We start from the raw sequence: 124177 nt of genomic DNA, 5'->3' as shown, positions 1-124177 counted from the left end.
GTCAAAAAAAAAATAATAACTGAAAAAAATTTAAAGTAATAATGTTTAAATGTTTTGTTTAAATATTATTTTTTTTTTTAATTGTGCAAAATATAAAAAAAAATTAAAAAGTTTGATATTTTCCACTGTTAAACACTAGGGAGAGCAGCTTCTGAAATCCTACTGAATTTCCACTGTATAAAAAGCTCAGATTACAGCCTGCCATAAAGTGGGAGGAGTCTGCTCTCCTGTGTGTGATGTCACGCCTCCCCTCTCCTAATCTGAGTGTTTACAACAGATAGCAGAGAATGACATGTAGGGACATAGTGCACAGCCATTTTCATGGTGACCAGAAATGCCTAAAGTGTCACCAAGGACAGCAGGAGTATCACACAGGATAGGATTAGATACACGGCTCAGCAGACAGTATCACACAGGAGAGGATTAGATACACAGCTCAGCAGACAGTATCACACAGGAGAGGATTAGATACACAACCCTGCAGACAGTATCACCGGTACACACACAGGTACTCACATGCAGTGGCGCGCGCGTACACACACACACACACACACACACACACACAATCACCCCTGATGGGGACCTTGTGCCACACACATACAATCACCCCTGATGGGGACCTTGTGCCACACACACACACACACACACACACACACACCTTTCACATCATTCCTCCCTGTGACCTCCGGTGGGCGCTCCAGGCAGCTGAGCTGCATGCCATCCTCCCCTGCGTTCGGCCGACATTTCACACATCCGATCGCATACACTCACACATCCGATCGCATACACTCACACATCCGATCGCATACACTCACACACACTCACGATATCGCACATACCTGTACAATCGCGCGTGCACACACACACACAGCAGCGGCGGGCAGAGCTGGGGGAGCTGCGGCAGCGGGCAGAGCGGGGACTTGGGAGAACGGAGGGAGGGGGGTGTCATTGGAGACGGTAACGGCGGCGGCAGTAGCTGGGGCAGAGCAGGGGCTGGGGAGAACGGAAGGATGGGATGTCATCGGAGAAAGTAAGGAGGGGAGGGGAGAGGAGGGGAGGCGGCCCGTACTCACACATCCCGGCGGTTGACAAGGGTAAAGTGGAGCAAACAGCACACGCTGTGAGCTCCACAATAATGGCGCTGAACTCCTCCCTCTTGTGTTCTGGACAGCCCAGGGGGCGCGTCCACGTCACAGCAGACGCCCACTGTAACGTATGGCAAGGGGTCGGAGCCCGACTATCAGAGTCTATGCACAGGGGCTGCCATAAAGGAAGGAGTTACTGTCGTTACACACAAGGCAAATCCAGCATGGCAGCCCCCAGTGCCTCCAGTAAAATAAGAATTACATAAAAACTAAATAAGCTGCGATTTTCATTTTGTATTAGAAATACTTGATTTCATAATCACTATTTTTAATACAAAAATAAAAAACCGCGATACCTTCCCTTTAAAGAGCCACCACACACAGACGTATCCAGGACATGGTCTACAAGTGTCGCATTCCTTGTGTCAAGCCACTCATAACCAATAGAAAACGCCAGAAGTGTCTTACCTAGGTCAAGAAGAAAAAGAACTGGACTGTTGCGCAGTGGTCCAACGTGTTGTTTGTAGATGAAAGTAAATTTTGCATTTCATTTATAAATTGCGGTCCCAGAGTCTGGAGGACGAGTGGAGAGGCCACAATCCAAGCTGCTTGAGGTCTAGTGTGAAGTCTCCACAATCAGTGATGGTTTGGGGAGCCATGTCATCTGCTGGTGTAGGTCCACTGTGTTTTATAAAGATCAAAGTCAGTGCAGCCGTCTACCAGGAAATTTTAGAGCACTTTATGCTTCCCTCTGCCGAAAAGCTTTTTGAGGATGGAAATTTCATTTTCCAGCAGGACGTGGCACCAGTCCACACTGCCAAAAGTACCAAGACCTGGTTTAATAACCACAGTATCACTGTGCTTGATTGGCAGCAAACTCTCCTGACCTAAACCCCATAGGGAATCTATGGGGTACTGTCAAGAGGAAGCTGAGACACCAGACCCAACAATGCAGACGAGCTGAAGGCTGCTATCAAACCAACCTCTTCTATAACACCTCAGCAGTGCCACAGGCTGATCGCCTCCATGCCACGCCGCATTGCTGCAGTAATTCTTGCAAAAGGAGCCCAGACCAAGTATTGAGGCATTTACTATACAGACTTTTCAGTAGGCGCCAACATTTCTGAGTTAAAAAAAAACTAAATATTTTTTCAGTTGGTCTTATATAATATTCTAATTTTCTGAGATAATGACTTTTGGGTTTTCATTGGCTGTAAGCCATAATCATCAATATTAACAGAAATAAACACTTTCAATAGATCCCTCTGTGTGTAATGACTCTATATAATATATAGGAATAGATCCATTTGTGTGTAATGACTATATAATATATAGGAATAGATCCCTCTGTGTGTAATGACTCTATAATATATAGGAATAGATCCCTCTGTGTGTAATGACTCTATATAATATATAGGAATAGATCCCTCTGTGTGTAATGACTCTATATAATATATAGGAATAGATCCCTCTGTGTGTAATGACTCTATAATATATAGGAATAGATCCCTCTGTGTGTAATGACTCTATATAATATATGTGTTTCCCATTTTGATGATATTCTAATTTATTAGGTCCTGGACCTACAAATGCTTACTAACAGGCACATAGTTGCTATCTATCTGCCTGTTATGACTGGTGGAGACCGCTTCTGCCAGTGATATGATGACTTCACCAACCGAGCCTCTTTTTTGCTCTGCTCTGTAGGCGGAGTAGGACAGGTGACATCATGCTGATAGGCAGCAGAGAGACGGTTGTCAAACTGAGGTAGCCAGCTTTCAATCCACATGATGTCAGTTTTCCCACCCAATCTACAAAGCAGATGCATGACAAGCCGCCATTTTGTTGATTTAATGTCAGCAGAAGCAGCTGAATTGCCGGCACTTTAGGAAGATCATGTTGATAGTCTCAGCTCAATCCTTAATGGCAGAATATATGATCAAATGTAAACATATTTACGGTATAGCTGCGCAAGACATTCGCACCTAGAGTGTACATACAGGTAACCTCGCCCCAAAAATTAAAGTAAAACTGCCAAAGTGGATCTACTTTGTGTGCATTTCATCACAGCAACAAGTAACATGACTCCATAATGAGCGTGACCCACCACCCCCACGCCCCGAGTGCTTGTATGCAATTGTGCACACTCCTGTATAGTTGGTGGATGGTGTCCTAGGGGATTTCCTCTCAGACGTGGAGTATAGCATCCGTGAGCTCCTCCATAGTCTGTGGCCTGACTTTGTGGTATTGAATGCACTTATGCATGATGTCCCAGAGGTTCTCAATTGGATTCAGGCCTTTGAGACTTAAGGACAAGTCCATGGCATCAATGCCTTCTACATCGAGGAGCTGCCTACACAGTGTGGTCAAATGGTCCTGCACCAGGATTAACTGAGGCCCACTGCACCAGCGTAAGGTTTGATCATTGCTCTTAGGATTTCATCCCATTACCTAACAGCAATCAGGGTACAGTTGGCCATTACATGGATGCCTGTGTGAGCTTTTAAGAATATGATGCTCCAAACTATCACTATCATCATTTCCTCTAAATACAAAGGAGCAGATGCAGGTCGACGCCTGCTATGGACCTCTCCGCCTCTTCTTGTGTAAAGGCCCATGACCAGGTATTCCTGCTCTTGAGATGGTCGAGAGACGCAGCTAATCTTGACAAAGCAGATTTCACCAGACGTGACAAGGACACTAGCAGAACTTAAAACTAGAGAAGAATCACTTCAAGAGGATAAGACTAAAATACTTTTGTGGCCATCACCTTCAAAACTGTTCCCCTTCTGGTGGTTGTCTTGCTGTTCCTCTCCAGAGTTCTTTTTCACAAAAGAAGTTCAAAATTGATTCACAATTGGTTGTTTCTTAACTGGACAGATTAATACCTGGTTAGGGGGAGCTATCGTGAGAAAAAGACCTATTGTTTAAATCAGGTTTATGTGTTAAACATTTTTGGTTTGTTTCTTTGAGTGGGAGGGTTTTATTTTTTCTTATCTTTTGCAATTTTTTATTTTTTTTTACAGCTCACAATCTGTATTAACAATAACTTCTTTTTTTAGACTTTAACTCCATCTTGTTACAGGAAATAACATTTTTACATGGCCACAACAAACAGACTCCGACCCGATCTTTTGTGTTGAAGCAAGAAATGCAGAAGATATAGTATATCTTGACTTCAGCAAAGTATTTGACAAAGTACCTTATACTATCCTTATTGAAAAAATGATCAAGTGTGGATTGGACAAGGCAACTATTCGGTGGAGTGATCGGACCCAAAGAGTGGTCATAAATGGCTTCACATCCCGTTGGAAAAGTAAACTGTATAATAGTGAATTAATCCAGCTCACCATTTCTTTATCCACTCTTTGTTCAGAGCCCAGATAAAGGCCCTGCCATGGCCTGGTAATCATACAAGAAAAACAGGAAAGTCCAGCTCAAAATTCTCAAGAAATAAAGAAGAAATTGTTCATTTAAGCTGGACTTTCCTGTTTTACCAGTTGGAAGATAATCTCAAGTGGGGTACCACAAGGCTCTGTCCTGGGCCCCGTGTTGTTCAACATTTTTATCACTGATTTGGATTAAGTAGTTGAGGGTAGACTGATTACATTTGCTGATGACACAAAGCTAGGAGGGATAGGTAATAGTTGAGAAGAGAGAGAGGATTCAAAAAGATATAAAAACTGGAACAATGGGAAGCAACTAACAGAATTACTTTTAACAGGGAGAAATGCAAAGCCCTTCATCTGGCAAGAAAAATGAATATAACATCTACAGAATGGGAGGAATTGAACTAAGCAATAGCACATGTGAAAAAGACTTGGATATACTACTAGAATTCACAAGAGTCAACAGGGTGATGCAGCAGCAAAAAAGGCAAACACAGTTCTGAGATGTGTTAACAGAAGCAGACAGACGATATGAGTGAAGTAATCATCCCCCTCTACTCTTCTGTGGTCAGACCTCATCTAGAATACTATGTTCAGGTCTGGGTACCACATTTTTACAAATACATCAACAAACTGAAGCAAGTTCAGAGAAGAGTGACCAGAATGGTGACTGGTCTGCAAACCATGACCTATGAGGAACAGTTACAGGATTTGGAAAGGTTTAGCTTACAAAAAAAAAGAAGGCTGAGAGGAGATTTGGTAGCTGTCTACAAATATCTTAAGGGCTGCCACACTGCAGGGGGATCAGCCCCATTCTCGTTTACACAAGGAAAGACTAGAAGCAATGGGATGAAACTGAATGGGAGAAGATACAGATTAGAAATTAGAAAAGCAAAATTTGAGAGTGAGGGTGATCAATGAGTAGAACAGACTGCCACGAGAGGTGGCGAGTTGTCCTTCAATGGAAGTCTTCTAAAAGGCTCTGGACAAACATCTGTGTGAGGTGATGTTGTAAATCCTGCTTTGAGCAGGGGGTTGGACACGAAGACCCAGGAGGTCTTTCCAATTCTTCCATTCTATGATATTTTAGTGTAGGACTGCCTCAAATGAGATTTGCCGTGACGTGGCGAGGCAGCTCAAGAAATTGCAATTTTTTGCCTAAAATCTCAAAATTTTTATAATAAGTACAGTTTGGAATGTTTAGTGCTGAAGTGCACATTTAGTGCTGGCTTTTTGTTTTTTCTTCATTCTATGATTCTATCTAATGAACTTGCAATGGTCATTGTGAAGCGATGAGGAGCAGAGTCACGTGTGATATTGTTATTGGTAGACCCTGTGTTATTACATGTGTATAGAGGTGTTACCTGAAATTGTAATCTTGTCTCTGATGATAAGGAGCCTGCTGAAAACTCTTCCTGAAAAGACAAAAATGAGTCTAAAAAAAGCACCAGTGGCCGGTGTAAAAATTGAAACAAGATTCCTAATTTTGTTTTTTAATAATGATCATGATATGAAAAAAATAAATAAATACATGTTACGCAAACACATGATTTAAACAATAGGTGACTTTGATGATGGCTTCCCTTTAAAGGGGTGGTACAATACTCTGAAATAGTGGCCACATCTCTGTAAAACTGATAGGGGAAATACCTTGTTCAGCCAATTCTGCCTCTGAGTGGTCTGCTTATCCCCATAAAGTGACTCCCGGGCTCGGTGACCTCTGAGATCCGGTGATGTCAGGTCAACTTCCAGTTGACTTGACATCACCAAGGCCAGTTCCAGTCTCCTTGAGTGACTGGGCTGTGGACGGAGTTTCACGGTTTGTCACAGCCCAGCATCTCCCCTACTTGTCGAGCTCTGCAGTGAAAGAGGGAGCAGGGAGATGCTGGGCTGTGATGAGTGGTGAAACTCCGCCCACAGCCCAGTCACTCAGGAAGACTGGGGCCGGCTGCGGCGATGTCAGGTCAACTGGAAGTTGATGTGACATCACCAGATCTGAGAGGTCACGGAGCCTGGGGAATCACTTGATGGGGATGAGGGAACCGCAATAGCACCACTCAGAGGCAGAATGTACTACACATGGTATTTAGAAAAAGCCTTCCCTATCACAGAGATGTGGCCACTATTACAGAGTAGAGAATCACCCCTTTAAGTATAGGATCTCAGCATTTCTACACTGTTTCCCACAAAAATTAATGTTTTTCTCCCTGGCCCCTGTTAGGCTGAGTTATATGAGCTACTGTGTTGTTACTGACTAGTGTAACCAGAAATTGAACTATTTTTCCGTCTTCTGTTCCCCTATCCCGGTCAGTAAAGTTACCACTGCTCCTCCTCCTCTGTGTGCTGCATTTAGACCCTGCTCTTTACAGCTGGAGATTTTATAAAGGTATTTATGGGGTCTGCAGGGGGAGTCAGGGCACAAGATGCACCTTTACAGAATACGGCACAGGTGCTGCTTAAGGTGCTAGTTTTGGTTTAGAAAGCCAAAATCTGGTGACAGGTTCCCTTTAAAGAGAACCTGTCACTTGATTCATGTTACTCAAACCATGGGCAGCATTAATCAGACCCTGGCTGCCCAATTTTAGCCAGTATGTTTCTCCTTGAAAAGCTCCAGTCTATCAAAGAAAACAGTTTGCAGAGTCAGCAGATGACCATAGCCAAAGGCGAGACTAGTGCAGTGCCGCTCCCGGCCAGCTTCCTCCGGCACCGTTCTAGTTACTGAAAGGTCTCATCTTATGTACACACATGGGTGAATATATGGAATATGGTAATTACAAATAATAGACCATTAGATAGCAAATGATAGTGCATGAGACGTGCACTTTTTTTTGCTTGTTTCACTGCATCCAAAATAACAAAAATGAAGCACGTTTGCAAAAAGTGTTCCTTAAGTCGTCTATCACTTTCGTCCATCTGCTTCCTCTTTTTTAGGCACTGGAGTATCGCGAAGCTGCAGGGTCAGACAAGACAGCTTGCAATACGCTACCATGAAAGCACATAGGTCTGCCGAAGGATATGTGCCCACGGCATCTTTTTCAGGGGGTGGACTCTGTAACTCAACTGAAAAAGTGCTTCATAAACGTTAAAAAGAATGAAGATATGCACTGAAGGAGTGTAACTGATCATGATGTTGATATGTTCAGTCTTTTGAATTTGACCTCTTCACGAGGTTAAGAGAAGTGACCTTAGTTCCTCTAAATTATTGCTTCTAAGTCGCCTGCCCCTGTCTTCTACGCACCCTCTGTTGTCTTCTTCTTTCTACGCCTCTCCGGACGGTCTTTACCAGCTTGTGACCTCATGTAGTGCACCAGAGGTCACAGCTCACACCTCGTTCTGGCTCTCATAGACTTGAATGGAGAGTTTGTGACGTAACTTCACATCCCACCCTGATTCCTCCCGAACGCCGACCCATTTTGGTGGAGGTGCTTCTCATCGGCATGAAAACACCAAAAGTTGCACAATTTTTGTGCATCTCCACGTTGTGCAAAAATGCTGCAACATTTCAAATTATTTTACAACAGTATTGTGGTGTAAATGCTTTAATGAAAGCCCCTATATGCTACACCGTATAGAAGGGGAAGTCAGTAGAAGGAACTGTACAACGCAATGTCCTAACTAATCCAGCCCTGATGGAACATTAAAGGGGCTGTCCAGGACTTTTAGAATAATAATAATATTTATTCATTTATATAGCGCTATTAATTCCACAGCACTTTACATACATTGGCAATACTGTCCCCATTGGGGCTCATAATCTAAATTCCCTATCAGTATGTTTTTGGAGTGTGGGAGGAAACTGGAGTACCCGGAGGAAACCCACACAAAGACGGGGAGAACATACAAACTCCTTGCAGATGGTGTCCTTGGTGGGAATTGAACTCAGGATCCCAGCACTGCAAGGCTGCAGTGCTAACCACTGAGCCACCATGCCGCCAGAATGATGGCCTATCCTTAGGATTTGTCATTATCTGATCAGTGGGGGTGCGACACCCAGTTGATAAGCTATTCCCGATGGCAGGTGAATGTGCTGAGCTGCGAAGCTACGCAGCATAGCTCCATCAACAGAATAGTGGCCATATCCGGGTACTGAATATCCGCCCCCTATTGATTAAAATAGATGCATGCTACCTGACTGTGGCCACTATTTCGTTGGCGGAGCTGTGCTCTGCAGCTCCACAACTCAGCACATCTGGACACTGCCAGCACCAGGAAAGGCTGAATAATGGGGGTGCCAGCTCCTGCTGGGTCCAAAAGGGGGAGAGATGAATCCAGCAGGAAAGCTACCTATACCAATGAATACTGACAGCAGGAACAATGGAAAGTCAGGGATTATTCTGTGCAGCCACACGCTGTGACCTTCTATGGCCAAAAATCACATGACTCTCTGTCACCCGTGACATTTTAAAGGGGATGTTTTGCATTGAGTAATCCCAAAATGTTTAAACCGCCCCCCCAACCCCATTCTTGGGAGCCACCAGTAATATCCCAGAGGAAACTTGCAGCAAATGTGCTGTTCCACTATAATACCTCATTAAAAGGATATTCCAGTCAGAAAGATTTATCACACGACCATATAAAAAAATTGTTCAATTTTCTTCCAGAAAAAATGGCTAATTTTTCATCCATATGCAATTTGTATAGCATTTATTTTTGCACATCAGCTGTAAATAAAATTTACAAGACCAAATACAGATTCCTATTTTAAGAATTTAAAAATATCAGTAGAAATCAGAAGCTATCAGATGTTTTTTATGGAATCCGATTTTTTTTGCGCACCCATAGACTTGCATAGGTGAGTTTCATCCAAAAATTAGAACAGAATAGTTTTTTCCTGCAGGCATTTGGTCCGTGGGAAAAACACATCCCTAAGCTATTTCCACATGGCATTGTTTAGCTGCCAGTTTTCCCAGGCAAAGTTATTTCAGGCTGGTGGATGTTTCACTGAAGTGGCTTTATCAGGGGTTTTGCTGTCATTCATGTGACAGCTTCACCGCTGGAGTTTTTCACTCTATACTCTAAAATATAGAGAAAAGGCAGCTTTCCGTGATTTCCAAACCCTTGAAGTAGTTAAAAATGACATAATGCACAATTTATATACCTTAAGTTATTCTAACATTTGTGTGAAATATGTTCATTTCATGGGGTGCTTTTTCAGGTGGATTCAGGGTGGAATCCACCTAAAAAAATATTATGTGCACATAACCCTATTGAATAACATTGGTCTGAGCGTTGCCCATGGGAGGTCAGTCTTTTCAAGGACAGTGTTTGGACCGAAAATATATATATATATATATCCGGTGAGAGCTAAGGCTAAGAATTATACTTCTCAAATATTTTCGTCAGTACCATAGACTGTGAAGGGTCCCCAAATGTTGTGATTAGTTCCCGTTGATTGGATCCACACTAGCACGTATCGCCTATCCAGTGGATATTGGTTAATAAATCCTTTAGGTTCTTTAATAATTATATGGTGCTAGTTCGGGGGGGGGGAATTAATTTTAACCAGAGGGACCACATGAGAAACAGTGAGTGTTGTGGAGGGTAGAACCAATAGGTTGAAATTAATTTTGATTAATATTAACATAATCTATTATTTTATATTGATATTAATTGTCTCACTTAATATTGAGCAGAATTTGGTATGTGGACATCCCCCTATATGCAGTATATGCCCACACACAGCTCGCTATATTTAGTATAAGCCCACACAGACCCCGTATATAGAGCATCAGTCCCACATAGCCCCCTATATACAGTATGAGAAATCTTATATAAATAGCGTCCCATGGGGCAGGTGGTTAACTTACTCGTCACCAGGCCGTTGTGGGTTGGGTTAGGCGTCGTTACGGGGTGGCCTTGCCCGGTTCCGTGGCCCTGAGGCGTACAGTAAATGGTGGGGAAGCGGGGTATTTGGGAGAGTTTGTTGTGAAGCCACCTGTGGTATGCGGTCAGCAGTAGCTGCCGCTGACGGATTCCTCACCGGGCCAGGTGTTAAGGCAGCTGGGATGGTATTGCTCCCCACAGGCGGAGCGGGCCCCGGGTGGATGAAGAGGGAAGGTAAAGGCCGTTGGCGCCTAAGTGCTGGGCGGCGGTGTCGGTAAGGACGAGCCAACACAGTCTCTGCGGGTTCAGAGTGTAGTTTATTCACAACTTCAGCTGCTAGCCAGGTGACACTGGTCACTACGGTCAATCCCAGATCCGGTAAGGGGTCACCACCGGTGTTTTGAGAGAGAAGGAGAGAGATAGTCCTATTTCTAGGGTGTGCCCCTCAGCAGTTAGGTACCCTGGCTGAGCTCCCGCTCCAAGCCCCGGGCTAGCAAAGTCCAAGTTCTTTCTGAGAACTATGGTCCTGACGCGCCTGCCCCTGATGGGAGTGTGTTGTGCCTATTTCTACCCAAGGTGGAACCCAGCCTCCAGGTGGCAGGCTTCAGTCAGTGACCGGGAAGTCCCATGATCGTTATGACCACCCTCCTGCCTACCCTGAGCCATCCCACCCTGTGTGAAGGCTCCTAAGCTGTATTTAGTGTGTGAATGTGGAACACTGGTGATTAAAGCCCCCCCCCCTTACAGTACCCTGTGGCGACCAGAGCCTTAGAGGCGCCACATATACAGCATATACAGCATATACAGTATGAGTCCACTATAAACAGTATGAGCCCCACACAGCCCACTATATGTAGTATAAGCCCCCACACAGTCCCCCTATCTAAAGCATGAACCCTCACATAACCTCTCTATACACAGAATGAGCCCCAAATAGTCTCCTTATACACAGTATGACCCCTAAATGCAGTATAAGCCCCTATATATAGTATTAGCCCCCTATATACAGTATGAGACACCTATATTAGAGTTGAACGATGTTTGAGGTTCGAGGTTTGCCAATTTCATGTTCGAGTAATTTTGGGGGTGCTCGAGATCGAACTCGAACGCGAGCTTTTTGCTAAAAGCTCGATAGCTCGAGATACGTTCGAGAACGGTTCGATCAGCAAAAAGCCTAGCTAGTTACTAGCTGGCTTTTCACTGTAATAGTGAGTCACTCTGTGATTCACACTATTATCAAATTTCAGCGTAGAGTGTGCGGGGGGGGCGCATTTAGATCAGTGCTGCTGGGATAATGGCGATCGCCATTTTTTTTTTCCTCTAAGCGCGCGTGCAGTGGGGCGGGCCAGCATGTCAGCCAATCAAAGACACACACACAGCTAAGTGGACTTTTTTGCCAGACAAGCAAGGGCATGTGTCATAGACTGTGAATGTCACATGTCCTTGCATTATAAATACGGCCATTTTCCCTCACGGCGCCATTATCTGCCTTCTGTGTGTAGGTGACAGTCACCGCTCACGCAGCTCCTGTCGCCGCTCCTGCTGTGTACGCTATACACACAGCGCTCTACAGATTAGGGACAGAAGTTTATTTCAGTCCTTTTCAGGGCTCATTTTCTCGGGCTCAGAGCCATAGGTGACAGGCAAGTCCCTGGAAACGCTGCATACAGCTTCAGATAACAGCGTCTGTGTACCTAAGCTCAGGGAATTCCTTGCTGCATTTCACCATTAGGAGGGATAGAAAGTGAGGCTTCCTTTCCTGTCCACTGACCCAGAGAACCTGGCCACTGTACCCACCTGCCCACTTTTGCCACGCTATTTTTATAGCAAACAGTGCTGAAACGTAGTGGCATCCAAAAAGTGGCTGCTATACTCCATTGTTGTCCCACTGGTGCCAAGCAATTTCCAGCACCTCTGCATTCTACCCTCCTGCCCATGTTTGCTACGCTATTTTTATAGCAAACAGTGCTGACAATTAGTGGCATCCACAAAGTGTCTGCTATACTAATTTAGTGTCCCACTGGTGCCAAGCATTTTCCAGCACCTCTGCATTCTACTCTCCTGCCCATGTTTGCTACGCTATTTTTATAGCAAACAGTGCTGACAATTAGTGGCATCCACAAAGTGTCTGCTATACTAATTTAGTGTCCCACTGGTGCCAAGCATTTTCCAGAACCTCTGCATTCTACTCTCCTGCACATTTTGCTACGCTATTTTTATAGCAAACAGTGCTGACAATTAGTGCCATCCACAAAGTGTCTGCTATACTAATTTTGTGTCCCACTTATGCCAAGCAAGTCCCACCACCTCTGCATTCTACCTTCATGTACATTTTGCTACGCTTTTCTTATAGCAAACAGTGCTGAACATAAGTGGCATCGAAAAAGTGTCTGCTATACTAATTTTGTGTCCCACTTGTGCCAAGCAAGTTCCACCACCTCTGCATTATACCCTCCTGCACATTTTGCTACGCTATTTTTATAGCAAACAGTGCTGCCAGTTTTAGGGCCATAGTTGCATTGTCAGGGATAGTCAGTGTTGGTTCTTCAGCTGTCAATAAAGCTAGACCACCTCTGCAATCTACACCACCTCTCAGTTTTTGCTACCACATTTTAAGTGACTAATCTTGTCGCTAACAAAATGAGTGGCAAAAGGTCAGATGCTGGTGGAAAGGGGAACAGGTGTGTTGGAAAAGGAAAAAAGTTTGTGTCCGTGGGGAAGGTGGCAAAGCTACATTAACATCTGCTGAAGATAAGCCATCTTCCAGCAAAAGTAAGATGTCTACTACTTTCCGTGGACAATCCGATGAGCTCCCTTTTTTCATGGACCCGAACAACTGTAAGAAAGGTATATGATGCACAAAAAAAGAACATGCTTGAATGGAGTTCATGTGCTCCAACAAGTGCCCTCTCCTTCACCTCAACTACCACATGAAAAAAACAACAGTCCTCTGAGTTGTCATCCCAATCACACTTGCTTTCTCCCAGCTCTCAAGTCTCCCCCCGCCCTGCACAGTATGATTTAACAGAGATGGCTGAGTCTGCAGAGCTGTTCAGTCACACTATAGCCTTGGAATCAGAGGTCTGCTCCCAAGCTACAGTGAGTACAGACCAGGAAATGGTCTGCAGTGATGCCCAGAAGCTTTGTGACTCAGATTCAGGCCCTGATGACCAAGTTTATGAGCATAATGTTACTATGGGGAGATAAGGTATGCACACCAGTGACTATGTAAGGGGAATACATGAAATAGCAGAAACTGCTGTGTGAATACTGACTTGAAAAATCCAATAGCTATATGTAAGAGTGAAAATGTGAAAAATGGAATCGGCATTTCTGCCATGAACATATGAATCAAGAGAAATTTAGCTACTGAATTGATCAATGCAATAGAGCCCCAACACTACGCCAAAGTATTTCTCTACGTTGGGGTCCCTAGCTTGTGTGTGTCCTCTCATGCAGTTAAAAAACTTACCGTGTATGGGAAGCTGAGACCCAGGCTATTTATGCGTATGATATGGATTGGCAATAGGTGTGGTTGGGGAGGGTTCACAAACAAAAAACTACTAACAAATAAGGAATAACATTTGGAACACCATTCTAAGTCTGAACTGGGTGCACCCAGTTCAGACTTAGAATGGTGTTCCAAACGTTATTCCTTATTTATGAGCATAATGTTGACCCTCATTCACAAACTGTAACACCTGTTGGTGTAGACAATGAGGAACATACTGATGACGATGAGACGCAGATACCAGATTGGGATGACAACTTAAATATTCGGTCAGGGCAGGAAGAGGCTAGGTCTGAGGGTGAGGGGAGTGCAAACACAACAATTGATGAGGAAGTTCTAGATCCCACCTACTGTCAACCCACAGTCAGGCACTCAAGGAGGTCAACAGAGGCGGTGGAGGAGGATGCAACTGACGACGAAGTTACCTTGCGCCTTCCTAGACAGAGTTGAAGTACTGGTAGCACGTCTACAACTGCATCCTCAGCCACCACTCTGCCTCTGAGCACAAGTTGGGGTGGTTCTGCAGGTTGCATGTCCTCTAAGCCTTGCCTAGCCTGGTCCTTTTTTGACCTTGCAAAGGATCGCCCAAATCATGTGATCTGTAAAATTTGTCGGGAATCTATAAGTAGAGGCAAAAAGCTCACCAGTTTGACAACTTCTTCCATGAATCGTCACATGAATACCAAGCATAATTCCCAGTGGGAAGCTCACTGTGCTGCAATGCGGCCTAGCATAGCGGGCCAACCACCACCTGCCCCTTCCAGTGCATCCGTGCGCTCTTCATCTTCGATGACTGTGGGGACAGCTGTCACACCTGGTTTTCCACGCACACCTTCCACCACTGTAACCACAACAGGCAGTTTGCTTGGTAGGTCGTCAGTTGGTTTGGAAGGGGAAACATGTGCGAGTGTACAGCTCTCTCAGACATCGAAAGCACCAACGTTGGATGAAGGCAACATCATGTCTCCGCCTGCACTTTCCTCACAAACCTGCATTTTTCCAGGGACACCCTACTCAACACCGTCTACACACAGCAGCCAGATCTCTGTCACTCAGATGTGGACAAATAAAAGGCCATTTCCTGCGACCCATGACAAAGCTAAGAGGTTGACTCTATCCCTTTGTAAGCTCTTGGCTACCGAAATGCTGCCTTTCCGCCTAGTGGACACACAGGATTTTAGAGACCTTATGTCTGTCGCTGTGCCCCAGTACCAGATGCCTAGTCGCCACTACTTCTCTAAGAAAGGTGTGCCCACGCTACACCAGCATGTCGCACACAAAATCGCCGCTTCCTTGACAAACTCTGTGTGTGAACGGGTGCATTTCACCACCGATACTTAGACCAGTAACCATGGACAGGGGCATTACATGTCGCTGACTGGGCACTGGGTAACTATGGTGATAGATGGAGAAGGGTCTGCTGAACAAGTCTTGCCGACCCCACGACTTGTGCGTCAATCCTCTTTATGTATAAGTTCCTCCAACGCTTCTGCCTCCTCAACTTCGTCTGGGTCCTCCACCTCCGCCCCAAGCCTGCCTGGTCAGGCCACCAGCGTTGTAACTGCGCACAAGGAATCAAGCACACCTCCTTACTATGCTGGCAGCAGAGCGCAACGGCATCAGGCGGTCTTTAGCTTGAAATGTCTTGGAAATAAGAGTCACACAGCGGCTGAGTTGTGGGCAGCTCTGCAGTCAGAGTTTCATAAATGGTTGTCTCCACTCAACCTGCAGCCAGGTAAGGCTGTGTGTGACAATGCTGCAAACCTGGGTGCGGCCCTTCGCCTGGGCAAGGTGACACACGTGCCTTGTATGGCTCACATGTTGAACCTTGTTGTCCAGCAATTTTTAACACACTATCACGGCCTAGATGGGCTTCTGCACAGGGCATGAAAACTGTCTGCTCACTTCCGCCGTTCAACTGCCGCAGCTGACCGACTTGCATCGCTCCAGAAGTCTTTCGGCCTGCCGGTTCATCGCCTGAAATGCGATGTGCCGACACGCTGGAATTCGACTCTCCACATGTTACAGCGACTGTGGCAGCACCGCCGAGCACTGGTGCAATACGTCATGACGTATAGCCTGGGCCAGCGAGAAGCACAGGTAGGGCAGATCACCCTGATGGAGTGGTCTCAGATCAAGGACCTATGCACCCTTCTGCACAGTTTCGACATGGCGACGAATATGTTTAGCGCTGACAATGCCATTATCAGCATGACAATTCCAGTCATTTTCATGCTGGAGCACACGCTAAACACTATTCGGAGTCAGGGGGTGGGACAACAGGAAGGGGAGGAACTACAGGAGGATTCATATGCGCAAGACATATGGGGACAGCTGTCACACCAAGGTCCAGACGTTCATCATCACCAAGGCGGCAGGCATGGGACGATGGGGGAGAGGGATTAACAAGGGCGCATGTTAGCAGGCAAAATGTTGAGGAAGGTGCAGGAGAACAGGAAGAAATGGAGGACGAACTGTCCATGGTCATGGAAGACTCAGTGGATGAGGGAGACCTTGGTCAAATTTCAGTTGAAAGAGGTTGGGGGGAGATGTCAGAGGAAGAAAGAACAGTTAGCACCTCTATGCCACAAACACAGCGTGGACTTGGTCCGCATGGATGCGCAAGACACATGAGCGCCTTCTTGCTGCACTACCTACAACATGATATAAAAATAGCAACAAAAAGAGGACAATGTCCTCCAAAAATTAAGTATTACTCACAGCAAGTTGGGCTGCAGTGTGTACAGTTAGGTCCAGAAATATTTGGACAGTGACACAATTTTCGCGAGTTGGGCTCTGCATGCCACCACATTGGATTTGAAATGAAACCTCTACAACAGAATTCAAGTACAGATTGTAACATTTAATTTGAAGGTTTGAACAAAAATATCTGATAGAAATTGTAGGAATTGTACACATTTCTTTACAAACACTCCACATTTTAGGAGGTCAAAAGTAATTGGACAAATAAACCAAACCCAAACAAAATATTTTTATTTTCAATATTTTGTTGCGAATCCTTTGGAGGCAATCACTGCCTTAAGTCTGGAACCCATGGACATCACCAAACGCTGGGTTTCCTCCTTCTTAATGCTTTGCCAGGCCTTTACAGGCGCAGCCTTCAGGTCTTGCTTGTTTGTGGGTCTTTCCGTCTTAAGTCTGGATTTGAGCAAGTGAAATGCATGCTCAATTGGGTTAAGATCTGGTGATTGACTTGGCCATTGCAGAATGTTCCACTTTTTTGCACTCATGAACTCCTGGGTAGCTTTGGCTGTATGCTTGGGGTCATTGTCCATCTGTACTATGAAGCGCCGTCCGATCAACTTTGCGGCATTTGGCTGAATCTGGGCTGAAAGTATATCCCGGTACACTTCAGAATTCATCCGGCTACTCTTGTCTGCTGTTATGTCATCAATAAACACAAGTGACCCAGTGCCATTGAAAGCCATGCATGCCCATGCCATCACGTTGCCTCCACCATGTTTTACAGAGGATGTGGTGTGCCTTGGATCATGTGCCGTTCCCTTTCTTCTCCAAACTTTTTTCTTCCCATCATTCTGGTACAGGTTGATCTTGGTCTCATCTGTCCATAGAATACTTTTCCAGAACTGAGCTGGCTTCATGAGGTGTTTTTCAGCAAATTTAACTCTGGCCTGTCTATTTTTGGAATTGATGAATGGTTTGCATCTAGATGTGAACCCTTTGTATTTACTTTCATGGAGTCTTCTCTTTACTGGTGACTTAGAGACAGATACACCTACTTCACTGAGAGTGTTCTGGACTTCAGTTGATGTTGTGAACGGGTTCTTCTTCACCAAAGAAAGTATGCGGCAATCATCCACCACTGTTGTCATCCGTGGACGCCCAGGCCTTTTTGAGTTCCCAAGCTCACCAGTCAATTCCTTTTTTCTCAGAATGTACCCGACTGTTGATTTTGCTACTCCAAGCATGTCTGCTATCTCTCTGATGGATTTTTTCTTTTTTTTCAGCCTCAGGATGTTCTGCTTCACCTCAATTGAGAGTTCCTTAGACCGCATGTTGTCTGGTCACAGCAACAGCTTCCAAATGCAAAACCACACACCTGTAATCAACCCCAGACCTTTTAACTACTTCATTGATTACAGGTTAACGAGGCAGACGCCTTCAGAGTTAATTGCAGCCCTTAGAGTTCCTTGTCCAATTACTTTTGGTCCCTTTAAAAAGAGGAGGCTATGCATTACAGAGCTATGATTCCTAAACCCTTTCTCCGATTTGGATGTGAAAACTCTCATATTGCAGCTGGGAGTGTGCACTTTCAGCCCATATTATATATATAATTGTATTTCTGAACATGTTTTTGTAAACAGCTAAAATAACAAAACTTGTGTCACTGTCCAAATATTTCTGGACCTAACTGTACATCACCCAGGCCAAAAGCTAATGCTCTACCAGGATACAGCTAAACCCCCACTAATGTGGAAGCATCACAGGTGCAGGAGAAGCAGATCACACACACACCTCCATGGAATGGAGGGGAGGCGAATGCTAGATGATAAAACTGCACACTAGTGGCTTGCAAAGAGCGCTGTTCACATGCAGATGGCATAGTCACAAACCCGCAGCCTATTAGGTGACGCCCTTCTATTAGATCAGGCTGGCTGCCAAGCCGTACCCCACTGTGTATCATGCCAGGGGCCTGGCTGCATCCTGTACAAACTAAAAAATATGAGGTTTTGTTTGTACAGGATGCAGCCAGGCCCCTTTCTGTTGGGCCTTGCATTGTAGAGTGTCTGTCCGTGCATGATACACAGTGGGGTACGGCTTGGCAGCCCGCCTGATCTAATAGAAGGGCGTCACCTAATAGGCTGCGGGTTTCTGACTGTGCCATCTGCATGTGAACAGCGCTCTATGCAAGCCACTAGCGTGCAGTTTTATCATCTAGCATTCGCCTCCCCTCCATTCCATGGAGGTGTGTGTGCGATCTGCTTCTCCTGCACCTGTGATGCTTCCACATTAGTGGGGGTTTAGCTGTATCCTGGTAGAGCATTAGCTTTTGGCCTGGGCGATGTACACACTGCAGCCCAACTTGCTGTGAGTAATACTACCTACAACATGACCCTCGGATTGTCAAAATTAGAAGTGATGATGACTACTGGGTTGCCACACTATTAGATCCCCGGTACAAGTCCAAATTTTGTGACATAATTCCAGCCATAGAAAGGGACGCACGTATGCAGGAGTATCAGCAGAAGCTGTTACTCGATCTTAGCTCGGCTTTTCCACCAAACAATCGTGCAGGTGCAGGGAGGGAATCTCCCAGTTGTAACTTGACAAACATGGGACGGTCTCGTCATCTTCAACAGTCTACCCGTACCAGTAGGACCGTATCTGGTGCTGGTAACAGCAATTTTATTGAATTGTTTCATAATTTTTTGAGACCATCCTTTGCAAGGCCACCAGAGACAACAAGTCTGACACATAGTCAACGGCTGCAGAGGATGATACAGGAGTATCTCCAAATGAACATCGATGAAATGACTTTGCAACTGGAGAGCAATGAAGATGGGTCGTGGCTGGGTCTTCCAACATGACAATGACCTGAAACTCACAGCCAGGACAGACAAGGAGTGGCTCAGTAAGAAGCATTTCAAAGTCCTGGAGTGGCCTAGCCAGTCTCCAGACCTGAACCCAATAGAAAATCTTTGGACGGAGCTAAAATTCAATTTGCCCAGTGCTGGAGAAGATCTGTATGGAGGAGTGGGCCAAAATTCCTGCTGCAGTGTGGTCAAGAACTACGTTCAACCTCTGTAACTTAAAAAAAAAAGGTTTCTGTACCAAATATTAAGTTCTGTTTTTCTATAGTATCAAATACTTATTTTATGCTACTTAATTATTTAACAATCATACAATGTGATTTTCTGGATTCTTGGGGGGATTCTATCTGTCACAATTGAAGTGGACCTACAATAAAAATTACAGACCTCTCCATTCTTTCTAGGAGCGAAAACGTGTAAAATCAGCAGTGTATCAAATACTTATTTTCTCCACTGTATATTATGAGCCCCCGTATAGCTTCTTTATATAGTATGAGCCCCCACATATCATCACATACTTCCCTCCTTTTCCCCCGAAGCTGCGCTCTGCTCCGGTCTGCAGTGACATGACGCCATCTTGTCTGCTGTCTCAATTGCACACAGTGATTGGTGGAAGATGCTGACGGCTCCATCCTCCACCAATTTGTTCACCACTATCTACATCCTCAGAATGCAGATAGTAGCGATTTCAGGATGCAACTGCAGAGGGTACGGTGTGACCAGCGGATCACTGGTTTCAGTCCTTTGGTTGTCTTTGTCCGCAGGTTGGACTGGACCAGTCAGAGAGCCAGATGTGGCCCACAGCTAGAGGGTAGATATCTTCAATTATGACATCTCCAAGTCATGCTCAAACAGGGCTTTTGTATTTGAATTTCCTAAAGATTTTCAGTGAAATTTGCAAATAACAAATATATACCGTGTTTTTCCAAAATAAGCCCTCCCCCAAAAATAAGCCCTAGCAGGGATTTTCAGCATTTTCGGAGCAAGACTTAAATATAAGCCATCGCTCAAAAATAAGCCCTAGTTGTGGATCAATAATGAAGTGTCCATGCAGCTAAAAAAGTTACAGATATTGCAGGACACTTTATTATACACAGCGAGCACCCCGCAATCACACTCACCCGACGCTGAGCGGCAGGACCTGTAGTGATCACACACACAAACAAACATCAGATCTTACACACACACAATCAGATCTCACACACAAACATCGGATCACACACACAATCAGATCACACACATAATCAGATCACACACACAAACATTGGATCACACACACAAACATCGCATCACACACACAAACATCGGATCGCACACACACTCACCACATCCAGCGACACCGTTTTCTTCTCTCCGTCAGAATCCTGAGAGGCTGTGCGGGGGAGCGCAATGACCTGCTGCAACAGGACCTGCGGACACGTGACTTCCTCCCATCATTCCCTGCGGCTGGAAGCGCTGGATGTGATATGATGTGTGTGTGTGTGTGCGCGACCCCAACCGTGTTTCTCCAAGAATAAGACCTCCTCCAAAAATAAGCCCTAGTGCTTTTTTGGGGGGGGCAAAAAAAATATAAGACAGTGTCTTATTTTTGGAAAAACACGGTAATATTAGGGCTTTTCAGGTGAAAACTCATAGTATAAAAAGCCAGGAATAATGACATCACAATATGAAATCATGATGAGTCATCCCATCCAGATACTTACAAATATTACTGGTCACTTGTCATAATAAGTGACATAAACTCCGCCATGTGACTGAATTTAGAAGTTTTGATGTTTTTAATGTAAATAGCACAATGTGGTGGAGCTGATTGTTTGCAGCCACAGTTTCTTGAAGACTCTCCTATGTGTCTGGTAGGAGCAGAGTGTGGAGTCACTATGATACAGCAGCTTTGTGGCGAGTCCTGCCCCAGGCTGTGGGAGTCCTAACGCTGTTTACCAATGAAAGAGGAAATAACTTTTACATAGAAAATTGAAGTGAAACAGTCTGATCTCAAAAGAACACACTGCAGTCTATAAATAAACAATTGTGCCGTTATTTTTCCATAAAACACTAAGAGGTGCGGGTAAAAGAATGCTAATCATTCTGAACAATGAAATAAGCATCAGGTTGATTATGACATACAGTTGAAACCAGAAGTTTACATACATTATCTATAAAGACACATCTGCATGTTTTTCTCACTATTTGACATGAAATCAGAAAAAAACGTTCCCGTTTTGGGTCAATTAGGAACCAAAATTATTTATATTTGCCAAATGTCAGAATAATGAGAAAGAATGTTTTAAGGCATTTTTATTACTTTCTGCAAAGTCAAAAGTTTCCCTCCATGTCATTAGTGTTTGAAGCTGTGTCGCCCCAGGGCTATGGGGTACTTGGTCCCGGGCCGTATATGTACGGGGATACTGTGTCATGGTTGTGTAACTGCCGATGCCGGTTCCGTGACCCTGGGAGTTGCCTTTTATATTGATTATATACAGGGGAGATTAAAGAGTTTATATCGCGACGCGGTTGCGGTTATGGTGATGGAACCGCCGCGGCACAGTCTTTTACCACTGGGGCTAATGGTGATGGCAACCTGGATGGCAGGCCCTCCGCAAGTAGGGCCGGGCCCCAGTGAGTGGATGATGAGAAAGAAAGGTAAGCCATACAAGGGTTGCTGGTTAACTGGTTCTCTTTACTCACTGTGGGTGGTGACTGGTACCCGGAGGAAGGCTGGTATTCACCTCGGGTTCCCTTAGTTCCAATACCCTCTCTGGCAACCACTCTCCTACACCACTTAGGTCACTGCTAGACGGCCCCGTCTGGAGATATGTCCGTCCCCTTCAACTGTCACTACCGGACTCCATGTCTTTCTTGTCTGTCTGTCCCCTCTCACCTGGTTGTCGTCTAGTGGACTGGACTGGCTAAACCTCTGGGTGGCCATCCATTGGGTCCCGGACTAGTCAGTCACCCATGATTGGGAGAGGGAAACTGGGGATTTTTATGTGTTGTAATATTACCGGCACTGGTCTTCCATGTCCCTGGGGATAGGCCCTGCATCTTTGACAGGATACAGTACATAGTAGTGCCCTGATGGGTTCAGGGGCATTACATTCCCCATTGGTTAAACTCAGCACGTCCTCGGGCTGCAAAAAGGGTAACATTTTTATTTTTGCATTTGATCACACTAATGACTGGTAAATGTTTATTGTGGTAACAAAAGGTAAGAAAAAATATGAGCACTCACCGGTTATTTGCTGTGTGGAAAAACCTTTTATTCAGGCATTGTAGACGACGATCGTTTCGCACACCTGCGGTGCTTCGGAGCATTGAAAGCACCGCAGGTGTGCGAAACGATCGTCGTCTACACGTGCTGCCTGTTCCTTCCCTCTCCCCTCCCTGCACAGCATGTAACTCCGATGCCTGAATAAAAGGTTTTTCCACACAGCAAATAACCGGTGAGTGCTCATATTTTTTCTTACCTTTTACGCCTTGAACTTTTGTGGACTTTGTATATGAGCACCACGGAGCTGTGATTATCCTGGCAAAAAACAGTTAAACGCATTACCGGCAGAGTGTACAGCAGTGACATGCTTGGTTGTGAACTGATCCTGACTATATAGAGTAGTGCCCTGCCTTTTTCCTTCTCAGCTTTCCCCGTTTATTGTGCTAACGTTTAAGCTGATGATGCCTCCCATAAACGGAAGATTGTTTATGTGTTCATGACATGACAAAAATTGCGGTGCTCTAATTCTGTTTTGTTGCAGCCCCGGAGTGCTGTGACTTGCTGTGGGGATATGTTGGGCCCCTGAGTCGCCAAAGGTTACTGCATCTTACTTAGGGTACAATACTCATCCCGGGTAAGGAAGAGGTTAATCGCTGGTGTTTCTCACATTCACAAATCACACACAGTTAGGTGCTTTCCCACTGGGATTTGCGTAGGGTAGATAGGGGAGTGGCCATCACGAGGCACGGGACTTTCCCGGTCACTAGGACAACTGCCTGGGAGGCGGGCACCACTTGGGGAAAAGGAAGGAGCATCTTCACACTGGAGGAGTTGACTCCAAGCACAGCTTGGGGTGAGGAGCACAATCGGGACCTTGGTCCAGACATCACCTTTGCACTTCTGGGAGCACTGCAATACCCATGGCTTGGAGCAGGCAGCTCAGCCCGGGCTCTAGACAGCTACAGGGGATTCCAGGGTCTGCAGAGAGTGCAGGAAACACCAGCAGCCCGTTTCATCTTCCATACACTGGATTGGAGGGACCCCGACCAGAAAGGAAACACAGTGGGAACACTTGTGGTGACCTCCGAATTCTTCGGGATCGGCTGGGGCCCATCACGGCAGAGATCGGCATTCCAAGGGTGATAACCGGACTGTGAGTAAAAAAACCTTGAACCGCAACCACTGAGTCAGCCCTTCCTTGCCGGCACCGGTGCACCGCACTCCGGCGCCAACGGTCACTACCACCCCCATCATCCTCCCTGGGGCTAGGCTCTACCTGTGGGGAGCCGAAACATCAGAGCTGCCACACCATCTGCCCCAGAGGACAGCACCCGCAGTGGTGGCTAATCCCTGGCCGCACACAACAGGTGGTGTCACGAGACCATTACTACATCCTCAACCCCTTCATCATTCTCCACTTCCCCTTTCATGGACACCTCAGGGTCACAAAACTGGGCAGGGCCACCCGTGCTAACCCCCTGACCCTCACCGGCCCAGTGACACGTATCCCCCACACCCTGTGGATGGCTCCAGATACAGTACTCATTTCACTGTGAATAATAACACAATCTTACCAGCTTCCGGCAGCATCTTCAAAGTGGCAGTATGGGGCCTACATGGGTTCCCAGCTCGCACAGTGCAAGAACACACATCCAGCCAGGTCCAGTGCTTTTATGTAGCGTGCTGGGTATTCGGCGTCAATCCTTCCCATACGACAACTGCCCCGCACCACTTTACAGATTTACCGCAACTTGCATAACCAGTCCAAGTAACTCCTCAGTGTAACATGTCAATGGTGTTGAATCCTCTGCCCCTTTAAAAGGCAAGGTCTGAGTATTCTGATAAGGCTCAACATGTGAGATGGATTTGCTAAGGCAGGCTGCCTTTTTTTCCTCTCCGTTCACAAACTACAAGCTCGTGGAAGTTAACAGCACCTGAAGGAAGGGATAAAACGTCCAAGAAACATGTATTGCAAATAAACCATTGTTTTTTTTAACAATCTGCCTTTCACTGCCTTTGTGGTCCGCAGCACCCGATAATACTGCCTAATTCTCCCTTCCAGTTATCTTGCTATATACTGTGTAATATCCGTGTCTGATCATACCACAGCTCCTGGGCAGGGGGAGAAGTAAATAGTATACAGACATTACAGGACAGGATCACAAATCATTCATCAATCACTCGGGGAAATGTTTTACCTCAAAAAAAGAATCAGGTGTGATCCTGTGGCGCCCCTGACCTGGTCAGGCACCACTGAGCACTGTACCCATGCTGGGTCAGTGCAATACAGGTAAACAAGAAGGCTGACCGAGGTGTGGTTACACAGGTGCATAGTAGCCAGGTCTCCCACATTGACCTTTGAAGGGACCCCTGGGGAATCCAGGAGGGGGCGTGGCCTCCATCTCCACTCAAAGGTGGTAGAGAGCCTGGTTGCTAGGTTGCATAGGCAGGCACAGTGGAGAGGGAGTAGTGAACCAGTCAGTTAGTGCAGCTCAGGGAGAGGAGTTGCAAGAAGCAGACCCTGGAGGCTGTCATGATTCTGACAACGCACGTGCAGTGGCTACTGACAGGGGAGAACGGTCACCTGGTAGTGCCGCCCGAAAACCACCCGAGGCTGGAGGCAAAGCGGTGGCTGAGTACGGGGACTGCCAGGGAGGTACCAGGCCCGTACGGGTTACAGGTTCCCAGAGCAGGGGTCCATTCAGTTGGCCTGCTCAACCTGCCGGTGGGGGCACTTCAGACCCTCACCATAACACCACAGAGTCCGCAGCCATGTAGCGAAGAGAGGGCCCATAGCTCACAAGAGGCAAGCAGCCGGAGTGACCAGGTCCAGGCTACAAGCAAACGGGCCGAAAAGGGGGAGAACAGGCAGCAGCAACTTCCCTGGGTGACCCCAGCAGGACTACAAATCGGGGTCACCCCAAAAACACAAGGGCTAGGAAGGCGAGTCGGTAGTCACCCTCACAAGTCAGCCTGAAGGAATTCCTGGTTTCCCTTGGTTCATCACAGCTACGCCCGGGTTACTCACCCTGCCACCTGATGTGAGTACAATCCCTGAAAGACATTCTGATTGTGCGTGTGAGTCATTCTGCGACCTGTGGTTCCACACACTCAAACCAGGCCCTGGGGCCAGCCCCACTCTCGGGGGGCCACACCTAACTGCCTCTACCAACAACCCCAGGCGTCCCTTAACCTGCAGGGGCGGTCCCCTGACCGCAATACCGAGAGTGGCGTCACAAATCCTAAGAAGATAACCTACCTGTGACCAGACTGTCCCTCCACGTGGAGTCCCTGAAGGTAATGCATCGCTACACCTGGGCTTCACAATCCCGTGTTGTAATGTCTGTATACTACTATGTCATCCCCAGCACAGGAGCTGTAGTCTGATCAGACAATGTCCCTGTACACCTGTACTGTCAGACATGGTCATTACACAGTAGGGGCACAGGTATAGGATTATCTCAGCAGGGTAACATTGTTTTTTAACCCTTAAGCGGGCTTTACACGCTACGATATTGTTAATGAATTATCGTCGGGGTCACGTTGTTTGTAACACACATCCAGCGTCATTAACCATATCGTAGCGTGTAACAGTTATGTGCGACCTAAAACGAGCGCAAAAGCGGCAAAAATCGTTTACCGCGGAGAGGTCGTCCTAAAACAAAAAATCGTTTACCTCTCATTAGCGATGTTGTTCATCGTTCCTGCGGCAGCACACATCGCTATGTGTGACACCGCAAGAGCGAGGAACAACTTACCTGCGGCCGCCGGCTATGCGGAAGGAAGGAGGTGGGCAGGATGCTACGTCCCGCTCATCTCCGCCCCTCCGCTTCTATTGGACGGCTTCCGTGTGAAAGAGGCGGATCTCCGGCCTGAGCGACGTCGCCGGACAGGTAAGTCCGTGTGACGGGGGTAAGCGAGGTTGTGCGCGACGGGCAGCGATTTGCCCATGTCGCACAACCGACGGGGGCGGGTACAATCACAGCGTGTAAAGCCCGCTTTAGTGATGGAGCCAAATTTGACTTTAATGACCTGGCCAAATTTTAGAAATCTGGCCAGTCACTTTATAATGTAATAACTCTGGAACGCTTCAGCGGATCCCGGTGATACTGAGATTTTTTTTCCGTGAGATATTGTACTTCATTGTAGTGGTAAATTTAGGACAATATTTATTGCTTTTATTTGTGAAAAAATGTCGGAAATTTGGAGAAAACTTAGAAAATGTAGCAATTTTAAAACTTTTTCATGCCCTTTAACCAGAGAGTTATGTCACACAGAATAGTTAATACTTTACATTAGCACTAGTGATGAGCGAATATATTTGGCACTATTTGTAACTCACACGAAGATTACGGTTTTCAGGATTTTTGTTTCTCGTCAAGTATTTTTGCAATATCTGTTACTCAGCGAGCATTTTGCTATTCGGCTCGTGAGTTTCGAGTCACCACCCCACATGTTTGGCACCTGATTTGAGCCAATAAACATCCGGGGATTGCCTAACAATCACAGTAATGCTGTAGGCATCTTAGGTACTGGCATTACTGTGAATGGCAGGTGCAATGAAGTGTGGATTACGTCAGATCTGTGTGGGGTGTTTTGGGTGTTATTAAACTGGTGAAAGGGTGTTTATGTGCCACCCCCGTGCCAGCAGCCGCCGCTGCTCGGATCCGGACCTTCTTGGGGGGGTGGCTCGAGGGTCATCGGACCCGGAGGTCTCGCAGACACGCCGAATAAAAGGGGGACATAGATGTACGGGCTAGGCCGTATTAAGTTTGTGATGCCACCCACGGTGTGTGGTGAGGTGGGACACCACGGCTGCTGTTGTGGGGCACCCGGGGGAGATGTAGTGGCTGCTGGATGTTAAACCCTCCGTGGGTAGGGATGGTTGCCCCGAGACCCAGTGTCTTTGTGCAGGGTATAGCGATGGCGAGGGCCGGCGCGCCTGAGCAAGCAGGGGGATGTTTGGTTGCTCACAGTAAATGAATCACACGAGTCTTTTGGTAAACCAAGGTGCTGGTGGCCGGCCACCATGGCCGATTGCATTCAGGTCCCCCACCTAGGCTGATGATCACTGTCCTTTTCCTCTGCACTTGTTTTGTGTACGGTGGACTGCCTGGTCTGGAACTCAGGAGTCCGCTCCCAGCTGGATGTGGCCTAAGGAGCCGTGCCTGCAGACGCTGGCCCGTGGAATCTATGGGCCCTGGCGGTGGCCTCCTATCCCTATCGGTGGGCTGTTGTCTTCTATGAGGGACTTTGGTTGGGAGAGGACCTATAATCCTGGTCTCAATCGGTTAATTAACCAAGCCGCTGGTTTCCGGTCCTGGCTTCAGGGTCTGAGTACCCCCTTTTGTGCTACGGTTTCCGGGATGGTTCCCCGGGTCGGTACCGGCGGGCTACAACCCTGTCCCGGTCCACCTCAGATCTGCCGAGCCGTCTTCCCATCTCCTGCTGACGGAGACCAGCATCTGCCACCTAGCCAAAGGCACCAGGGGTCCAACCCTGGCACCGTTCAACTTGAATTTCCTCTGCTGGAGCTACACCTAGCTGCAACCCACACTCCTCTCCACTTGAACTCCAAACTGAACTCACTAACTAACTGCTGTTTTCCTGCTGTCTAGACCCCTGGGTGGGCGTGTCTAACCGCCTGGTCCCGCCCACTGGTGTGTCTATCTTTCCCTAAGGGGGGGTGACTAGGGTTTCAGGTCGGCTGTGTGTTTCCTAAGTGAGGGAAGGTGTTATGCGGGGGCCTATCTGTGACTACCTGGTTTTGCCAGGGCGTCTCATTTGTTTTTGTATTATTTAAAATAAAGGCTTATTGTGTTTTAGTTTTTTCTTTTTACTTTCAGGGTTGGTAATCGGGGGGGTCTCCTAGACACCTCTCCATTACCAACCCAGGGCTTGATTTTTGACAAATCACAGCTGACATCAATTCCATATATTACCCTGATTGCGATCACACCAGGATAATTGGGATGAGCTGGGTAAAGCGCCACAATTGCCACAGCTAATGGATGCGCCAAATGTGGGGTGGCAGCGAGCAGATATTTTTAAGCTAAGGAGGGCCCAATAACCATTGTCCTTCTGTCATGGGGTGGCAGGGGATAACAGGGGACCGTGGATTCTAAACTGGCCCACAGGCCAGGGGGGCCCTAGCTGTCCCTAATCCCAGAGAAACATCTGATGGTGACAATGTCTGGGTTGCCTTCCTACCCCTGCTCCTGACCAGCCTTGATCTAGTACCCCCTCCCTCTCAGGGGGGCACAGGGCAGGAACGTTTAAACACCAACAATGATAGATGACAAGGGGAAAACAAAACTCTAACATAAAGCACGCTCACACATAGTAATTAAACAAGAGATAAGGAAGAAAACTAAAGCAGGGAGGAAATAACCAGATGACAGGAGGAATTCCACTACACACCAAACATCACACAGTAAATCACCAGACTGGAAAACAACAGCACACGGACCGGTATAGCAGAAAGCTATAGTTATCACAGGAAACAAATTCCTCTATCTTAAAAAGGTTGAGAGTACCTGTGACAGGTCTAGAGTAACGTCATACAAAAGGTAACCAGCAAGCTAGCAGAAATAAATTCCTGCTAGTCCGACCATTAATAAGAACACTACTGGTCAATGCCCAAGCCTGCCTGTGCAACTCAGAAACACCGAAGAAAGTATAGTGAGGAGTGTCAAAGTCTGTGGTCTGAACAGCATCTGATGCTGCCATGACACTTGGCGAGTTTTGAGCAAAACACCATGTGACACCTTCCCAGCCTGAGAATGCCAGTCCCCAGCTGTCTGCTTTATCTGCACTGGTTATCAAAAATGGGCAGGAGTCCACATTGGTTTTATTTACTATTTATATATTTAAAAAAAAAAAACTTTGTGAGGGAGCCTCTATTTTTGATAACCAGCCAAAATATAGCACACAGCTGGGGGCTGCAGTCCACAGCTGTCCACTTTACCTGCACTGGTTATCACAAATAGGCGAGGGACTGCACGTCAGAGTGGCGTAATACTTTGACAACATTGTTCCCAGAAGTGAGCTGTGTTTTGGAGATGCATCCAGGCATCTTATCCATGCTGTTCCCATTCAATTTCAGTACTTTTCCATCCATTTTAGCATTTTTACAGCTCCACCAGACATCCTGGGAGGGTCCTCCGGAAAGTTATTCGAGATGCCCATTGACTTGCATTAGATTTGTTATTTGTGACGAACAGTACGAAATATTGGAGAAGAATAATCTGAACTCTAATATTTCACTATTTGCACCTCGCTAATTAGCACCACTTTTGAAACACAATTTATTTTTGCTATGAACTTAGAAGGGTTAAAAGTTTATTAACAATTTTTCATTTTTCCCAAAAAATTACAAAACCATTTTTTAGGGACCACATCACATTTGAAGTGACTTTGAGAGGTCTAGGGGACAGAAAATACCCAAAAGTGACAGCATTCTAAAAACTGCAGCCCTCAAAGTACTCAAAACCACATCCGAGAAGTTTATTAACCCTTCAAGTGATTCACAGGAATTAATGCAAAGTGGAATGAAAAAAAAAATTACATTTTACCTAAAAATGTTGCATTAGACCCAATTTACAAGAAATAGCACAAGAAAATGGACCCCCAAAAATTGTTAGCCTGTTTCATCCGAGTGCGTTGATACCCACATGTGGTCAGAATTTTCTGTTTGAGCAAACGGCTGGGCTTGGAAGGGAAAGAGCACGATTGGAATTTTTGGAGTACAAATTTGGCTGATATACAGTGACAAGCAAAAGGTTAACAATGTTTTGCACTTTTGACTTTCAGGCTGCGTATCTCACCATCTACTACAGCTTTAATCATGAGACTACTGTACCTTCATCTTATAGACAACCATCTTGACTATCTCATACATAAAATTAACCTGCAACTATTTAACATATGATTAGTTATGCAGATTCTTGTCATATCACTGCATTTTTACTGTTTTGCTCCTAAAAATCAAAGCTTAAAATTTTTAGTATTTTGTAATTATTTTGTAAATCCACTTTTGGCTTTCAAAACTGCCTGAATCCTTCTGGGTATACTGTCAATCACATTCAAGCATATTTCGACCGAAATCTGACCTCAGGTCTATTTTACACATTCCCAATGTTGGTGCATACGGGTCGACTCACTGGGGTATATATACAGCTTTTATTTGAACTGTACCCACAATTGGTCAATTGGATTGAGGTATGGTGATTGTGGTGGCCAATCCAGCACCTCTACTTCATTGTTATTGAACCATTTCTATGCCAATCTTGACGTATGCTTTGGGTTATTATCCTATTATTACACTATGTCGTACTTATTATACCCATAGTACTTGAGTATACAAAGTATTTTGTCTTATAGGATACTCACATTTACCTCAGCATTGAGGCCCCCATCGATCTTGGTCAAATATCCAACACCTTTGGCTGCGAAACACCCCCATATCATCAGGCTTCCTCCACCAAACTATAAAGTATCTTAATTTTATCGATCTGTTAGCCCTTTTTTTTCTTGTTTCTTCCAGACCCATTTGCACCCATCAGTGTGTCTATTGACTTTCATCGAATCGCTCCAAATCACCTGTTTCCAATCTTCTACTATCTACTTTTTGTCATTTTTTGCAAACTTCAGCTGATTCTTCTTATGATGATATTGAAGTCGAGGCTCTTCAACTTTTTTTGAGCACCATTCCAGACTTATGTAATGTACTTCACATGGTGCTTGCATGGAGGTCTGAGACCTCACTATTACGAAGCATACGAGCCATTTTCACTGCGGTGTTTGTTTCACCAGAATTGATAGACCGTGTGATCAGCCGGATTGTTGACTCCGATATTTTGTCTGGACGTCCATCTCTTGGCTTTTGAATAGAAGGATGGACTTCATTTCATATTCTTCCAACTGTCATGGCACTCACATGATACATAGTTACATAGTTACTAAGGTTGAAAAAAGACCTAGGTCCATCTGGTTCAACCTTCCTCCACCAGCACCACCGTACATTTTGTCCAGCTTCTGCTTGTGAAGATGCGCATCCCAAAAACTGTTAAGTGCGCTCTTCCCACTACAATAAGGGCACACGTGGGCACTTACTGTGGTTTAGGCACAGGGGTGCTCAGAAGGAGGAGGGCATTTAGATTTGGGAGCGCAGATTTCACTGGATTTTATTTGAGGGCTGGGAGCCATATCGCTTTTCCAGAGTCATTGTTCTCCTAGTAACATGGGAACCCCCTTTATTTCCAGTGACAGATGGCGGACCTGAGTGGGGGCTGGGTTTGTGCGGAATAAGTTATTGGTTTTACTGGTAACATTTGAGGGTACAAAACATTTTTTGATTACTTTCAGTATAAAGGTACCGTCACACTAAGCGACGCTCCAGCGATCCCACCAGCAACCTGACCTGGCAGGGATCGCTGGAGCGTCGCTACACGGGTTGCTGGTGAGCTTGTCACACAGGCAGATCTCACCAGCAATCAGTGACCAGCCCCCAGCCAGCAGCGACGCGTGGAAGCGATGCTGCGCTTGGTAACTAAGGTAAATATCGGGTAACCAACCTGATATTTACCTTGGTTACCAGCGCACACCGCTTAGCGCTGGCTCCCTGCACTCCTAGCAGAGTACACATCGGGTTAATTACCCAATGTGTAGTCTGGCTATGTATGCAGGGAGCAGGGAGCCGGCACTGACAGCGTGAGAGCGGCGGACGCTGGTAACGAAGGTAAATATCGGGTAACCAAGGAAAGGGCTTCTTGGTTATATTTACATTGGTTACCAGCATCCGGAGAAGCTGGCTCACTGCACATTCAGTTGTTGCTCTCTCGCTGTCACACACGTGTGCTTCACAGCAGGAGAGCAACAACTAAAAAATGGTCCAGGACATTCAGCAACAACCAACGACCTCACAGCAGGGGCCAGGTTGTTGCTAGATGTCACACACAGCAACATCGCTGTTATGTCACAAAAGTCGTGCCTCAGCAGCGATGTTGCTAGCGATGTTGCTTAGTGAGACGTGGCCTTAAGGCTGGGATCAAATTCTTGTGTTCTCTGCTGTGAGTGTTTCTTACTCAGGTTTTGTCTGAGTCACTGTTTTTGAGATTTACACAGTAACCCCAACGTAAGTGCTCAGCGTAGAGTGCAAGATAAATATCAGCTGAACCTTATTCTGATTTTTGGGTGATAGAATGAAGAAATTGACAGCAGTACAGGAATAGTTCTTATTTTCATTTTGAGCAATTCACTATGCGGTATTAGGTACTAGTTTTGTGCATACCACTACTGGGTCCTCTATGCGTGCCACCACAGGTCCTCGCAATCAACTGCATTGCGTTCCAGGATTCTCTGCCGTCTGGAATCAATTGGTATCTTTAGATGGGATGAGTGTGTGCGATTTGATGTGTAATTGTGTGTGTAATCTGATGTGTGAGGGTGTGCGATCTGAGTGTGTGCATGATCTGATGTGTGATCTAATGTGTGAGGCTGTGCATTCCACTGCAGGTCCTCCCGTTCAGAGTTTGGTGAGTATGATGGTCTTCTCTCTTCTTTTTTTTTTTGTGGGTGTTTACTTTCTATAATGAAGCGTCCTGCAGTATTCTTTAACTTTTTATCTGCATGGACACTTCATTATCCAACCGTGACAAGGGCTTATTTTTGGGGCAGAGCTTATATTTAAGCCTCTTGCTGAAAATTCCTGTTAGGGTTTATTTTCGAGGTAGGGCTTATTTTCTGGGGAAACCCAATATTTCATTCTCACTATTTCTTTAAGTGCTTTCCCCATTTTATTTAATGAGCTTTAGTACAGAAAAAAATTGATTCTACACTTAAAGAGGATCAACCACCAACCACCAGGATTTTCCTATATAAACTAAAGCCAGTGCTTTACTGGTGCTATCATGCTGATCTATACATACCTTTATTCTTGAGATCAGATATATACTTTCTAAAATATAGACAAGTAAAGTTTGTGAAATGCACTTTTACTTGATTGGCAGCTGCTGCAGAATATCTAATAGGTGGGTCGTTTTTTTTTAGTTATTCCTGCCCCTTTCCGCCTGCTTGTCCTTCCTCCACCCGGCATATATTATTTACACTTATTACAGCATATCACAGATTTACTAAATCTCTTCACTAAGATGGTGTTGCAATTGGCGCTTGCTCATAGCGCTTATCTCCGGTGTGGCGCCCCTGACCTGGTCAGGCACCACAGAGTATTGCACCCATGCGGGGACAATGCTTCCAGGTAATTTCCAAAGGCCAGGATGAGGTGCACACACAAACACATAGTGACCAGGTCTCCCACACCACTAGAAGGGACCCTTGGGTAGCCAGTAGGGGTTAACTTTCAATTCCCAGCTAGGGGTGTGTTCAGAGGCTGGTTGCTAGGAAGCAGGAGAGAGGAAGTGGAGAAGGAGTCTGGAGGTTGAAGGGTGTGGAAGGAAGCAGAGAGGGGGCTCTGGTGTCGGCCAGGTCCTGAGGAGTGCAGTAGCTGGAAGCGGGGGAGAAAGGGTACCGTGGGTCGGCCTGAAAGACATCCAGAGAGAGGGGTGGCTGAGTACGGAGATCCTGGTATCCGAGCACGCAAGGGGAAACAGATCCCCAGTACAGGCAGCAAATCATCCAGAGCTGCTTAACCTACAGGTGGGGGTACTTCATGCCCTCACCACTACTACACAGAGCTCGAGCCAAGCAGCAATCACCAGGCCCATAAGGGGACAGGGCCCGAAGCCATCCCACCAAGGCCACGCTGCCGGCAGACGGGCCAGAGAGAGGGGAGCAGGGTAGTAACAGCTTCCCTGGAGGAGTCCTACCACGCTTCAAGCAAGGGATCCTCCCAAACAAAAAAAGAGTGCAAGGAGGGCGAGTGGACAGCTACCCTCAGAACGGCCTCCTGGAATTCCTGGTTCCACCTGGTTATCACAGTGCCGCCCGGGCATCTCACCGTGACCTCCAAACAGTGAGTAAACACGTTAAAAGACTTCTTGGACTGTGTTTGAGTCATTCTGCGACCTGTGGTCCCACACACGTACACAGGGACCTGGGGCTTGCCTTACTCTCAGGAGGCTATTACAACCGACTGCACCCACCATCAGCCCCAGGCATCCCTTAACCTGCAGTGGCGGTCCTCACTGACCGCAATTCTGAGAGTGGCGTCACGACGAATCCCAAAACGAAGGTTCCCTACCTGTGACCAGACCGTCCCATCCCGTGGAGTCCCTAAGGGTAATACACTGCTGCACCGCACCTGTAGGGCTTTACATATCTGGCGTCACGAACAGGATGTGGACTAGACCTGTTCAGACAGGTGACCGTGCGCCTCAGAGGTCCGACCGCAAAAATTGAACCGCCGCCATATTGCCATCTTCAGAAGCGCGCGCTGCAGCCCGCGCGAGGGAAAAGAGCACCGCCCACGAAGAGGTGTGGCCGCCCCAGAATCCCCACAATTCGGAGAGCGTTCTGACCCAGGAAGTGGAAAGGGATTTTGGGTTTTTTTTTTTTTTTTTGAAGAAAAATGGACGCTGCAGGAGGTAATGCCCCTGGTCAGGGCGACGCAGCCCAAGCGATGCCCGCCCCCGTCGCGCTGGACGCAGCAGCGCCCGGTGCCGCGGTCGCAGCCGCGCCGGCCGAAGTCTCCCCCATAATGCCAGTTTCCTTACTGTATGTCCCAGGAGCGCAATGGCTGCCCCAATACGCCGGTAAAATAGACACGCTGACCGGGTTTAAGAAGAAGATCAACACCCTGCTAGACATGCACGCGATGACTGGTAAGCAGAGGGCCGCTGTGGTGCTGGGACAATTGACTGAAGCAGCAGAGTTGGAGGCTGAGTCCTGGACCACTGATGACCGGGGCTCTGTTGAGACCATCTTTGCCAAACTAGCAGCTGCTTTTGAACACCGCACAGAGGGAGAGCTGAGGACGGACTTCTATAACTGCCGTCAGAAGCCCCAAGATAGCATAAGAGACTATGCCCTCAGGCTGCAGGCTGCACTACGGGCTCTCAAGCTGGTGGACCCTGTCAGTGATCAGGAAGGAAACCGGATGATGAAGGAACAATTCTTGCGGGGCCTGCGCTCTCCTGAGGATGGGAAGCAGATGAAGCTGTGGTCCCTGGAACACCCTGACGTGGACTTTGCCATTCTGAAAGACAGGGCAGTGAAAGCACTCCAACCTCCTGTGGACACAGACCCCGTCGCACCCGCATGGCCTGCCAGTTCCACGGCTGCAGGAGCGGAATCCTCCTCGCAGTCCCTGGTAACTGCAAAAGGACTCAACGCGCCAGCAGAGACTATAAATACACTATCCTCCCAGGTGCAACAGCTCACTAAGGATGTCGCACAAATCCTGAAAGCAATGCAGTTGCCCTCAGACACCAAAGTCCCTCATCGGATCCTGCTAGCTGACAGCCCAGAGGACGTCCCGTGGATGCGGAGGAGAAGAGGTCCTACAACCCGAGGCAGGAGCAGTGATCGCTATGACTCATCTGGACAACCCATCTGTCGTCGTTGCCAGGAGGCAGGTCACTATGCAAGGGCTTGCCCTTTAAACGAGCCAAACCTGGGGCCGAGGGCCAGTCCTCAGGATTAAGAAGATCAGGCCCAGGTCGCTGCCGTGATCAGTACGTGGGTGGACGTCCTGTCCTGTCCATCGTCCTGGATGGGATCCCTACCCCGGCATTATTGGACACCGGCTCTCAGGTAACCACGATCCCGTATGTCCTTTATCGTAGGTTTTGGTCGGACGACGAACTCCGACCCCCGGACCCCTCCCTCACCATCTATGCTGCCAACGGACAACCTATAGGCCAGATTGGGGTCAAAGAGGTAACCATAAAGGTGGGAAGGCAGGAAATGAAGGGACAAGGACTGATTGTTGTGGACACTGATATTAGAGAAAGGAACCCGCAAATGATTTTAGGTACTAATGTCATAGAAAATTGCCTAGGGGAAGTGTTGTTGTTGCTTCACCAGATTGTTGAAGGTGCTGAGGGCGGGTCGCAAAGAGCCTTGCAAAAGGAGATCCGAATCATCCTGAGGAAGCAACAGGTAAAACAGACTGGCGGTGAGATTGGTAGTGTGCGGGTGATGGATGCTAACCCCATTGTGATACCCCCACGGAGTGAAATGATGATGTGGTGTAGAGCAGCGGTAGGTCTCAGAGGACAGGATTACCAGGCTGTACTAGAGCCCACTCATTCAGACCACTGGCCCACGATTCTGACAGCCAGGGGGGTAGTTGATGTACACAAGGGACGAGTGCCTGTACGAGTGTTGAACTGTGGGGAGGAGGAAGCCAGACTGCCAAGGTACGCTACCATAGCCAAACTGTTTACATGCTCAAATGACGCTATAACACCTGTAGGTCCCCTGACACAAGCTGACTCAAAAGAGGGCGAGACCTCCCAAAAGCAGTTAGAGGGCTGGTGCCAGAAACTCCACGTGGGGACCGACTCTACACCCGTCTACCAGAAACATGGGGTTTACAGGGTCGTGCAGGAATACGAGCAGGTCTTTAGTAAGAACCCACTAGACTTTGGTAGGATCAAAGGGGTGCAACATCACATACCCACAGGCAGTCATCCTCCCATTAAGGAAAGACATAGGCCTATTCCACCAGCCCATTACCAGCGCACAAAGGACATGCTGAAGGACATGAAGGAGGCAGGAGTCATAAGGGACAGTTGCAGCCCCTGGGCAGCTCCCCTGGTCCTGGTGAGGAAGAAGGATGGCACGATGAGGATGTGTGTGGATTACAGACGGATAAATCAGATAACACACAAGGATGCCTACCCTTTGCCAAGGATAGAGGAATCCCTCGCTGCCTTGAAAACCTCTAACTACTTTTCTACCCTAGATCTTACTAGTGGCTACTGGCAAGTATCTGTAGCAGAAGAAGATCGGGAGAAGACGGCCTTCATCACCCCAATGGGCCTCTGTGAGTTCAACAGCATGCCATTTGGACTCTGCAATGCCCCCGGGACCTTCCAGAGGCTTATGGAATGCTGCCTAGGGCACCTCAACTTTGAAACCGTCCTGCTCTACCTGGATGATGTCATCGTGTACTCCAAGACCTACGAGGACCACCTGAAACACCTGGCTGAAGTCTTTGAAGCGCTATCCCGATATGGAATGAAGTTGAAACCATCCAAGTGCCATTTACTGAAGCCAAAGGTCCAGTACCTAGGTCACGTGGTCAGTGCAGAAGGAGTAGCACCAGACCCAGAGAAGGTCACAGTCATCCAGGAATGGCCCACACCTACTACCGTCCGGGAGGTACGTCAGTTCCTTGGCTTGGTAGGCTACTACAGAAGGTTCATCAAGGGCTACACGAAAATGGCAGCGCCTTTGCAAGAGCTCCTGGTAGGCCACCCAAAGAAGAAAGGAAAGATCTCCGGCCCGCCATTTCACTGGGGAGAAGCAGAAGAACACTCCTTCAGACAAATGAAAGGGGCCTTGACGGGTGAAGAGATCCTAGCCTACCCTGACTACAGTCTGCCATTCGTACTGTATACAGATGCCAGTAATGTGGGACTGGGAGCAGTGCTTTCACAGGTGCAGGGAGGCAAAGAGCGTGTGATTGCTTACGCCAGCAGGAAGCTCAGGCCTACTGAAAGAAACCCAGAGAATTATAGCTCATTTAAGCTAGAGTTCCTGGCCATGGTATGGGCTATCACAGAGCGGTTCAAGCACTACCTGGCAGCCACCAAATTCACTGTCTTCACGGACAACAACCCCCTGACCCACTTGGATACTGCTAAATTGGGTGCCATGGAGCAGCGTTGGGTAGCCCGACTGGCGAATTATGACTTTACTGTCAAGTATCGAGCTGGCCGCAAGAACGGCAACGCAGATGCTCTGTCCAGGATGCCTCACCTAGCAGACGAGGGTGAAGATGTAGATGATCTTGAAGAGATTGAGCTGCCAGCGTTCCATCGCCATGGAGCAAAACAGTGTCGGCAGTTGCGTGCCAACCGCCAAGAGGTGACCCTGAACCCACTACCTCACTACAACTGGAAGGAGACCCAGGAAAATGATCCAGCGGTAGGCTTGGTAAAGAAACTGATCAACCAGCCTGGCGCCAGCCTTGACAAAGGAGCCCCACCTGAGGCACAGTACCTATGGAAGGAGAGGGGTCGATTATTCATCTATCAAGACAAACTTTACAGGAGCATCATTGACCCGAGGACGCATGAGAAGGTGTGGCAAGTGATTGTACCACAGAAGGATACGAGGATGGTGCTAGAAGCCTATCACAATGGTGCAGGCCACTTTGGTTGGAAGAAACTGGAGGCCCTACTTAAAGTAAGATTCTACTGGGTGGGCATGAGATCTGCCCTAGAGAAGTGGTGTCGAAACTGCGGGCCCTGCAATCTTAGAAGAAAAGACCAGCACAGCCAGAGAGCACCACTCCAGCCAATCCAAACTAAACGGCCCCTGGAGATCGTGGCCCTGGACCATGTAAAGTTGGCACCCAGCAGACAAGGCTACAACTACGCTCTCACTATGGTTGACCACTACTCCAGATTCCTGGTGGTAGTACCAGTCAAGGACTTGACCGGTCAGACTGCAGCCAAAGCTTTCCAGACACATTTCTGTCGACCACATGGCTACCCAGATCAAGTGCTCACTGACCAAGGACCAGCCTTTGAAGCTGAAGTGTTTAAGGAGTTTTGCAACCTTTACGGCTGCAGGAAGATCCGTACCACGCCTTACCATCCTCAGACCAATGGCATGTGTGAGAAGATGAACCACATCATTCTCGACCTTCTGAAGACTCTCCCACTAGAAGAACGAAGTCGGTGGCCGGAAAAACTGCCCGATCTAGTGGACATGTATAACAACATCCCTGTGAGTTCCACGAACTGCACACCGGCATACCTGATGAGGGCCAGACCAGGGAGATTGCCAGTAGATCTGGAAATGGGAGTTGAGACCCCTGAAGACCATCTACAAGGTGCTGATTGGGATTCCAACCGCCAAGCCCAATACAAGAAAGTACAAGAGTGTGTGGAGCGAAGCCTGACTCAGCAGCGTGAGAAACAAGAAAAAGCCTACAATCGAAAAGCACATGCTGTTCCTTTGATGCCAGGAGATATAGTTCTCAAGAGAAAGAGAAGACATCATAAACTTGACAATCACTGGGAAGAAGAACCCTATACTGTGTTACCATCGACGCTTAGCAGTGAAAAGACATGCCTTATCAGCAAAGATGGAGGAAAAACAACAGCTGTCGTTTCTAGAGATCGCCTAAAGAAATGTCCTGAACAACTAAGAACCCCTGAAGAAATTCCCAACCCTTTGCCAGTTCAAGAACCAAAAGAAAAGATGATCCATACTGTACTTGGAGATTTCCCAGCAAGTTGGCCTCAATACAATGGAGCAGTAGTTATTCCAGTCATTACATTCCCTCAATCTAGAGAAGTAAGAGAACCAGAAGAACCTGTTCAGAACCTGGAAGAGCCAAATGTAGCTGAAGCAGAAGACCATGCACTGGTATCAATACCTAGTACACCTATTATTCACATTGAGACACGTACATCGGGTGGGAGGATACAACCTCAGACAGATGACAGTATAGTACTGCGTAGGTCAACCCGCAGCAACTTTGGTCAGCTCCCATTACGCTATAGAGAAAGTACAGTTTAGTTCAAAGTGACGGTATGAAATGTAATGTTTAACCTGTTTACAGTTAGGTAACGTTTAAGTGAAATGTGCCCACAAGGACTATTGTGAGACCTCTTTAAAATGTTTTCTTTGCACTACTTCACGTGCACTTTAAAAAATGGACCACCGGTTATGAACTGGCTTTAACCACAAACTCTTGCATTGTAAAAAGTTACCTCCTTGGTACCAACCACAGGGTCTGCCTGTTGAGGGGCATGGCTCTGCACCAACCAGGGGCACGCCTGTTTATGGGGCCTGCCCTCCAACACTCGGAAGCGGGTACGCCTGTTTATGGGGCCTACCTTACACCACTCTCCTCAGGAGAGGAAGATTGGAGGAAAGGTCTGGGGAATGTGATGGCCCAGACCTGGTCACCAAAAGGACCGGCGACCTACCTCCTGGAGTTTTTTTGGGTGGGTTTCGGACATGTGGGTAGTTGGTGGTGAAATGGTACCTGGTATGTTTAAATGTAAATGATTGCCCCTGTGTGGGAAAAGTTTGTATTTACCTTTTTCTCTTGTCTTTGCAGCCCGAGGACGTGCTGATGATAACTAAGGGGGAATGTGGCGCCCCTGACCTGGTCAGGCACCACAGAGTATTGCACCCATGCGGGGACAATGCTTCCAGGTAATTTCCAAAGGCCAGGATGAGGTGCACACACAAACACATAGTGACCAGGTCTCCCACACCACTAGAAGGGACCCTTGGGTAGCCAGTAGGGGTTAACTTTCAATTCCCAGCTAGGGGTGTGTTCAGAGGCTGGTTGCTAGGAAGCAGGAGAGAGGAAGTGGAGAAGGAGTCTGGAGGTTGAAGGGTGTGGAAGGAAGCAGAGAGGGGGCTCTGGTGTCGGCCAGGTCCTGAGGAGTGCAGTAGCTGGAAGCGGGGGAGAAAGGGTACCGTGGGTCGGCCTGAAAGACATCCAGAGAGAGGGGTGGCTGAGTACGGACATCCTGGTATCCGAGCACGCAAGGGGAAACAGATCCCCAGTACAGGCAGCAAATCATCCAGAGCTGCTTAACCTACAGGTGGGGGTACTTCATGCCCTCACCACTACTACACAGAGCTCGAGCCAAGCAGCAATCACCAGGCCCATAAGGGGACAGGGCCCGAAGCCATCCCACCAAGGCCACGCTGCCGGCAGACGGGCCAGAGAGAGGGGAGCAGGGTAGTAACAGCTTCCCTGGAGGAGTCCTACCACGCTTCAAGCAAGGGATCCTCCCAAACAAAAAAAGAGTGCAAGGAGGGCGAGTGGACAGCTACCCTCAGAACGGCCTCCTGGAATTCCTGGTTCCACCTGGTTATCACAGTGCCGCCAGGGCATCTCACCGTGACCTCCAAACAGTGAGTAAACACGTTAAAAGACTTCTTGGACTGTGTTTGAGTCATTCTGCGACCTGTGGTCCCACACACGTACACAGGGACCTGGGGCTTGCCTTACTCTCAGGAGGCTATTACAACCGACTGCACCCACCATCAGCCCCAGGCATCCCTTAACCTGCAGTGGCGGTCCTCACTGACCGCAATTCTGAGAGTGGCGTCACGACGAATCCCAAAACGAAGGTTCCCTACCTGTGACCAGACCGTCCCATCCCGTGGAGTCCCTAAGGGTAATACACTGCTGCACCGCACCTGTAGGGCTTCACACCGGCGCCATCTTTCTGAAGACAGTGTGACATCATCTTAACGTTTTGTGACCTACGCAAGGGCGATGCATGCGCCCTCGCATCCTGTGCTCTTCTTGTGACCGTGGGAGTGCATGCACCGCCCTCGCATAGGCAGAATTGGGATTTACTCCAAAATGTCCACACTCACCATCAGGAGCCCAGTGACGGATTCCTTTTATTTTGTCTGATTTCTGTGCTGGAAAAGGAAGTATCAGACATAACATAAGAATAAGAATCTGTATATCAATCCAGTACTACGTGATCCCCGCTGAGATGCACTCATAGAAGCTATAAATCCAATACAAGTATATGGCAAGGGGGTGAAAAAGAAGTAGAAAAACCCCTTTAACATGTCATGAATAACAACTAATTTTCCAGTTACAAGTCTAAAAAATGTTTTCAAGTGCCAGATTGTGGCCAAGTCCCGTCAATCACCTAATGAGACTGAATTGAGGATGCAATGCCCTTGATTACTTGCTTGCACTTTCATTTTCGTAATCACAGTACTAAATACAGTAGCTTACTGAGTATGCAGAAATGGTGCAACTGACCTACGAAGCAGTTACCAGACCCAACACAATGGTAATAGAGAAAACAGGTTTGGACTGTGCAGTTAAAAGGTAAATTATTTGTAGCGGCAAAAATCCTTTTCCCATTCATATCAATTGGGGTTGCAGAGATCCATAGGCTTGCTGCCAAAAATTTAGATGAGAACCGATTTTCATTTATAGAAATTTATGCAACAAATGTGAGTCCATCCTAAAGCTGAAGTACACATTTTGAAATAGTGTTAAAAATGCAATTTTTTTTCCCCATAATTAAATGGCACTGAAAATGCTGGGGTTGGACTTCAATTTTGAAGAAAGTATTGACAATTAATAAACGTTTTACGTTGATTTTGATGGCGGCCCAATTCCTCTTACTTGGGCCATAGTTTCTAGAAGGCAGAACTCAAATTACACAGAAGTTCACTTAATGCAGCAATTACAATATTTTTCTTATCTGAGTGTCATCTTTGAAATTCATCTAATATATAAAGCTGAGTGTATGCATGTATGTATGTATGTGTATGTGTGTATGTATGTATGTCCGCTAAAGGAATCTGCACCGTCACATTTACAATCACAAAATTTTGCACAGACGCCTCATGTTACTCAGGGAACGTCATAGACTATGTTTTGACAGGAAAATGTAACCCCGCGCTTTACAGTTACTCTCCAAAAAACCTGTCTCCATTAAAGTCAATGCAGATAGGAGCTACAACTTATTAATAGCATTTGTGAGTGGTTGCTATAGGAATAAATTGTTAGTATAAGAAGCTTATATGTGAGGTAATAAGATGTCTGTGGACACATATATAGAGAGACAGACACACAGAAAGAGACAGAAAGAGACAGACAGACATAGGCACAGACAGACACAAAAACAGGAGATACAACGAGTATATATGCAAGAAAATTATTTTTATTTATATGAAAAGACATACGCAATACAGCATGGAAACTAAAAACAACTACCAATAAGTCAATACCTTGTGCCCCCATTGAGTGTATAAAACTTATCATGGTTTGTCAATGTATAGGCATATCTCAGGACAAAATGATATAATGATATGATAGGACTTAGTCCATATTTGTCTGCCACTAATAGTCGTGGAAAAGGTAAGGCCGAAAAAGGTGTATACACACAACCCAGGGCAGAAAGATATAATGCAATGGTACTCAGTCCATACGTGTCCGTACCCAAATAGTCGTGGAGAAGGTAAGGCCAATGCGTAAGCATAACCCAGTACAAAAAAGTATAATGTACTAGGATGCAGTCCCTATATGTCTGTCACTGGTAGTCGTGGAGAGGGTAAGGCTAATCAGTTAATAATGTAGAGGCAGGACACAAGACCAAAGGATGTAATATAATAAGACTCAGTCAGTGCATATTAGTCACTGGTAGCCGTGGAAAAGGTAAGGCAGATCAAAGAAAAAAGTATATAGGCACAACACAGGACAGAGGGATATAATGATATGATAGGACTCAGTCCATATATGTCCGTCACTGGTAGCCGTGGGAGAGATAAGGCCAATAAAAACTGTATTGAAAAAGACCCAGAGTAAAAAGATGTATTGCAACAGGAGTATCCCGGTCAATATAAACAGTAAATAGATATTAAACCAATAACGTGCAAGTGCATACAAGTATGCCGGGGTCCCAAAGGACTCATGTGCAAACAAAATTGGTCATATAAAATACAGTATAATAGATAAAATGACAACACCTAATACATAATCAATGCAGAGTGCACATACCCACAAGGAACAGGATCACCACCAACGCGCGTTTCGCGAAGGTACTGTTGCTTTCTCAAGGAGGAGGGTTTCCGATTATGTATTAGGTGTTGTCATTGTATCTATTATACTGTATTTTATATGATTTTTTTTGAATTTTTTTTTGTGTATATACAGTATATGTGTAAATAAAAACACTGTAGATCAAAATTAGAGAACAATGGCTTGCTTTTTCAGAAATAATGTAATCTACATTGATCAACATTTGAATTTTTTTTTTGTAAGGGGTATATCATGCCTCTAGAACAGTGTTTTACAAAAGATGAGCGGGCAAGTTTCACATTTCTGTTTAGGCCCCTTTTGTTCCTATTGGCTCATAAGTTGGAACCGATTTTTCCTTTGGCTATGACGCTATATGAACCTTGTGTGCTGTAATGCTTTCCCGAGCACTCGTAAAACAATGCCTATTAATTTGGAGTTCCAGAGGCATAGAAGGAGTGTATTTCACTCACAGAGCCTGGTGCCAAAAGTCCTGGGACAGACTGCATTATACCATCTGGATCTTGAGTTAGAATCAATCTTTTAGAAACAGTAATGCTAATAGCTGCAGCTTAAGGTAAGAAGTTTAATTCTTACACTTGCCTTACTATTTCTAATTGGTTTATATCCAATGCAGGTGAGTTTATTTTGCATTAAATAGTCTGGTCCAAGAACTGGGAACAGTTAGCTAGGCCGCATGTGATGAGATTAGTGTGTAATTGTGAAACATAGTGGTACTTGGATGATTATTTGTGTTGCTATATCTTGTTGACTGTTGAGTCTGATCAACTCAACAGAGGGATATCTCGTAGTTCATTGACTGGTTGTATTGTAGGATTGTGTCTGTGGCTGTCTGTAGTACATGTAGGGTTTAAAGTGGCTTTGGTGACTTGTATATAACGTTTTATGAATATTATAGAATCCTGGCTTTGGTGCCTACCTACATAGAAAAATGTGTGCTAGCACTGATACAAGCTCTGAGGTAGTTAGTAAGTATGGAGACTTGCTATAGTAAATGGATACAGAAACCCAAATGAAAGATAGCGATAGAGATGAGTGTTCAGATAATGTGAAGAAATGGATTGCAAAAGAATGTTAAATGCTGAGATTCCCCTAGGGCAGGGGTGGGGAACCTCCGGCCCATTGGCCATATGCGGCCCGCAAAGACTTTTTCTGACAGATTCCCAGGGACCGCACAGTTGGGGTGGCAGCCGCATCTTGCTGGTGCTAGCCCTTTAAAACGCCGCACAGCATGTTCAATGCTGAACCCTGCGATTTCTCTAAAGAAGGACTACGTCCCCACACTGGGTAGGCGGAGTAAGTGCAAGGTGAGCTCCAGTCCAACAGAAATGGAGCAACTGCCCTATCCTCCCCCAGGTTTCATTGTCCCCACAGCATTCTCTGTGCCCACAATATTTTCTGTCCCCACAGGGTCTCTCTGTGGCCGCAACGATCTCTGTACCCGCATGGTCTCTCTGTGCCAGCAGCGTTCTCTGAACCCAGATCCCACAGGTCTGTCTGTGTCCCCAGCCTTCCCTAGGTCTGTCTGTGACTCCAGCCTTCCCCAGGTCTATCTGTGACCCCAGCCTCTCCCAGGTCTGTTTGTGACCCCAGCTCTCCCAGGTCTGTCTGTGCCTCCAGCCTCCCTCAGTGCTATCTGTGCCTGCAGCCTCCCCCAGTTCTGTCTGTGACCCCAGCTTCCCCCAGGTCTGTCTGTGATCCCAGCCTCCCCCAGGTCTGCCTGTGATCCCAGCCTCTCCCAGGTCTGTCTGTGATCCCAGCCTCCCCCAGGTCTGTCTGTGATCCCAGCCTCCCCCAGGTCTGTCTGTGATCCCAGCCTCCCCCAGGTCTGCCTGTGATTCCAGCCTCCCCTTGGTCTGTCTGTGATCCCAGTCTCCCCCAGGTCTGCTTGTGCTCCCAGCCTACCCCAGGTCTGTCTGTGTCTCCCCATCCACCCTCAGAACTCTCTGTGCCTGTAGCATCCCCCAGTTCTGTCTGTGACCCCCCAGCCTCTCCAATGTCTGTCTGTGCTCCCAGCCTCCCCCAGGTCTGTCTGTGCTCCCAGCCTCCCCCAGGTTTGTTTGTGATCCCAGCGTCCCCCAGGTCTGCCTGTGATCCCAGCCTCCCCCAGGACTGTCTGTGTCCCCAGACACCCTCAGTTCTCTCTGTGCCTGCAGCTTCCCCCATGTCTGTCTACGACCCCTAGCCTCCCCCAGGTCTGTCTGTGACTCCAGCCTCTCCAGGCCTGTCTTTGACCCCAGCCTACCCAAGGTCTGTCTGTGAACTCAGCCTCCTCCAGGTCTGTCTGTGACCCCAGCCTCCCTCAGCACTTTCTGTGCCTGCAGCCTACCCAAGGTCTGTCTGTGACCCAAGCCTCCCCCAGGTCTGTCGGTGCCCCCAGCCTCCCCCAGTGCTCTTTGTGTTCCCCAGCCACCCCAGTGTTCTCTGTGCCCCAAGCTTCCCCCAGTGATCTCTGTGCCCCCCAGCCTCCCCCAGTGCTTTCTGTGCATGCAGTGTTCTCTGTGCCCTCAGCATCCCTCAGCCTCTGTCTGTGCCCGCAGCGTCCCCCAGGTGTGTCTGTGCCCCTCCGACATCCCCCAGGACTATCTGTGCCCCTCCAGCATCCCCTTGGCTGTCTGAGCAACTTCAGCGTCCCCATGGCTATCTGTGCCCCCCCCCATCAAGCCCCTGGCTGTCTGTGCCCCCAGCTATGTATATACCCCAAGCAATGTTGGTGTCCCCCAGCTATGTCTGTGCATCCCATTGATGTATATACCTCCAGGGATGTCTGTGCCACCCAGTGATGCATGTACCCCCACTGATGTCTATGCCCCGCTGCTTCCCTAGTGATGTATATTCTTTTCAGCCCTTTCAAGCAATGTTTATGCCCCGCAGCTAGGTCTGTGCTCCCCATCAATTATGTATATACCCTCAGTGATGTATGTACTCCCCAGTGATCTCTATGCCCACAGCCACTCTATATGAAGTGAAAGCTGCACACCAAATTCAGAGAAATATGAACAAGCATAACTGCTTTATAATACATAAGGAATGAAAAATACAATTAGCCATATGAAAAATTGAAATTTGGTATTGCATAATTGCTGAGGATTATTTGAAAGAAAGAAAAAAAAAAGAAGCTATTTAGCTAATGTATTGATCAATTCATTACTGCGCCATAACCACTTCACGGTAATCTCTAATTTATGGGGTCCCTAACCAAATGTTACCTCTATATGTGGTTAAAACCTGCTTGTGTTTGGGAAGCCAAGGACCTGGCTATATAGGAAATTGAAAAAACGTGGCTAAAGGGCGGGCCTGGGTTCTCAGACAGAAAAAAACTGCATAAGGCTATGTGCGCACTAGAGATGTGAAGTTTCTCGAGAAAATCTTCTCGAGAAACTTCTGGGAGTGAAGATTTGCTGAACTCCGGAAAAAATCCGCGGCAAAACCGCATGCGGATTTACCGCGAAATTGCCGCGATTTTCCCGCGGGTGGTTCCCTGCGGATTTTTGCAGGCTGTACTGCAGAAATCCGCGGGATACCTGCGGATTTAATGGACATGTTCATTTTCTCAAGAAAGTTTCTCGAGAAATTTCCGCACCGAAACTTTCTTGAGAAAAATCCGCACCAGTGCGCACAGCTTTTTTTTTTTCTCATAGAATTTCATGGGAAATGTCTGCACAAAGATTGCAGACATTTCTCAAGAAATTTCCGCGGCAAATCCGCGGGTAAATCCGCGGGTATTTTGCTCTAGTGCGCACATAGCCTAAGACTGCTGGATCACCATTGTAAATGTGAACAGGGTGCTAGCCAAAATATACACAATCTATATGAAGTAAAAGCTGCACACCAAGTTGAGAAATATGAATAAACATAACTGCTTTATAATACATAAGGAATGAAAAATATAATTAGCCATATGAAAAAATGAAATGTGACATTGCATAACTGCTGAGGATTATTTGAAAAAAAAAAAAAAAAAAAAGATATTTAGCTAATGTATTGATCAATTCATAGCAGGTTTTAACCGCATATAGAGGTAACATTTGGTTAGGGACCCATACACACTAGCAGGTTTTAACCACAAAGAGAGGTAACATTTCGTTAGGGACCCCATTAATAAGAGATTACCATGAAGTGGTTTGGGACAGTAATGAATTGATCAATGCATTAGCTAAATATCTTTTTCAAATAATCCTCAGCGGTTATGCAATGTCACATTTCATTTTTCATATGGCTAATTGTATTTTTCATTCCTTATGTATTATAAAGCAGTTATGCTTGTTCATATTTCTCTGAATTTGGTGTGCAGCTTTCACTTCATATAGATTGTGTATATTTTGGCTAGCACCCTGTTCACATTTACAATAATGTTCCAGCAGTCTTTTTGTTATGCCCACAGCCACGTCTATGCCCCATTGCTTTGCTAGTGATGTCTATTCCTCCCAGCCCTCCCCAGTGATGTATTTGCACTCAGAATCTCCTTTGATGTCTATGCCCCACAGACTCCCCAGTGATCTATATATCCCCTCCTGTAATGTATATACAACCGTCAAACCTGGAAAAGCAGTTGTGAGAAGCAACAAGATCAATATCACCGAACACCACAGCCGCAACAAAGAGTAGAAGCTCCAGCCGCCACAGGGAGTGGTTTGTCCAAATATATTAGGGTAATTTTCAAGTTGATAGTTTTGTGCAGCCCCCGAAGGTTGGTAGACATTTCCAAATGGCCCGCAGCAGAAAAAAGGTTCCCTACCCCTACCCTAGGGGGTAGTCTGATGTGTTCAAGTAAAATGGCTGCTATTCATTAGAATAAGCATGGTGAGACAAAGGACACTGAACATGAGCAAGGAGGAAATAATGTAATCTCACAGAAACACACTCCTCATCCACTCCACTGCTCCAGAGATTGCAGATTGATCATATATATCTACTATGACTACGTTTATATGAGTTTGGGTGTGTTCTGTTAACTTTTCTGGATTGATCTGAGGCATATCCAGTGCAGAAAACTATGTTACTGCTGAAAAAACCATGATGGAGGTGATCTGTAAAAATGGGATTCTTGGAGTGGTAAAAGTGCATATTTTGTAGCAGAGGTCATTATAGAGATCTTACAGTATTGGGGGATCAGTGGCTTTCCATTCTCCTTACCATCCACAGAGCAGTGGGAAGGTGAAAAGGCTTAGTAGAATATTCAAGGTAAAAATCTAGAAAGTAAAGGTGGAGACTGGCAAATCATGAAATTAATGCTTGCATTCCTTTTCTTTTCTAAATAAATGCCTTATATAACTGCCTAAACAGTGTGATAAACAGGTGTATTCTCCAGATCCTAAAGCAGTGTCAGGAGCATGTGGTCTCAAGCCAGGAGCGAGAGAGCCATGAGCCAAGATTAGATGGGCCAATCCAGCTTCTCCCAACTACACCAACTTCCATGAAGCTTGATGGGAAACCCATTTGAGTACACAGCAGCCGCTGTAAAGAGTTACATCATCAGCAGAATAAGGGTCCCAACCCACATAGTGCTGGACTATCTCACATAGGACCTTATGGGAAATCTCGAAATTGGGGGTGATATATGGGAAATAACCAAAATAAGGGAGTGATGGTTACAGGAACAAAACACAAACAAGGACTCATGATGGGAAAAACATTCTCTGATCTAAACCAGGCAATTAGTTCAAGGGTTTAAGTGACTTTCACAGATAACACACACCTGTATGTAATTGGTATTGTCTTTTTTTATTAGTACATGTAGCGGTGAAAGTGCTTCTCTGTTTTGCTGAATGTAATCAGGATCCATGTGTAAGGGAAATCCTGGCCAATCTGTCCCCAATTAGCCATTTTACCTCACCAGTGTCCTGTGACCCATTAGTGTTACAAGCTCTCAGGTGTGAATGGGGAGCAGGTGTGTTACATTTGGTGTTCTCTCTCACACTCTCTCTCACACTGGTCACTGGAAGTTTAATATGGCTCCTCATGGCAAAGAATTCTCTGAGGATCTGAAAAAGAAAAAAAAAAAATTGTTGCTCTACATAAAGATGGCCTAGGCTATAAGAAGATTGCCAACACCTAAGCTGCAGCACGGAGGCCAAAACCATACAACAGTTTAACAAGACAGGTTCCACTCAAAACAGGTCTCGTCAAGGTTGACCAAAGAAGTTAAGTACACATGCTCGGTGTCATATCCAAAGGTTGTCTCTTCAAAATAGACGTAGGAGTGTTGCCAGCATTGCTGCAGAGGTTACAGGGGTGGGGGTTGAAGTCCGCCTGTCAGCAAATTGCTTCTAAAGACGATACACAAGAAAACCCCCAAACAGTTTGCTGAAGACAAGCAGATTAAGGACATGGATTACTGGAACCATGTTCTGTGGTCTGATGAGACCAAGATAAACATATTTGGTTCAGATGGTATCAAGTGTGTGTGGCGGCAACCAGATGAGGAGTTCAAAGACAAGTGTGTCCTGCCTACAGTCAAGCATGGTGGTGGGAGTGTCATGGTTTAAGGCTGCATGAGTGCTGCCGGCTGTGGGGAGCTACTAATTATTGATGAAACCATGAATGCCAACATGTACTGTGACATACTGAAGAATAGCATGATCCTCTCCCTCCACATTCCAACATGATAATGACCCCAAACGAAACTCCAGGACAACCACTCCCTTGCTAAAGAAACTGAGGGTAAAGGTGCTGGACTAGCATATTTCCAGACCTAAAACCTATTGAGCATCTGTGGGGCTTCCTCAAATAGAAGGTGGAGGCGCACAAGGTTTCTAACATCCACCAGCTCTGTGATGTAGCCATGGAGGATGGAAGAGGATCCAGCAGCTCCTGTGAAGCTCTGGTGAACTCCACGCCCAAGGGAGTTGAGGTAGTGCTTGAAAATAATGGTGGCCACATAAAATATTCACACTTTGTGCACAATGTGTCCATTTTCTCTTAGGGGTGTACTTACTTTTGTTGCTAGCAGTTTAGACATTAATGGCTGTGTGTTACATTATTTATATTGCACACTAAATTTACACTGTTATACAACCTGGAGACTGACAGCTATACATTGTATCAAAGGGTCATATCTTCATTGTTGTCCCATGGAAATATATAAAATATAACATTGTGAGGAGTGTATGGACTTCCAACCAAGAAAATCAGCAGCATATCGATCACATGTGAAAATACCATTGAGGAGGTTGGGGAAACTGTGATCACCCCTGTTAGGATGTTTAATATTTATATTCAGTTCTCATCCAGCTTTAAATAGAATAAATACTGAACAGAAGTTTTAGCAAGTTGGTAAAAAAAAAAAAAAAGTTTTTCTAAATGAGGATTTTTAAGGTAAATATTGTGTAGTACCTTTCGTGCCTGAAGAAGAGACCTGAGTAGTCTGGAAAGCTTGCTATTATTACCATCTTTTCAGTTAGCCATTAAATGGTATCAACCACTGAGAACACTCAGTTCCTTTAAACAAACTTTTTTTTTTATCTCTACTGGCTAACACGGTACAAAGATATATTTTACCTGTATTGTGTAGTAATAAGATGACATGATTTGAACTATTCTTTATATCAAACTATTGATATAAATTCTTTTGTTGAAAATTCCTGTTTGTTGTGCATTAGGCTGAGTTTGCACCGTGTTTGTATAGATCGAATATATCACAACACTTTCTATGCGTCAATGTAATTACAAAAGTTTTGTTCTTTATGCACCTGTATCCCTACTTTATACTATGATGCAAAATGTTACTTATTTTCATACGGTTTCCTCGAAAACAAGACCAGTTCTTATATTATATTTTGCCATGAAAAACGCACTATGGCTTATTTATGGGGTGGGTCTTAATTTTGGGGAAATACGGCTATTCCCTATGTACTGCTAAGTTTACCCCCAAAAGAAGGCAGTCACCCCCCAGGAGAATTGCATTTACCAGACCCTAAACATGTAGAGTTGCAAGTGGGCTCCGTTGCGGTCATGTCCCCCTGCGTTCCAGTGTTCACCATTCCAGCTGGCTGGAAGCAGTATCAGTCACGCAGAATTAGTGAGAGTGGAGTGATACTGCGATCAGAATTGTGTGTGAAAGTGGAGCGATACTGGGATTGGCTGTGTGTGTGTGCATGAGCGGAACATCGAGGGACCTGACAATGCAGAGCTCTTTGGGAGAGCCCATCCACCATCAGCACTTGCCAGATGTAGTTGTTCGGGGTCTGGGAGTGCAATTTATTTTTTGTTGGGGGGGGTTCTGCTTTCTTTTGGGGTTGTCTGCTTTCTTTAATGAAGTGTCCTGCTGTATTCTTTAACTTATTTTGCTGCCTGGACCCTTACAGCGCGGGACCTGACAGCGACGCAGATCTCTTTGGGAGAGCCCATCCACCATCAGCACTTGCCAGATGTAGTTGTTCGGGGTCTGGGAGTGCAATTTCTTTTTTGTTGGGGGGGGGCGGGGTTCTGCTTTCTTTTGGGGTTGTCTGCTTTCTTTAATGAAGTGTCCTGCTGTATTCTTTAACTTAATTTTGCTGCCTGGACCCTTACAGCGCGGGACCCGACAGCGACACAGATCTCTTTGGGAGAGCCCATCCACCATCAGCACTTGCCAGCTGTAGTTCTTCGGGGTCTGGCAAGTGCGATTTTTTTTTGGAGGGGGGTTTCTGCTTTCTTTTGGGGGGGTCTGCTTTCTTTAATGAACTTTCCTGCTGTATTCTTTTTTTTAGCTGCCTGGACAATTACAAAGAGAGACCTGGGAGAGCCCATCCACCATCAGCACTTGCCAGATGGAGGTGTTTGGGGTCTGACAAGTGTGATTTTTTTTTTAAGGGGTCTTTCTGTTTTGTTTTTTTGGGGGGGGGGGTGTCTGTTTTCTTTAATGAAGTGTCCTGCTGTATTTTTCTTTTTTACTTTTCTAGCTGCTTGGACACTTCTTTATTGAACTGTAACTAGGGCTTATTTTTGAAGTGGAGCTTATACTTTAAGCAGGCTTTAAAAAGGCCAAAAAATTCCTACTATGCCTTATTCTTGGATCAGTCTTATATTTTGGGAAAACATGGTAGGAGTCAATCGCAGATGTATAGAATTTGGGTTATGCATTCAGAGCATAGATGCCAGAAATCAGGAACAAAAGAACAGAAGCATATAATGAAGTATTATATTGCGTAAACAGATAAACTTTAGAGACAAGCACACAAATTTACATGAAAAAAAATGCTTTATTCGAACAATATAAAATACACTTATAAAGGGACTTTAAAATGCTTCAGAAAAATAAATAGCATTCACTATATTTATATACACACATATATTAGATATATGAAAATGTTCAATACATGTGACTCATAATACAGAATAAGTACTGTGCACTTGTATCTGACCCACACACAGATACTACACCTGAAATATGCCACACACCTCAGCTGGTAAAAAAGATCGATAAAGAAGGTGGGCAACCACTGAATAAGCCATGGACGGTTAGCCAGCGCTCAGAAACGAGAAATTTAGAAGCAAATTAGATTAGTTAACCCTTCTCTTGTCAAGGAAGCCATATCTGCTAGTAAAATACTCCAAAGTACAGCAGCTGGAATTTGCAGGTTGGCATAAGTTATATGCACTATATAGGCACATGTTTTTGGGGGGATATAGTAGACAAACTGACTTCTTTGACTTTTGCTTATGATCAAAATAAATGTTTCATGAATGCAACAGTGCAGTTTTTAGCTCTGGTGTATTCAAGGGTTAATAAATAAAAAAAAAGTACCTCCTGTGCACCAAGCAGGCCTACAATGGGGACTAAGGGCAAATGCAAAGAGTGACATTTTTGCTCTGCAATATTTGTAATTGCTTCCAAAGCAATGAAAAAGAGATCCCTTTCCAATCAGATCTGGCTTCCTTCTCCCCGCCTTCAGACCACATAAATTAATCAATAGGAACTGAGCACAGCCACTGCTTTCACTTCCTGTTGATTAGTCGTTTGGTGTGAAGGCGGGGAGAAGGAAGCCAGATCTGATTGGATGCGAGGTTCGCATGATATCACAATCCCACGTGAGCCCCGCCACCACGATCCTGGACACAGCTGGAAAGGTGCTGGTACAAGAATATAGTCTTTATTATTTTAATTCAGAGAAACATGTGGAATCAGAAGGGGTATTCCTAGTAGTGGATAACTCCTTTAAATCCCTTCCACCAGAGAGACAGTGCCACTTTTCTCTATAGACTTTGCCTAGTATTGAAGATCATCTCCCCGCCTTTGGACCAAATAAGTTAAATCAACAGGAAGTGAGCCTAGCGGCTGCGCTCACTTCCTGCCCAGCTGCTGCAATCCCTTCCTGTTGATTGTTTGTGTGGTCCAAAGGCGGGGAGAAGGACCCAGCGTTGATTGGGCTCAGGGTTTGCGTGATATCACAACCTCACGTGAGCCCCAGCACCGCGATTCTGGATACCGCTGGAAAGGTGCCAGTATGGGATGTGAGTATAGTCTTTATTAATTTTACCTCGGAGAAACATGTGGAATCATAAGGGGTCATCCTAGTAGTGGACAACCCCTTTAAATTCCTTCCCCCAGAGAACCAGCGCCAAAATTTCTCTATAGGCTCTGCCTAGTATTGCAGATCATCTGCCTTCAAGTGGATTGTAATATTAAAAACAGTCTATAGACAAAAGCGGAGCAGTTTCTGAAACAGACCAATTTTTTTTTTTCCAATCTCGTACAACCCATCTAACGTTTTGAAGCCTGGCTTTCCGATGAACCCACCGACCTATGGCAAACAGTAGAACTATTGATAAAAATTAGCCTCTAAAACTCCTGTGTATTGCTCAGTAGGTTACCGATCCCAGTAATCAGGTATAAAGTATCCGATTCCTAATAATAATAATATCCATAGCATGATGTAAATAAAAGTTCAAAGTGTCTGGACTTGTGCCTGTCACTTACATTGGAATCTATGAATCCCACTAATTATATGCTCAAGTAATAATGCTATCATTATCAATAACCATTAACAGAAATCAATCATCCTATGAGACATAGCAAACATTTAAAATAAGCATTTCCCACCCTTTACCCTAAATTCTTTAAAATAAAAATATATAAATATGCAGAAAAATAAACGTCTCAAACATAAATAAGAAAGCAAATAAGGGCAACCGGGATAATCAGAGAGAAATGGCCTGGAAAACTGAGGTCTGTGACTCGCCCCTTCCCTCCCCAGCATTGTGAATTCTCTGTCCCACATTTTGTCAAACTGATTTATTTTTTATTGAGCAGCTAATAAAGATTTTTTTTGTTTTTTAGAGTTTCTCCCGAAGATTGGAGCAGACCCATCTCGCCATAGGTAATATTACACACGGGAGCGGGGTTCTTGTCATATGCCCGAAACTGGCCACTTTAAAACTTACAGTAATTCTATAGCGTGATGTCCAAAAGACATTAAAGTACCTTGCACCAGTATCAGTATGCATCAGCATGAGTCCCCTAACCAGGACACTACGTGACCATCGATGATTTTGGGTTCCTGGTGGAGTTTGCTTCTAGCGATGTGTCCTATAAGATTTTGGGTCCACCTTCTTACTGTTCACTTGTCTAAGTATCCCTTCCTACTTTTTGCCCTAGTATGAGCCACTTTTTATTCCTGCGTTGTTATCCAAACATCCAGTAAGTCGTTTCTGCCAATGGTCACTGTTGCAGGGGCCATCGTGAGTAAAACATGACATGTTTTAGATTATATATATATATATATATATATATATATATATATATATATATATATATATATATATATATATATATATATTATATATATATATATTTCGTTGCCTTTTGTCCTGTCCAGAACCCAAGCTGAAAATAGCACGGTAAAGGAGGAGACTGATGCTGAAAATGGAGATTAACCAAATGCATCAAAGGCTGCCTTTCAACTTCCAGTCAATACAACCATAGGGACAATTGCCTATATCACCGAAAACAATCAAAATGTATTTATTAAAAGTATATGTCCCCATCAGTATCCAAGTACCCAGTCTTGGTTTTCAGGGGATGGGCTGGTTGGGTGGAATCTTTATACGCCTGGGTTTCCCAAGCCCATTAGAAGGGAGGAACACCTAAATACGGCTTATACTTCTACAGTGCCTCTACTTCAATCCCTACCCTAAGAGGCTTAAAGAGTTTGTCCACTACTTTTACATTAATGGTCTATCCTTAGGATAGGCCATCAATGTCTGATTGGTGAGGATGCCGGGTGTCGGACAATCGGCTCTTCTCGATGCCACTGCCGGCAGCCGGAAATGCTCAGTTCCGGAGCTGCCCCGGCTACTGATAGTGGCTGCGACCGGGAACTGCACATCCACCTCCTATTGGGAGGCGAATATGCAGTAGCCGGCCAACGTCAGAGGAATGGACAGCTCCAGAACTGAGCATTTCCGTCAGCCTGCTGATCGGTGGGGGAGCAGAGTTGGACCACAGCCAATCACACACTGTTGATCTATCCTAAGGCTGGGCCATCAATGTCAAAGTAGTGGACAACCTCTTTAACGGTCTCCATACACGTTAAACTGTCTGACCTGATTGTATCTGGGAGCCTTTCACCAAATGATATTGGAGTAGAGAAGGATCCGGCCTTATGACTTTCAGCGAATAATATATCCTAGGGTATGTGCACATGTTGGGTATTTGCAGCCCTTTTGTCAGTAAAAAACATTGTTCGCATGAAAAATGCTGAGTAAAAGTCAAGTGCTTTTGATGTGTTCTTTCTCGGGTTTAAACATGTATTTTTTTTTCCCATTCCTTTAAATATATAGAGAACACATAGGGCTCAGCTGAGCATAGCGTTCCTCTCTATGGAGGAGTCGGAAAAGATAGCCGTTAGTTATCTAATGTGTATGGCAGTCTTTAGTGTAGCAAGATGTAAAGCATGCTAAAATTCTTGCTTGACACTACGAGGGAGATTTATCAACCTAAGTGGCTCCAGAACAAAAAAAGTGTCAGTCATGACTTACACCATATTTATTAAGCTTTTTGGACACATCTTTTTTACCTTGTCCAAATGGAAAATTAGCAAAAAAAGCAACAAAAGTGTGCCAAAAATGCACCAAAATACTGAACAGAAAGTAATCCAATAAATAAGTGATGCAAAATTAGACTAGAATGTCTAAAGATACGCCAGATTTATCAAACAGCAAAAACTATAGTGATAAATTAAGACTGTAAGGCTATGTGGCAGGAACGTCTGCACCAAATCTGCATCTCGTGGCAGAAAAAAAACGTGCATTTTTTTTAATGCGTTTTTCATGCATTCTGGGGTGAAAAAACGCTGCAAAAACAAAGAATTGACATCCTCAGGTATATTTCTGCACTAAATCTGCAAGGGAGAAAAAAAAAAAAAAAAAAAAAAAAAAAAAGAAGAAAGAAGAAGAACAAAACCTCAGGATTTTCATTGACTTTGCCGACATAAGGATTTGCACGTAGTTCTATGGCAAAACTGCATAAAACAAAATAGGGTATGTGCACACAGTGCGTTTTAATCTAAGAATTAAGCTTCCAATACACAGATCAAAGTCGTTGAAACTGATAATTTCTGTGGGAGAGGCCAACTTTCACCCACCAAATGGGGAACGAAGAATTGAGCAGTCTAGATTACAACAGCGATTCTTATGATGGCATCTGGCAGGAGCCAACTCCTCTCTCCCTATTGAAAACACATGAACACTTGTCCTGAGCATGAATTTGAATAGGGGAGTGGGGAGGAATGGCTGTCAGCCAAATGAGCATTCGACCAACAACTATGGAAGGTTTATGAACAACTTTTCACTTGTTGGCCGTTTTGATAGAAAGAGTTTGCCAACCTCTACTGTCAAAGTAGAAGTTTTCATGCTCTGTTTTGGGAAGCACCTGATCTGGATCCCGAGATTTATGTACCCCTATCCCTCTTCCGACAGAACAGTCAACATCTATCACATAATCAACCTTTTCCCTTAATTTAACCTTCACAATTCTTCAATATTTTTCCTTCCTCTCTGACTTGTCAAAGTCCCCTTTCACATTCGAGTTTCCAACATCCTGTTTTCCTTTCCCGTTTCACATTCACTTTACCTTTTTGAAAGTTATCTTTTTAAACTACTTCAACTTTCTTTTGGGATCAAAATCCTACGGACCATAAATCCTGAACCAAACTCCACCAGAACTAACAAGTCCTGTGTATAAAAAAAGATTCATTTGTCATAAATACGTGGCACTTTCTTACATAGGAAAAAAAACATAGCTTGTAAGTGGTTTCCTAAAGTAAACCTGTCATATACATAATCTGTAGCATTTTTATTAGAATAAATATTGTGAAAATAAATTAAATATTAACTTAATGTTATATAACGACTTTGGGTTTATAGATCCTCTCCGAGACGGAATGTTAAATATTTCCTTACTATTAATAACAACGATAAGATTTTGCATTAGCTAGCTAAACAACCAGTACAAAATATAATCAGAATTATAGTCAACATACTTTGTGGCAGGTTTACTTTAAGACAAAACCCCCTACTTTCCTTAATTAAACTATTTTCAGACTTATGGATCCAACATCTTCTTGTTGGAAGCGACAGGTTCACATCGGTAGCCTCATACTGATGAATAGCGAAGTCTTTGGGAAACTGCTATCTGGTGCGTGGCTTGTAGGTTTTGACAAGGTGAGATGGGATTTGGGTTCTCAAGCAATGTTTTATTGCCTGTGTTAAGAGTAAGAATTCCCAGAGGACTTCACAATGGTGATGACGCTGGTGGCGGCCACTTTAGCTGGAGTGACGGAGCCTCTGGACACGGAGTGAGCAAAGTTTTGTAGAGCCTCATACTTGGCTCTCAACGCATCCAGTTCCAGTTTAATGGTGGAATTCTCCTGTGCCAACTTATCAACTTCTTGCTGTAGATCATTCTTCTGCTTCTCCAGTTCCTCCTTCTGCGACACACGTTTCACACGGCAGCTGGCAGCATAGCCCCTATTCTTTAGGGTCCTCCTCCGCTGTTTTAGCCGGACTACTTCCTCCTTCGATAAACCACGTAAGTGGTGATTAAGCTCCCTCACTGACATGGACATTAATTCGTCATCTGAGAGCACTGGTGTATTCTCTCCCATTTCTCTTTTTACCTAGAAGAGAAGAATAATGTGTGTTTATATATTATGTTTATATTACATTTTATATTCTGTAATACAATGAAAATGAGAGAAGTATATAGAATTGCAATCAATCTAGGTCCAGTCCAGTATAACCAACGTGCACTAATCAGCTACCAAAAATAGCTCAGATGAGATATGCCTATATATCTGTGCAGAATGGAATGCAAGGCAAAAGACCTGCACTTATAATCGCAGGCAGATAAAATTAGACTAGAATGGTCTTCCGAGATGAATCATGGTAGAGCAGCCCTATAACACTTTATAACCACGTTGTCATGGCCGTCTCTGCAGTAGGAGACTAGTGACGGGTTCTGGGTTAGAGTCTTTCATTGCCATGTAAGACTCTCTATATTAAATGTAGTTTCCTTTCCTATGGCGAGCTAAGGGTTAAGTTCAATTTCTCCTTGCCAGCAGCATTTTCAATACCTCTCCTCAGATGCTTCAGGTTTTGGACCACTCCCAGTCCCTATATATGCCCTCCTCTCCCAGTAGAGGGCACTGGTTATTCTGATCCATTTGGAAGCTAGGCCTTGAGGTGGAAAGAGCTGGCGTAGCCCTCATCACAAGTTGCTGAGTAGGCTGCAGTCCTGGTTCTGACTGCAGCCATGTATAGGACTTGTTGTTATCACCTGTTTATCCTTTCTCTCGTGTTGTATAACTGCAGTGGTGAAGCTAGTGTTCCTCACCTGCCAGCTTACTAGCCACGGTTCGAACACGGTTTGCCAGAGTCTAAGGTATCCTATTCGGCGATAGGTGTGGAACCTGTATAGGGACTGGCTAGGAGTGCAGGAAGTGTCCCTTCTTCCCTCTCACTAATGCTAGAGCCCACCGTTTTAGTGTCCCTGGTGTACAACTTGTTTTGTTGGGTGTTGCGCCATACACCAGACTTTCCATAGTCACTTTGTCACACGTTTCCCTGTAGGAAAAAAAAAATAGTGGCACTCACCAAAACTATATTACTTCATTTATTCATGCCAAAATGATATAGCAGGGGAGATGGAGAGGGGAGCCAGACATGTCAAGGTAATAACAAATAAATGGTCTGCACTCAGGCTGAGTTGAGGATGGTGCAAGTGAAAATGGGGTAATACCCGAAAGTCATGTATGAATAAATTCACTGCACTCGTTATTGAACGTGAAATAATTTTTAATGAAACGTGGAAAAGAAAAAATATCCAACGACGTTTCGACCCACCGGGTCTTTATCAAGTCGCTGTCTGATAGGTGACTGTATAAGGTGAGGAATATAGTGCACTGAAGCACTAAGACAATTCTCCAGCAACGGTGCGGCTGCACTTGCACATCTTATCTCTAAGGCACCTTTTTCAATTGTCTTAGTGCTTCAGTGCACTATATTCCTCACCTTATACAGTCACCTATCAGACAGCGACTTGATAAAGACCCGGTGGGTCGAAACGTCGTTGGATATTTTTTCTTTTCCACGTTACATTAAAAATTATTTCACGTTCAATAACGAGTGCAGTGAATTTATTCATACAAGACATGTCAAGGTGACGGATGTTTCATAGAGCATACAAGAACAGGCGTGAGCGAAACTTCTCTCACCTTGCTGTGTGACTCTACTCTCCATCTCTCCTGCTACATAATTTTGGCATAAGTAAATGAGACACTACAGGTACTCTGAGTGCCACTATTATTTTTTACTTTGAAGCATCTATAAAGCTTATCTAGTGTATCTATATATTAAATAGGTCTTGATGTGCAAGAATTTGATGTCTTACTTAGGTTCAAAGCAGATTTATAGATACAGTGCCTACAAGTAGTATTCAACCCCCTGCAGATTTAGCAGGTTTGATAAGATGCAAATAAGTTAGAGCCTGCAAACTTCAAACAAGAGCAGGATTTATTAACAGATGCATAAATCTTACAAACCAACAAGTTATGTTGCTCAGTTAAATTTTAATACATTTTCAACATAAAAGTGTGGGTCAATTATTATTCAACCCCTAGGTTTAATATTTTGTGGAATAACCCTTGTTTGCAATTACAGCTAATAATCGTCTTTTATAAGACCTGATCAGGCCGGGACAGGTCTCTGGAGTTATCTTGGCCCACTCCTCCATGCAGATCTTCTCCACGTTATCTAGGTTCTTTGTGTGTCTCATGTGGACTTTAATCTTGAGCTCCTTCCACAAGTTTTCAATTGGGTTAAGGTCAGGAGACTGACTAGGCCACTGCAACACCTTGATTTTTTCCCTCTTGAACCAGGCCTTGGTTTTCTTGGCTGTGTGCTTTGGGTCGTTGTCTTGTTGGAAGATGAAATGACGACCCATCTTAAGATCCTTGATCGAGGAGCGGAGGTTCTTGGCCAAAATCTCCAGGTAGGCCGTGCTATCCATCTTCCCATGGATGCGGACCAGATGGCCAGGCCCCTTGGCTGAGAAACAGCCCCACAGCATGATGCTGCCACCACCATGCTTGACTGTAGGGATGGTATTCTTGGGGTCGTATGCAGTGCCATCCAGTCTCCAAACGTCACGTGTGTGGTTGGCACCAAAGATCTCGATCTTGGTCTCATCAGACCAGAGAACCTTGAACCAGTCTGTCTCACAGTCCTCCAAGTGATCATGAGCAAACTGTAGACGAGCCTTGACATGACGCTTTGAAAGTAAAAGGTACCTTACGGGCTCGTCTGGAACGGAGACCATTGCGGTGGAGTACATTACTTAGGGTATTGACTGAAACCAATGTCCCCACTGCCATGAGATCTTCCCGGAGCTCCTTCCTTGTCCTTGGGTTAGCCTTGACTCTTCGGACAAGCCTGGCCTCGGCTCGGGTGGAAACTTTCAAAGGCTGTCCAGGCCGTGGAAGGCTAACAGTAGTTCCATAAGCCTTCCACTTCCGGATGATGCTCCCAACAGTGGAGACAGGTAGGCCCAACTCCTTGGAAAGGGTTTTGTACCCCTTGCCAGCCTTGTGACCCTCCACGATCTTGTCTCTGATGGCCTTGGAATGCTCCTTTGTCTTTCCCATGTTGACAAAGTATGAGTGCTGTTCACAAGTTTGGGGAGGGTCTTAATTAGTCAGAAAAGGCTGGAAAAAGAGATAATTAATCCAAACATGTGAAGCTCTTTGTTCTTTGTGCCTGAAATACTTCTTAATACTTTAGGGGAACCAAACAGAATTCTGGTGGTTTGAGGGGTTGAATAATAAATGACCCTCTGAATAAACTTTTCACAATTTAAAAAAAAAAAAAAAAGAAATAACATTCTTTTTTGCTGCAGTGCATTTCACACTTCCAGGCTGATCTACAGTCCAAATGTCACAATGCCAAGTTAATTCCGAATGTGTAAACCTGCTAAATCTGCAGGGGGTTGAATACTACTTGTAGGCACTGTAAATGGTTTTAAAAGTACATAGTTTACAGGATAGATTGATCAAGAAGAGATGGTCACCAGTGGAATACAAAGAAATATTCAAGGTGTACAACTGTTATGAATCGTGTTCAAAGAATAGTGCACAATAGTGAAATACATAATCAAAACTAATACAGAGATAGAGGTCTCACTTTCATTAGTGGTGTTACTGTATCTACAGCACATGCCATAAATACAGTATATAGTAAATGTGGATCCCACTAATATAACCCGCAACTACTGAGAGAATGCGGTCAGCGGAGAAGTGTGCCCCATTCTCAACATACATGCTGCTCCCAATAGTGGAACCCTCATCTGGGAAACATTTAATGGATATCCTGTGGATATGCTACCCATAAATCTATGCGGGAAATTAACTAACAAATAAACAGCTGCACTCTGAAACCCTAAGGTATACAGACATTGAATTAAGGAACTTGGACGTGCATTACTGCTAAGAAAATAGATCAATAAATGTTATATTATATATTCAATGTCTGGAGGCTACACAGCCCAGATAGGGACTCAACATACGAGATACGCCTTGATACTGCCTGCTGGGCTCGTATAAAACTGGCTTTTTTATACGCTGTGTCTCAATTTTAAAATGTATTTCCTTAGCAGAAATGCATGTCCAAGTTGCCATATTCAATGTCTGTATATATCTTAGCATCTTAGATTGAAGCTGTTTTTTGTTAGTTTATTTCATGTTCAGCATGCACCTGTTCACACTTGTCTGTTAGAAAGCTTCATCAGTTTTCTTATTATAAAATGTACGAGGGAACACCCCTTTAATTTACAGTAAAAATAGGAATTTAAAGAGGTCTCCTAAAAGTAACCTTGTTTCGAACAGGCCATGTGATGGTGGAGTTACCACTGGTGTAACAGGAGGAGATGCATGTACTGTACCGATACCCCAACTGTGTCTGAAGACAAAAAATAAAAACGGTGAAGTCATCATCTATAACCAGCAAGTGCCATGTGCCTTTTGGTCTACTCATTGCTGGGGTCCCTGGTGTTGATCTTCAACCTTGACAACATTTTTTACAGAAATATACAAGGCTCAGCATACTCAATCCAGGACTGTATGCAGGAGTTTTTTGCCCCCCCAAAAATTATGTGGGCTTCACCATATTTTTGTATGCTAGCCAGGTACAGCAGGCAGCTACGGGCTGCCCCCAACCCCCAGCCCCCAGCTGGCTATTTGTACCCGGCTGAGAATCAAAAATATAGGAAAGCCCTTTTTCTTTAATTATTTTATGAATTTCATGAAATAATTAAAAAGAAAAATGATGTGGGCTTCGCCCAATTTTTGTGTCCAGCCAAGTACAACTAGGCAGTTGGGGATTGGAATCCGCAGCGCAGGGTGCCCAAGCTTTCTGAGCACCCCTGCTGCGAATTGCAGTCCGCAGCCGCCCCAGAAAATGGCGCTTTCATAGAAGCGCAATCTTCTGGCGCTGTATCCAACTCTTCCAGCTGCCCGGTTGACGGGTGGCTCGCTGGGTAATAATGGGGTTAGGGCTAGCTGTATATTATCAACTGGCCCTAAGCCCGAAATTCATGGTGTCACACCAATATTAGACATGGCCACCATGAATTTCTAGTACAGATAAAAAAAAAAAAAAACACAACACAGAAAAATATTTTTATTAGAAATAAAACACAACACAATTAGTGACTCCATCTTTATTGAAATAAAGAACCCCCCTCCGCAGTAATCCTGGGTCAAGGGTCCCGCGCCGTCCAATCCGGATCCAATATCATCTGATCGGTTTGCTGGAAGGCAAAGCGATGAGATGATGTGTCAGGTTCAAGGGCCTGAATCATAGGACACAGCAGCTGATTGTCTAAAAGCCATTAATACAATCAGCTGATACATCAGTGCAAAAAAACCCCAAAAAACTACACACTTCAGTGCAGACTCCTGTCCGACAGCATCAGCTGATAGTTTAGCCGGCCGGGCGGTAAAAAGCCGGCCTCACCGCTCGACTAATAGTGTCAGCTGATTCCGTCAGGTGACCGCATCAGCTGATCATCGCCAGGAGAAAAGAGAGAATGAGGGAGAGAAGGGGAGAGAATGAGGGAGAGAAGGGGAGAGAATGAGGGAGAGAAGGGGAGAGAATGAGGGAGAGAATGAGGGAGAGAAGGGGAGAGAATGAGGGAGAGAAGGGGAGAGAATGAGGGAGAGAAGGGGAGAGAATGAGGGAGAGAATGAGGGAGAGAATGAGGGAGAGAATGAGGGAGAGAATGAGGGAGAGAAGGGGAGAGAATGAGGGAGAGAAGGGGAGAGAATGAGGGAGAGAAGGGGAGAGAATGAGGGAGAGAAGGGGAGAGAATGAGGGAGAGAAGGGGAGAGAATGAGGGAGAGAAGGGGAGAGAAGGGGAGAGAGAGAAAGAGGGAGAGAGAAAAAGAGGGAGAGAGAGAGAGAGAAAGAGGGAGAGAGAAAAAGAGGGAGAGAGAAAAAGAGGGAGAGAGAAAAAGAGGGAGAGAGAAAAAGAGGGAGAGAGAAAAAGAGGGAGAGAGAAAAAGAGGGAGAGAGAAAAAGAGGGAGAGAGAAAAAGAGGGAGAGGAGAGAAGAGAAAGTAAAAAAAAAAAAAAAAGAGAGGGAGAAAGAGAGAGAAAGAGAAAGAGAGGAGAGAAGAGAGAGGGAGAAAGAAAAAAGAGGAGAGAGAGAGGAGAGAGAGAGAAGAGAGAGCAATGCAGCCTCATTCTGTGAACTGCTCCGAATTTAGAGGTGTGGCCCGTGGCTCACAGCTGATGTCCGGCTCCTCCGCTCAGTGCATAATTAAATTAAATTATAAATTAATAATAATTATAATTTAAAATAAAAAATAAATTAAATTCTTTACTGTGGCGGCCGGGACTCGAACTCGTGAACTAATGCTTCCTAGGCAGTAGCTCTACCCATTGAGCCACTGGCTCTAGTGAGAAACATAGGAAGATTTGGTCATCTTGACCTCTGCATTGCAGAGTGAAGTCTCCAATGACAGCACGGCTCACTTCAGGTGCTGAGTGGAGAGGACACAGATCGCTCATGTTCTACGGGGCTCCCCGTCATCTTCATGTAGCAGAGCTGACAGTGTCGTGTGGATTACTTCGGACCTGGATTGTTGTTTGGGGATTAATAAAGAGGTAAATGAGGTGTTTTTTGTCTTTTATTCCAAATAAAGGATTTTTTGCTGTGTGTGTGTGTTTCTTTACTTTCACTTACAGGTTAATCATGGAAGGTGTCTCAGGGAGACGCTTGTCATGATTAACCCCGTTATTACCGCGATTGCCACCGCACCAGGGCAATTCGGGATGAGCGGGGTAGAGTCCCGGGACTGTCACATCTAATGGATGCGGCAATTCCGGGCGTCTGCTGGGTGATATTGTTAGGGTGGTGGGCTCCCCATAACTTGGTGCTCCCCATCCTGACAATACAAGCCTCCAGCCGTGTGGCTTTATCCTGGTTGGTATCAAAATTGGGGGGAACCGCATTGTTTTTTTTTTTTTAATTTATTTTACTGCACGATATAGACCCGCTCACCGGCGGCTGTGATTGGTTGCAGTGAGACAGCTGCCACTCATCGTGGGGGCATGTCTGACTGCAACCAATCATGGGCGCCGGTCGACGGGGAAAGCACGGAATACCTGATTGAATAATGAAGCGGCAGCCATTTTCAAAAGAGGAAAAGCCGCCGGAGATTTATGACAGTCGTGCAGCGAGGCGCCAGTGATCGGTGAGTAGGAAAGAGAGAGGGATTGTGCTGGGGACACACGACGCATGCAGACAGCAACGTGCGCATATAGCCTTACTGTGAAAAGCCACGCTTTTGGTGATCAAACCGCTCTCGAACGTAACTCGAACTGCAGAAATTTTAGCAAATCGTTCGAGTTCGTCAAACGACTCGAACACCCCCCAAAATCACTCGAACATGAAATTGGCGAACCATTCGACTCGAACGTCGCTGATCTCTAGCTAAGAGGGCAGACTAGTTGGGGAAATAATGCCCTTGTGACTAGTCCCTGCACTCATTAGCATATCATAAATGATCTTTAGAAATACTTTAGCTACTACATAGATTAGAAATATGTAGAGATTAGAAATATGTACCAAGAACTGCTCGTGGTTTGGGGTGCATATTGGACCTGAGAGGTTCCCTTTAACTTGAATTGAAAAGAAAAAAAAAGAAAAATGCTGGAAAAAATGGAAATGCTGCAGATTTGAAAAAAACAAAAAACAAAAACACTTTCATTGGTCAAGTCCGCAAGTAAAAAAAAAAAAAAAGCAGCATGTGTATGCGATACCACAAATCTCATTTACTTTGTCATTTTACTAAAAAACTAGTTAGAAACATAGGAGGGAATTTATCACGGCCTGTAAGCCACTCTTCTGGACTTAAATTATGCACTAAATGTATTAATAGACCTGCATGTTTAAAAAAAATGTAAACACCTTCTGTGATTCATCAAAAGTGACAGAATGGATAAATTGCCTTCAAAGTGTATTCCCAATACTAAAAGGGTGCTTTACACGCTGCGACATCGCTAACAATATATCGTCGGGGTCACGTCGTTAGTGACGCACATCCGGCGTCGTTAGCGACATCGCAGCGTGTGACACCAAGGAGCGACGATCAACGATCGCAAAAGTGTCAAAAATCGTTGATATGTTGCTCCTTTTCATAATATCGTTGGTGGTGCATGCCGCTGGTTGTTTGTCGTTCCTGTGGCAGCACACATCGCTATGTGTGACACCACAGGAATGATGAACATCTCCTTACCTGCGTCCACCGGCAATGAGGAAGGAAGGAGGTGGGCGTGATGTTCCGGCCGCTCATCTCCGCCCCTGCTCTGCTATTGGCCGGCCGCTTAGTGACGCCGCAGTGACGCCGAACGCACCTCCCCCTTGAAGGAGGGATTGTTCGGCGGTCACAGCGACGTCGCTGAAAAGGTATGTGCGGGTGATGCTGCCATAGCGATAATGTTCGCTACGGCAGCGATTACCAAATGTCGCACGAACGACGGGAGCGGGTGCTATTGCGCACGACATCGCTAGCGATGTCGCAGGGTGTAAAACACCCTTAAGTGTTCTGATGTCCATTGTGGACATGAGTTCCCCGGAATGGCCGCTAGATTGACGAATTACTTGTTTATTCTTGGCACCAATGTGGCAGCTGTAACAATCTTCTGATATTTAATTATGTGCGTCTGCAATTTACGGTGTGAACCATATCACATATAGTTCATTTTCTTGCTCTTACATTCGTAGTATTACTTCATCACTAGTAGTGTTATGATTCCTAGTTATCACGAGAATATTGCAGGTAACACAATATTCCATGCTCGGTCATGTCGCCCTCCGCACATCATCAGTGTTCTGGTGGGTGAGATGATTAGGCCACAGAGAACTTGTTCTTTTTATAACTCCCAGATTTAAGCTGATCATATTTTCTATCTGATCAGTGATACCTAATAATGTAAACACTGCTCTTAAACTCTTCAACAAATTTTAGATATAGGTTTCTAACATAGGAAAATATACAAAATATCAGAGAATCTTTAATATCATTAAGAAGTGAATATCGTTACTTCATAATGGAAATTCTTTTTCTGACGTGCTCAAAATGGGATGGTGACCGGCTCACGCAGCCTTTATCTATCCCCCTCTTCTTCAAGATAGCTGGACCATCATTGTAAATAAGCACTTGTACTTGGTCATCCCCACCTCATTGTAGATTGTAAGCTCTTACGAGCAGGGCTGTCATTATTTTTGCTTTACATATTGTATTTTGTATAACTGTTACTTATGACAGTATAAGAACCCCTGAATTGTAAAGCGCTGTGGAATATGTTGGTGCTATATAAATAAAGATTATTATTATTATTATCAGTGTGTTGTCCAAAAACGCTCCTGATGTCATGGGTGTGTCACAGGTGACAGACAGTCACGTGGTTTCTGGCCATAGAAGGTCACAGCCTTTGGCTACTCAAAACGCTCCCTAACTTACTCCTGCTATTAGTATTCATTGTAATAGGTAGTTTTTCTGCTGAATTCATCTCTCCCTCTTTTGGACCCAGCAGGAGCTTGCCTTCTACTCAGCTGCTGATCATCAGTATTCTCTTGGTGCGTAAATACTCCCTTCTTATTTTAACTGGTGCTGGTGATATTATTCAGTCCATTCTAGCTCTGGTTGCAAGCAGGTGACTTGCTCTCATCTGTGGTATTGCTGCTGAAGCTTTTTTGACCTTCTGTCATCTGTGGATAAACAGTTCATGTATTTCCCCCCATGTGTTCTCCTTTAGCATTTAGTGGCGTTGATGAAGAGCTCCCACCTGTTCCCTATTTAGGGCCCAGCACTAGGGATACCTAGGGTCAGGTATCCAGCACAGCGCATAGGTGCAGAACCTATCTGGGGTAGTAAGGGACACCAGGGACCAGCAGTAGGTTTGGTCAGGGGTCACCATCTCCCCCTTCCCTAGACGCAGGAGTACCCTTCCCTTTTGCCACTTGCTTGGTACTTCCCCGTACCTAGCGTGACGCCTGATTTATTTAAAAACGAATCCCCAAGTTTACGCCATAATGATCCTGCTACAAAAGTAAACTTAGGTATGACACAATGGGTCTTACAAATATAAGCATACTGTATGCACTTGTTCATTTATGGCTACATTTCAAAGTTTTTGTGCTTTTAGTAACAATATGAGCTTTACAATAAATCAATGTATTAATTGCAACACATTGTATGTCATTTATGTGACTTCCTGCAGCGTTTACAGGTTACAATATGCTGGATGCACGAGTTGTAGTTTGGAAGTTTGCATCGGTAGACCAGTGGAACTTATTATTCCAATATCTATTGATTAAAATAAACTTTGTCCATGGGAAAACCCCTTTAATGCCCTATAATGTGTCTGTGATCCCAAGAGAAAGCTTCTCAACAGAGAACTTTTCTGGATATTTAGTTTGGATGTGCACTTTGTGAGGTATTATAGGGAAATTATAAATCAGAAAAGGATCTTATGTTCAAATAAGGTTTTTGTGTTACATTTATTTTTAATTATTCCCAATGTTTTTTGTTTTTTTTGAAAATGGCAAGATCTTCATTTTTAATACAGACTGTAATATACAAAAAAGCAAAACAATACGTAACAAAATCATGATTTAAGCAATAAGTAATTTTCAGAATTTTCTGAGCAATGTCAGCTTCATCACTCTGTACAGACACAGTCTATACACAGTGATAACCAGAGAGCATTGTCAGCTCTGCTACATCGCTCTGTACAGAGCGTGAAGCAGGCTGATACTGAGGGTATGACTCGTACAGTCTCGCATTGGCATCACCCCGCACAGCCTGACAATCTCCGAACAGGAGCGCCTCAGCTGCATGAAAATATATGCAGCTGACCCGCTCCTGTGGGAAGATTGTGCGCTGAGGAGGGGGAGGCCAGCGCTGCGTAGGGGAGGGATTTATCTCCCTATCTCCTCCGTTGCCGGCTGATGCGAGAATTGCACTACTCTCGCGTTATACCAGTGTAACGCGAGAGCAGTGCAATATTTCTCTCGCCCCATAGATTTGCATGGGTGCGAGTGGAACATGATCACGTTCCACTCGCAACATGCTGCGACTGTTTTCTCGGTCCGATTAGGACCGAGAAAATTAACGCTCATTGGAACGGGCATATAGAATAATATTGGTCCGCGTGGAATGCGATTTTTTTTTTATCAGATTCCACTCGTACTGTTTTTCTCGCTGTGTGTCCTAGGCCTGATAGTCAAAGTTCAGTTAAAAGGACCTTCGATGACATCATAGTCATGTGACCAGTCTGTAAGCCAATGTCTGTACAACATTCACACCAGTCTGGTCACATGGCTATGACGTCAATAAAAGGTCTTGCAAGTCAGTGCTGATTAGAAGCGGTACAGCAATGATCAAACAGAAGCGGCTAGGAGAAAGTTTGCTGGATGCGTCGCGGACACATAAGTATGATCATAATGTTTATTAACTATATTGTTTATTTTGCAGCCCCGCGCCCCATCACATAACTGTAAAGCATGAGATTAATGATCGGTCGTTTGCAAAACGATGGGTCGAGGCTCCTGATCCCGACCATTGGGGTGAAATCGCCCATCACTACTTGTTTCCATACATTTGTATGTGATGACTAAGATCCCTACATCACCTAAAACACATTGGCTTATGCATGCAATATACTCTGATATATCTGCTGGAATTTTGTTTTATAAAGGCAATCTGTCAGCAGGTTTTTGCTATGTAAACTGAGGACAGCATGCTGTAGGGGTTAGTAAAAACAAAAAGCAGCTATGCCTCTCTTATCTGTGTGTGTGCAATTGTTTACTTAAACTAAAGGATTTACTACCCTATGATTAACATTACAGGACTAGAAACTCAAGTGCATGGCAGTCCAACACGCCCCCTGCTGTGATTGACACCTCACAGTCAATGCACAATCTATAGAGAGCCTGGTGTGGGTGGGGGCAGATCTCAGCTCAGCTACATGCTTAAACCTCAATTCTTTATGTCAGAAGAGCTACACCCATTAATCTATGTGATACACTATTGGATTCAGAATCTCCTTGCCTACATTATGTTGCTGTCAAATGAAGTAGCAAAAACCTGCTGTCAGATTCCCTTTAATGAAGCCTGAAGATTATAATGCATGATACATGCTGGACTTAACTCTGCAGTGCATTACAGCAAAGAAATAATGCTCTGTGCACCATGGGTCATAGGTTTACGAGTAAGCTGGACTGTATTTTATCATTGTTGAAATTGTGTTACATTTCTCCCCCACCCAAAAAAAAATAAAATAAAAATAATATGGTTGCATAAATGCGAACACCCTGGTATAATTGGGAATGTCCTTGTGTTCAAAATTAGCCAATCACATTTAAACTCATGTTAAATAGTAGTCAGTCCATGGCTGCCATCGTTTAAACGGATTCTGGATTAACCCCACATAAAGTTTAGCTGTTCTAGAAGGATTTTTCTGAAATATTCTTAGTTACATTTTATACCACAAACCATAGTTCGTAAAACGCTTACAACAGATAAAAAAGATCTCATTGTTGAAAGTTATCATACAGGGGAAGGGTACAAAAAATGTCCAAGGCATTACATATACCATGGAACACTGTGAAGATGTCATCAAGAAGTGGCTCAAATTTGGCACAACAGTGATGTTATCTACAACTTGATGTCCCTCAAAAATTGAGGTAAAAGACAGGAATAAATATTGCTCTAGGAGGCTACCACAAGGCCTGGATCAACATTAAAGGAGCTGCAGGAATTTCTGGACGTGTACTGCATGTGACAAAAATCTCCCATAAACTTGACGTCTGGCCTGTGGGGTAGGGTGGCAAGATGGAATCCTTTCCTTACAAAGAAAAACATCCAAACCCAGATATGTTTTGCCAAAACCTATATCAAGACTGACAAAAGCATGTGGAAAAATGTGCTATTGTCTAATGAGACCAAGGTTGAACTTTTTGGCCATAATTTCAAATGGTATGTTTGGTGTAAAGCCAATACTGCGTGTCCCCCAAAAAAACACCATAGTGAAGCATGGTGGAGTCAGCATTATGCTTTGGGCTGGGTTTTTTGGCAGCTGGAACTGGAGATTCAGTCAAGATGGAGAGAAGTATGAACATTTTGAAATATCGGTCAATTTTGCAGCAAAACCTTTAGGTTTGTGCAAAAAAAGCTGAAGATGGAGAGGAATTTCACCTTTTAGCACGACAAGGCCCCAAAGTATACCTACAAATCAACAAAAGAATCGCTTGGCCAGAAGAAAATCAAAGTTTTGGAATGGCCCAGCCAGGGCCCAGACCTGAATCATATTGAAAATCTGTGGGTTGACCTGAAGAAGACGTTGTATACAGGAGATATACTTGCAATCTGATAAATTTGGAGCTACTGCAGGGAAGAATCAGCAATGATTGCCAATTCTTGATGTGCCATGCTGATAGACTCCTACCCAAAAAGACTAAAAGGTGGCTTTAGCTAAAGCGATCTCGTTGGGGTCACGAAATTTGTGACGCACATCCGGCCGCTTTAGCGATGTCATTGTGTGTGACACCTATAAGCGATTTTGAATCGTCGCAAAAACATTCAAAATCGCTCATCAGTGACATGCCCCCTTCTTCCCAATTATCGTTGCTGCTGCAGTAACGATGTTGTTTGTCGTTCCTGCGGCAGCAGACATCACTATGTGTTACGCCGCTGGAACGACAAACATCCCCTTACCTGCGTCCACCGGAAAGGAGGAAGAAAGGAGGTGGGCGGCATGTTCCGGCCGCTCATCTCCGCCCCTCCTTTTCTAACGGGCGGCGGTTCAGTGACGCTGCTGTGTCGTCGCTGTGACGCTGAACGAACCGCCCCCTTAGAAAGGAGGCGGTTCGCCGGTCACAGCGACGTCGCAGAGCAGGTATGTGTGTGTGACGCTGCCGTAGCGATAATGTTCGCTACAGCAGCAATCACCACATATCGGCCGTACGATGGGGGTGGGTGCTATCGCGCTCGACATCGCTAGCATCGGCTAGCGATGTCGCAGCGTGTAAAGCCCGCTAAATACTGGTAAAAATTCAAAGGGTATTGCAACCAACTATTAGTTTAAGGGTGTGCATACTTAAAGAACTAACATAATGTGGTTGCATAAGTGATGGGCGGACCCAGACTTTAAAAGTCTGGATGCAAGCGGGTTTAAAAGTACCCGAGCGCCGGGTCCGGAGTTCTCAGGGAACTCCAGGTAATGATTCGGGTTTAGCAACTCTGGTAATAAAAAAATAGAAAGGAAAAATAAAGAAAATAAGAATAAATCAGGTGCACTATACTTATCGAGTCTCCAGCGTGGCTGTAACGGCTTCCAGGGCCACTCATTCTACTTCCAGGGCTGCTCATTAGCTTCATACATATTCAAAGCTTCCCCCGTCCACTGGCAGTCCTGGCATTTCTGATTGGTTGCAGTCAGATGCGCCCCCAGCCTGTTTGATAGCATGTCTGACTGCTTGCAATTACAGACCCTGTCTGCGCATCTATATCGTGGTGTAAAAATAAATTTTAAAAAATATTGGCATAGGGTCCCCCCCATATTCTGATACGCAGCACAGATAACACATACGGCTACAGCCTGCAGCCCCCAGCCGTGTGCTTATCTTGGCCGTGTATCAATATAAGAGGAAACGCATGCGTTTTTTGTTTTAATCATTTAAATCCATTTTTAAAAATGGTGCACGTTACCCCTGCCCCCCCCCCCCCCCCCACACACAATTTTGCTACCCAGCCATAATAAAGCTGACAGCTGGGGACTGATAGTCTCAGACTGGGGAGTCTCATGCTTATTGGGTCCCCTCAGCCTAAAAATAGCAGCCTGCAGCCGAACAGGATTGTCGAATTCATTAGATGCGACAATCCCGGCACTTTACCTGGCTCATCCAGATTGCCCTGGTGCAGTGGAAATTAGGATAATAAGGGGTTAATAACAGCTCACTGCTGCCACAAAGCCCTAGATTAGTAATGGGAAGCATCTATGAGACCCCCCCATTACTAATCTGTAAGTGAAAACAAATAAAACACAGACACCGAAAAAACATTTTTTGAAATAAAAATACAAAAAACTCCCCCTCTTTCATCCCTTTAACCCCTAAAACACCCAGGTCTGACGTAATCCACACAAGGTCACACAACGGATTCCAGCTCTGCTACATCTGAAGTGACAGCCCACGGCCATAGAACATGACCACTCACTGGGAGCTTCAGGCAGATAATGACCCACCACGATAAGCGGTGACGTCATTCAGGTTATTTGTGGTTATAGCTGAAGTTCCCACGGTCCTCAACCTGTGATTGCAGGTAACCTGTCCTCAGGTGACCTCATTAAACTGAGTAACATCAGGTGAGGTTATCTGCAATCACAGATTGAGGAAAAGGACCATGGGAACCTCCAGCTGTGACCGCAAAGTGATGTCACAGCTCATCGCGAGGGTCATTCTCTACCTGAAGCTCTGGTTGGCTGGTCATGTTCACATTCAGAGCTTTCAGTAAAAAAAATAAATAAAAATTGTACATGTTGTTGTACAACCGATTAAAGATATAACTGCAAGCAGACAAAAAGTACAGAGCTGTGCCAAACACATAAGTAGTAATAATGAAGTGGGCAGTGTTTGCCCAACATTTTGGCCCCCTCAAACAACTCATCAATATTAGCGAGGGTTGAACCCCCCATTATTCAAGTACCGATGGTCTATCCTAGGTACAGACCATCAATTTCAAAAACCTCGAAAAACTTTTTAATGATCCGATGTGAGACATACTGTACAGTCAAAAATCCACATTGGATTTTCAGCACTATTTGAAAGATTAAGATTGGGTACAAGGGACTTTTTTTGTAGAAACGGTGCCAGTGGCTGGTCTTGCAACTTCGCCCTATTGACTTGAATTCCTGACACAACCCATGACCACGAATAGAGCTCGTATTCAAGGGGAGGGGGGGGGGAAGCAGACCTTTCAAATGTCAAGCATTTATTTCCAAATAAATTGTTTGACAATGGTGTAATCTTAATTGCACTACTATGGCTAAGGCAAGTGTTATGACCTCGTGGGCAGGAAGTCACAGAGAACTTGCTGAAACATGTAAATTTTCACTTGTTACGCTCTCATTGCTGACGAGTCAATACGCAACACTTGGGCCACTCCGTGATAAGACGCAGGAATGCTACCTGTGACTCCACACCCACGAGTCCTTGACGAACCTTATAATTAAGATCATTCACATGCCCTGCCCATGTAAAAAGAAACTAGATAAAAGAGTAAGATAAGGCCCAGAGCTGGCACATGCGTCAGCAGTCACAGAGGAGCTTCTGTGATGGGGCTTTCTGGGCTGTGCACGTGTAACAATACACAGGGTTTGCCAAAATCATCTCATTTCCTGACATATTTTGGGTGTGAGAGCAGAAAAAGGACTTCAGAGGGATTTTATCAATTGTGTTCGTAAATTGAGTCTCTCTCTATATTGTATTACTGTAATATCTGTGTTAGATAGAAGGTATTTTCACACTAATATCCTACTGCAACAGGGATGGGAAACTAATTTTCCCGAGGGGACACATAAGAGACCGTAACTGGTGTGGAGACTCATGAAATAGGCTGAAATTAATTCTCTGTTCAAAATTACCGTAATATATGATTAATTGCAATTAAAATTATTTGTATACCAATGTCACTCAATATTGAGCAGGACTAACTATACTGACACTCTCATATCAAATGAGCCTGCACACAGTCCATATTATATATATATATATATATATATATATATATATCTAGAGTATTAGCCTCCACCCAGCCACCTATTTGCAGTGTGAGACCCCACGTGGCCACCTATATGTACGGTATAGTATGTGCCCTGACATAGCCTCCTATATACCCTGTGAGCCCTCACATAGTTCTTATATATGGTGTGAACCCCCACATAGCTCTTATATACAGTATGATACCCTACATAGCATCCCATATACAGTGTGAGCCTCACATAGCACCTTATATAGTGTGAGCCATCACATAGCCCCCTACATACAGTGTGAGCCTCACATAGCCTCCTATATACAGTATGAGCCCTCACATAGCCCTCTATATACATTATGAGCCTCACATAGCCTAATATATATAGTATAAGTGCTCACATAACTCCTACATACATTATGAGCCCCCATATAGCCGCTTATATACAGTATGAGCCCCCATATAGCCTCCTATATACAGTATGAGTCCTCCACCAATATACTGACTGTCAGCATCCTGAGGATACGGGTAGAGGTGACATGGGGAAGTGGGTGGCAGTGACAGAGGTTGAGGTAATGGTGCGTCCTGTGGCCCATGGCTTTCAGCCCTTCAGCTGTCTCGGTCCACAGGCCGGACTGGAATAGCCAGAGGGCTGGATGTGGCCCACAGATCACACTCTGCCCAGCTCTGTACTACGATCATCAGTATATGTTCATCTTTAGCTCTCCTTTTATAGTTTATATACACATACCATCTATATTCACTCTGCAAACACACTGCATTACTTGTGATCACGAGTTACACTCCATATTATAGCCCAGAGCTGTATTTGCAATTCTGCTGACTGTCATTGGAAATAGTAAACAAGCTTGCCGACAGACACATCTTGGCATCAGATGCCTGAGCACTGCTTGGTGTAAAGGTTACACTTCACAAAATGCAAAATCACCGGTCACGGATCCAGTAAGGAATGGTAGGAGATCTCCCCACTGAATTATGCTGAAATGTGTGAAAGTCTATATGACAGACTTCAGAGCAGGATACATAATGCACATTACACATTTTATTTTTCATTCATTGTACTTCATACAGGGTGGACCAAGAGACACAGCCCCCCATTTCCCTCGGGTGGTTTGTACAATACAATGTTTATCGGACGTATCGTACAAATAATTTGTCTTTGTTGCCCATAGTAACCAATCAAAGCTTTGCTTTCAGTTTACCTCAGAAGTGTAAGGAATGAATATGGTCCCCGTCTCCTTCCTGCCATTTGAGCGGAGGCCAGTAATATTGTGCGTGTGTCTAACATGACTGTGATAATGGAGGCCTATGTGCACGCAGGACCATTCACAGAATATCGGTCAATATCCGGACCGTCCATGGTTTGGAGCAAATGTGGCATAACACAAGTACCATGGCCGAGGCCAATATTAAATATTCTATGATGAAAATGTGAACACAGCCATGTACGTCTTCCAGTAACTGATCATAATGTATTGTATCTAGGCCCAACCTGTATATAAATGTAGATCATTCCAGATAATATTAATATGGAGGCTATAAATTAGTTTCCATTTTTATCTCCGGTGGAATCGCACAGAGAAAGCAACTGCAGCATGCTGCGAGGGTATGCAAGAGCTGTATTCACTCGCATCCACACAAGTCTATGGGTGTGAGTGAAACATCGGTCTGCACACGGATGACATCCAAGTGCAGTTCGATAATTGCATTAGCGGACAATGGAGGAGATCGAGAAATTAATCCCTCCCTCCCTCTCCTCCGCAGCAGTGATCCGATAACAGGATCAGAACACATTTGCACGACGCTCGGCTCACACTCACAGCAGAGCGGGAGCCGAGGGTCATTAGCATATTGCATCCAATGCTATATGCTCATGTGGCCTTACCCTTATACTGCATGTTCACACAGTCTGTTCATGGACTACCAATTCGCTATATGCAAGCTGGTCGACTGTGTCCAACTGTACTGACTTAAAGGTTATTCCCATTTCCAAGATCCTATATAGCTATGAAGAAGACGTAATAATTATATTAGAAAATACCTTCAATTAGACATGTAGTATAGTTCTCCTGCTATAGCCATATTTCTTACCTTATGTGCAGGGCATTGCAGCTTAGGTATCCATGGTTACATCCACTCATATAGTGACAGTCAGTTATTTGCTGGAGGACGTAACCATGAATACCTAAGCTGCAATGCTCTGCACATGAGGTAAGAGAGATGGCTATATCAGGAGAACTATACTACATTTCTAATTGGAGGGATTTGCTACCATTATTATTATACCTATTATAAATTTGGGATAGCATCTTGGACATGGGAATACCCCTTTAAACAGCCCCAAATGTTCAATGTACACAAAACTATCGTTAGTAGGCTTGTTCTGCGCCCGTATTTTGCTATGTTGTCGGCAGGACATCGGCTGTTTCCATGGGGTGATTTGCTGCGGATTATGATTTGTAAGTCTGCTTAAAAATCACTGCTCTCATATTGATGAACTGATAGACAGTAAGCGAACATTACTAAAAATGTTAATTCCCCAATGAATGACTTGTCTCAGTGATCCATTACCTTCTTGACTTGAAATGGGAGGAAGAAATGTTTACGCTTAATCCATAAATGGCTGATTTCTTTAAAGGGAATCTGTCACCAGATTTTTGCCATCTCATCTGAGAACAGCCTAATGTAGAGACAGATCCTGATTCCAATGATGTGTCACTTAGTTAACTGGCTGCAGCAGTTGTGATATAATCAGAGTTTTTAGATGTTGCATAACTTAGCACTAACACCGCCCACGCCACAACTCTGTGTATATTGATAGTGAGCTATTTATTGGAGGAGTGGGAGCAGTCACAATAGGTCTCACGAGGGACCTACGCAGTGATAAAACTCATTGTATTGAAACAACAGCACATAGCCTAATAAGTGACACATACTTGAAATCAGTGTCTCATCCCATACCGCATGCTGTCCTCCAATTACATAGCAAAAACCTTTCAACCAACTCCTATTAAACCTCTTCACGACCAAGGACGTAATGATATACTGACCTGGATGCTGGATTGGGGTCCTGTGGATTCCTTTTCTGATCTATAATAAAGAGTCAATCTCTGGGACCCCCAAAGACCACAAGAACAAAGTAGTCCAGGCAGTCTGTCCCTGCATTCAAAGTCTCTGACGGAGATAGTTGAGTTTAACTTGGGGGCTTCTGTTCTTGTGATCAGTAAAGGGTTCTTTACAGTTCCAGCAGTCAGACTTTGGAATGCCGACCACAAGAGCTAGTAATGGCAGACATACATCATCATTTAAAGCAGGACTGGAAGCTTTTCTTGCAACATATTAGATTGTGGGATATAAATAATTTAGCGATAGAGAATGTATAACTGATGGCGAAAGGATGAAATTGATGGACCTGTGCCTTTTCTCAACTACTACAACGGAGAAAATGAAAAGTCGTATTTGGATTTAATGACTTCTTTTTACTTTTTTCCAATGGGGATGAGGAAAAAAAATATTATAAATTACAAATAAATGCAGTACCTTCAATGCCTTGGATGACAGTCCATCAGACGACATTGTCACCAGGGGATCACAACCTGTCTGGAAAATTGAACAATATTAATACCATAACTATAAAGTAAACATTGACCAAAGTGCTACGATATTCCTGCAATAAGGGGGAATAATTCTAAATTGGATCTAAAGCGGAACTCTGCCCATCCCATTCCCAATATGATAAAAGTAATTTACATTTTTCCCAAGTTTCTGCAAAAATTACAGCAGGAAGTGCATACATGTTGGTTAGCAATAGTGATGAGTAGACCCGGACTGTAAAAGTTCAGATCCGCGCAGGTTCAAAAGTACCGCAATGTCACTTCAGATGTAGAAGAGCTGGACTCGTCGTGATGGTTGGATGTGTGGATTATGTCAGATTTGGCTGTTTTTGGGGTTACGACAATCCTGGGTGGATGCGAGCTGCTATTTTTAAGCTGGGGGGCCCAATAATCAGGAGTCTCTATAACCTAAGAATTCAAACCCCAGCTGTCGGCTTTATCATGGCTCGGTATCAAAATTTAGGGGGACCACATGCCGTTTTTTAAAATGATTTATTTAAATAACTAAAAAAGCCGCATACAGTCTCTATTTTTTTGATACACAACAAAGATAAACACATGCCTGGGGGCTGCAGCTGTATGCTTTATCTATGCTGGGTATCATAATATAGGAGGGCACCTACGCCAATTTTTTAAATTATTTTTAGATTAATAGAGATGCACATACAGTGCATCTGATTGGTTGCAGTCAGACTAGCTGTGACACTGGCTGGGGGCGCATCTGACTGCAACAAATCAGAGACGCAGTGACTGCCGATGGGAGGGGGAAGCAGTGCATATGTATGAGGTTAATGAGCAGCCCCGGAAGTAGTGTTAGAGCCGCGTAGGAGACTCGGTAAGTATAACGTACTTGCTCCCCTAACTCTTCTACCACCTTTTTAAAGTGTCGTATTCTGGTCCCCACAGACTTATATGGGGATTAGTATCTGGTCAGATATCCGGGATAAATTCTGGGCCCTAACTGGGTTGTTTTGTTTTTTTGTTTTTTTTTAACTTGGTTGGACCCGCTGATCCCAGGTATCTGCAAGTCCACCCATCACTAGTTAGCAATGTTACATTTTGGTGAGAAATACACTTTTAATAAATCCACAGTGATGTAGAAGGAATAAATGAATCAAATCACTAAAATATAGCTGCCATAAGATGATGCTCTGTCAGAACAACAATAATGTTAGTCACTTGCTCCCCAAAAAAATGAAAAAGGAGTTACATACTTTGTAAAAATCCCTTAGTCTCCCATGATGCTGCCGCTTTTTTCCATTTTGCTCTGTGTCGCTCCATTGCAGAGATATTCACATTTGTTTCTTCTGCAGCACAGTATGTGAAATCTCTGCTTTGCAATCCAGCTGGGCATGTATGTCTTCACGCCTCATTCCAATACTGATGATCACAGCTCGGCATCTGATTTAGCAGTCTATCAGTTTCAGAGGATACGGAGCTGTGATTATCAGCCTCTGGGGGAGAAGGTTGAAATCGCATGCCCCCAGAGAAGACTGAAGACTCCCAGTTGATCTACAACCAGAGATTTCACATATTCCCTTTTGTTTTCTTCTGAAGTGCACTATATATGAATGGAGAGCAAAAAAAAGAAAAGAGACAGAATCAGGGAAGCTCAGGGATTTTTTACAAGGTATTTAAAGGGGTTGTCCACTACTTTTACATTGATGGCCTATACTTTGGAGGCAGATGTGCAGTACCTTGCACCATATCAGAAGACAGGGCAGCTCCGGAACTGAGCATTTTTGGCTGAGTGCTATAGCTACTGGGACCAAGAACAGCTTATCGGTGGGGGTGACAGATGTCGGACCCCGGCCGATCAGACATTGATGACTTAGCCTAAGGCGGGCTTTGCACACTACGACATCGCAGGTGCGATGTCGGTGGGGTCAAATTGAAAATGACGTACTTCCGGCATCGCATGCGACATCGTAAAGTGTAAAGGCTTGATGATACGATTAACGAGCGCAAAAGCGTCGTAATCGTATCATCTGTGCAGCGTTGGCGTAATCCATAATTACCCTGACGCGACGGTCCGATGTTGTTCCTCGTTCCTGCGGCAGCACACATCGCTGTGTATGAAGCCGCAGGAGCGAGGACCATCTCCTACCGGCGTCACCGCGGCTTCCGTAGAATATGCGGAAGGAAGGAGGTGGGCGGGATGTTTACATCCCACTCATCTCCGCCCCTCCGCTCCGATTGGCCGCCTGCCGTGTGACGTCGCAGTGACGCCGCATGACCCGCCCCCTTAACAAGGAGTCGGGTCGCCGGCCAGAGCGACGGTCGCAGGGCAGGTGAGTGCGTGTGAAGCTGGCGTAGCGATATTTTTCGCTACGCCAGCTATCACAACATATCGTACCTGCGACGGGGGCGGGGACTATCACGTGCGACATCGCAGCATCGGCTTGCGATGTCGCAACGTGCAAAGCCCGCCTAAGGATAGGCCATCAATGTGAAAGTAGTGGCCAACCTCTTTAACTCTAATTTTTTCAGCTGATAGGTACTTTTTAACTACACCTGGCGCGGCCAAACAGGAACTGCTGCGTAGGTAGAAATGAAATTCCCTCATGCCACTAATTCCACGTAAACATTTGCAGTACGTATTTTGGTTACTGCTTATATTGGTCATGTTGAACAAGGGAGTGGTGGAACTTCAGGTCAGGTTTACAAATAAATATGAGTCACAGCAGCAGATATGCTTTCATAATAATGGCTTTTGACACAGAACTTTATATACTACACATGTATTAATATTCACTTATGTATTTCCAGTGGAATTCACGTTGCACAGATATGCCCTTTGAAAGAAAAAAAAAAAACAAATAATACCGTACTCATCTTGTGTTTTATCCAAGATAAACATCTTATATCAATTATTTCAAGATCTCTTGAGCCAGTGCGGAGAAGGACAAAAAGTAAGAACGGACAGGCTACAAATGAAAATGCTAATATTTCTCACAACTATGCAATTTAGACAACCAAGATCTACCGTGTTATCCGGACAACACCTTGTGTGATTTCTCACCCCTTCCCTGTAGTCTACTCAATTTTGTGCCTGCTTGAAAAGACTGACAATATTGGAAAAAGCACAAATGGAGACCATTTTAATACCATGTGTCTCACGTTATGCTATAGCTTTGTCTGAATCCCCTTTTTCGGGGATTCAGGTGGAACACCCGACTTAAAGGCCAAATGTACTAGGTTTTTCCACTCTCCTCAACCCAATTTTTCCTCATCTTTCATACTCCTTTAACAGTTCCATGGTGTAGACAAATGGATGAGGCTGGGAAGTCTTAAAGGGGTTGTTGTCCGGTCTGGTAAAAGTTTACAGTCATTCTATGTGATTGCAGATTTCTGAATCCTGACAGCGTGTGGTGCGCAAACTGTCAGGATTCACTGTTATTGCCAGTAAAGGCCACTTTACACACAGAGATAAATCTTTGGCAGATCTGTGGTTGCAGTGAAATCATGGGCATATTGTTCCATTTGTACACAGCCACAAACCTGGCACTGATTGTCCACAATTTCACTGCAACCACACAGATCTGCCAAAGATTTATCTGTGTGTGTAAAGTGGCCTTAAGAGTGGTCATACATGAGGTCACATGCAGACTAGACTTGCTCAGCCTAGCTCAAGTCACTTGTATTGAACAAAGCCAGACACGTCTAGTCAGAATGTGGCCGGTAGTATTACAGATTGCATACGTGGGGTCATGTGACCGCCCAACACTCACCGGGGACACTGGTGAATCCTGACAATGTGCCTACCACACGCTGTCAAGATTCAGAAGTGGACATCCCCTATAGCACAACTGTCTTTTTTGCTCCACTACCTTGGGTCTAAAATACTCTTTTTTTTATGGACCAGCTGGAATTTTATTCTTCATCCAAAAAAAAAAAAAAAATGCACTCGGCAATAGGGGATTCCTTTGGGAAAGACCCTGCAACAATTAAATTATTCCCTCGGGAGGAGCTTTCAGGGCGTTATTTTCATAAAAGCTACATTATCTGGACTTATAATAAGGAGAGCTTCCAACTACTAAAGATGATACATGCAATCTCACTTCCGCAAAATGTCACCTGCATAGCCGAGCTTCCCCATTGCATGTTATGTAATAAAGGAGAGCTACACATATTGTCAGACTGAAGGAAATGCAGTTAGGAGTGATTATAGAAACATATCCAGCTAAATATTGAGAACAAGGTTGCAAACGACATTATCTCGCTGCCCTCTATTCGCACCCACCAGAGAAAAAGCCGAACAGAATCAGGAGTGGTAAAAAAAAGCCTTGTCTGTATAAAGCCCAAACATCTTCAAAACCTGCTCACTTTCTTCAAACCCACATTACACGAGCACATTGTGAAGGGGAAAATAAGCCACAGTCAGACACGTCGAAATCCAACAAGCCCGTTACCCCTAAGTGGAGGAATCAATAGTCCTAGTGAAAAAGTAGGTCCTGTGACCCTTGCTGTAATGTATATGGGTACCTTATGGGTCTGTCATGTAGAACAACACTCATACACCATTTGTTTGTTCTCCTGAACAAAAACATGCATTTAGTAACATTCCTATTATAAAAGAAAATTAGACAGCATGATTATTGCACAGGTGTGCCTTAGGCTGGCCACACTAAAAGGCCACTCTAAAATGTGCAGTTTTAAAAAATCACACAGCACAATACCACACATTTTGCGGGAGCGTGCAATTGTCATGCTGACTGCAGGAATGTCCACCAGAGATATTGCCCCTGAATTGAACGTTCATTTCTCTACCATAAGCCGTCTCCAAAGGCGCTTCATAGAATTTGGCAGTACATCCAACCGGCCTCATAACCGCAGACCATGTGTAACCACACCAGCCCAGGATGTCTACATCCAACATCTTCACCTTCAAAATCATCTGAGACTAGACACCCGGACAGCTGCTGCAACAATCTGTGCATAACCATAGAATTTCTTCACAAACTGTCATAAACCGTCTCATGGAAGCTCATCTGCTGCTCTTCATCCTCATCGGGGTCTCCACCTGACTGCAGAGCGTTGTCATAACCAACTTGAGTGGGTAAATGCTCTCATCTATGGTGTACTCTTCACAGATAAATCCCGGTTTTCACTATACAGGGCAGATGACAGACTGGCAAATGGTGGTTACACCAGATATTTACTATTTTTTTTGACTGCCTGGACTCTCCCAATACTGTAAAACCGTACATGTTTGAGTGGTCTTTTATTCTGGCCAGCCTAAGGCACACCTGTGCAATAATCATGCGGTCTAATCAGCATCTTGATATGCCACACCCGTGAGGTGGATGGATTATCTTGGCAAAGGAGAAGTACTCACTAACAGATTTAGACAAATTTGTGAACAATATTTGAGAGAAAAGTTCTTTTTGTGCACATAGAAAAAGTCTTAGGGCGGCTTTGCACGTTGCGACATCACACGTGCGATGTCGATGGGGTCAAATCGAAAGTGACGCACATCCGGCGTCGCAGTCGATATCGCAACGTGTAAAACCTTTTTGATACGATGAACGACCGCAAAAGCGTCGTTATCGTATCATCGCTGCAGCCTCCGACATTTCCATAATGCGGTGCAGCGACAGGTGCAATGTTGTTCCTCGCTCCTGCGGCAGCACACATCGCTGTGTATGAAGCCGCAGGAGCGAGGAACATCACCTTACCTGCCTCCCGGCTGCAATGAGAAGGACGGAGGTGGGCGGGATGTTTACATCCTGCTCATCTCCACCCCTCCGCTGCAATTGGCCGCCTGCCGTGTGACGTCGCTGTGACGCCACACGACCCGCCCCCTTAGGAAGGAGGCGGGTCGCTGGCCAGAGGGACGTCGCACGGCAGGTATGTGCGTGTGAAGCTGCCGTAGCGATAATAAATCGCTACGGCAGCTTTCACTAGATATCGCACGTGCGACGGGGGCGGGACTATCGCTGCAGCATCGGTAACACATTGTTACCGATGTCGCAGCGTGCAAAGCCCACCTTAGATCTTTGAGTTCACGTCATGAAAAATGGGAGTAAAAGAATGTGTTGTGTTTATATTTGTGTTTATATTATATTCAGGTCTGGAGATTGGGCTGGGCTTTGCAGGGTTTTGATGTGGTGGTCCTTCATCCACACAATGATTGACCTAGCTGTATGGCATGGTGCATTGTCCTGCTGGAATAACCAGTCCTCAGAGTTGGGGAACATTGCCTGAGCAAAAGAAAGCAACCGTTTCTCCAGGATAACGTTGTATGCGGCTTGATTCATACGTCCTTCGCCCAATTCCCGCCTTGCTGAAGCCTCCCCAGATCATCACCAATCATCCACCAAATTTCATAGTGGGTGCTAGACACTGTAGCTTGTATGCCTCTCCATGTCTCCGTCTAACCATTAAACGACCAGGTGTTGGGCAAAGCTGAAAATTAGGTAAAGAAAATTCAACAAACATCTTTGCGAAGGACATATGAATCAAGGCGCATACAGGGTTATCCTGGAAAAAGAGTTGCTTCCTTCTACTCAGGCAATGTTCTCCAACTATGAGGACTGTTTTTTTTTCCCAGCAGGACGTGCACCATGCCACACAGCTAGGTCAATCCATGTATGAATAAAGGACCACCACATCAAAACCCTGTCATAGCCATCCCAATCTCCAGACCAGAACCCCATTGAAAACCTCTGGAATGTAATCAAGAGGAAGATGGATAGTCACAAGCCATCAAACAAAGAAGAATTGCTTAATCTTTTGCACCAGGAGTGGCATAAGGTCATCCAAAAGCAGTGTGAAAGACTGGTGGAAAGCATGCCAAGACGCATGAAAGCTGTGATTAAAAATCATGGTTGTTCCACAAAATATTGATTTCTGAACTCTTCCTGCGTTAAAACATTATTAATATTGTTGTTTTTAAATTCTAAACTTGTTTCTTTGCATTATTTGAGGTCTGAAAGCAATGCATTGTTTTTGTTATTTTGACCATTTCTCATTTTCAGAACATAAATACAAAATGGAAATTCGGAGACGTTGTCAGTAGTTTATAGAATAAAAGAACAATTTACATTTTACTCAAAAATATACCTGTAAAGAGAAAAATCAGAAAAACTAAAAATTTTGCAGTGGGCCCTTAATTCTTGCCAGCGTTATAGATATATATATATATATATATATACATATATATACATACATACATATATACATATATCTCCTGACCTCCCTTCCTATTTCCCGCCCGCCAGATAACTCCTGTATCTGATTGACAGGTCATTCTTGTGTGTATGACCTGGCTTCCCTGACCAAGATTTTGCACATGTCCCTGCAGTGCAAGCCCACGCTGCACCTAGGACTGACAGCGCTGGAGAGATAACGGTCAGGGGAAGCAGAATACTAATACGAGAGGGACATGTCAGTCTGATACAGGAGGCAGGCGGGGAAAAGGGATTTAGAGCAAGAGAGCTGCAAGTGCAATGTCCAACATCAAAGCACTTGCAGCTAATTTGTATACAATTTCAACACTCAACACTGGATTGCTCAGAAACTGCAAAACGGATTTCTACAATGAAGCTATTGATTTGATCAGTATGAAAGTGCCTGTATGTACATGCCATTAGTTTGTGGTAGAAAATCCTCATGACGGGTTCACTTTAAAGAAAATGTAAACATATGGCGATAAGACAACTTTTCATTGCAACTGCAAAAAATGTATACCATTATATACACATACATACATATATATATATATATATATATATATATATATATATATATATATATATATATATATATATATATATATATATATATATATATATATATATATATATATATATATATATATATATATATAAAGGAGCACTCAGCAAAAACTGTCCGCTAGTGACCTTAAAACAGGTATTCTTTTCACTATACAAGTAAGTCCATCTGCCAACTACCATCGATACTGTAAAACACAACGATTTGAAATTCAGTAGTTCATTGATTCTTTCAATCCAATATTTGTGAAATGATAGGTAGTAACAAAGGAAAAGGTGGTCTCTTCATATTGAGGCTATTTTGGACCTTAAAAAAAAGATTTATCATTAGGGAGAAAAAAAACCGCTAGAACTTGAGGATGCCACAGATAAGTGTTGTTTTTACACGAGGACCCACTGCTAAAGCCCCTTCCCCCCCATACACCTTAAATGGCCGTTTGCCGAACGATGGATGGTTCAGCCGATTATTTGCCCGGCACCCATCTCAGGCAGTCTCTCTCAAACTTAAAAGCGTTTGCCTGGCCAAGTGCTGTTGTGTTTTTTTTTTTATGAGAGACCCACTGATAGACATCTCTGGCATTAGAGAGAAGTGGGACTTGTTGGATCCTTAACTCCCCCTGACAATCACCTGTCCGCTGCGAAACACAGAGAGAACAAAAGCATAAGCAGCCCAAAATTGTAAATGCCGAATCTTTAATTCACCCGGCAATCATATGTCCAGGGCCACCATACACATTAGACTACCCACACTGAAATGAGTCTAATGTGTATGGGGAGCCTAATACTTAAAGCGTAACAGTCATTTTAATTATCTCATTTTTAATTCATAAATCAATAGTACACACAGAAATAAGCAACTTTGTAATATATCTTCTTGGATAAATTTGCTTCTTTCTAGTCCTTGACGCTCTCCAACTCTCACCACCAAAATCATATTAACTGACACATAAGCAGTATTATACTTAGGCTACTTTCACACATCCGGTTTGAGCCGTGCGGCTCAATGCGGCTGTGAAACCTATGCAACGGATGCGGCGAAAACACCGCATCCTTTGCATAAGTTTTTACATGCGGCCGGTCCGTTTTTTTCCGGTTGCGGCACGCTACTGAGCATGCGCAGTGGAAAAAAAACGCATGCGGCAGCCGGATGCGTTTTTTTCCGCATCGCGTCGCATCCGGAGTCCATAGGCATGCATTGAAAATGCACCGCAGCGGCCGGATGCGGCACGATGCGGTTATTTTTGCTGGAGCAAAAAACGTTGCAGGGAACGTTCTATCCGGCCGCGGCATCGCTAAATCTGCCGCATGCGGCAAAAACCGGACCGAACGCAAGCCCCTGCGGCACAATACGGCACTAATGTAAGTCTATGCAAAAAAAAAACGGTTGCGGTTTTTCTGCAGAACGCCGTATTGTGCCGCAGAGCAAATACCGGATGTGTGAAAGTAGCCTAAGAATGTCCTTCATTGCCTATAGCAACCAATCAGAGCTCCTACTAATGACCTGTATCAAAATAGAGTCAGAGATATGATTGATTGCTATAAGCCACCCGATAAATATCCAGGCTAAGTGTCAAAACAGCCAACATATTACCTCACACATCCAAAATGTAAGCTTTTTTTTGGGAGAATAAATGTAAAGTGTAGGGCTAAAATTTCCTTTCAAATCATAGTCTATGATGTTCCATGAGTCAAATGAGGTGTCTGTGCAAAATTTCGTGATTGTAAATGCGACGGTGCGGATTCCTTTACCGGAGACAGACAGACAGACAGACAGACAGACAGACAGACAGACAGACAGACAGACAGACAGACAGACAGACAGACAGACAGACAGACAGACAGACACACAGCTTTATATATTAGTCTATGTAAAAAAAAAAAAGAGAGGAGAGGGGGAAGGAAGAGCACTGCCTGTAGTTCGTCCCTTCTTCCTGCCCGTCACTTCTACAATATAATCTTGCCAGTACCAAATACCATGTATATTTTATGCCATTGGAGTGGAAAAATATCCTGCAAAACAATGGTAACTCTCATTCAAAACAAAGAATTGCAAAACGTATGGTAAATTGTCTAGAATAAGTTACCGTATATTAAGTTTTAATAGTTATGCTTGGAAAACCCCTATGATCCCATAAATGTGGTTCCTTATAAGATTTTGCTATATCATCCTGTACCTGTATAGCGGCTTTCATTTCCTGCCTCCTCTCTCATGAGCAGGTGTAGTCAGGATGGTTACCTTTCTGTGATTAAACATTAACTTACAAACTGAATGTTATAAAGTCTTTTTCTAGAAAGGAAGTTACCAGACCAGAGGAAGAAATGAAAACTGCCCAGTATGCGGAAGTATAGCTAAAAACGACTATTTTACATTACCAAGAAATTAGAAGCCATTAGATGATAATATTAGTTTTCGTGTTCATTTTTTTTTTTTTTTTTGCCTTGGCAGCAGCTGTCTGACATTGGTCACTATAGATAAACTTTAATTGCCATTTCTCCACCGAAGCTTCCAGCTTACAAAAATCCATCTGAAATATTAAATTATCCTCCTCTGTATGGCTTAACTTGCAGACTTAAGCGGGCTTTGCTAGCGAGATCGCAAGCGATCGTACCCACCCCCGTCGGTCATGCGACACTGGCAAATCGCTGCCCGTGCCGCACAACCTCGCTTAACGCCGTCACACAGACTTACCTGCCCTGCGATGACGCTCTGGCCGGCAAACCGCCTCCTTTCTAAGGGGGCGGTTCGTGCGGCGTCAGAGCGACGTCACACGACATGCGTCCAATAGAAACGGAGGGCGGAGATGAGCGGGACGTAACATCCCGCCCACCTCCTTCCTTCCACATTGCCGGTGTAGGCAGGTAAGGAGATGTTCATCGCTCCTGCGGTGTCACACATAGCAATGTGTGGTGCCGCAGGAATGAGGAACAACATCGCTAATAAGCAGAAAATGATTTTTTGATTCAGGACGACCTCTCTGCGGCAAACGATTTTGACCGCTTTTGCGATCGTTTAAGGTCGTTCATAAGTGTCACACACTGCGATATCGTTAATGACGCCGGATGTGCTTCACAAACACCGTGACCCCCGACGATAATTCATTAACGATATCGTAGCATGTAAAGCCCGCTTTAGACTTTGTATCACCTGCAAATATTGAAATTTTTATCTATATGAGCTCTACAAGAACATTGATAAATATTTGAAAAAAAAGAGGGCCCAATACTGACCCATGTAAGACTCTATTGTCAACTGTGATCCAATAAGAGTGTGTTCCATTAATAACCACTCTTTGTTTTCTATCACTGAGCGACTTGGTAACCCAATTACACATTTTTCTCCTTGGTAGCATTGTTCTCTTTTTATATAGAAACCTTTTAATGTGGCATTGTATCACACACGTTTGAAATATCTGACAGACAACATAGACCGCCTTACCCTGATATAAATGTGTTTAAAAGGAACAGCTGTTGACTGAGTGTTACTTAATATGTATAGCCACCCTAAAGAAGTTGTGGCATAAATAACAACATGTAGGTGATAAATGTATGAGTATTCACACTTGCCCATTAGTACTCCATTCGCATAGGAGATTTTAGCCATCGTGTACTTATATTTGCAGGGGACTCAGTAACCAAATCCTAGTGATCATACACATGTCCAGAATGAAAGATGACAGTGCTGTGAAGACCACACCAGAGTGTTGGATAATCTAGAATCTGGGAAAGTCAAAACTCTTGAGGCAGCTGCAAATGTATATTCACATACACAGTATCAATCAAGAGGTTTGGACATACCTGTTCTTATTTGAATTTTTATATTGTAGATTATTCAGACTAGAGGCAGCGAAACCACAAAGGAACACATATTGAAACAAGGAGTACAGAAATTTGTGAATCAAACCAGGAAATGTGTTAAAGGGAACCCGTCAGGTCTCCTATGCCCTCCAACCCGGCAGCATTCATACCTGTATGCTCAAATATCCTGCCTAACTTGCCCTGTATAATGCTATTCACTAACATGAATGTGCTTAAAAAAAAAAAAAAAAAAAAAGACAAACTGTGCATTATTTTCCCCAGACCAGTTGGCCCTCTTTTCGCATTGTGAAGTCACGGTCAGGTCATGGAAATCTCGGGCACGCGAGCAGCGCATTTTGGCTGGGTCAGTGCCCCTTTGACACTGGTTGTATGCTTCCCAGCTTCATTAGGTGCACTACACATGACTAGAAGTTCAGGAGACCGTTCATGCACAGGTCTTATAAAGGTCTGATCACGCGCAGTGTGCCTAATGAAGCCAGGAAGCGTACACCCTGCTTCAAAGGCACACTGATGCGGATGAAATGAGTCGCGAGCATGTGCAAAATTTCCATGAACTGCCATTGACGCCGAGTCTTGGAAATAATGTCATCATGCTCACAGGGGTGTGATAACCCGGAACAAGGGAAGACTAGTCAGGACAACCTAACACTTCATCGACTAGTCAAGGCCCTAATAAGCATATTAGTGAATGGCATTATATAGGGTTGGTATGAATGGTGGTGGGATGGGGGTGGGGGGGGGGGACAAAATGGGCCTGACAGGTTCCCTTTAAACTTTCACTCCGATGACAGCTTTGCGCAGGCTTTGCATTCTCTCAAGTAGCTCCACCTGGGATGGTTTCCAATGAAAAAGGATGCCTAGTCTAAAAGTTAGTTTGAGGAATCATCTACCTTCAGATAGTGTTTGCAACCATCAAATTAGTATTGCAGAGGAGTGTGTTTGTACACAATTCCATACAGTGCTGAGCCCAATTCCACAACTGCTATAAGCCACAATATGGCAAGAACTACTTGAACTAATAGAATTTACAGTTCATCATTAATTAAGACATGAAGGTTAACCCATCTAGAAAATAGAAACTTGAAGGTATCCTCAAATGCAGTCATGAAAACCATCAATTGCAATCATGAAACTAGCCCTCATAAGGACAGCAAAGGAGGGCCAAGAATTATGGTACCTGTGCTGCAGAGGATAAGTTCATTGGGTTATCAGTCTCAGAAAACACAAAATGCAAGAACCATAGATAAACAGCCCTCTTAAATTATGCACAGACAAAAAGTAGCAAGCACAACTCAACATCAACAGGAAAATGCAAGAAGCAGTCCTTTATGGTCAAATTGCTGCAAAGAAGCTACTCTTTAGGACTACAATTAAGAAGAGACTTGTTGGGCTTGGCAACACAAACATAGAACATTAGATTAGTGGAAATCTGTACTGTGGTCAAAATATGAGATTTTTGATACCAACCACCATGTCTTTGTAAGATGCAGAAAAACTGAGCAGATGGTTTGTACATACATAGAGCTCACCATGGTGCATGGAGATGTGATGATATGGGGGTGCTTAGCTGTTAACACTATGTGTTTTGTTCCAGAATTAAGGTGCACTTACCCAGCACGGCTGCGACAACATACCATCCCATGTGGTTTCCACTTAGTACATCCATTATTTGTGTAGCAACAGGCGAATAATCTAAAACACATCTCCAGACATTCGAAGGGTTATGTAACCAAGAGTAAGAGATGGAACGCTGAGTCAAATGGTATGGCCTCTACAATCCCACATCTGCAAACCAGTTGAGATGGTTTGGGCTATGTTGAATCACAAAGTGAAAGCAAAGCAGCCAACATGTGCTCAGCATCTCTGTGAACTCATTCAAGAGTGTTGGAAAGTCATTCTAGGCGACTGCTTGAAAGCCCAGCCCTGTGGCCAAGATAGGTGAGGAATTAGTATCTTGCAGTCATTGATTAAACCATAAACTCATCTTTATACCAGAGTATGCTAGAGTCAAATGTCAGGCCATCTATCCAAAAGCTAATGCTCGGCTGGAACTGGGTCATGTAACAGAATAATAACCCCCAAGTACCCCAGCAAAGCTACATCAAGATAGCTTATAAAGAAAACAATCTACATGTTACTGTGGCACGGTCACAGTCCAGACCTCAATCCAATTGAAATGCTGTGGCAGGGGTGGTCTGAAGGCCAAAGATATTTTCATTTAAACTTAAATAAATTTGTAATATGCCTACATTAAAATTATCCAACTACACCATCAAACTGCTATTGTAATTTTTTCCCCCTACTGCCTCTCTGATGATGCTTTGTTTGAGAATTGCCAGTGCATGCTGGGATAGTCAAACGAAGCGTCATCAGGGGTCAGAGGCTGTGGTCATCAAGATGTTTGGAACAACCTCCCTGCAGAATTCTTTTAAAAACTCTGTGCAAGTGTACCTAGAAGAATTGGTGCTTTATGCAATTTGAAGGCAAAGGACGGTCACACCAAAGAATGATATGAAGTAGATTTCTCTCTTATTCACTTACTTTGCATTTCATTAATTGATAAAAATAAACTAACATTTTTTAAATAATTCTTAATTTACAGCATTATTCCACACCTGCCCAAAACTTTTCTACAGTACTGTCATATAATTACATAATATACCGTACTTAGTTAAGCCATATAATCCTTCTAGGATTCATATAGTTTAGCTCCAGGAAAGAAAAATTATACTTAATTACCTGATAATTGGAAGTGCAAGATTTTATCAGCACAGTGACAATAGAGGAGCGATCAACATTATGTAAGTTCTAGGTGCAGCTCAGTCCAATATATAAAAAGTACATTGTTTACTACATACCGAAGGTTGTAGATTTCCTCAAATATCTGAGGGAGCCGCAGTCATCCCATTGTATATCTAAGAAAGTATAACAACAACAACAACAACAACAACAACAACAACAACAACAACAACAACACCACCACCACCACATTCTTGGCTCCAGTATTTGTCAGAATCTCTCAGCAGGATCAACCCTCTTGAGCAGTCTATATGGGCATGCAGGTCATAGACAGTTGAATAAGATGATACCTTAATAGCTGCGGACCAATGTTTAAAGGGAACCTGTCAAGTCCAATATGCACCCAGGACCACGAGCAGTTATGGGTGCATATTTTTAATCCCTGCCTAACCATCCCTGTATACACTAGCATACATAAAGAGATCTTTAGAAAAAGTATTTCTAAAGATCTTATATCGTATGCTAATGAGCAAGGGCACTAGTCCCCTGGGTGTTAGTTCCCCGGCCAGTCACCCCCATTAGCATGTTAGCACGCCCCTGTGGGTGTGCTAAAATGCTAATGAATACACAGCGCCACAGGATGATCTCACCTCTCCACCGCCAGACACTGGATTTCGGCTCAGTGCACATGACCCCGAAGTTTGGGTCATGCGCACTATGAAGCCAGGTGTACGGGGTCATGTGCACTGAGCTGAAATCCCCCGTCGGACACTATGGCGCCGGAGAAGTGAGTGAGATCATCCTGTGACACTGCATATTCATTAGCATGATAGCACGCCCCTGTGGGAATGCTAACATGCTAATGGGGGCGACTGGCCGGGGAACAAATGCCAAGGGGGCTAGTGCCCTCGCTCATTAGCATACAGTAAAAGATCTTTAGAAATACTTTTTCTAAAGATCTCTTTATCTATACTAGTGTATACAGGGACAGTTAGACAGGGATTAGCAATATACACCCAGAACAGCTCGTGGTTCTGGGTGCATATTGGACCTGACAGTTCCCTTTAATTCCTGAAAAATTCAAGTTCTGCTTACATTTTAAAATGAGCTGCTTAGCTCTATTAGCAAACATGGAGCTCCCTAAGAGTCTGGCTATTTATAAATAAAAAGAGGACATTACCAGTGCTAGACATGTAAAGACTGACAGTCTGGTTTCCTGATCTCACTGCAGAACTGGGTCTGATTAAAACACTATAGCAGAGCTGAGCTTAGTTTCATTACAAACACATGTGCAGCTCTCCTCTCAGATGTTTTGCTGAAGAAGTGCTTGTCTTGTATAGTATTTCTGTAAAGATATTGTACTAAGTATGCGAATATCAAGCCATCTGATGATTATAACTCAGCACAGATTATAAACATTGCCTTATTAATAAGGTATATTTACACAGACTGACCGGCAACATGATATGACCGACAAATGATACATTTTTACTATTCAGCAGTCATTTGAATACAAAATCTGCCTGAAAAAAACACTATCTTCAAATACCTTACAGTACCACCTCAAAGTGTAGAGAAATCTCATGCACCTGCTGCGGAGAATATCCACAGCATAAACCGAATGAAGATGCAGATTGCAATGCTAAGCATCAAATGTGCGGCCTAACCACACCATTTCTGCAACTATTTCTATAGCAGTATATACCGTATATACTTAGCTTTAAAAGGGATTGTTCACTACTAAGGCATCATCTTATTATGCCCAATGTTTTCCCCCATTAAAATAAACAAGGTTATAATCATCTCCCATTTCAACAAAGTTCTGGCAATGTCAGCACTCGCCTCCGTCATCCTCCTCGTCGCATTTTTAAATCTCGCGCCTGTGCAGTTAGATCGGCTCGCCAGGGCTGTGGAGTAGGTAAGCCAAAACTTCGACTCAAACTCCTCAATTTCCCTTGCACCGACTCCAACTCTAACTCCACCAAAATGAGCTCCGACTCCGACACAACGACTCCAACTCCGACTCCACAGCCCTGCTGCTCGCGCAGGCGCAGTTCGCTCTGCCAGATCGCGGGCAGAGCAGAAAACAGCTGCCCTCGCTCGCGCCGGTGAGCTAAATGCGTAGGCACGATCATGGCGCTGGTAAGGTCATGCACAGCGCCGATGTCACCAGTGCCATGCTCGTACCTGCCCATAATCTCGCGCCTGCACATTTAGCTCACCGGCGCGAGCTAAGGCAGCTATGTTTTCTGCTCTGGCTGCGATATGGTAGAGCGAACTGCGCCTGCGCGAGCCGACCTAACTGCACAGGCGCGAGATTTAAAAATGCGACAAGGAGGATGACGGAGGGCGTCATCCCATCAATCAAGGAAGGAGGATGGTGATCAGCGGCAGGAAGGAGACAGGAGGAGAAAATGAGCCCGCCCATCTGGCCAACCAAGGTAATTAGCATACATAATGGCCAAGTTTTATAAAGTTATTTTTGGGAACTGGAAGGGGAGTCAGGGCCAAGGTGCACCTTCATAGAATGTAGCCCAGGAGCTGCAGAAGGGGATTCTTTTAGTTTAATAGGTAAAAATCTGATGACAGGTTCTCTTTAAAAGGGATATTATCAAGTTTGAAAGTTATCCCCTATCCCATAGGGGATAACTTTACAGTGTCTGCAGGTCCGACTGTCATGGCCAGCAGCAAACCCAAGAACCATGACTGAATGGAGTGGAGGTAGACCATGAGTACTCCCACCCACACATTCATACTAATGGAAGTGCCGAATAGCAATCTATAGCACTCCCATTGAGACTGAATGAAGCAATAGGGAGCATGATCGACCACTGCGCCATTCACGGGATTGCAGGAGGTCACAGAGTTTGGACTAAGGCTATGTGCGCACGTTGCGTAATTGCATGCAGTTACGCTGCGATCTGCGTCCTGCGTCCCCTGCATAATCTATGAAGATTATGCAAGAGCCATGCGCACGTGGCGTCATAGAGCGCAGCGCCCTCTAAGCGCAGCTGCCCGAAGCGCGCGTTCTAAGAAGTGACATGTCACTTCTTTCGTGCGCTCTGCATGCAGTTCCCGCTCTGTCTATGGGAGGGGCTGTAGTCAGAGCGCATGGAATCTGCTTCTTTTTTTTTTTCATTACAGATGGTTTCTGCAGCGATTTGAAGCGCACGTGTGCTGTTCAAATCGCTGCAGAAATTTCTGCAGGGACAGTACGCAACGTGCGCACATAGCCCTAGAGTGATCAGAAAGTTATCTCCTATTCTGTAGATAGGTAACTTTTAAACTTGAGAATGCATTAGGCTATGTGTACACGCTGCGTTTTTTTGACGCTGCGTTTTTGGCCGCTAAAAACGCACAAAAACGCACCCGCGACAAAAAAACATGGCAAAAAATGCATGCGTTTTTACCACGATTTGGTGCGTTTTTGATCTCTGCGTTTTGCTGCGTTTTTCCAATGCATTGAATGGGGGGAAAACGCAGAAAAACGCAGGAAAGAATTGACATGTCCATTTTTTTTTTAAGCTCAAAAACGCAGCTTAAAAAAAAGTTGTGTGCGGACAGCAAAATTAAAACTCAGACTTTGCTGGGGAAGCAAAGTCATGCAGTTTTGAGGCCAAAAACGCACCTGAAAAACGCGCGAAAAACGCACTGTGTGAACTTACCCTTAAAGTCCAATACCTTGTTTTTTAAAGGAGTACAAAAAGTGAGGATATACCTATTGTAGGTGGAATGAGGAAGAAGGTGCAAAAAGAAGGGAATTTTGTTTACTTACCGTAAATTCCTTTTCTTCTAGCTCCAATTGGGAGACCCAGACAATTGGGTGTATAGGCTATGCCTCCGGAGACCGCACAAAGTATTACACTTAAAAGTGTTAAGCCCCTCCCCTTCTGCCTATACACCCCCCGTGCTCCCACGGGCTCCTCAGTTTTGGTGCAAAAGCAAGAAGGAGGAAAAAGAATTATAAACTGGTTTAAAGTAACTTCAATCCGAAGGAATATCGGAGAACTGAAACCATTCAACATGAACAACATGTGTACACAAAAAAACAGGGGCGGGCGCTGGGTCTCCCAATTGGAGCTAGAAGAAAAGGAATTTACGGTAAGTAAACAAAATTCCCTTCTTCTTTGTCGCTCCATTGGGAGACCCAGACAATTGGGACGTCCAAAAGCAGTCCCTGGGTGGGTAAAATAATACCTCGTAAGAGAGCCGTAAAACGGCCTCTTCCTACAGGTGGGCAACCGCCGCCTGAAGGACTCGTCTACCTAGGCTGGCATCCGCCGAAGCATAGGTATGCACCTGATAGTGTTTCGTGAAAGTGTGCAGGCTCGACCAGGTAGCCGCCTGACACACCTGCTGAGCCGTAGCCTGGTTCCTCAAAGCCCAGGACGCGCCCACGGCTCTGGTAGAATGGGCCTTCAGCCCTGAGGGAACCGGAAGCCCAGCCGAACGGTAGGCTTCGAGAATTGGCTCCTTGATCCACCGAGCCAAGGTTGATTTGGAAGCCTGTGACCCTTTACGCTGGCCAGCGACAAGGACAAAGAGTGCATCCGAGCGGCGCAGGGGCGCCGTACGAGAAATGTAGAGTCTGAGTGCTCTCACCAGATCTAACAAGTGCAAATCCTTTTCACATTGGTGAACTGGATGAGGACAAAAAGAAGGTAAGGAGATATCCTGATTGAGATGAAAGGGGGATACCACCTTAGGGAGAAATTCCGGAACCGGACGCAGAACCACCTTGTCCTGGTGAAAAACCAGGAAAGGGGCTTTGCATGACAGCGCTGCTAGCTCAGACACTCTCCGAAGTGAAGTGAATGCTACTAGAAAAACCACTTTCTGCGAAAGGCGTGAGAGAGAAATATCTCTCATTGGCTCGAATGGTGGTTTCTGAAGAACCAGCAGCACCCTGTTCAGATCCCAGGGTTCTAACGGCCGCTTGTAAGGAGGAACGATGTGACAAACCCCCTGCAGGAACGTGCGTACCTGTGGAAGTCTGGCTAGGCGCTTCTGGAAAAACACAGAGAGCGCTGAGACTTGTCCCTTAAGGGAGCTGAGCGACAAACCCTTTTCCAGTCCAGATTGAAGGAAGGACAGAAAAGTGGGCAAGGCAAAAGGCCAGGGAGAAAAACCCTGAGCAGAGCACCACGACAGGAAAATTTTCCACGTCCTGTGGTAGATCTTGGCGGACGTTGGTTTCCTAGCCTGTCTCATAGTGGCAATGACGTCTTGAGATAACCCTGAAGACGCTAGGATCCAGGACTCAATGGCCACACAGTCAGGTTGAGGGCCGCAGAATTCAGATGGAAAAACGGCCCTTGAGATAGCAAGTCTGGTCGGTCTGGTAGTGCCCACGGTTGGCCGACCGTGAGATGCCACAGATCCGGGTACCACGACCGCCTCGGCCAGTCTGGAGCGACGAGGATGACGCGGCGGCAGTCGGCCCTGATCTTGCGTAACACTCTGGGCAACAGTGCCAGCGGAGGAAACACATAAGGGAGCTGAAACTGCGACCAATCCTGAACTAAGGCGTCTGCCGCCAGAGCTCTGGGATCTTGAGACCGTGCCATGAACGTCGGTACCTTGTTGTTGTGCCGGGACGCCATGAGGTCGACGTCCGGCACCCCCCAGCGGCAACAGATCTCCTGAAACACGTCCGGGTGAAGGGACCATTCCCCTGCGTCCATGCCCTGGCGACTGAGATAATCTGCTTCCCAGTTTTCCACGCCTGGAATGTGAACTGCAGAGATGGTGGAGGCCGTGGCTTCCACCCACATCAAAATCCGCCGGACTTCCTGGAAGGCTTGCCGACTGCGTGTGCCGCCTTGGTGGTTGATGTATGCCACCGCTGTGGAATTGTCCGACTGAATTCTGATCTGCTTGCCTTCCAGCCACTGCTGGAACGCTTTCAGGGCAAGATACACTGCCCGTATTTCCAGAACATTGATCTGAAGTGAGGACTCTTGCTGGGTCCACGTACCCTGAGCCCTGTGGTGGAGAAAAACCGCTCCCCACCCTGACAGACTCGCGTCCGTCGTGACCACCTCCCAGGATGGGGGTAGGAAGGATTTCCCCTTCGATAATGAAGTGGGAAGAAGCCACCACCGAAGGGAAGCTTTGGTCGCCTGAGAGAGGGAGACGTTCCTGTCGAGGGACGTCGGCTTCCTGTCCCATTTGCGTAGGATGTCCCATTGAAGAGGACGCAGGTGAAACTGCGCGAAAGGAACTGCCTCCATTGCTGCCACCATCTTCCCCAGGAAGTGCATGAGGCGCCTCAAGGGGTGTGACTGGCCTTGAAGGAGAGATTGTACCCCTGTCTGTAGTGACCGCTGCTTGATCAGCGGAAGCTTCACTATCGCTGAGAGGGTATGAAACTCCATGCCAAGGTATGTGAGTGATTGGGCCGGTGTCAGATTTGACTTTGGAAAATTGATGATCCACCCGAAACTCTGGAGAGTCTCCAGGGTAGCGTCGAGGCTGTGTTGGCATGCCTCTTGAGAGGGTGCCTTGATCAGGAGATCGTCCAAGTAAGGGATCACCGAGTGACCCTGAGAGTGGAGGACCGCTACTACAGTAGCCATAACCTTGGTGAAAACCCGTGGGGCTGTTGCCAGGCCGAACGGCAGTGCCACGAACTGCAGGTGTTCGTTTTCTATGGCGAAGCGCAAGAAGCGCTGGTGCTCTGGAGCAATCGGTACGTGGAGATAAGCATCTTTGATATCGATCGATGCAAGGAAATCTCCTTGGGTCATTGAGGCGATGACGGAGCGGAGGGATTCCATCCGGAACCGCCTGGTCGTTACGTGTTTGTTGAGAAGTTTCAGGTCCAGGACAGGACGGAAAGACCCGTCCTTCTTTGGGACCACAAACAAGATGGAGTAAAAACCGTGGCCCTGTTGCTGAAGAGGAACAGGGACCACCACTCCTTCTGCCTTCAGAGTGCCCAGCGCCTGCAGAAGAGCCTCGGCTCGCTCGGGAGGCGGGGATGACCTGAAGAATCGAGTCGGGGGACGAGAGGTGAACTCTATCTTGTAACCGTGAGACAGAATGTCTCTCACCCAACGGTCTTTTACCCGTGGCAGCCAGGCGTCGCAAAAGCGGGAGAGCCTGCCACCGACCGAAGATGCGGAGTGAGGAGGCCGAAAGTCATGAGGAAGCCACTTTGGTAGCGGCACCTCCGGTGGCCTTTTTAGGACGTGACTTAGACCGCCATGCGTCAGAGTTCCTTTGATCTTTCTGAGGCCTTTTGGACGAGGAGAATTGGGACCTGCCCGCGCCCCGAAAGGACCGAAACCTCGACTGCCCCTTCCTCTGTTGGGGTATGTTCGGTTTGGGCTGGGGTAAGGATGTATCCTTTCCCTTGGATTGTTTGATGATTTCATCCAAACGCTCGCCAAACAATCGGTCGCCAGAAATTGGCAAACTGGTTAAGCGCTTTTTGGAAACAGAATCTGCCTTCCATTCCCGTAGCCACAAGGCCCTGCGGAGTACCACCGAATTGGCGGCTGCAACCGCCGTACGGCTCGCGGAGTCCAGGACAGCATTAATAGCGTAAGACGCAAATGCCGACGTCTGAGTGGTTATGGACGCCACCTGTGGCGCGGACGTGCGTGTGGCTGCGTCAATTTGCGCTTGACCTGCTGAGATAGCTTGTAGCGCCCATACGGCTGCGAACGCTGGGGCAAAAGAAGCGCCGATAGCTTCATAGATGGATTTCAACCAGAGTTCCATCTGCCTGTCAGTGGCATCTTTGAGTGAAGCCCCATCTTCCACTGCAAGTATGGATCTAGCTGCCAGTCTGGAGATTGGAGGATCCACTTTGGGACACTGAGCCCAACTTTTGACCACGTCAGGGGGAAAAGGATAACGTGTATCCTTAAGGCGCTTAGAAAAACGCTTATCTGGACAAGCATGGTGATTCTGGACTGCCTCTCTGAAATCAGAGTGGTCCAGAAACATACTCGGTGTACGCTTGGGAAACCTGAAACGGAATTTCTCCTGCTGAGAAGCTGACTCCTCCACCGGAGGAGCTGAGGGAGAAATATTCAACATACGATTGATGGACGCAATAAGGTCGTTCACTATGGCGTCCCCGTCCGGAGTATCAAGATTGAGAGCGGCCTCAGGATCAGAATCCTGATCAGCTGTCTCCGCATCATCAACCAGAGATTCCCCCCTCTGAGACCCTGCACAATATGATGATGTCGAGGGAAAATCTAAGCGAGCTCGCTTAGTCGGTCTGGGGCTGGGGTCTGTGTCAGAACCCTCAGCCTGGGATCCATGAGATACCCCGGGAGGACATTGTTGGTCCATCTGAGGTGGGCCAGGGAACAAAGATTCAACAGAGTCCCTGTGCTGAGATACCGGCCTGGACTGCAAGGCTTCTAGTATCTTAGCCATAGTCTCAGAGAGTTTTGCAAACTCCGTCCCCGTCACCTGAACAGTGTTAGCAGGTGGCTCCCCCTGGGCCCCTCTTAGCAGAGGCTCCGGCTGAGTAAGTGCCACAGGGGCCGAACAGTGCACACAATGAGGGTCAGTGGAACCTGCCGGTAGCGGGGTCGTACATGCGGCGCAGGCAACATAATAAGCCTGTGTTTTGGCACCCCTGCCTTTCGTGGGCGCCATGCTATTATCTTCCCTGAGTAACACAATAGGGTATATAGCCAGAAATCAACTGTGCACCATACAGTGTAAAACATATATACCATAAACATATAATGTTACACTACTGCACAATGGGGCTAGCACCACAGGTGCTGCTTACCACCCGCCTAAAGCGGTTGTGAGGCCACCAGAGTCCCTGCCTGGGTCTCCCAGACTTTGTCCCCCTCTGCAGCGTCCGAGGAGCTGACAGGAATGGCTGCCGGCGTCCTGAGGAGAGGAGGGAGCCGTGGGCGTGACCCAGAAAGAGCGGGAACTGGTGCCCGCACTGTGCACAGTGAGAGGGGTGGAGTATGCAAAGCATGCTCCAGCCCTCAGTGCTGCTCGTTCTGTGCAGCGTCCCGCCCTTCCCCTGCCTGTCAGGGCTGTGGGCGGGAGGAAAGGAAACTAGGCCGCAAAAAGCCGGGGACTCTAGTAATAAACGCGGCCGCCGTAAAAGCGCGGCCGGCGTGAAAGTCCCCGGCGCACTACAAGTCCCAGCCGCGCCGCAGTGCTTCCATGGCCGCGGCGGTCAGTGCGGCAATCCCTATACATAAACACACTCAGCAACGCTGAGTGTGTAATGGCACATATTAACCCGGTCAGCGCCGTGGTCCCCGGTGCACTAGCACACCCAGCAAAGCTGGAGTGTTGCTGTGCGCTGTCCCCACAGGGATACAGAGTACCTCCAAGTAGCAGGGCCATGTCCCTGAACGATACCCGGCTCCTATCCAGCAGGCTCCACAGGAGTTGTGGATGAAGCACGGTCTCAGTGCCTGGAGACCGATAGGATCCCACTTCACCCAGAGCCCTGAGGGGGATGGGGAAGGAAAACAGCATGTGGGCTCCAGCCTCCGTACCCGCAATGGATACCTCAACCTTACAACACCACCGACAAGAGTGGGGTGAGAAGGGAGCATGCTGGGGGCTCTATATGGGCCCACTTTTCTTCCATCCGACATGGTCAGCAGCTGCTGCTGACCAATCTGTGGAGCTATGCGTGCGTGTCTGACCTCCTTCGCACAAAGCAAAAAACTGAGGAGCCCGTGGGAGCATGGGGGGTGTATAGGCAGAAGGGGAGGGGCTTAACACTTTTAGTGTAATACTTTGTGCGGCCTCCGGAGGCATAGCCTATACACCCAATTGTCTGGGTCTCCCAATGGAGCGACAAAGAAAGAAGGAATAGTGTAATACAGTCCAAGAGAAAGGTGAGTAGTTCATATGTTGATCAATTAAAGGTTATTTGGCAGGAGGGTGCAATACTCGATAGCACATTGTGTCCCAGGACAGTCAGGAATTTTTTGGGTTGTTTTTTTATTAATAACGCTGGCTTTTTTTTGTCCTGGCAACACTGACTTGTTTTTGTTAATATTCAGCCTGCAGGCAAATATTTTTAATTGCATACACGCCACACCATAGGGCCAGAGAAAGCAGTCATTCCTCTCTTTGGAGATGTAGGTTTCCCAGCGCTTATGGTGAAGGTAGGGCATAAAGACTCAAAACATAATCTACTCAAATATATGGTACTGTAATCTCTTTATCAACTGTGCCCTACCCCGACTTAGCTCTGCAACGTCCCAACAACTCTAGCTTGTTTTATTCCATTTTGTACTGAAATTTCAGGTCTCCACAGATTTTTTTTATGGTTTATTACCTCTGTACCATTATTGGAGGATAACCAAAAATGAAATTTAAGTATTTCATTATTATCAATTCATTAATCATCTGACAGCATAGTAGAGGAGAGTAAAGGTGCCTACACACGTTAGAGAAGGGGTTCCCAACCTGTGGCTTGGTAGCAACGTGGCTTGTGGGTCCAGGATGTGTGGCACGCAACTATCTGCCAGCTTGGTATATTAACACCAGGTCTCGCGGCCCTCTCTCAGAGCCCACTGCGGCTCACGGCCCTCTCTCAGAGCCCACTGCGGCTCGCGGCCCTCTCTCAGAGCCCACTGCGGCTCGCGGCCCTCTCTCAGAGCCCACTGCGGCTCGCGGCCCTCTCTCAGAGCCCACTGCGGCTCGCGGCCCTCTCTCAGAGCCCACTGCGGCTCGCGGCCCTCTCTCAGAGCCCACTGCGGCTCGCGGCCCTCTCTCAGAGCCCACTGCGGCTCGCGGCCCTCTCACAGAGCCCACTGCGGCTCGCGGCCCTCTCACAGAGCCCACTGCGGCTCGCGGCCCTCTCACAGAGCCCACTGTGGCTCGCGGCCCTCTCTCAGAGCTGAATGTGACTCTCAAGGTCAGAGAGGTTGGGGACCACTGCCTTAGAGCATAGAGTTGACTGTCTAATGCGTACAAAGTCCTCCAGACTCTCCCCGACAGATGATGATGTTGGGGAGATAAGGATCGAGACTGTTACATTTCATAGTTATCTCCCCAAGAATAAAAGGAACTAAGACACCGAAAGAAGGTTAGGGGTACTTCTCACATAGCAAGATCGCTAGCGAGATCGCTGCTGAGTCACAGGTTTTGTGACGTACCAGTGAGCTCATCAGCGATCTCGCTGTGTGTGACACTAAGCAGCGACCTGGCCCCTGCTGTGAAATCACTGATCATTACACACTGTTCTGGTTCATTTTTTGGGCGTCGGTCAGCACGCATCGGTGTGTTTGACACCTTACCCAACGACCTCGTTTGCGACTCACGTAGGCATGCATCTTCGTTGTTTTCCGCGCCCTCTCTGTTCCGATTGGTGATCGCTACTGCGTTCGGATTGGCCGCTTCCATCCTCTGTTCTGGCTTGTAGATTGCAGTACATTTCACAGGGCTGAATTCACTTGTCCTGGACCGCGTGTAGCAGCAGATCGTAATACAGTCCATTCTGCATCGGGACTGTAGGATGGACAAGGATGGAAGCGTTTTTATGTTGCCTTCTCTAAAGGCAAGGCCGCCCAGTCACAACACAGTTTTTACCACCAATCGGAGCAGAGGGGGCGCGGAAAAGGCAATGTAGATGCACGCCTATGTTACTAGTCAAGATTTGAATAGTGCTATGTGACAGGGTCCCAGCGACCGCCGTATCGTTGCTGCGTCGTTGGGAAGATCTGACTGACAGCTCACTAGCGACCCTGTAGCGACGTACCAGCAATCCTGACCAGGTCGTATCGTGGTCGGAATCGCTGGTACGTCGTTTAGTGTGACGTTACCCTTAGTCCCCTCCCTCCATGAGAGTTATATAGAGGATGCATGTAGATGGGGAGCGTCAGGAGGCTAAAGAAGGTGTATGGTCATCATAACTATTCATGGCCACTAGTTAAAGGGGTATGCTGATCGCCTGTCTGCAGGTGCACACCACTGCTCTGCCTCCTAACTTCCTGGTTGAAGAGGGGGTGGGGTCCTGAAGTTTGCCGTTCAGGCCAGTAGCATAGTTGTGTTAGGCTGCTTTCACACATCCGGTTTTTGCACTGTGGCTCAATCCGGCTCAAAAACCTATGCAACGGATGCGGCGAAAAAAACGGATCCGTTGCATAAGTTTTTCCATGCAGCCTGTCCGTTTTTTGATGGACGCGGCTTGATACTGAGCATGCGCAGTTCAAAAAACCGCATCCGGCGGCCGGATGCGATTTTTATCGCAGGACGCCGCATCCGGCGTCCATAGACTTGCATTGCAAATTGCGCCGCATCACACAAAAACGTGCCAGGCATTGTTCCATCCGGCCGCCGCATGGGCTAAATATGCCGCATGCGGCAAAGACCGGACCGAACGCAAGCCTATGCGGCACAATACAGCGCTAATGCAATTCTATGCGGAAAAAACGCAACCGGCGGCAAAAAAAAACAAAAACCGGTTGCAGCCTTACTGGTCCCTTCTCTGAACTTCCCATGCTGCTAGTAGAGGCATTTTTGCCTGTGCAGCTTGGAATTAGTTCTGGATACAGCCAACATCAGAACAGTGCTTGCATGCAGAAGAGCACACTGCTGGCAAGCACATGCTCCTTTCCTAGCAAACTAGGTTCAATAAGGCTATGCACATCTTTTTCAGGCAACTTCCACCAGAAACACAAAAGCACTTCATAAGCTAACATAATGAACAGCAATGTCAAAACACATTGCTGTGCACATGTTCTGTCTTTATGTCCCTCCTTTTAACTGCTTCAGGGTTTGAAAAGTACCACTCGATACTTAAAAATTTAGTAAGAAAGACACTGGTGGCAGAGTTGCCACAAGAACTACGAAAACCCTCTGGCAAAGCCATGATAAAAAAAAACAAAAAAAAACAAAACACCCAAACACGCCAGTGTTTCCTGAAGTGGCTTCACATGGGAAAATTCAGCAGCTACACTGGTGTCTAGAGCATCCCGTGTGCACATAGCCAAAAGATTAAATCCCTCTGTTCTTAACAGGGCTGTGGAGTCAGTAAGCCAAACCTTCGACTCCGACTCCTCAAATTCTCTTGCACCGACTCCGGCTCCGACTCCGGCTCCGGCTCCTACATATATTGCTTATAGTTAGGTGAAAAATTTATTGTAGTACATGAATATGTGTATGTGAACATCAGACATTTAATAATTTTTATGATACAATAATCAAGATATTTGGATAGAACATAAAATATATTTATTGGAATACAACTTTAGAACACAAAAAACTGTAATAAATTGTAAATATGTAATACACTATGTAATATACAGTAGATTACATATATATCTTGTGTGTATATACACTATATATATATATATATATATATATATATATATATATATATATATATATATTACATATTTACAATTTATTAGTTTTTTGTGTTCTAAAGTTGTATTCCAATAAATATTTTATGTTCTATCCAAATATCTTGAGTATTGTATCATAAAAACAATTAAATGTCTGATGTTCACATTGTACTACAATAAATTTTTCACTTAAATATAAGCATTATACTAAATGTTATTATTTAGTAAAATATTCAGCACATTCTGCATTGCACTCCTGTCCCCAATTTATTATATATTTTAGGAGTCGGAGTCTGTGCATTTTATACCGACTCTGACTCCGACTCCACCAAAATGAGCTCCGACTCCGACTCCACGACTCCGACTCCGACTCCACAGCCCTGGTTCTTAAGAACAGAAAGAATTTGTAATAAAAATTACATTGCAAAGTTGTTTTTTTTTTTTTTTTTTACAAGAACTTTGCAATTTTAACCTTTAATAAACATGAGACAACGCCTTTAAATGACATATTATAGCTTCTTAGCCTTGATGAAAGATAAAAGTGGTCATGGGCTAGACTTTCACTTCTATCATGGCACTGATCCAGTGGACAAGGTAAGAAACAGGACATAGACAGCAAGGAAATCTAAGGCTGAGTTCACATGTCCTGTAATCATCCATTAGAATGGATCCTGCAGAGATCGATTGGGGAAAAAATTGTGCAAACGCAACTTTTTGACCGTTTGTTAAATTAGGTCTGCCGGATCCATTTTTTTTTTTACATTGGGCCCTATGGAGAACAGAACTGTTAACGGATTGCTATTTAGCCATCCATTTTTCTTGCATTTATAAGGGATCCGTTTCAAATGGAAGATAAATAGCAATGTGGTAACGGATCCATTCTCCATATACCCCATGTTAAAAAAAAAACCAAAACAGATCAGGCAGACATAATTTTGCCAACAGATCTTTGCAGGATCCGTTCTCTCAGATGATTACAGGACATGTGAACTCTGCCTTACACAGTACATGAATGTGAGGAAAGGATCCGACACCAATTTCTTCTTAGAATAAAAACATTCAAAACTTTATTAGATCATTAAAAAATTCTGTGGAGACCGAGGGGAAAAGGGGTAGCATACATGGGAACTTTGTGTGTTTTTAATGTGAGTCCGAAACGCGTAAAGTTCCCATGTATGCTACCCCTTTTTCCCTCGGTCTCCACAGAATTTTTTAATGATCTAATAAAGTTTTGAATGGTTTTATTCTAAGAAGAAATTGGTGCCGGATCCTTTCCTCACATTTCTGCCTTTACCGGTTGGACCTACCGGTGGATCCCAGGCACCCACAAGGAACAGCAGTCCGGGCTGCAGGTGAGCTGGTAAACTTTTTTGCTTACACAGTACATACATGGTGTATGTCAATTTGTTATGTTTACGCCTGGGTAACAAGTAGTGCCTAAATATTCACGTACAATAGAAGGGAACAGGCATTTTATTCACTGCTGGGTGCAAGACGACACCAGGGCTTGATAAAAGCCAGTGGTAAGGTCAATTAGAAAATGGGGTCAAGTCTAAAGCGGGCTTTAAACGCTGTGATCTAGCTAGCGATATTGCAAGCGATCATACCCGCCCCCATCGGTTGTGTGACACGGGCTTATCACTGCCCGTGTCGCACAACCTCGCTTACCCCAGTCACACGGACTTACCTGCCCTGCGATGTCGCTCTGGCCGGCGAACCGCCTCCTTCCTAAGGGGGCGGATCGTGCGGCATCACCGCGACGTCACACGGCAGGCGTCCAATAGAAGCGGAGGGGTGGAGATAAGCGGGACGTAACATCCCGCCCATCTCCTTCCTTCCGCATAGCTGATGGAGGCAGGTAAGGAGATGTTCGTCGCTCCTGCGGTGTCACACACAGCGATGTGTGCTGCCGCAGGAACGAGGAACAACATTGCTAACATCCTGAAAACGATTTTTTGTTTCAGGACGACCTCTCTACGGCAAACGATTTTGCCCTCTTTTGCGTTCGTTTAAAATCGCTCTTAAGTGTTACACGCTGCGATTTCGTTAATGACGCCGGATGTGCGTCACAAACCACGTGACCCCGACGATAATTCATTAACAATATCGTAGCGTGTAAAGCCCGCTTAAGGCTATGTGTCCACGTTGCTTTTTACCTGCTTTTTCAACTGCAGCGTTTAATGCCAAAATGGATGTGTTCTGCTCTTCAAGCTTAGTCTCTGGGAATTTGGGTTTCTAAACCCCACTATGCAGTTCAAACTGCAGCCTTTTTGTGGCAGAAATTTGGGCAACCCAACCCAAATTCCCACAGACTTTGCTTGAAGAGCAGAACACATCCATTTTGGCATTAAACGCTGCAGTTGAAAAAGCAGCAAAAAAGCAGGTAAAAAGCAACGTGGACACATAGCCTTACAGCCAGTGTTTTATGCAGCAGGTGATCAATCTCCACTTGTTCCAGAATTGGAGGTCAAAAAACAATCAAATTGTTCATATGTGAAGTGGTTGTCATCCATAGCACTTCCTCTAGCTCCCAAGCTTGTTTTATTACATGAATATTTATATATTTATTTATGGATGGTGAATTCCACTTTTTCATTTTTTGAAAGAACTTGTTATAATTGACTATTATTAAGTTGAGCACTACGATATCCATTTGGCATATGGTGTTGTGTCTTATGTGTCTAGTGGAGGTGATCTGATCTTGCCGAACCTTTCTTTTTCGACTTTATACAATGGCAGTGTACTTCACTACCAGTGCTAGAATTGGTGAATAAAGTACAGAATGACATCATTAATTATAACATCCTCATTCACAAGTGTCACGCTAGGTATTGGGAAGTACCACGCGAATGGTGAAAGGGAAGAGAAACCCTGTGTTTAGGGAAGGGGGAGATGGTGACCCCTGAGCAAGTCTACCGCTGGGCCTTGGCTTCCCTCACCACCCTAGATAGGTTCCGCTCCTATGCGCTCCTATGCGCCAAGCCGGATACCTGTCCCTTGTTGACCCTTAAGTAGGCTCTACCGTAGGTAGGGGATGAGCGCTTAGTCAACCCCACCAAGCACTAAAGAAGACACAGCGATAACAAACAGGGGGAAAGTGAGACAACAATTTATCTCCAGATGACTCAGGGAGAGGAACTGCAACAACCACCAAGATTCTTCAGATGTATACAAGCCAACTGCTTGCACTGAAGACTTGTTAGGCCCAGTGCCCACGCTGTGTAGTTTTGATGCATATTTTCAGAAATCTGCAGCAAAATCTGCATATCCATTGTGAAGCCAGCAAAGTCTATGAGAATTTACAAGTGCTGTGCCCACGTTGTATATTTTTCCCTTGCGTATTTGGTGCAGAAAAAAATAAATCCACCAAATACGCAAGGCAAAAATAAGCAACGTGGGCACAGCACTTCTGAATTCTCATAGCCTTTGCTGGCTTTACAATGGACATGCAGATTTCTGAAAATCTGCGTCAAAATCCGCAGCGTGAGCACAGGGCCTTAAGGGTATAGGAGCTATCACCAGCATAGAGTAAAAGGAAGTGAAGGTATATAAAAGACACCAAGGGAAGTGCTGATGAAAAGCAGCTGGAAGGCTGAGGCACTCTGCAGGCTCCTAAAGGGAAAGGGACGAAAATAAAGTCATAAATATTAGAAGGTCAGGGGGTAGTTTGCGCAGTCAAACACTGACCTTCTATAGCCAGACACCACAGGACTGTCTGTCACCGTGACAACAACAAGCATGAAGCAGCCATTATCTAGTACAATAATGAATAATTAGCAATGTTCTAGTCTCTAATGCCAAACACAGAAGACATAAGTTTATACAGAAGGCGCTACAGCAGCTGTGAGACTACAACACCCAGCATACCCTGACAGCCACACCCAGACCAAAGCACTGGTCTACTAGTGGCTCTCTAGATTTACTTCCATAGCAGTAAATTGCTTGCAACATCAGGAGAAATATGTGTTAACCACAAGTAGTGGTGTACACCATACCTATTCCTAGCATCGCCATTCGCCATCCCAGACCTCCCAGATACAAGTTGCTCTGGTCCTGGTGCGATTTCACCTATGGGCATTGCACTAGGACTAGGCGGAGATGGAAACCAGTGGCATTGTGAGACAATAAAAATTCACAAGACATCAGTAGGGACGTTTTAGTATTTCTCGGTTTCTCAAAAAAGCTGTTCCAAGAACTTGTATGTGAAATACAATGAAAATTACCAGCAAAAGATTGCATAAGGCCCGTCTCATGTCCCGTACCCTGATATGGTAAAGAAGATTTGTCAAACACCCCTATATTCCCCACATGTCAGGAACTGCAGATCTCCCTGGAGATGAACTTTACTCCATGACAAAAGGATATTTTGGCTTCTTGACTTCCGTGTTATTTCTCCACCTGAAGGGTCAGTAGTTCAGTGCTGAGCAAGGACTTTATACAGGGAATTGTGGGTTACACTTCCTGTGTCTACATTTCCACATATTAAATATTAAGATGGAATTATAAATTAAGTAATTTCATATGAACACATCTTATGCCTACAGGTTGTTTTTGTTTTTGTTTTTACAGGGGTGTCAACCAGTGACAGGTGGGCACCATTGACCATCTCATCTATACAGACAGAACTTGTTCATAGTGTAGATTGCTATACCTGTATCAATGGACGAGCGTATATAAACAGTCTTCTCCAGCCACATATATACTGTATATCAATGAGCTGGGCACAATGATCCATGACTCTGATGTCAGGACACCACATGGCTCTCATGTCAGGACACCACATGGCTCTCATGTCAGGACACCACATGGCTCTCATGTCAGGACACCACATGGCTCTCATGTCAGGACACCACATGGCTCTCATGTCAGGACACCACATGGCTCTCATGTCAGGACACCACATGGCTCTCATGTCAGGACACCACATGGCTCTCATGTCAGGACACTAGATGGTTCCTGACCAGCCAAAGAAGTAATGATATTTATCTTAGACTTTCTTGGAAGGTTAAACACGAACATAAAGTCTATAAAACATTTTAGAGAATATCTATTGTCTCCCTACCATCTATAGTTGGAGAACCACTTCATATGGTAATAGACCTGTTTCCTTTCTAGGTTTTCAGGCAGCATATGACAATCATCAGTAAAAAAAAAAAACCTCAGAAGAGACCCATGGCAAAATGGCAGGAGGATCTCAAGATCTAGGTGGACCAGTTAATCTTCTCACGCAGAAACTACAGATTGCATGAGGAATCCTGTACGGCTCCGTACTAATGATCTCCAGGGACTCAATGTGCCGCCATACAATGCTCCACTGGGCGTCCTACGTATACATCTTTTCACTGAGAGTGATTTTGTATGGTATAGAAGAGCTCAATAGATAAATATATGGAAAGTTTTGCACTATAATATTCACAGAGAATCAGACAGAAAAAACCTAGGTCCTAGGAGATAGATGCAAGTACATTAAAGAGGACCAACAAGAAGGATTTTCACAGATAAACTAAAGCCAGTGCTATACTGGTGCTATCATGCTGATTCTATACATACCTTTAGTTGTGAAATCAGATGTACTGTATACTTTCTGAAATATAGGCAAGTAAAGTTTGTGAAATGCACTGTTATTTGATGAGAGGTGCAACGGAATATCTGTTAGGTGGGTTGGGTTTTGGTAGTTATTCCCACCCCTGTCTGCCTGACCTTCCTCCCTCCTATCCTACCTCCCCCTGTAATAACAGAGACAGGGGGAGGAAGGACATGCAGAAGACAAAGGCGGGAATTACTACCAAAACCCAACCCATCTATTAGATATTATGCTGCACCTCTCATCAAATAACAGCGCATTTCACAAACTTTACTTGCGCATATTTCAGAAAGTATACATCTGATCTCACAACTAAAGGTGTGTTTAGAATCAGCATGATAACGCCAGTATAGCACTGGCTTTAGTTTATATGTGAAAATCCTGGTTGTTGCGCCTCTTTAAAGCCCTGTACACTTCTAACCCTACAGCCCTAACGCGACACAGTACACAATGAAGTCATAGTACGGTAAAGTGTAGAAAACTTGAAGTGAAACTTGAAGGCTCAGTTCTTGGACCTCTGCTGTTCTCCATCTACACCTTCGGCCTAGGACAGCTCATAGAGTCCCACGGCTTTCAGTATCATGTCTATACCGATGATACACAGATCTACCTCTCTGGACCTGACATCACCTCCCTACTAACCAAAATCCCACAATGTCTGTCTGCTATTTCATCCTTCTTCTCTGCGCGATTCCTAAAGCTTAACATGAGCAAAACAGAATTCATTGTCTTTCCTCCTCCTCACTCAACTCCTCCAACAAGCCTTTCCATCAAACTTGATGGCTGCTCACTCTCCCCAGTCTCACAAGCTCGTTGCCTTGGAGTAACCCTCGACACTGCTCCATCCTTCAAGCCACACATCCAAGCCCTCTTCACCTCATGCAGACTACAACTCAAAAGTATTTCCCGGATACGTGTTTTCCTTAACCAAGAATCAGCAAAAACATTAGTACATGCCCTCATCATCTCCCGCCTCGACTACTGCAACCTCCTTCTCTTTGGCCTCCCTTCCAACACTCTTGCACCCCTACAATCCATCCTAAACTCTACGGCCCGCTTAATCCACCTCTCCCCTCGCTACTCCCCTGCCTCGCCACTCTGCCAATCCCTTCACTGGCTTCCCATCGCCCAACGACTCCAGTTCAAAACATTAACCATGACATACAAAGCCATCCACAACCTGTCTCCTCCTTACATCTGTGACCTAGTCTCCGGGTACCTACCCGCACGCAACCTTAGATCCTCACAAGATCTCCTTCTCCACTCCTCTCTTATCTCCTCTTCGCACAATCGCGTACAAGATTTCTCCCGTGCCTCCCCCATACTCTGGAACGCTCTACCTCAGCATATCAGACTCTCCCCTACCATGGAAAGCTTCAAGAGGATTAAACACCAATATTTATGAACTAAGTAGAGAAAAAAAAACTGCTAATGGACCGAAAAACTAAATTTCTCTAAAATCAATTTTTATTTATAAACATTAAAATAGTTAAATCAAGCCATATCTTATCATATATAGCTATATCGGTCAGTGAGCACACACCCGGTCGTGCAGAGCTAAATGCACTCTGATAGGGATATTAATCTAGAAGGTGAGGGATAGCCCGAGGGGATTTTACTTGGTTGTTCCAGGGATAACAATGAGATATTAAAGTAAGGGCCAGGCTGCAAATCCCTAATCTCGCGCCTACCTGGCCGTGGAGGTTAATACACCATAAGGTTTTGGGTGCCCCCGCTCAGCGTCGGCTATCCCTAAAGAACCCCTATACCTGACTGTGTGCCAATAATTGAACCATAGCCTAAAAGGGTGTAATTAGTGCTGAAGTTAGAGTGGTTCAGTCGAAGTGTGACTGAACCACTCTAACTTCAGCACTAATTACACCCTTTTAGGCTATGGTTCAATTATTGGCACACAGTCAGGTATAGGGGTTCTTTAGGGATAGCCGACGCTGAGCGGGGGCGCCCAAAACCTTATGGTGTATTAACCTCCGCGGCCAGGTAGGAGCGAGATTAGGGATTTGCAGCCTGGCCCTTACTTTAATATCTCATTGTTATCCCTGGAACAACCAAGTAAAATCCCCTCGGGCTATCCCTCACCTTCTAGATTAATATCCCTATCAGAGTGCATTTAGCTCTGCACGACCGGGTGTGTGCTCACTGACCGATATAGCTATATATGATAAGATATGGCTTGATTTAACTATTTTAATGGTTTATAAATAAAAATTGATTTTAGAGAAATTAGTTTTTCGGTCTATTAAAAGCTTCAAGAGGAACCTGAAGACCCATCTCTTCCAACAAGTCTACAACCTACAATAACCCTCAGTCCAGTAGACCACTGCGCAACCAGCTCTGTCCTCACCTATTGTACCATCACCCATTCCCTGTAGACTGTGAGCCCTCGCGGGCAGGGTCCTCTCTCCTCCTACACCAGTCTGTTTTGTACGGTTAATGATTGTTATACATATACCCCCTTTCACTTGTAAAGTGCCATGGAATAAATGGCGCTATAATAATTAATAATAATAAAAAAGTGAACCTGTCATGAAGACTTTATACCACAAACTGGTGATGTCAATATACAAGTTTTTTGAGGCTGATTAAAGCCATACCTTAATTGTAGAAATCAGTTTTGCAGTTTTTAAGAAATCTAGGGTGCAAATGGGCCACAAATGCTTCAGGGTAGGACACTGCACTCATAGCTCTCCTGCCCTCCCTTCCCATTTCCCGCCCGCCAGATGCCTCCTGTATCTGATTGACAGGTCATTCTTGTGTGTAAAGCTGGGTTTACACACTGCAACATCGCAAAGGACATCGCTGTAACGTCACCGGTTTTGTGACGTAACAGCGACCTCCCTAAAGCCAGCTTTACACCTTACAATTAGGTATGCGATGTGACACGCCCAGGTCGCATATGCGATCTAATGAGATCGCACGTAGGTCGTTCATTTGCTGTCACACGTGCGTTAGTAGCCTATGTTAAATTGGTCAATTTTGTGTGCGATCCTTTAGATCATGTGTTCTGTGACGTATGCATTGGGCACCCTTTTTTTTTTTATTTATTGTCTTGACAAGCGTGTGTAATGTGTAGGGATGCGTTTTTACTATGTCATCTGCCATTCAGCTCTGCTACATGGCCGCTGACAGCAGACACAGACAGCCATGTAGCAGCGGTGAATGGCAGATGACAGCAGACACAGACAGAGCCGCACTGTCAGAATGAACTCGGGTGAACTTCACCCGACTTCATTGTCATGCTGCGGCTCTGTCTGTGTCGCGCCCTGATTAGCGGTCACCAGTGAAGACTCACCGGTGACCGCTAAACTCCTGAGTGACTGAAGTTAGCAGCCCTCTCTCATATACTCACCAATCCCCGATCCCCGGCGCTGCACGGCATTCACACTGCTCCGGCGGCTTTTACTGTTTTGAAAAAGCCGGCCGCCCATTAAACAATCTCCTATTCCCTGCTTTCCCCGCCCACCGGCGCCTATGATTGGTTACAGTGAGACACGCCCCCCCACGCTGAGTGACAGGTGTCACACTGCACCCAATCACAGCAGCCGGTGGGCGTGTCTATACTGTGTAGTGAAATAAATAATTAAATAATTAAAAAAAACGGCGTGCGGTCCCCCCCCCCATTTTAAAACCAGCCAGATAAAGCCATACGGCTGAAGGCTGGTATTCTCAGGATGGGGAGCTCCACGTTATGGGGAGCCCCCCAGCCTAACAATATCAGCCAACAGCCGCCCAGAATTGCCGCATACATTATATGCGACAGTTCTGGGACTGTACCCGGCTCTTCCCGATTTGCCCTGGTGCGTTGGCAAATAGGGGTAATAAGGAGTTATTGGCAGCCCATAGCTGCCAATAAGTCCTAGATTAATCATGTCAGGCGTCTATGAGACACCTTCCATGATTAATCTGTAAGTTACAGTAAATAAACACACACACACCTGAAAAAATCCTTTATTAGAAATAAAACACACAAACACATTCCCTGGTTCACCACTTTAATCAGCCCCAAAAAGCCCTCCTTGTCCGGCGTACTCCACAGTCCTCCAGCGTCGCATCCAGCGCTGCTGCATGGAGGTGACCGGAGCTGCAGCAGACACAGCCGCTCCGGTCACCTCCACGCAGCTAATGAAGACAGCCGCGCTATCGGCTGAGCTGTCACTGAGGTTACCCACTGTCACTGGATCCAGCGGTGGATGCAGCGGTGGCCGCGGGTAACCTCAGTGACAGCTCAGCTGATCGCGCTACTCACCTCAGTTGCTGACTGGAGCTGACCGGAGCGGCGGTGAGTAGCGCGATCAGCTGAGCTGTCACTGAGGTTACCCGCGGCCACCGCTGCATCCACCGCTGGATCCAGTGACAGCGAGTAACCTCACTGACAGCTCAGCCGATAGCGCGGCTGTCTTCATTAGCTGCGTGGAGGTGACAGGAGCGGCTGTGTCTGCTGCAGCTCCAGTCACCTCCATGCAGCAGCGCTGGATGCGACGCTGGAGGACTGTGGAGTACGCCGGACAAGGAGGGCTTTTTGGGGCTGATTAAAGTGGTGAACCAGGGAATGTGTTTGTGTGTTTTATTTCTAATAAAGGATTTTTTCGTGTGTGTGTGTTTATTTACTGTAACTTACAGATTAATCATGGAGGGTGTCTCATAGACGCCTGACATGATTAATCTAGGACTTATTGGCAGCTATGGGCTGCCAATAACTCCTTATTACCCCGATTTGCCAACGCACCAGGGCAAATCGGGAAGAGCCGGGTACAGTCCCAGAACTGTCGCATATAATGTATGCGGCAATTCTGGGCGGCTGTTGGCTGATATTGTTAGGCTGGGGGGCTCCCCATAACGTGGAGCTCCCCATCCTGAGAATACCAGCCTTCAGCCGTATGGCTTTATCTGGCTGGTTTTAAAATTAGGGGGGGAACCGCACGCCGTTTTTTTTAATTATTTAATTATTTATTTCACTACACAGTATAGACACGCCCACCGGCTGCTGTGATTGGGTGCAGTGTGACACCTGTCACTCAGCGTGGGGGCGTGTCTCACTGTAACCAATCATAGGCGCCGGTGGGCGGGGAAAGCAGGGAATAGGAGATTGTTTAATGGGCGGCCGGCTTTTTCAAAACAGTAAAAGCCGCCGCGGCAGTGTGAATGCCGTGCAGCGCCGGGGATCGGTGAGTATATGAGAGAGGGGGATAGACTGACATGGACAGAGAGTGAGGGACAGAGATAGTGACGGACTGACAGAGATTAGTGCATGACAGACATTGTGAGGCGCTTCAGAACGCAGCTTTTCAGCTGCGCTCTGAAGCAGACCTTTGTTAAGCTGCAGTGCAGAGCGCACACCTGCGCACATAGCATCAGACATCACAATCGTATGAGGGATGTCACACGTTACAATTCACTAGTTTCGTACTACCAAACGTCCAATGTATGAGGAATAAACGACGTGTATGCGATCACCGTATTTTCGTTCAATATCGATCGCATGTAGGTTTCACACGCAAATACATCACGAACGATGCCGGATGTGCGTCACTTACAACTTGACCCCGACGACGGATTGAAAGATCTATTGAAGTGTGTAAAGCAGGCTTTAGTCTCTGCTAAGTCGCTGGTGAGCAGTCAAACAGGCAAACCTGGCCAACAACTCAACAGCGATCCGGACCTGCAGAGCGACCTAGCTGGTTGTTGGGGACGTTGATAAGCAGCCTTTTGAAAGGGGAGTTGCTAACAAAGTCACTGCAAAGTCTTCACACACTGAAACTTCATGCTGCACAGCGGGAAACAAAGGACCTAGGAATGGTCCTGAACGATTTGTAACGATTACAACTTCACAGCAGGGGCCGGGTCGCTGATAGGTTTCACACACTGCAACATCGCAAACAACATCGCTATTGCGTCACAAAACCGGTGACGTTACAGCGATGTCGTTTGAGATGTTGCAGTGTGTAAACCCAGCTTATGACCTGGCTTCCCTGACCAAGATTTTGCACATGTCCCTGCAGTGCAAGCCCACGCTGCACCTAGGACTGACAGCGCTGGAGAGATAACGGTCAGGGGAAGCAGAATACTAATACAAGAGGGACATGTCAGTCTGATACAGGAGGCAGGCGGGGAAAAGGGATTTAGAGCAAGAGAGCTGCAAGTGCAATGTCCAACATCAAAGCACTTGCAGCTAATTTGTATACAATTTCAACACTCAACACTGGATTGCTCAGAAACTGCAAAACGGATTTCTACAATGAAGCTATTGATTTGATCAGTATGAAAGTGCCTGTATGTACATGCCATTAGTTTGTGGTAGAAAATCCTCATGACGGGTTCACTTTAGAGAAAATGTAAACATATGGCGATAAGACAACTTTTCATTGCAACTGCAAAAAATGTATACCATTATATACATATACATATATATTATATATACACGCACACACACACACACATACACACAACTCGGTGCAAGGATGAATAAGCCTTACAAATATAGCAGGCCAACCCATGCCAGTATACAAAACCTGATGATCCAAGTGAATCTGAAAATACATATGCTCCTGTATGACATCAATGCCGTAGAAAAGATTCATATTACTTGAAAGGTTTATTTCCATTTCAGAAGTCACCCGTCTCATTTCTCTTGCAGTATTGCCCTATGGTGTCCTTCCATCCCATTCGGACCTCAGCATACTTGTCTAATAGAAGACAATCTCAAATCTATCTCAAGAATTGGGTGCCCCAACCCCGGTCCTTTGGCCACAGTGAATGGACAATATATGTATCAGCTCACCGTGTAGAAGCTCAATCCCGGTTTCGTCCTGGAGCACGGACAGGCACTGCCACAGCCCGATATAGCATAAAAGAAGAAAGGATGTCCAGCTCTTCAGGCAAAGAAAACCAAGGTCTTTATTTTATCATGCAGATGCAACGAATGACATGACCAGCACTACGCGTTTCAGGTGAAACTCACCCTTAATCATGATAAAATAAAGACCTTGGTTTTCTTTGCCTGAAGAGCTGGACAGCCTTTCTTCTTTTATACAGTGAATGGAGTTGGCCTTGCTTGCATGCTTGGATAGATATATATATATATATATATATATATATATATATATATATATATATATATATATTCTAACTCCCATAGCACTGAATCAAGAAAGCTGTACACGTGGGCCACCTCTCCGGTCACAGCGACCGGGAGATGAGGCCCTGTTCTCAAGATACGTGTAGCTCCCAGAGATGTGACACTCATGATATAACCTGTGGATATGATAGAAATGTCCCATTGTTTTTGTGGACACAACAGGGTCCCAACATATAGTGACATTTATGACTAGCTTTATATACAGACATACAGATAATGTTAGGGTGCCACTGTGACTTTACATCATAATGTTTTTTTAGGCTTGTTCAATAAATCTAGATTTAGGTGATCCCCTTGTTTGTCCAGATCTTCCTTTTTGTAATTACATCACTGTGCTCTACTTGTTCCCAAAATATGTAAGTGAGATAAAATGTTACTGCCACTTCACGGATGATAGCGAGAAGGCATCTCACTCATATAACACTTCTTTAGAAATATGAGACGGGCAGAACCTGTGATAGATAGTGTCCTGGGCTCAGCTCGGTTACACCAGCTTTGCAAACTGAGGAATAGGGGCCTCATTATTTGTAAAGAAGTCCTTTAAGTGTCGGAAAAGGAAATTCCGCATGCAGAACCTTTTCTTCTGTTATGACAAACGGAACCAAGACGGACCCCATAATAATCAATGGGCCCCTCTACTTTTGTTTATATACCTCATGCAACAAATCACTTATTACAAAAGGAACAGACGGAACATTCAAATGGAGACAGGGACTAATAATATAATAGTTATAGCAGATATCATTAGAACTCATCGATAGCGACAGTCTGAGGACAGAAGGTTACAATACGCGACTATAGAAGACATTCCACATAAAATATTGTGATCTCTTTCCTGACTGCATTTTAGAAAAGCTTCGAAAAAGATATTCCAAAAGGACCTGAGGATTGTATGAGGGCGACCAGTAGATGGAAGACTTTTTCTTCTAGGTGTCCCTTCATCACTGAGCTCGGATTGTTCCCATTTTCGGAAACAAAATATGGAAAGGAATAAGAATGTGAGGCAGAGACAACCTCTTGTACTTTTCTGCAGATCTGAGACTGCCCAGAACTCCTTCCACCAGATATCCACGCCTCCTGCATGTTACTTACAATAAGATACAGACAACACCCAAGGAAAAACAGGAATGTTACGTAAGGAATGTTACACACACTCCTCTCCGGAAGACAACGCTAACAACATGACTTCATCTGGGAGCAATCAGCAAGGAAAACAGAGCAGGAGCCAGAAAAGCCTGCCTCCTCCATTATAGGTTACACAATTAGTGCTGGCAGCCTGGTCCTACCTGTAGTGTGCGCACCTCCATAGTAGTACTATGCACCCACTACAGTCTACACTGGCACTGATGGGGGGCATGGAACCCACCAGTCACACGCACATGGATGACCGGCCAGTGTTGTCATAGGCATCTGTGTGGGGACTATGACAGCTCTGACTGGTCATCCATGTGTATAATGTTGCATTGCTGCATTAGGGTAAATTATGGGACCACCGCTACTTTTGGTGGGGGGGTCTCAAAGTGTTAACTATTTCATAACCATAAAGCACCCTATTGAGAAGACCCCAGTGGCATACAGGCATAGGGTACATTCCCCTCTAAGCCAATCCTGTGCCCTCTGTGGTGCCAGAGGAAGTTATCCCAGGAAAGGCCTTCCTCCATGTTTACACCGCACAGCAATATTTACTAACACTGGGCTGATACAAAAGAACAACAACAGCTCCCCCTCCCCCTGCACAACGTTCACCAACCGGAGGCTACAGATGGACTACTGCTCCCAGCACGACCCCACAACAGCTGGGAAGCCACAGGTTGCAGAGCCCGGCCGATCCCGGATGTGCCCAGAGATCAGACAGATCGAGCTCCCTGTGATCGCCCACAGCGCCCCCCGCCAGATCCAGGGTGTAACACAGTGACCCCCACCCGACAGCTCGGGAAAGCCGCACATGGGGGCCAGAGAAAGCCGCACAGTGGGGTCAGGAAAGCCGCAAATGGGGGCCAGGGGAAGCCGCACAGGAGGGGGTTTAGGAAAGCCGCACATGGGGGCTCGGGGGAGCGGCACATGGGGGCTCGGGCCGCCTTACCTGCGCTGCTGGGGACGAGGGGCCTGGAGCTCCCTGACGCTGCCTTGTGCTGGACGGAGGGAGTGCTCAGATCTGCTGAGTTGTAATGTTACAGTTTCCTGGAATTACTCACTCACAGATTCCTTTCATTCATAAAAACACAGTCATGCACTGACGTCATCCCCGAGGCGGGGCCTAGCGCTGTCACATGATGGCAGTGATGTCATCCGCATGCCTGACTCAGTGCTAAGGGGCAGAAGAAGGTCTGGATGCTTCACATTGCTGCTGCCTGCGAGCGGGGGATTCAGCAGGGGAAGCTCAGCCTGGCTTCAATGGGATCACTGACAGGAGAGCCGCAGAAGCAAAAATAAGTGACCCCCTCCCAATGAAAATGATTTTACTGGGACATTTGCAGAAACAATATTTGTGATATTTTTCTGCCATAAATACCTTATAAATTATGGTGTACCCGGTATCTCAGATTGGGTTCACACAAACACGGAAGATCATCCTTAGTTCATCCACAAAAAGACGATTTTTTTTTCCGTATAACCGATATAAAATCTAATAATAGGCCGAAAACAGTTGCGGTGGATCTAGGCAAAATGCACGACGTACAATATCTGGTTTTTTTTGCACATCCATTGATTTATAATGGGAGAGTCTGATCAGGGATACGGATCATACATAATAACAGACGTATGAACTCCACATCTGCTTTCTGAGTCTGTGTGCTATCATTTTACATACGGGCAGCACACAGACTCTTTGCCAGTCATTGCACTGGTTGCCTATCCGCTACAGAATCCAACATAAACTTATCACTCTCACTCACAAAGCTCTACACGGTTCCGCACCACCCTACATCTCCTCCCTCATCTCTGCCTATCACTCCACCCGTGCCCTCTCTGCTAATTACCTAAAGGGGGCTTTACAGGATATCGGTACCGATATCGCTATCGTGCATACCCGCCCCCATCGTTTGTGCGACACGGGCATATCGCTGCCGGTCGCGCACAAAATTGCGCTCCCCCGTCACACAGCTTACCTGCCCTGCCACGTCGCTCTAGCCGGCGATCTGCCTCCATTCTAATGGGGCAGGCCGTGCAACGTCACACGGTAGCCGTCCAATAGAAGCGGAGGGGCGGAGATGAGCGGGACGTAAACATCCCGCCCACCTCCTCCTTCCACATTGCTGATGAAGGCAGGTAAGGAGATGTTCCTCACTCCTGAGGTGTCACACACAGTGATGTGTGGTGGCGCAGGAACGAGGAACAACATCGCTAATGAGAGGTGAATGATTTTTGGTTTTAGGACGACCTCTCCACGGAAAACAATTTTTTCCACTTTTGCGATCGTTTTAGGTAGCCCATAAGTGTCACACGCTGCAATACCATTAATGACGCCGGATGTGCGTTACTAACGACGTGACCCCGACGATAAAACATTAACGATATCGTAGCGTGTAAAGCCCCCTTAAGACTGACATCCTCAACAATTCGAACCTCCCATTCCAGTTTTCAAGATTTCTCACAAGCTGCGCCTATGCTCTGAAACACACTACCAAGAGCAATCTGATTAATTCCCAACATCCACACCTTTAAGTGGGTCCTAAAAATGCATTTCTTTAGACTAGCCTATCACCTCACCGCCCTGATCTAATCTAATCCCTTTCTGCCCTTCATAAAATTTACTTCCAATTCTAGTCCTCTGTACCTGTATAAATTCTGGCCGATGACGGGTTCATGCAGCTGCTTTTGAATACCCTATTAAATCGATGGCTGAACCATATATGACAAACTTTTCTCTCCCCCCATTCACCTTTTGTGCCTCCCTATTTCCTCATAGACTGTAGCTTACGAGCAGGGCCCTCACTCCTCCTGGTATTTTAATTTTGTTATTTTGCATTGTCTCATATTGTCTGTACACATCCCCTCTGAACTGTAAAGCGCTGCGGAATATGTTGGCGCTATAGAAATTATTATTATTATTATTTATTTATAGAGCACCATTGATTCCATGGTGCTGTACATGAGAAGGGGGTTACATACAGAATACATATATAAGTTTCAATAGACAGACTAGTACAGA

At 45.4% G+C, this 124177-nt stretch overlaps 1 protein-coding gene across 5 annotated transcripts; it reads right to left on the bottom strand.

Moving 5' to 3' along the window:
- Window positions 1-53430: 53430 nt before the first annotated feature.
- MAFF (MAF bZIP transcription factor F) lies at window positions 53431-122263 on the bottom strand. 5 transcript variants are annotated; one of them, XR_012725103.1, is made up of 4 exons: window positions 120906-120987; window positions 79619-79674; window positions 54609-59366; window positions 53431-54482 (listed from the first exon to the last, which is right to left on the bottom strand). XR_012725103.1 is itself a non-coding variant. In XM_075321822.1 (3 exons), exons 2-3 carry the CDS (start codon window positions 79652-79654, stop codon window positions 58956-58958), a joined length of 447 nt encoding a protein of 148 aa, XP_075177937.1. In that variant the 5' UTR covers window positions 79655-79678; window positions 122108-122263; the 3' UTR covers window positions 53431-58955. The 5 variants fall into 5 exon arrangements, 4 of the variants coding, with proteins under 4 accessions (XP_075177937.1, XP_075177938.1, XP_075177936.1 ...); XM_075321822.1 differs by lacking the exon at window positions 120906-120987 and adding an exon at window positions 122108-122263 and having other exon boundaries at window positions 53431-59366; window positions 79619-79678; XM_075321823.1 differs by lacking the exon at window positions 120906-120987 and adding an exon at window positions 121775-121859 and having other exon boundaries at window positions 53431-59366; window positions 79619-79678.
- Window positions 122264-124177: the final 1914 nt, after the last annotated feature.

This window comes from Anomaloglossus baeobatrachus, chromosome 8 (assembly GCF_048569485.1).
Source record: "Anomaloglossus baeobatrachus isolate aAnoBae1 chromosome 8, aAnoBae1.hap1, whole genome shotgun sequence".
NCBI classification, from domain to species: Eukaryota; Metazoa; Chordata; class Amphibia; order Anura; family Aromobatidae; genus Anomaloglossus; species Anomaloglossus baeobatrachus.
The sequence above is the reverse complement of the archived record's forward strand: the minus strand, read 5'-3'. Positions and strand labels throughout refer to the sequence as shown.

Excerpts from the sequence above, each read along its gene's own strand:
- MAFF (XM_075321821.1), bottom strand. The coding sequence starts at position 120,966 with ATGAAGGGACACCTAGAAGAAAAAGTCTTCCATCTACTGGTCGCCCTC. Across the intron at positions 79,675-120,905 it reads CGCCCTCATACAATCCTCAG|GTTGTGATCCCCTGGTGACA; the intron begins GTCCTTTTGGAA and ends TTTTCCAGACAG. Across the intron at positions 59,367-79,618 it reads TGTCATCCAAGGCATTGAAG|GTAAAAAGAGAAATGGGAGA; the intron begins GTACTGCATTTA and ends CTTCTCTTCTAG.